This window comes from Corythoichthys intestinalis, chromosome 15 (genome assembly GCF_030265065.1).
Source record: "Corythoichthys intestinalis isolate RoL2023-P3 chromosome 15, ASM3026506v1, whole genome shotgun sequence".
In the NCBI taxonomy this organism is placed as follows: Eukaryota; Metazoa; Chordata; class Actinopteri; order Syngnathiformes; family Syngnathidae; genus Corythoichthys; species Corythoichthys intestinalis.
In genome coordinates, this window is record NC_080409.1 from 30,089,328 (window position 1) to 30,233,506 (window position 144,179).

Genomic DNA, 144,179 nt, shown 5'->3' on the forward strand with positions numbered 1-144,179 from the left:
CGCGAGCCCCAGCGGGCACGCAACAGCTACGCAGACGAGCGGAGACGCCACGCAGGCACCGACACAGGGCCATAGCCCTCACACAGTCAGCCCGGGGAGGGAGGGCTGGTCGGGCAGCACAGCCTATCCTTCCTCCCGCAGCCCAGCAAAGGAGCTCTCACCCCCCCCTGGAATCCAGGGTGGTCCCCTGGGCCACCCGCACATCCATCAACCGGTCTTCAGGGATGGTAAGACGGGACGCACCACCAACCCCACGCCCGTACCAAACGCCGTCCGCCCACCCGGGCCACGAGCCACAGCCACAGCCGGCACGGCACACCACGGGGCCCCAAGCGGCCCACCAAGACCAGGGCAGGGCAGGGCAGGGTCCCCCGCCGTAGAGAGGGGAAGAGGGGTAGTGTATTTTTACCCTTTCATGCACGAATTGTGACATTTTTTACCCATAGTCATTTAACTCATTAGCTACCATTGACAGAACAAGACGTCTCATCCATTTTGACAGGGAGGAGGCGAATGAACTTTTGATTGGGAGCAACAACTAGAGCGACTTGGACCACAAACTAAGATATCTTATTTTGTCACAGAAGGAAAAACAACGAAAAAATGAGAATCGTTTGATAGTTAGTGTCCAGTTTATTTAGTCTCCATAATCATATGATGTACGAGGGGCAAAAAACGTGCTTCAATGTGCGAGCCATGCTCTTAAGAAGAACACAATTTTGGCATCCTTTTTAGGTTTCAAGACTGAAATGGCTCAGTTATGCATAACATCTTCCGGGAGTGCTTAAACCCGTTGATTGGTTCCCCACATTGTCGTGTTTTGTGCTGATCGTACCGAGTAAAAAAAAAATTCACACAAGCAAGTGTTCCCATGTTCCTCATTGGTCCTTGTCATGGTTGAGAGCCCGATTAACAGCTGAAAACAAAAGAGGAAAAAACTTATTTTATATACTTTTTTTCTGGCTTATTTAGAAGCAGTGGTACCTCGTATCGTCCAATCCATTAGAACCAAGCGGGGCCAAATATTCAGCCCCGAAGTCATATTCAAGAGCAACCCATGTTTGTCATGTTTACTATGAGTGCCCCCACAAAAACAATCAAGAACTCATAACTGAAATTGCACAGAAGGTCAACCATTTTGCCAATTTCTCCTCCATCTTGAGTCTTATTGCTACCAAATTCTAGCGAGATGTGCAAAAAACTTCCCACCTTTCCAATTAGCACGTTATTACTTTTATTCAGTTATGAACTAAATATTAATCCTTTCATGAACGAATTATAATTTATTTATTTATTTTTTTAACTCTTACAGGGCACTCATTGAACTCATGGGCTGCCATTGACAACAGTAGACATCCAATCCATTTTGACTGGGAATGAATGTTCATTCAGGGGGTAATGAACATTCGTTCATTCGCGCCTCCCATTCAAAACTGATTGGACGTCTAGCGCCATCAATGCCGATGCTCGCCGAGGACAGCATGCAGGAGCTAAGGCATGCCGTATATATAAAAGATGTTGGTACTTGCATGTACACAGTTGGTATCTCACCCTCCTGCTTGACGCTTTCTGACATGCTCATGGCCGTGGCGCTCAGGTCGCTGACCATGCTGTCCATAGCGGCCTGGTGTTTCAGGAAGAAGGGTCGGATGATGCGCTTGTACAGGATTTCTGAGCCATTCCACGTCACGGGAGCCATGCACCAGATGAGGAAGACGCACTGCAGGGAGACCACACTTATCACAAACTCTCAATGAGGGCACTTTCAAACTAGACCAAGAGCACCGGGGTCCGGTTGGTGAGCTACCCCACAGCAACACTTGCAAAGGGATTGTTGAAAAAGTTCAGCATTCACTGTGCGCCAACCGAACTTTCAGACTGGCATCACATGGACGAAAGGCACACTCACTGATTGGACAAATTGAAGAAAATATACCTCCCTCCTGGGAGGGAAGGGAGCCTGGAGCGTCACAGCGTGGTGCTGTGATGCTGCATGTAACGTTAAACTGTATATAGTATTTTTTTTTATTTTGCAATGGTAATATAACAGTGTGTCTGTATGGAAGCCTGTCGACGGGGGGGTGGGGGGTGGGGGGCGGTTATGTTGCCCCGGGCCTCAGGACCATAGGGGACCCTGAAAGACCCTTAATTTATTTTACTTTACATTCACATATTTCTTTTTTATTTAAATCATTATCTGATTAAATATTATGTGCTACTCGATATATACTTAAAAACTTTAACAAATTAAATATTTCAAATATATATTTTTTCCTTTTCTTGCACAACGCCCCTCGTCTTAGCAGAGAATGGTTTGACCCCGCTCTGGCGCACTCAAGTGCTACGCATTTTCTTGTCTTTGCCAGTGACCGTAGCTGGAGGAGAGCGAGCCTTCAGTAAAATGAATAAAAAACTACCTACGCTCCACCATATCACAGGGCAGGCTTACCAACCTAGCCATTGTCACCAAACTGCACTTTATAAGTTGCAATGCTCTCAACTCCGCACCGTAGTGCTCGTTTGTCGTCAGTTCATCCGGGTCTTCCTTGGGAAAGGTGGCGATATGCATAAAAACGCAGAGACACGTCGGATGGCTTTTTGCTGGAACTTTTATTAACAATGAGGGATTCACAGCAACTCCACTCAGCACTACCGCGCAACAACTCTCAACAACTCCTATCTCACCCCATTATGCTCATCCACTTCTTCGTCTGTGCCAAATTGGTAAAGCCGTTCATATTGTCGGCGGCAGCGGCCCCTTGGGGATGCCGGTAACACCATGCTCTCCATTGAGCGTGCGCTTGTTCAAAAACTGGATTTCACTGATGTTATGAATGACTTTGTTGTCAAAAAATCTAGGCGCACCACTGTTTAAGGGCTTGAAAACCCCAGGGATGTGGAGGGGACAGGCACTTTAGTTATACTGTTTTGTTGCTAAGCAGGCAGGCATAGCACGCTCAGTTGTACTGTATTGTAGCCTATATGCGACAATAGATGGAAATGGTTTGTTTATATTGTGTCACATCACATTAAGTTCTGTAAAATCTACCTGTCCATCTCAAATTAAATTAATTTGAAAATTTACACTGTCATTGCTTGCAAAGTTTTAAAGTACTGCATATGTTGTTGTGACAAGCCGGTGGCAGGGTTGGGTTGGGTTGGTCTGGGGAGGCCCCATAATGGTCTCTTGTCCCCAGGCCACTGCAAGTCTGTTGACAGCCCTGTCTGTATGTGTCATTTTTTTTTCAACTGTTTTGTGCAGCAGTAATGTAATTACATTAAAAAATAATAATAATACTGTAGCATAGCATAGCAAGTCGCCACTCGGCCAGAGGCAGGGTCGCTCCCTCCCGACTCAAGCGAACTGGCGTATATGTATTTGTATATGTTATGTATATGTATAAAATGCATTTAGGAAAATTAAACCACGAAAGTGAACCGCCTGGTACCCCGAGTCACACTGGCGTGCAATCGCTCTCACTTTCGTGACTTTTTGGACTTTCAAATTGTCGCCACTTCAAGGAGAGAGAGACTCACGATACAGCTGCCCTGAGAGTCTCTACATGTCTCGGCTTCACTCACTCTCACATGGTACGTTCAACAACAGCATGCAAAACTCACGCCACATTAGAACTAAATTCTGTGTATCAAATGCAACTGCTTAGTTCAGCACAACAACATGGCCGTGGTTCGTCTGTCATCTTGCCATTGAAAAGTGTGCGAGCTGTACTTCTGCTTCCAAGGATGCCCTGTGTGTATTGTCAGAGGTTGGAGCATCACAGCTCCATGCTGTAACACTGCACATCAAGTAGCAAAGTGCACCCTGGCCCGGTTGCATTCACAAGCCAAGTAGGGTGCGCTTAGAACGGACCCAGACCCACGATTTTTGAGCGTTTGTTTGGTCCAAACTAGAGTTCTGGTACGAATTCACATCAGTGGACTATCTGAGAAAAAGAACTTTGGTCCGTTTAAAACGAACCAAATAGTGCTGGTGTGAAAGCACCCTAAGTGTTGCATTGATGCAACTATCAGAGGGCACCCTGATAAGACACTAAAATGCAGGCATTGGTATAGGTAGCACTAAGAAATAATGCACCGATGCTGCGTAATATGTGTTTTTTCAGATTTAATGTTCAACAGTCATGCTCATAATGGCCGACAGTTAAGAAAGCGGCTGTATAGTGTTGTTTTCGTCAATGATGACGACAACGAAAATATTTCATCAACAAACACTTTTTTTCATGACGATGGCGAGACAATAATGAGCTAAAAACTCCTTTTGGGAGACTAAAACATAACGAGACGATTGCCAGTTTTCGTCTGATGCGAACAAGACGAAAATGCGCAATAGTTTCTGTCACATGTTCACAAAATCTGACATTTTATGTGTAGTTAGCCTCCATCGTAGCGTAGTGTTTGGTTGTGCCACTCGTGACGTGCTGCCCCTCCCTTCCCGACTCACCAGTGTGTCGTCTCCGGTCTCCATGCAGGCTTGCACACACGGTAAAAATTTTTTTCTTGGCAAGAGAGTACGCAATGTTGCTTTAGCTTTAAAGGTTTCAAAGTTTGTTCTGAGTAATCATCACACACTAAATGTAACTCGTAGCGTTAGCGTAGCCTTTGCGTTGGCATTAGGCTTAAACTCTCGGACAACTTTTTCACTTACAGTTCATGGCGTCCAGGCTATAATTAATTGAAAATAACATACTGTTTTCCTGCTAAGAGTGTATGATCATCAAGATGGCGTTGTCTTTATAGAGAGACGCTATAAAATTTGCACGTCTGTCAATGTTCATTGGAAATAGTTGGAAACCTTTATTTATTGATTTTTTGAGTAATTTTTAGACGAAATTAGTTTCGGGTTTTCGTCAACAAAAACTAGACGAAGACAAACACATTTTGAGATTACTAAAATCGGACTTAGTATTATCGTCCAAAAGACTAAGACGAAAATTAAAAGGGCTGCTAAAACAACACTGCTGTCCTAAAGCAAGCAGAGTTTGTCACCCTTCCCAAGATGGCCATCGATTACAAACGTTGCTGAAGATAAGAAAACACACAACGCATTAAAGACAGAAAAAAATTACCGAAAGCCGTTGAATAGTTTTTTGTAAGATGGAAAATGGCAGTCCTGTAATGTTTTGAGCTGAGAAAATGACTGTTTATTCTGTTATTTTAGCAATCAAATTTTCAAAGTTAGAGCCTATACTTAAAATGGTACAAGATGCGCATGAATGGCACATGGCCATCTATAAAAAAAAAAAAAATTTGCTTTTTTTGAAGCTAGCGAAGTTGTATAGTCTGCTAGCGAGTGATTAGCACATGAGCTAAGCTAACGTACTAATATGGTATAATGGCATACACTGTGCATTCAATACTAAAATGTTTGTATTGAATGCACAGTGAATTTGTCTTTTTTTCCCCTCCCCATTTCATAAAGGTTAAAGTGCAGTATCCAACCAAGCCATGATAGCAATGTATGCAGTAATTGGTATTTAAGAAAAAAAACTATTTTGTGTAATTTCTTCAAAAACATATCTGTACAGTATTGTCATACACGGATACCACACAGGCTGGTATCGGAATCTGGAGCCAAAAAAAAAAAAAAAAGGCACTACTTTCAATTGTAAAGCCTCCAGAAGAGGTTCTGAAAGTGATAGAAAATAATGGATTGGATGTCTGACGGTAGCACTCAGAGAACAAACTATTCTTTGAAGTGGTGCTTGCTGTAAAATGTTAGAGAATCACCGGTTTACAGTATAGATATTGCAGACGTACCTTCCCGGCGTAGTAAAAGGGGAACCAAAAGAGGAAGATGTCCGAGAAAGCCTCGACTATGCTGAAAAGTCCATACACCACCCAGTAAGTGAGCCACTGCGTGTCGTCCTCCTTCACCCTGCTCTCGATGGCTTTGATACTTCCAAAAGACCACAACTTCAAGTCATCACTCATGTTTCGTTTAGTTATTTGCTTCATGACAATACTGATATAATATAATATAATAATACTAATAATATAATAATAATAATAATAATAATATAATAATACTGAGGCTTTTGTTGACTCAAGCATCTTTTTTACCGATTCAAAATTTGATGTGTGACAACTTACCAGTACAAATGCTGTGTGTAGAGTATATACAGTGGGGCAAATAAGTATTTAGTCAACCACTAATTGTTCTCCCACTTGAAAATATTAGAGTGGCCTGTAATTGTCAACATGGTTGAACCTCAACGATGAAAGACAGAATGTGGGAAAAAAAACTGAAAATCACATTGTTTGATTTTTAAATAATTTATTTGCAAATCATGGTGGAAAATAAGTATTTGGTCAATACCAAAAGTTCATCTCAATACTTTGTTATGTACCGTTTTTGGCAATAACGGAGGCCAAACGTTTTCTGTAACTCTTCACAAGCTTTTCACACACTGTTGCTGGTATTTTGGCCCATTCCTCCATGCAGATCTACTCTATACCAGTGATGTTTTGGGGCTGTCGTTGGGCAACACGGACTTTCAACTCCCTCTGCAGATTTTCTATGGGGTTGAGACCTGGAGACTGGCTAGGCCACTCCAGGACCTTGAAATGCTTCTTACGAAGCCACTCCTTTGTTGCCCTGGCTGTGTGTTTGGGATCATTGTCATGCTGAAAGAGCCAGCCACGTCTCAACTTCAATGCCCTTGCTGATGGAAGGAGATTTTCACATAAAATCTCTCGATACATGGCCCCATTCATTCTTTCCTTTACACCAGGGGTCCCCAACGACCGGGCCGCGGACCGGTACCGGTCCGTGGCGCATTTGGTACCGGGCCGCGCAGAAATAATAAATAATTTATTAACGACTGCATTCTGGCCAATTGACTTTGGCCTGTGCCGCTTAACACACCAATATCCCTGTCTGCTCTAGATATACTAGTACAGGATAGGAGGTCGTCATAGAAATGCATTGATTGGGCTGTTAGCACAAAATCTTGTTTTGTATATCTATGCGCGCTTGGACTCGATAATAACGTATGACGTAGGTCGTCGCCAATTAGATTTCTTCCCGGAAATAATTAGCCCCCACACTAGAATGACTGAATAACAGACGTCTTTGGACATACTTTTTACGGGGAAAGGGGAACCTGACGAGCCAGAAGATGTGCCTACAACCTCAAAGAAAACAAAATTTATGCTATTTCCCAATAACTAAAGACCCATGAACTGCGAAGGAGTGAATTCGTGACCCGTATGTGAATAAATCGAGTGATTCGAGCATGTTTGTGGAACAGGAATATCAGCTTGTAGAGATCACAAATCACGGCGACTTAAACGTACATTTGAGACAACAACTCTACCGAAGTTCTGGATTAAAGTCATTTCGGTATATCCTGACATCACTAGGAGCGCGCTGAAAACTGTGCTACAATTTCCAACATCGTGTATTTGTGATGCTAGCTTCTCTCACTCTCCCATCTGGGGACCATCTCATCTCAACGAAACAAACTCAGGCCTCCCACTGATTCAGCGGGTGAGTTGTATTTTTTCCCTGCACTTAACACGACGGGGCTAAAAACAAATGCTATTTTATATTTGCTGTATTTTTCTGCCGCACATTGCCGGTGTTCTGACAAAGTTGGCATGCGCGTAACGTTAAAAAGGACCGCGAATGCAGCGATTCCTAAGTACACACTACAAACTTTCTTTAAAGAAAGGAACTTACGTTTGCCATGTTAGGCGCGCACAACAACTGCACGTAGCCCTCTTACTTAACGACTTCGCCGTTTCGTTAAGCATTAATTTACGCCATTTCCGTGTTGCACATGTATGTTTGTGATTTAAATAGTTTTTAGCACCATTGGATAACATTGAGAGTCCAACTGAATATAAAAGAGGGCTTTTTTTCACTGCCACAAAAGCTTTGGGAGCAAAATTTTATAAGGGTGCAAAATTTGATAGGACACCGGTCCGTGAAAAAAAGACAAGTCACACCGGTCCGTGGTGCAAAAAAGGTTGGGGACCCCTGCTTTATACAGATCAGTCATCCTGGTCCCTCTGCAGAAAAACAGCCCCACAGCATGATGTTTCCACCCCCATGCTTCACAGTGGGTATGGTGCAATTCAGTATTCTTTTTCCTCCAAAGACGAGAACCTGTGTTTCTACCAAAAAATTCTATTTTGGTTTCATCTGACCATAACACATTCTCCTAGTCCTCTTCTGAATCATCCTAATGCTCTCTAGCAAACCGCAGACGGGCCTGGACGTGTACTTTCTTCAGCAAGGGGACACATCTGGCAGTGCAGGATTTGAGTCCCTGTCGGCGCATTGTGTTACTGATAGTAGCCTTTGTTACTGTGGTCCCAGCTCTCTGTAGGTCATTCACTAGGTCCCCCCGTGTGGTTCTGGGATTTTTGCTCCCCGTTCTTGTTATCATTTTGTCGCCATGGGGTGAGGAGGGAGTCCGTGTTGCCCAATGACAGGCCCAAAACATCACTGCTCTAGAGGAGATCTGCATGGAGGAATGGGCCAAAATACCAGCAACTGTGTGTGAAAAGCATGTGAAGAGTTACAGAAAATGTTTGGCCTCAGTTATTGCCAACAATGGGTACATAACAAAGTATTGAGATGAACTTTTGGTATAGACCAAATACTTATTTTCCACCATGATTTGCAAATAAATTCTTTAAAAATCAAACAATATGATTTTCTGTTTTTCTTCCACATTCTGTCTCTCATGGTTGAGATTTACTCATGTTGACAATTACAGGCCTCTCTAATATTTACAAGTGGGAGAACTTGCACAATTAGTGGTTGACTAAATTCTTATTTGCCCCGCTGTATACAGTACGTACATATTATTGATCCAAATAATTACTATACTCGTGAACATATATATATATATATATATACCAGGGTTGAAAGTGGCTTGATTTTCTTGCCAGAACGCCCTGACATAAACGTCGCTACGGCGCCAGAATAATAATTATTTTTTTGTCCTAAAACCACAGAAATGCAAAGAAAACTGCTTTTGGCCGTTATACCTATAACAGAAAATAGAAAAACAGATTTTAAACAGGCATTAGGGTACTGCATTCTACTTACTGTAACAAGGCATACATGAGAAACTGATTCTCATTCAAAATTGTATTTTTTCAATGATGTGCTAAACAAAGTAACTTACATTAACAAATAAGTGCAAATTACTTACATTATGCACAGTGAAATTGAATATATTTTGAAGATAATGCAAACAATGACTTTTTTTTAAATATATATATATTACAAGGAAATAAAGATGTAGCCTAACATAGGCACATGAATTTAAAAAGTCCAAAGTGCACTTTCACTATATTGCCAAATGTATCACATTTGAGACAAGCATTTCTGGACCTCATTGCAGTTAAAAATTTCAATTACCGGTAAGATATATTTGTTTTACCACGAGAACTGCATGTAATACTTAATGTATCATTCATTATACAAATTAGTGAACATACAGTACAGGCCAAATGTTTGGACACACCTTCGTGCGTTTTATTTTCATGACTATTTACATTGTAAATTCTCATTGAAGGTAATAAAACTATGACTGAACACGTGTGGAATTATGTACTTAGCAAAAAAAAGGTGAAATAACTAAAACATGTTTTAAAACATGTTTTATATTCTAGTATCTCCAAAGCAGCCACCCTTTGATCCGATTACATTTTTGCACACTCTTTCACACTCTCTCGTTGAACATTAAGAGGTAGTCACCAGAAATGGTTTTCAATTCACAGGTATGCATTATAAGGGTTAATTAGTCCAATTTGCTTTTATCAATGGGACTGGGACCTTCATTTGTGTTGCATCGAATGAGGTGTGTCTAAACTTTTGGCCTGTACAGTATAGAAATTCATTAAAATATTCAAAACGTTTTCTTATAATTAAGGACCACATAAAGCTTTCAAATTGAAAAAAACTGATTTTTCTATTAATTATTTCCCGGGTCAGGTATTATTGGGTTAACATGAAAGATGTTCTGAACTTCCCCATCACAGAAAATAAAATAAGTCTCTTCAACGCTTTCATTTCTCTTAAAAGATATCATTTTTCCGTTGCATCGGCCTTTTTTATCGCATTAATTCAACAAGCTCGTTCTTTTTTTTGTTGTTGTTGTCCCAGAACAAACGTGCTTTTGAACAAATCAGAGCTAACTATCTATGCTGATCACATGTCAGTATGTCAGCCAGTTGAACAGACAACTGGAGTACCGGCCAGGGAGGGTGGTTAGCTGAGCGCTATGCAGACATCGATGCGGCACATCAGACACACACCGCAAGAACCCCATGCTGTTCGTGGAATAAATAAATAATAAATATCGGTGGAAACGGATGACGGCACACAAGCACTTTATTACGCTTGTTGTTAACACTTGTGTATGTAAATTTGACGTTAGTAAATTGTTTTCTTCTTGGAGATACGTGTGTGATAACCTGGCAGTTTGTTTTTTTTTTTAAATGGAGGTTTGACAGTTGCCATCATATTTTCAGGATCAAAGCACATTTTATACCGGAATGGCATTCCGGCCCACTTTCACCCCGATATATAGTTTTGTTCAAAAGAATGCTTTTCATCCAAATGATAATATGTCAACATTTCTTTGTTATTTTTTTTTTTTATAATGTATGCACTTTTTTTCTCTTAAACAGGGCACTCATTTAATTCACTGGCTGCTATTGACAGTTGACATCCTACTCATTTTAACTGGTAAGGGCAAATGAACGAACTGAAAAATGAGCCTTCAAGGCCATAACTCCCAGTTTTTAATTGAATTGGACATTTACCACCGTCAATGGCATGCAATGAGTTAAATACTATGAAACATTACTTGGAGCCGTAAGCAGAATGTATTTCTTTTTTTATTCATTTTAATTTTATTTATTTAGCTGTTATTAACATTGTATTAATTTATACATTTACCCTAATGTATATGAGATTTAAAAATACAGTATGATTAATAATTTAAAAATAATATAATAATTGCTAATATCTAAAACACTTTTAAATGACCAAAACTAGTGACTTGTCCTATAAAAGGTAAAGGGTCGTAAGTGGCAACTTATGAATAGCTGTTTACTGTAGTGACATCTCTCCCTGAAAGGTTAAATGAAAATGTGTTAAATGTGTACATAATTTCATATAAAAGATAAAAACATACATGTTTATAAAAATAAAAATAATTGTGGGGGAAAAATGATGAAAAAAAAGTGGATATAAACCTAAATTATTACAAACAAACAAATAAGTCCATAATTCTATAGGAGAGGGGGAAAAAACAATATCCTAGTCGCTTGCATGAAGCTGATACGTACGAGAAATAGGCCGGATAGACAAATCCGATGAGGTTGCAGAGCAACGAGGCGCCGTACCCAAAGAGGAGATAGACACCTACGAAACCCAGGGCACCTGCACACAGCACAAGTTTCGCACAGGAAATGAGGGGGCGGAGCATGTCATTCGAAACTTGACCAACACGCCGACGTGCCGCCAGCAGGATGTTTTGCAGCAGCAGGATTAAAAGGCACAACCCCGGGGAGGCGTCCTGAAACTTTGTAACGGGCTGTAAGATGATTCATCATTAAGGCCGCAAAATGTAAATATTTGACTTGCAAATTTTAGACAAAAAGGGTTTACCAAAAGAGGATGGATTACAAAGTGGAGGAGCTGAAAGGACAGCGCGTGATGCGTTCTTGCATCTCATTTTGGTTGTGAAAAATAGACAGCTGCCTCCACCAGAACGCTGAACTGGAAGAACCAGTTCAAGACCACAAAGGTTGTTTATTAAAGAAAATATTTTCATATGAAAAAACATTCTGATGTGAAAATTGAAAATTACAGTACAAAAAAAACCACAAAGATAATAAACGAAAAATAACATTAAAAATAAAGAATCTATTTTAGAAATTTACAATAAAATGAGCAGACCAAATTATATTTTTTAAAAATATTAGCTATAAGTACAATTTGAACCATAACTTGATAAAATATTGATATTTAAAATGGAGTATTTATAAAGAGAAAATGTAATCAAAAACATTGATTGAAAGAATATACAGTTAATCCTTTCATGCACTAATTCCGATTGTTTTTCTTAAATGTTTTTGTTGTATTCATATGGGGCACGGTATCACACTTGCAGCACAGGGCCAATTGCGGCCCACGGGGCATTATTTTGCGCCCCCCCCCCCCATTTGAAATCCAATAGCGAACCGCACGAATGCTATATTTAGACCGTGACGTCGCCATTGTAACGCGGAAGTGGGTCATTATAGACACGCCCTCGCATACAATCTATGTTATTTCTGCTCGTTTTCTCCGGTAATCTTTAAAAAATAAAAAAAAATAAAATAAAATAAAAAAAGAACATGCCGATCAAACGCTGCTGCTATGCAACTTGTAGAAACGACTCTAGACATTACGACATATGAAGGCTGTTTTCTTCATATGTTTCCCGAAACCAAAAACTCGGAGGAAAAAATGTGAAGAATGGATCAACTTGCGCAGACGTCCAAAAGACCAGTTTAATGCCAGCAAGGTGAAGCCATTCCGATTTCATATGCAGTAAACATTTTGTTGGGGGCCATGGTCCTACAGAGGAGGAAGAGGTAAGTCATTTTGACTTATTTTTTAGCGAGGTGTTTTGCTGTGCTGCTTCTATCTGACAATGAATGACCTGATAAAAATTAAAATGGTATCTGACTGCCACCGTCACCTTTTCTGTTGTAAAAAAAAAAAAAAAAAAAAAAAAAGTTATTATGAAAAAATTAAAGGTGTTCATTGGCTGTCACTGAGTAGGATTTGCAATCGCTACACAAAAATAGCAATGTAAATTGACCCCAAGAACAGCCAGAGACGTAAGACAACCAGAGGATATGATATATAAGAACGACAGGGCATATCGTGGTAAACGATAGATTGTTGAAACAGGAGAATGTCATTGTCAGTGGCGTAAGGCAATGCACACAAGAAAAAGGTGAAAAACTCTGGATCATGTAGGCTCTTTTTCCCCAGTCTTTTTCAGCCCTCGACACTCAAGCCATCTCTTTAACTGAACGTTTGTATGTTCTTCCACATCTTTACCAGTGAATTTGGCACCAGGGACATCATTTTCCAACAAAATTGGTAGGTTTAGCTGAGTAAACATCTCGCTCGTACACTATTTCCATGCATTTACTATTAGAGACAAGCGAGAGGTTGACCCACCTAGCAACAATTGCTAACGTCATGAATATTAATGAGCAAAAGTGACGTGTTACTTGCGGTACGCCATTGTAGTAGTGATGCCTGCACGTATTTTGTAATTGCCAAAAAAATAAAATTTTAATAAAATGAATTAACTCATTTCAAATGACCCATTTTGGAGGGGAAACAATTATGTAAATGGTAATGACTGAAGTTAATTAAAAAAAAAAAAAAATTTAACTTTAAAAAACCTTTAAAAATGAATTAAAACAAATTGTACTAAAATGGGGGGGTATATAAGGCTACGTTCATACTACAGGTCTTAATGCACGAATCCGATTTTTTCGTGTTTTTCCGACTCGAGTTAGGCATTAACTTGACGGTCTGAACGTGACAAGTCGCATAGAACTGGACCATTTCAAATCCGATCTGGGCCACATATTTCCAGACTGTCGTGGCGGTCTGTACTGTCCAGTCTCTCAAATCGGAATTCATGCAGCAATTACGTCATCAAACAGCGAGAGACGCTACGGTAGCGGTGCAGCTGTGCGTTATTAGCGCCTAGTTTGCCTTGAACAGGGCTTTTTAGGAAGGGTCGGACTTGACAAAAGTCATAAAAAAAAATAAAAATGGGTTGAGGATAAGCCTGAGAATGATCGGCTTTCTGTCTACTCCATATAAGCAATATTTCAACATTGCTTACACGGCCGAGAGTCGGGGCAAACTGCCAGTATTTGTGTGTGACATGCACGGACAGTGCGTGCATTCTATCGATCCATATACTTTGAATATAAGCCTAGACGGGGATCATTTATGTCTGTAATTTGTGTCCTCTTTTTAAAAAGCAAAATATGATATCCCTGGAATGACGGATGACAGCCAGCATGTGTGGTCATTTGTTTAGATGCTTCTGCGCACGAGGGTCGTCTTGTTCAGCGCATGTCGGACTGCGAATTAGTGCGCATGCGTGATACTTGAACGGTCCCAACGGACAAAGGCAGTCTGAACGGGCACGCCAAAAAAACAAATGTGGCAAAAAATCGGATTTGTGTATTACGACCTGTAGTATGAACGTAGCCTAAATGAATAAATATAATTCAAGTAAGTGTGGCCCGAGTGTGCCCATATGAATTATTTCAAATAAATATAATTTGAGTCCGTCACAATCAATCAGTCAATATCATTGACGATGTGTTCCCCTGAACAATGAGCACTCATCTAAAACAAACATAAACCCAACAGGTATTGTGCTTTGTCAGCAGATAAAACATTTGGTGCAACAGGAGACTTTTGTCGCCTTGGTCCATTAACAACTTTCTTAACCTGGCAATTATAGAACAGTAAGCCTATCAATAACTAAAAGGCCTCTCAAGAACTTGTAAACATAAGACTGTAAAATTCAAACATTTGCTAATTGCCATAGTCAGGTTTAACTGTGAAGGAAAAATACGGCCTCTAGAACAGTAACAAAACTTTGCATACTTGCAAAACAGGAGTAGAAACAAACGCACACATCCTAATTAGACACAGTGTCAAAAAAATATTATTAATAGGCCTGATAATATATAATGTTATCGGATTTATTGGGATGACGTCATAATTCCCATTATGACCCAAAAAATTTTTACCAACTACCATAACATGTCTGTTCCCATTGGCCAGCACATTGGCACTGGATGTATTTTGGGGTGTGTTAAAAATACTCCTGGGACCAGCTGTGGTTCAGGAGGTTCATTCAACGGTTACATGAAGTAGTGTAAATGGATCACACCTTGTGTTTAACTGATTGCCTGCCAATGACAACAATGGACGTCCAATTTAAGTCATCAGGGAGGACTAGCTGTGAATACTCATGTTTGAGGCGTTAGACGTCCACTTCATTTTGATAAGCAGAGACTGGCAGTGAATGGTTGCTGTCATCATTTGCAATAATTGACAACCATGTTTTATTGTTATTAATTGCATACTTACTGGACTTTCCATTCTTTGAGTTCAAACTCTTATTCTAATCGTTTTACTATTTTCATTCACATGTATCTGTGCTCCCAAACAGCTGTTTAACAGATTAGCGGAAGCGAAAGCTGTCAGAAAAGTCCAGAAATTGCAAATACTGGCTGTGTGACGTCAAAACGGCTAACTAATAAAAGGTCGCTAGCTTGATCTCGAAGTCGCCTTTCTTGATCGTTAACGTTTTGCTTTTTTAAAATTTGCTTCAAAAGGGAATTGCACGGAGTGTATGGACGTACCCAAGACGATATATTCTCTCTTCGTTCCAGTTTTTTGCTCCAGCGTTGCCAACTGGTCGGTGACAAAGTTCTTCTCATGGAGCAAAGTCACAAAACGCTCCTTGAAGTGACTCATTTTCGAGCCTGGAAACCAAGAAAAAAGAAGCCGGGATGAGGGGGCATGGTGGCGAGGGAGGGGACAAATTACTAAACAAAAGATGGCGAATTGATTAAAAAAGCTGGTTGTTTAACGAACCTTTATTGGGAAAATGTGTCCCTAAGTAGAGACTTTTAAAACGGCAGCGGTGGCTGAGCAGAGGAACGCCAACTGACCAATCAAAGCCCTTGTGATACGTCAGGCGGAGCTTGAATGAACTCAGTGGCCAATCAGAGACGAGACTAACGTTCCGGGAGCCAGGTGACCGGAAAAAAGCGGTTCCTGGAGTACAAATATTTAAAATAATAATAATGATAAAATTAACACTGTAAATTGGGTAAATATTTGCTGTGTTCCAGTTATCCAAGCACCTGAAAAAAATTTTTTTGAAATACTGCCTTTGTCTAACTAGGAAATATTACATTGGGATTAAAAACCTCTTTCAATGGAGTCCTACAGAAGCAGAAGGCAGAAGCAAACACAAATAGTGACAAATTTACATGGGTCAATGACACTAAAATTTAAAAAATTATCAAAACAAGTACAAAAAAAGATAATCAATAATAATAATCCATAATCAATTACTGATTTTCGTTGAATTGTCTAATTTTACAAAAAATATAAATCTCCCATTGTTTGGTCCATGTAATCCCTCCCACCTCTACTTGATTAGGCTCATTATCACCAGTGCAAAGAGCGATGGATATTAATTTGTGGTGTAAATACATTGCTTTAACCAGGATATACAGTGAGGAGCCGAGGTATTTGCACCCCTTGTGATTTTGCAAGTTCACCCATTTAGAAAATAGGTAGAAGTCTGAAATTTCAATCATAGATGCATTTTCACTTATAGAGAAATAATCCCCAAAAAAAACTCACATGATTTTTCACTTATTTATTTGTAATTTACTGGCAGGGCTGGCGCTAGCTATTTTGGTGCCCTAGGCATAAATGCTTTGTGGTGCCCCCCATCCACCAATACAAGACAAAACATTCAAGGATTATACGGTGAAATATTGTTTTGAACCATGGTACAAACATTTTCTAAATTAATTATAGTATTATGCAGGCCCATATTTAAAACACAAATACATGAAAACTTTAATATTATACAGTGCCTTGCAAAAGTATTCGGCCCCCTTGAATCTTGCAACCTTTCGCCACATTTCAGGCTTCAAACATAAAGATATGAAATTTAATTTTTTTGTCAAGAATCAACAACAAGTGGGACACAATCGTGAAGTGGAACAACATTTATTGGATAATTTAAACTTTTTTAACAAATAAAAAACTGAAAAGTGGGGCGTGCAATATTATTCGGCCCTTTACTTTCAGTGCAGCAAACTCACTCCAGAAGTTCAGTGAGGATCTCTGAATGATCCAATGTTGTCCTAAATGACCGATGATGATAGACTCCACCTGTGTGTAATCAAGTCTCCGTATTAATGCACCTGCTCTGTGATAGTCTCAGGGTTCTGTTTAAAGTGCAGAGAGCATTATGAAAACCAAGGAACACACCAGGCAGGTCCGAGATACTGTTGTGGAGAAGTTTAAAGCCGGATTTGGATACAAAAAGATTTCCCAAGCTTTAAACATCTCAAGGAGCACTGTGCAAGCCATCATATTGAAATGGAAGGAGGAGGAAGGAGGAAGAAGGTGCTCTGGTCAGATGAAACCAAAATTGAACTTTTTGGCCACAATGCAAAACAATATGTTTGGCGTAAAAGCAACACAGCTCATCACCCTGAACACACCATCCCCACTGTCAAACATGGTGGTGGCAGCATCATGGTTTGGGCCTGCTTTTCTTCAGCAGGGACAGGGAAGATGGTTAAAATTGACGGGAAGATGGATGCAGCCAAATACAGGAACATTCTGGAAGAAAACCTGTTGGTATCTGCACAAGACCTGAGACTGGGACGGAGATTTATCTTCCAACAGGACAATGATCCAAAACATAAAGCCAAATCTACAATGGAATGGTTCAAAAATAAACGTATCCAGGTGTTAGAATGGCCAAGTCAAAGTCCAGACCTGAATCCAATCGAGAATCTGTGGAAAGAGCTGAAGACTGCTGTTCACAAACACTCTCCATCCAACCTCACTGAGCTCGAGCTGTTTTGCAAGGAAGAATGGGCAAGAATGTCAGTCTCTCGATGTGCAAAACTGATAGAAACATACCTACCCCAAGCGACTTGCAGCTGTAATTGGAGCAAAAGGTGGCGCTACAAAGTATTAACGCAAGGGGGCCGAATAATATTGCACGCCCCACTTTTCAGTTTTTTATTTGTTAAAAAAGTTTAAATTATCCAATAAATTTTGTTCCACTTCACGATTGTGTCCCACTTGTTGTTGATTCTTGACAAAAAATGAAAATTTTATATCTTTATGTTTGAAGCCTGAAATATGGCGAAAGGTTGCAAGGTTCAAGGGGGCCGAATACTTTTGCAAGGCACTGTATATATTGTTATTAGTACAATTACTATTTTTTAGGATTTTTTACAAACTTGATTTTTTGTGCCCCTTCAGGCAGAGTTGGTGCCCTACGCGCAGTGTGTGTTATGCGTATGCAGAGCGCCGTGTCTGCTTACTGGGACTCATACAGTGTATCACAAAAGTGAGTACACCCCTCACATTTCTGCAGATAATTAAGTACAGTGGTACCTCTACATACGATCGCTTCGACACACGAACTTTTCGACATCCGACGTAAAATTTGACTCGCCATTTGTTTCTACATCCGACGATATGCTCGAAATACGACGACAATGGCAGCACCGCAGACGAATGCACGGCGGATTTTCTTGTGTGACAAATCAACACTGGTTTCAGAAAAGGTTGGTACAGGTGGTGAAACAAGGAAAAAGTTGACGCTTACCTTCTAAATGAAGATGCAAATGACAGAAAAATATGAGCGTAGGGTGGGCATCCGTGAAATGGCTCAACAATACAGTACATCTCCACGGTCCTCCTCCGACCATCGTTCGCCAGTCTTTATAAGTTAAGCTGACAATTCTTATTGTGGTAACATCTCCAGAGAAATCGCCAACTTCGCCACGTTTTTATCATTTATTTCACAACTTATTCAAAACAAAAACACCTTCTGTCTGCCGCAATTGACGGTGTTAAGAAAACATTCAAAGTGAAAGTGAAACTCAAGCTCACCGGTCTGCCTCTGGCACGTCAGCACCGCGGTGCGTTCAGGGTCAGCAAAAAACGTCCGCCACATTAGAACCCGATTTGTTACATTAATACAGGAATTATTATTATTATTATTATATATATATTGATTTATAATTTATTTGTTTTGCTATGTGTAACTGCCATTTGTAATAGTACCAGCAGTATTTTTTAAGGATTTAGTGAAGGTTTTTGGGCTGTGGAACGAATTAATGGAATTATAATGTATTCCTATGGGAAAATCCTGCTCGACATACGACCATTTCGACTTACAAACAAGGTCCTGGAACGGATTAACTTCGTATGTAGAGGTACCACTGTATATCTTTTCATGGGACAACACTGACAAAATGACACTTTGACACAATGAAAAGTAGTCTGTGTGCAGCTTATATAATAGAGGTAATTTATTTTCCCTTAAAATATAACCATTAATGTCTAAACCCCTAGCAACAAAAGTGAGTACACCCCTTTGAAAAAACGTACATCCCTAAATGTCCACATTGAGTGCTCAGACCATACGCCGCACTCTACATCAAATTGGTGTGCATGGCTGTCACCCCAGGAGGAAGCCTCTTCTGAAGACGTAACACAAGAAAGCCTGCAAACAGTTTGCTGAAGACATGTCATCAAAGCACACGGATTACTGGAACCATGTCCTATGGTCTGATGAGACGGGCGGACTTTCTTGTGTACCGTCTTTGGAAGAGGCTTCCTGCTGGGGTGACAGCCATGCACACCAATTTGATGTAGAGTGCGGCGAATGGTCTGAGCACTAACAGGCTGACCCCCCCACCTCTTCAATCTCTGCAGCAATGCTGACAGCACGACTGTAACGAGTCAAATGACATTTTGGAGGGAAACTCAAATTTGGACATTTACGGATGTACGTTTTTTCTAAGGGGTGTTGTCACTTTTGTTGCCAGGGGTTTAGATATTAATGGCTAAATTTTGAGTTATTTTGAGGGGAAAATAAATTAACTCTATTGTATAAGCTTCACACAGACTACTTGTGATTGTGTCAAAGTGTCATTTTGTCAGTGTTGTCCCATGAAAAGATATACAGTGGGGCAAATAAGTATTTAGTCAACCACTAATTGTGCAAGTTCTCCCACTTGGAAATATTAGAGAGGCCTGTAATTGTCAACATGGGTAAACCTCAACCATGAGAGACAGAATGTGAAGAAAAAAACCCAGAAAATCACATTGTTTGATTTTTAAAGAATTTATTTGCAAATCATAGTGGAAAATAAGTATTTGGTCAATTCCAAAAGTTAAAACCAGTACTTTGTTATGTACCCTTTGTTGGCAATAACGGAGGCCAAACATTTTCTGTAACCCTTCACTAGCTTTTCACACACTATAGCTAGTATTTTGGCCCATTCCTCCATGCAGATCTCCTATAGTGCAGTGATGTTTTGGGGCTGTCGTTGGGCAACACGGACTTTCAACTCCCTCCACAGATTTTCTATGGGGTTGAGATCTGGAGACTGGCTAGGCCACTCCAGGACCTTGAAATGCTTCTTACGAAGCCACTCCTTTGTTGCCCTGGCTGTGTGTTTGGGATCATTGTCATACTGAAAGACCCAGGCATGTCTCATCTTCAATGCCCTTGCTGATGGAAGGAGATTCTCACTCAAAATCTCTCAATAAATGGCCCCATTCATTCTTTCCTTTACACAGATCAGTCGTCCTGGTCCCTTTGCAGAAAAACAGCCCCAAAGCATGATGTTTCCATCCCCATGCTTCATAGTGGGTATGGTGTTCTTCGGATGCAATTCAGTATTCTTTCTCCTCCAAACACGAGAACCTGTGTTTCTACCAAAAAGTTCTATTTTGGTTTCATCTGACCATAACACATTCTTCCAGTCCTCTTCTGGATCATCCAAATGCTCTCTTGCGAACCGCAGACGGGCCTGAACGTGTACTAGCTTCAGCAAGGGGACACATCTGGCAGTGCAGGATTTGAGTCTCTGGCGGCCCATTGTGTTACTGATAGTAGCCTTTGTTACTGTGGTCCCAGCTCTCTGTAGGTCATTCACTAGGTCCCCCCGTGTGGTTCTGGGATTTTTGCTCACCGTTCTTGTTATCATTTTGACGCCACGCGGTGAGATCTTGCATGGAGCCCAGATCGAGGGAGATTATCAGTGGTCTTGTATGTCTTCCATTTTCTAATAATTGCTCCCACAGTTGATTTCTTTACACCAAGTGTTTTACCTATTGCAGATTCAGTCTTCCCAGCCTGGTGCAGGTCTACAATTTTGTCTCTGGTGTCCTTCGACAGCTCTTTGGTCTTGGCCATAGTGGAGATTGGAGTGTGACTGACTGAGCTTGTGGACAGTTGTCTTTTATACCGATAATGAGTTAAAACAGGTGCCATTAATACAGGTAACGAGTGGAACCTCGTTAGACCTCATTAGAAGAAGTTAGACCTCTTTGACAGCCAGAAATCTTGCTTGTTTGTAGCTAACCAAATACCTATTTTCCACTCTAATTTGCAAATAAATTCTTTAAAAATCAAACAATGTGATTTTCTGGGGTTTTTTCTTCACATTCTGTCTCTCATGGTTGATGTTTACCCATATTGACAATTACAGGCCTCTCTAATCAAGTAGGAGAACTTGCACAATTGGTGGTTGACTAAATACTTATTTGCCCCACTGTACTTAAATATCTGCAGAAATGCAAGGGGTGTACTCACTTTTGAGATACACTGTAGATTATGAGTCATGTTTAGCCTTTTCCATTTTCTAAAAATTGCTGACACTGTTGATTTATTCTCACCAAGCTGCTTTCCAATTGCCCCAGAGCCTTTTCCAGCTTTGTGGAGCTCAACAATCATTTCTCTGGTGTCTTTCAAAAGCTCTCTGGTCTTGTCCATGGTAGCAGTTGGATGATGACTGACTGTGGGGTGCACAGGTGACAATATTGAACTCAAACAGGTGGTGAGTGGTTACTCAATGGGTAAAGGTGGACTTTTTTTTAAGGTAGACTGACAAATCTTTGAGTGTCATAATTATTGCTGATTCTCAGGGGTTCCAATACTTATGAACCCCAGTAAATTATAAATTCTTTTTAAAAAAAAAACTACAATGTGATTTCTCCATTTTTTTAAAGATCCTTTTCTGTATGAGTAGAAATGCATCTATTATTGAAATTTCAGATCTCTACCTATTTTCTAAGTGGGTTGACTTGCAAAATCACCAGGGGTGCAAATACTTCTGCTCTTCACTGTATGTATGGAGATCATATGTGCAACTTTTGCTAACTTGGGCACTATACAAACGTGCTATCATTATGACCTTTCCGAATTTTTGTTGCATTTAAGCGTAGCCAAACTTACTGTTTATAGTATTAGCCACAGTCGTTTGTCTTTGATGAACTCTATTGTTTTGTTTTGGGGGTTTTTTTAATCTGAGTTTTGAGTAATTACTGGTTCTGGGTTATGTTCTTAGCTGCCATATTTTTTGTTGGCTTGAAAATGGCACCAAGTGGGCTCATTTTCACTTAACACTGTATTTGCGCTTCCGATATTCTCACACAAATTAAAAAAAAGAAAAAAAAAAGGAAGTGATGACCACTAACTTTCACAAAGACAGGTGCACTGGCAGCTTTATTTGCATGTGTCTCTGCGCTTGGCTTCTCCGCTACATCTTCATAAGTCTGCAGAACTTTCTTCACACACACGCCACTCGCAACCTGAGTCAGGATGTGGTCTTCCGTACACGTACTTGTTCTTTGGGCTCTGCTGATTCAGGGTAAGACTCTTTGAATAAAGTAAACGTCCTACGTATGTTTGTCACTGATTTTTCATTTCAGTGGAAGTTTCTTTCATTTATGACAACCATCTTATTTCAGGATGCTCAGGTGCTTCTTTTCTAAGGCAAACGGACAGAATCAAGCCCGTCTCTCTCGGAGGGACGGTGACCATCGGCGCCAAGGGGAGTTCAGACATTGATTGGCGTCTCAGTTGGTACCAACTGAAACCTGGGCAGCCTCCAAAACTGCTCATCTACTTGGCAGATAGTCTCGCCTCTGGAACGCCATCTCGATTCAGTGGCCAACGATCCGGTTCCGACTACACCCTGACCATTAATGGTGTCCAGGCCGAAGACGTGGCCGATTACTACTGTCTTGGCTATCATGCCGGCGGAGCGTACACACAGTGATTTAGAGGCGTACAAAAACTTTTGACTTTGAGAGAAGTGAAACTGGCCTCTGACAAGGTGGATGGGGCAGAAGACACTAAATGATAAGCATGAGAGGTCCTCAAGCAGAATATTCAAGATACTAAAGATGACACAGTATTTTTATATTTTTCAGTCATTCATCTTTTGTGCTGTGTGTCCTCATTTTATTTGAAATAACTTCAGAAATTCATGTCTTTCGTGTTTTGTTTTGTTTTTTAAATCTGTGATTATGTATGTCTTCATTTGCTCAAGGAGTGAACTTTTGAATGTTAATATGAGTATAGGGTTAAAATTTTTATTATATATATTTTTTGGGGGGGGGTATTTATGTATTTATTTTTTAATAAAAACTACAGTTTATAATTGATATTTTCTTTTACATACTGTGTGCTTTATTATTAAGGCATAATTAAGCCTTTATAGGGAACTCATTTAAACCATTGGCTGCCATTGATGAAACTTTTTAATGCTGTTTCCATAAAACTGCATTTTAATGATAATTTTGGCTATTATTTCACTTGATTGTGAAAAGAGCAACATGGCAGTTATTAGGTAAAGTAAGCACCAAAAATCTCTGATTACAATGGAATTCAGATTAATTTAGTATTTTTATTTTTAAGTACCAACTCATTGGCTGCCATTGTTGGCAATAGACGTTCCATCTAATTTGACTGCGGGGCTGGCAGTGGCTCCCACACTCCTCAGTCAAATTGGATTTGACGTCTATCGCCAACAATGCCAGTGAAACATGATCACTCAATGCCAATCTTCCCAGTTGAAATGGATTTGGATGTCTTTAACTGTTAATGGCAGTGAGTTCACAAAATAATCCGAAAATATCATAATATTGTTATACTGTATATATTTACACAACGGAAACAAAATTAGCATAAAATGTCCAGCGGGAGCAAAACTTTCAAGAAAATTCCAATCAAAATAGCCTAATTCATCACATTGGATTTTTTTTCAATATAAATTTATTTATATAAAACTAAATACGGTATTGAAATTCTACAGTATGTTACATTAATTTCAACATGTTGCCAGCTTTCGACCCCTGAGATAATGGAGTTCCATCTAGTTTAATGTAGTGTAAAAGCTGAGAAATGCAACAGAATTTAGTCTAAATTTGAACTTCTTGTCCATGACATATTAAATGATATATTTTTTAATTTGCTGAAGACAAATAAAAACTGTTCCGAGAGCCGCAGTTGGCCTGCAGGCCGTAGTTTGGACACCGATGATACTATAAAAGAACATTTTGTATGCAATATCTACCTAATGCATGGTGAATATAATTCTATTTTATTTTATCCACTCTTAATTTTTAATTAAATTACACTTACTGTCATTTTCAAGATCAAACCATTTTTATGACGTTTTACGTCAATGCTTGTACTTTTTTTTGTTTTTCAAGTGATAGTTGTTTATCTGTATTTACTGTATGTACTGTATGTAAAGCATATTAAGATGTTTTCAATGAGGCTATTCTTCTTACTCAAGGGCAAACTAAATAAAGGCTACATGTCACAAACACTGTGTTATTGTTATATTGTCTTTTCTGCCTAACTAGAGCTGAGCAATAATTTTTCTTGTTACCCAATTTCCTTTTTCAAATGTTCAATAAGCACGTGCTATAGACTGTTGTTGATATTCATACATTTTATTTCACAATGCTTCAACTTAACGGTAACACTCTCTCAGCAGTGTCCTGGGTCCGGCAGGGTTTGCGTGACAGGGTTGTGTCCTTCCAGACTGGCCTCGCAGCTCACCGGCAGAGCTTTGCTCCACTGGTCAGCAGGGAGGATCAAGGTGCTGGTCCAGCGGTAAAGACCGTCCCCTCCTGCCTCTTCTGGGAGGCTGTGCGATACCCCCGAGGCACTGGAGGCGCCGCCCACCTTCCAGCCCAGGGTCCAGGTTGAGGGGAAGCCCCCGCTGGCCACGCAGGCGGCTGTGGCACTGCCCGACTGCAGCTGCTCTCTTGAGGGCGGGAAGACAGTCAGCGTGGGCCGACGCACCTCACCCGCTGTGTGGACAGGACAGGATTAGGACAAGAACACAACACGATGTTTAAAAAATGATGCCAAAAAAATGAAAGATATTTCTGTGTCCATGTCATATGGAAGCCCAAAACCCATTGCCACATATAAAAAATGTTTTACAATAAAGCTACAGTATGTTCTTAAGGTCTTTTTTTATCCAATTTTTGTTATGGACCAATACATCTGCCAACAAGGGCTACCAAGATGAATCGTCTAATCCACAAATATATTGATAGTTGATCATACAACGTTTCGAGACATTGTTGAAGATTCTTAAACTTTCTAAATCCTCATTTTTGAGCTTCAAAGACTTTCTCAGTTGAATTGGACGTCTATTCCCGTCAATGGCGGACAAAGAGTTCAGCAATGTGAGGTCACAAGATATTTATGAAACAAAGCAGAACAAAAATTTTTGAATTCTCCCAGCACAAAATACACACGAACAACACTTATGTAAATTCATGACTGCATTCTTATTAATTTTTATTAATATATTACAATTTGTTTGAATTTATTGTTTGGAAGTTTTGTATTTTCTAATTGATTTGATTTATAATTATTAATACAGAATTTTTTTTTAATTACTCGTGGCAATTTTTTAGTTTGCGGGGGGGGGGGGGGGGGGGGGTTATTATTCCTTTTTATTTACTATTTTATTTTCCCAAAATTGATCTTTCAATTAATTCATTCATTTAATTTTAAATTATTTAAGTATATTTTTTAATGGCCTTCGCAAAAGACGTGCAGCAACACTAACACTACAATTGGATGTCAAATGGGCTCTACAAAATATTGTCCCACAGACTATACTTGGTCCCAGGGTCCGAGGTTTGAGACCCGTCGTATATGAATGTACAGTAATAAAAACATTTAAGAAAAAAAAAAACATAATTTGTGCGTGAAATAGTTAATCATGACAGCCATAGTTTCTCTGCCCTCGACGGCAACAGATGTCAAATCCATTTTGACCGGGACGGCTGGCAACCATTGATCGCTCCCAGTCAAAATGGATTGGGCGTCTTTTGCCGTCAATGGCAGGCAGGCAATGAGTTAAATATTTATATGGCTTAGCAGACATAATGACACTTCGAAAGAAAACATTACGACAATGTGGCCCCTAACAAAGATGAGTTTGACGCTTCTGATCTTGAAATAAATTTGTTCAATTTGTTCCATTATGACAATGGGTTTTTTTTTCCTCTCTAAAGTAAGAGCACAGATGTAATAGGCTAATCATTTTAAATGTTATGAATTGGTTGAGAAACGTGGATCTTAATGACTGTCAAAAAAGTGGATGGAAAACATGGAATTTTTGGTACAAAACAACATAAGAACACAAAAATTAATGAAATGATGGTTACTTACAGCCGAGGATGAGCTTGGTTCCTCCGCCGAAACTGTACCACGGTGATGCAAAGCGGTGAGATGGCAGTGCAAAAACCTCGTCACCTGTTCATCGCCGACATTTCGCGGACGGTTCCTCTCCATCGGTATGTGTAAAGTCAGTTGAGGGTCTTGTGGGACTGGTCACTACTGAATATGGATGTTCCAAGTGTCTAGGTGTCCACTATACGTCTATTTTTTGCGAAATACAGAAAGACCAATAGCCTTAGATTGATGTGAAGGGGTCCAAAAAGTCCCAAAAAACAGGAAACGGTAGCCTCTCACTTTCACAAAGGCAGGTGCGCCTTCAGCTTTATTTGCATGAGGTACTGCGCTTGGCCGCTCCGCTGCTTCTTCATAAGTCTGTACGACCACCTACACACAAAGTCCACTTGCATCCGATTCAGAATGTGGTCGCCTGCATTGGTGCTCGTCCTTTGGACTCTGTTGATCCCAGGTGAGACTTTTAAATGTTACTGGAAGAACGTACGAGAAAATCAACTTACTGCCAGTTCTTTGCTGACTTCACCACAATACTTTGTGTCGTTTCTTTCAGGATTGTTCGGTGAGTCTTTCCTTAGGCAGACAGACAGATTTAAGTCCGTCTCTCTCGGCGGGACGGTGACCATCGGCGCCAAGGGGAGTTCAGACATTGGTTGGGATCTCAGTTGGTACCAAGTGAAACCTGGGCAGCCTCCAAAACTGCTCATCTACGCTGCAGATGCTCTCTTCTCTGGAACGCCTTCTAGATTCAGTGGCCAACAATCTGGCTCTGACTACACTCTGACCATCAGTGGTGTCCAGGCCGAAGACGTGGCCGATTACTACTGTCTCGGCAATCATGGCGGTGGAGTGTTCACACAGTGATTCAGAGGCGTACAAAAACCTTTGACTCTGAGAGAAGTGAAACTGGCCTCTGAGAAAGTGGCAGGGGCAGAAGACACTAAATGATAAGCATGAGCGGTCCTCAAGCAGAATATTCGAGATACTAAAGATGACACAGTATTTTTATATTTTTCATTCATTCATCTTCCGTGCCTCATTTTATTTGAAATAACTTCAGAAATTCATCTTTCATGTTTTTTTTTTTTTTGTGTTTTTTTTTTTATATCTGTGATTATATGTTTTCATTTGATCGAGGAGTAAACTTTTACATGTTAATATGAGTATGTGGTTAAAAATGTTATTATATTTTTTTTTGGGGGGGGGGGGCGATGTATTTATGAATTTATTTTTTTAATAAAAACTAAATGTAAATTAACATAAGTGTGAATCTATCATTTTATAATTGTATTTTCTTTTCCATACTGTGTGCTTTATTATTAAGGCATAATTAAGCCTTTATAGGGGACTCATTTAAACCATTGGCTGCCATTGACGAAACTTTTTAATGCTGTTTCCATAAACCTGCTTTTTAATGATAATTTTGGCTATCATTTCCCATGATTGTGAAAAGAGCAACATGACAGTTATTTGGTCAGGTAAGCACCAAAAACTTCAAAGTACAATACAATTCAGATTCATTTTTATTTTTATTTTTAAGTACTGACTCATTGGCTGCCATTGACGGCAATAGACGTCCCATCTAATTTGACTGCATGGCTGGCAGTGGCTCCCAGGCCCCTGAGTCAAATTGGATTGGATGTCTATCGCCGTCAATGCCAGTGAAACATGATTACTCAATGCCAGTCTTCCCAGTTGAAATGGATTCGATGTCTCTAACTGTTAATGGCAGTGAGTTCACAAAATAATCCCAAAATATCATAATATTGTGAAAATGCATCTGTATATATTTACTCAATGGAAACAAAATTAGCAGAAAATGTCCAGCGAGAGCAAAAATTTCAAGAAAATTCCAATCAAGATAGCCTAATTTATCACATTGGATTTTTTTTCAATTTATTTACATAAAACTAAATACAGTATTGAAATTCTACAGTTTGTTACATTAATTTCAACATGTTGTCAGCTTTCGACACCTGAGCTAATGGAGTTCCATCTGGTTTAATCTAGTGTAAAAGCTGAGAAGTACAACGGAATGTAGTAGTCTAATTTAAACTTCTTGTCCATGACATATTAAATGATATATTTTTTAATTTGCTTCGGACCAATAAACACTGAGCCAAAAGCCGCAGTTGGCCCGCAGGCCGTAGTTTGGACACCAATGATACAATAAAATAACATTTCATATGCAATATATACACCTAAGGCATGGTGAATATAATTCTATCTTATTTTATTCAATCTTAATTTTTAATTACACTTACTGTAATTTTCAAGATGAAACGATTTTTATGACGTTTTACGTCAATACTTGTACTGTACTTTTTTTTTCAAGAGATAGTTGTTTATCTGTATTTACTGTATGTGCTGTATATGTAAAGCATATTAAGATTTCATCAATGAAGCTATTCTTCTTATTCAAGGAAAAACTAAATATACAGTCCCTGGCAAAAGTCTTGTCGCTTATCCATTTTGTAGAAACAATTGCTAATAACCTGACTTTTAATTATTTAATTGGTTTTAAAAATGGCTCATATGAAAGCTAAGACCCTCTCAAATGATGTTGAATGTACAAAAATATTATTGTTTCACTGAAAAAAGATTTATCATTTAGTGAAGACATAAAGGTCAAATTTTGGCAAAGCAAAAGTTTTGTCGCCTACAGAAAGTAGTGTGAAAATTGAACAAAAAATGTACTTCAAATACAAAAATGTGTTATATAACATAAGCGAATTAAGTAGTGGTGCTGTGAGATCCAAATTTAATATTTTGTATGACTTCCATGGGCTTTGGCAAGGATTCATGCAATTTATTGATGAAGTCATTAGGAACATCAAAGAAAGTAGTCTTGCATGCCTCCCAGGGTTCATCAACATTCTTGGGTTTCGTCTTCCATGCTTCCTCTTTCAGCCTACCCCAGACATGCTCATTGATGTTCATGTCTGGTGACCGGGCTGGCCAGTCCTGGAGGATCTTGATGTTCTTTGCCTTGAGGAACTTTGAGGTGGAGTTTAAGGTATGCAATGGAGCACCATCCTGCTGCAGAATTTGTCCCTTTTTATGGTTAGGAATGTAAAAGGCAGCTAAGATTTGTTGATATTTCACCCTGCAGATCTCTCAGGGTGCAGACAATTAAAAAACCATGTGGCTTTTGCCAAGGCCCACAGCCTGTCAAAAGGATGGACGCTGGAAAAGTGGCAAAAGGTGGATTTTTCAGATGAATCTTCCATTGAATTACACCACAGTCGCCACAGATATTGCAGGAGACCTACTGGAGCCCGCATGGATCCGAGATTCACTCAGAAATCAGTGAAGTTTGGTGGTGGCAAAATCATGGTCTGAGGTTACATCCGGTATGGGGGTGTGCGAAAGATCTGCAGGGTGGAAGGCAACATAAATAGTCTGAAATATAAACAAATCTTAGCTGCCTCTTATATTCCTAACCATAAAAAGGGACAAATTCTGCAGCAGGATGGTTCTCCATCGCATACTTCAATCTCTACCTCAAAGTTCCTCAAGGCAAAGAAGATCAAGATCCTGACTGGCCAGCCCAGTCACCAGACATGAACATCATTGAGCACGTCTGGGGTAGGATGAAAGAGGAAGCATGGAAGACGAAATCCAAGAATGTCGATGAACCCTGGGAGGCATGCAAGACTGCTTTCTTTTATGTTCCTGATGACTTCATCAATAAATTGTATGAATCCATGCCGAAGCCCATGAAAGTGATACAAAATATTAAATGTGGATCCCACAGCACCACTACTTAATTCGCTAATGTTATGTAACATATTTTTGTATTTGAAGTACATTTCTTGTTCAATTTTCATACTACTTTGTGTAGGCGACAAAACTTTTGTCTTGCCAAAATTTGACCTTTATGTCTTCATTAACTGATAAAACTTTTTTCAGTGAAACAAATATATTTTTTGTACATTCAACATCATTTGGGAGGGTCTTAGCTTTCATATGAGCCATTTCTGAAACCAATTGAATAATTAAAAGTCGGGTTATTATTAGCAATTGTTTCAACAAAATGGATAAGACTTTTGTCAAGGACTGTAGGCTACATGTCACAAACACTGTGTTATTGTTATATTGTCTTTACTGCCAAACTAGAGCTGAGCAGTAATTTTTCTTGTTACCCAAGTTTCTTTTTCAAATGTTCAATAAGCACGTGCGACAGACTGTTGTTGATACGCATACATTTTATTTCACAATGCTTCAACCTAACGGTAACACTCTCTCAGCAGTGTCCCGGGTCCGGCAGGGTTTGCGTGACAGGGTTGTGTCCTTCCAGACTGGCCTCGCAGCTCACCGGCAGGGCTTTGCTCCACTGGTCAGCAGGGAGGATCAAGGTGCTGGTCCAGCGGTAAAGACCGTCCCCTCCTGCCTCTTCTGGAAGGCTGTGCGATACCCCCGAGGCACTGGAGGCGCCGCCCACCTTCCAGCCCAGGGTCCAGGTTGAGGGGAAGCCCCCGCTGGCCACGCAGGCGGCTGTGGCACTGCCCGACTGCAGCTGCTCTCTTGAGGGGGGGAAGACAGTCAGCGTGGGCCGACGCACCTCACCCGCTGTGTGGACAGGACAGGATCAGGACAAGAACGCAACACGATGTTTAAAAAATGATGCCAAAAAAATGAAAGATATTTCTGTGTCCATGTCATATGGAAGCCCAAAACCTTTTGCCACATACAAAAAATGTTTTAGAATAAAGCTACAGTATGTTCTTAAGGCCTTTTTTTATCCAATTTTTGTTATGGACCAATACATCTGCCAACAAGGGATACCAAGATTAATCGTCTAATCCACAAATATATTGATAGTTGAAACAACGTTTCGAGACATTGCTGAAGATTCTTAAACTTTCTAAATCCTCATTTTTGAGCTTCAAAGACTTTCTCAGTTAAACGTCTATTGCCGTCAATGGCGGACAAAGAGTTCAGCAATGTGAGGTCAAAAGATATTTATGAAACAAAGCAGAACAAAAATTGTTGAATTCTCCCAGCGCAAAATACACACGAACAACACTTATGTAAATTCATGACTGCATTCTTATTAATTTTTATTAATATATTACAATTTGTTTGAATTTATTGTTTGGAAGTTTTATATTTTCTAATTGATTTGATTTATAATTATTTATACAGATTTTTTTTTTTATTACTCGTGGCAATTTTTTAGTTTGCGGGTTTTTTTTTTTAATTATTCCTTTTTATTTACTATTTTATTTTCCCAAAATGGATCTTTCGATTCATTCATTCATTTAATTTTAAATTATTTAAATATATATTTTTAATGGCCTTCGCAAAAGACGTGCGGCAACACTAACACTACAATTGGATGTCAAATGGGCTCTACAAAATATTGTCCCACAGACTATACTTGGTCCCAGGGTCCGAGGTTTGAGACCCGTCTTATCTAACCGTAATAAAAACATTTAAGAAATAAAAAATACATAATTCATGCGTGAAATAGTTAATCATGACAGCCCTAGTTTCTCTGCCCTCGACGGCAACAGACGTCAAATCCATTTTGACCGGGAGGGCTGCCAACCATTGATCGCTCCCAGTCAAAATGGATTGGGCGTCTGTTGCCGTCAATGGCAGGCAGGCAATGAGTTAAATTTTTATATGGCTTAGCAGACATAATGACACTTCGAAAGAAACCATTACTATAATGTGGCCCCTAACAAAGATGAGTTTGACGCTTCTGATCTAGAAATAAATTTGTTCAATTTGTTCCATTATGACAATGTCTTTTTTTTCCTCTCTAAAGTAGGAGCAGAGATGTAATAGGCTAATCATTTTAAATGTTATGAATTGGTTGAGAAATGTGGATGTTAATGACTGTCAAAAAAGTGGATGGAAAACATGGAATTTTTGGTATAAAACAACATAAGAACACAAAAATTAATGAAATAATGGTTACTTACAGCCGAGGATGAGCTTGGTTCCTCCGCCGAAACTGTACCACGGTGATGCAAAGCGGTGAGATGGCAGTGCAAGAACCTCGTCAGCTGTTCATCGGCGGCGTTCCGCGGATGGTTCCTCTCCATTGATATGTGTAAAGTCAGTTGAGGGTCTTGTGCGACTGGTCACCACTGAATATGGATGTTCCAAGTGTCCAGGTGTCCACTATACGTCTATTTTCTGCGAAATACAGAAAGACCAATAGCCTCAGATTGATGTGAAGAGGTCCAAAAAGTCCCAAAAAACAGGAAGCGGTAGCCTCTCACTTTCACAAAGGCAGGTGCGCCTTCAGCTTTATTTGCATGAGGTACTGCGCTTGGCCGCTCCGCTGCTTCTTCATAAGTCTGTACGACCACCTACACACAAAGTCCACTTGCATCCGATTCAGAATGTGGTCGCCTGCATTCGTGCTTGTCCTTTGGACTCTGTTGATCCCGGGTGAGACTTTTAAATGTTACTGGAAGAATGTACGAGACAATCAACAAACTGCCAGTTTTTTGCTAACTTCACCACTATACTTTGTGTCGTTTCTTTCAGGATTGTTCGGTGAGTCTTTCCTGAGGCAGACAGACAGATTTAAGTCTGTCTCTCTCGGAGGGACGGTGACCATCGACGCCAAGGGGAGTTCAGACATTGGTTGGGCTCTCAGTTGGTACCAAGTGAAACCTGGGCAGCCTCCAAAACTGCTCATCTACGCTGCAGATGAGCGCTTCTCTGGAACACCATCTCGATTCAGTGGCCAAAAATCTGGCTCCGACTACACTCTGACCATCAGTGGTGTCCAGGCCGAAGACGTGGCCGATTACTACTGTCTTGGCTATTATGATAGCGGAGCGTACACACAGTGATTCAGAGGCGTACAAAAACCTTTGACTCTAAGAGAAGTGAAACTGGCCTCTGAGAAAGTGGCAGGGGCAGAAGACACTAAATGATAAGCATGAGAGGTCCTCAAGCAGAATATTCGAGATACTAAAGATGACACAGTAATTTTTTATTTTTCATTTATTCTATCTTCCGTGCCGCGTATCCTCATTATACTTGAAATATCTTCAGATATTCATGTCTTTCATGTTTTTTAAAATCTGTGATTATATATTTTTTCATTTGATCGAGGAGTGAACTTTTACATGCTAATATGAGTATGTGGTTAAAAATGTTTTTCTATTTATATATTTTTTTTTTGGGCGATGTATTTATGAATTTATTTTTTTAATAAAAAACTACATGTAAATTACAATAAGTGTAAATCTATCATTTTATAATTGTATTTTCTTCGACATACTGTGTGCTTTATTATTAAGGCATAATCAAGCCTTTATAGGGAACTCATTTAAACTACTGGCTGCCATTGATGAAACTTTTTAATGCTGTATCATAAAACTGACTTTTAATGATCATTTTGGCTATCATTTCCCATGATTGTGAAAAGAGCAACATGACAGTTATTTGGGAAGGTAATCACCAAAAACATCTGAATACAATGGAATTCAGATTGATTTATTTTTTTTGTTTTGTTTTCAGTACTGACTCATTAGCTGCCATTGACGGCAATAGACGTCCCATCTAATTTGACTGTGGGGCTGGCAGTGTCTCTCAGACCCCTCAGTCAAATTGGATTGGACTTCTATCACTGTCAACGCCAGTGAAACATGATCACTCAATGCCAGTCTTCCTAGTTTAAATGGATTTGATGTCTTTAACTGTTAATGGCAGTGAGTTAAAAAATAATCCAAAGATATCAGAATATTGTATATTTATATATATACAGTGGGGAGAAGAAGTATTTGATACACTGCCAATGGGTTTTCCCATTGGCAGTGTATCAAATACTTCTTCTCCCCACTGTATATATATATATATATATATATTAGGGCTGTCAAACGATTACAATTTTTAATTGAGTTAATTACAGCTTAAAAATTAATTAATCGTAATTAATCTATAAAATATGCCATATTTTTCTGTAAGTTATTGTGGGAATGGAAAGACAAGACACAAGATGGATATATACATTCAACATACGGCACATAAGGACTGTATTTGTTCATTATAACAATAAATCAACAAGATGGCATTAACATTATTAACATTCTGTTAAAGCGATCCATGGATAGAAAGACTTGTAGTTCTTAAAAGATAAATGTAAGTTCAAGTTATAGAAATTTTATATCAAAACCCCTGTTAATGTTTTCGTTTTAATAAAATTTGTAAAATTTTCAATCAAAAAATAAACTAGGATCTCACCATTGTTGATGTCAATAATTACTTACACAATGCTCATGGGTGCTGAAGCCTATAAAATCAGTTGCACCCAAGCGCCAGCAAAGGGCGGCAAAACTCCATAAAACACAACAAGTGAGCGTTTCACTGTACTGTCATTTAAATCTGTCTGAGCGGGTCATCTGCGTTAATTGCGTCAAATATTTTAACGTCATTAATTTAAAAAATTAATTAACGCCCGTTAATGCGATAATTTTGACAGCCCTAATATATATATATATATATATATATATGTGTGTGTGTGTGTGTGTGTGTGTATACACATATATATACATATGTATATAGTATATATATTCTTATATATATATACACGTATATATATATATGTATGTATATAGTATATATCCGTAAATTGCAGAAAGCGGAATCAAAATTTGCAGAAAATGTCTAGCGAGAGAAAAATGTCATATCACTATTTCAATCTATCAATCTATCTATCAATTTATCACAATGGATTTCATTTTTCAATATAAATTTATTTACGTAAAACTAAATACAGTCCTGAAATTCTACAGTTTGCTACTTTAATTTCAACAAGTTGTCAGCCATAGACTTCAAAATTTATATATTATCATTATAATTTATATCATGAAGTCTACGTATGTGTCAGCTTTCGACCCCTGAAATAATGTTCCATCTAGTTCAATCTAGTGTTAAAGCTGAGAAGTGTAACAGAATGTAGGCTAAATTTAAACTTTTTGTGCATGACATAATCATTGATTTTTTTAATCAATTTTTTTTTTATCTGCTGCGGGCCAATAAAAACTGAGCTATGAGAGCCGCAGTTGGCCCCTAGGCCTTAGTTTGGACACCAATGATACTATAAAAGAACATTTTTTATGCAATATATACCTAATGCATGGTGAATATAATTCTATTTTATTTTTCAATCTTAATTTTCACTTAAATTACATTTACTGTAATTTTCAAGATCAAACCATTTTTATGACATTTACGTCAATATTTGTTTTTTTTTTTTTAAGTGATAGTTGTTTATCTGTATTTACTGTATGTACTGTATGTCAAGCATATTAAGATTGTATCAATGAGGCTATTCTTCTTATTCAAGGGCAAACTAAATATAGGCTACATGTCACAAACACTGTGTTATTGTTATATTTTCCTTCTAACTAGAGACAAGCAGTAATTTTTCTTGTTACGCAATTTGCTTTTTCCAATATTCACTAAGCACATGCGACAGACTGTTGTTGATACTCATACATTTTATTTAACAATGCTTCAACTTGACAATAACACTCTCTCAGCAGTGTGCCGGGTCCGGCAGGGTTTGCGTGACAGGGTTGTGTCCGTCCAGACTGGCCTCGCAGCTCACCGGCAGGGCTTTGCTCCACTGGTCCGCAGAGAGGATCAAAGTGCTGGTCCAGCGGTAAAGACCGTCCCCTCCTGCCTCTTCTGGGAGGCTGTGCGACACCCCCGAGGCACTGGAGGCGCCGCCTACCTTCCAGCCCAGGGTCCAGGTTGAGGGGAAGCCCCCGCTTGCCACGCAGGCGGCTGTGGCACTGCCCGACTCCAGCTGCTCTCTTGAGGGGGGGAAGACCGTCAGTGTGGGCCGACGCACCTCACCCGCTGTGTGGACAGGACAGGATCAGGAGAGCAATACAACATGATTTTAATAAAATGATGCCAAAATGATAAGAAGATATTATTGTGTCCATGTCCTAACCCGAAACCCATTGCCACATATAAACACTGTTTTAGAATAAAGCTACTATATGTTCTTAAGGTCTGTTTTTATTCAATTATTGTTATGGGCCATTACATCTGCCAACTATGGCTACGACGATTAATCGTCTAATCCACAACTATATTGATAGTCGATACAACGTTTCGACATTGTTCAACATTGCAAAATTTTCGAAATCCTCATTTTTGAGTTTACAAAAAGGCAAATCATTCTCTCACTTCCAGCCTCTTTCAGTTAAATTGAACGTCGATTGCCGTCAATGGCGGCCAAAGAGTTCAGCCATGTGAGGTCACAAGATATTTATAAAATAAAGCAAAATAAAAATTATTAAGTAATTCCCCAAGAGCAAAATACACACGAACCACACTTATTTAAATTTATGACTGAATTCTTCTTCATTTCTATTAATGTATTACAATTTGTTTGAAATTTATTTTTGGGAAGTTTTATATTTTTTTTATTGATTTGATTTAGAATTATTTATATAGATTTTTTTTTTTTTTAATTGCTCGTGGCTATTTTTTAGTTTGCGGGTTTTTTTTTTTTTATTATTCTTTTTTATTTACTATTTTATTTTCCCAAAATGGATCTTTCATTTAATTCATTCATTTAATTTCAAATTATTTATATGTAATTTTTAATGGCCTTTGCAAAAGACGTGAGGCAACACTACAATTGGATGTCAAATGGGCCCTACAAAATATTGTCCCACAGACTATAATTGGTCCCAGGGTCCAAGGTTTGAGCCCTGTCGTATATGATTGTACAGTAATAAAAACATTTAAGAAAAATAAATACATCATTCGTGCATGAAATATTTAATCATGGCAGCCCTAGTTTCACTGCCTTTGACGGCAACAGATGTCCAATCATTTTTGACCATTGATCTTTCCCAGTCAAAATGGATTGGGCGTCTGTTGCTGTTAATGGCAGGCAATGAGTTAAATATTTATATGGCTTAGCAGTCATAATGACACTTTGAAGGAAACCATTACTACAATGTGGTCACTAACTAACTAACTAACTAACTAACTAACTAACTAACTAACTAACTAACTAACTAACTAACTAACTAACTAACTAACTAACTAAGATGAGTTTGACGCTCCTGATCTAGAAATAAATTTGTTCAGTTTGTTCAATTTATTCAGTTCAGTTCTCTAAAATAAGAGAAGAGAATTACGACAGTGTGGCCCCTAACAAAGATGAGTTTGACGCTTCTGATCTAGAAATAAATTTGTTCCATTTTTTTCCATTATGACAATGTTTTTTTTTCCTCTCTAAAGTAAGAGCACAGATGTAATAGGCTGATCATTTTAAATGTTATGAATTGGTTGACAAACCTGGATGTTTTTGAATGTCAAAAAAGTGGATGGAAAAAATGAATTTTTAGTACAAAACAACATGATAAGACAAAAACTAATCAAATGTTGGTTACTTACAGCCGAGGATGAGTTTGGTTCCTCCGCCGAAACTGAACCACAGTGATGCAAAGCGGTGAGATGGCAGTACAAAAACCTCGTCAACTGTTCATCGGCGACGTTCCGCGGACGGTTTTTCTCCATTGATATGTGTAAAGTCATTTGAGGGTCTTGTTGGACTAGTCACCACTGAATATGGATGTTCCAAGTGTCCAGGTGTCCACTATATGCCTATTTTTTGCGAAATCCAGAAAGACCATTAGCCTTAGATTGATGTGAAGGGGTCCAAAAAGTCCCAAAAAACAGGAAGTGGTAGCCTCTCACTTTCACAAGGGCAGGTGCGCCTACAGCTTTATTTGCATGAGGTACTGCGCTTGGCCGCTCCGCTGCCTGTTCATAAGTCTGTACGACCACCTACACACAAAGTCCACTTGCATCCGAATCAGAATGTGGTCGCCTGCATTTGTGCTCGTCCTTTGGACTCTGCTGATCCCGGGTGAGACTTTCAATGTCCCTGTAATGATGTAGGAGAAAATCAACAAACTGCCAGTTTTTTGCTGTCTTCACCACTATACTTTGTGTCGTTTCTTTCAGGATTGTTCGGTGAGTCTTTCCTGAGGCAGACAGACAGATTTAAGTCCGTCTCTCTCGGAGGGACGGTGACCATCGGCGCCAAGGGGAGTTCAGACATTGGTGGTGATCTCAGTTGGTACCAAGTAAAACCTGGGCAGCCTCCAAAACTGCTCATCTACAGGGTAGAACGCCTCTTCTCTGGAACGCCTTCTCGATTCAGAGGCCAACGATCGGGCTCCGACTACACTCTGACCATCAGTGGTGTCCAGGCCGAAGACGTGGCTGATTACTACTGTCTCGGCGATCATGGCGGAGCGTACACACAGTGATACAGAGGTGTTCAAAAACCTCCTTTGACTTTGAGAGAAGTGAAACTGGCCTATGAGGATGTGGCAGGGGCAGAAGACACTATGTGATAAGCATGAGCGGTCCTCAAGCAGAATATTCGAGATACTAAAGATGACACAGTAATTTTTTTATTTTTCATTTATTCTAGCTTCCGTGCCGCATATCCTCATTATACTTGAAATATCTTCAGATATTCATGTCTTTCATGTTTTTTCAAATCTGTGATTATATATGTTTTCATTTGATCGAGGAGTGAACTTTTACATGTTAATATGAGTGTGTGGTAAAAAATGTTATTCTATATATATTTTTGTTTGGGCGATGTATTTATGAATTAATTTTTTTAATAAAAAACTACATGTAAATTACAATAAGTGTAAATCTATCATTTTATAATTGTATTTTCTTTGACATACTGTGTGCTTTATTATTAAGGCATAATTAAGCCTTTATAGGGAACTCATTTAAACTATTGGCTGCCATTGATAAAACTTTTTAATACTGTTCTATAAAACTGCCTTTTAATGATAATTTTGGCTATCATTTCCCATGATTGTGAAACGATCCACATGACAGTTATTTGGGAAGGTAAGCACCAAAAACTTCCGAATACAATGGAATTCAGATTCATTTATTTATTTATTTTTCCCAGTGCTAACTTTTTTTTTTTTTTTTTTTTTTGTTTTCAGTACTAACTCATTAGCTGCCATTGACGGCAACAGACGTCCCATCTAATTTGACTGTGGGGCTGGCAGTGTCTCCAACACCCCTCAGTCAAATTGGATTGGACTTCTATCACTGTCAACGCCAGTGAAACATGATCACTCAATGCCAGTCTTCCTAGTTTGAATGGATTTGATGTCTTTAACTGTTAATGGCAGTGAGTTCAAAAATAATCCAAAGATATCAGAATATTGTATATACATATATATATATATATATATATATATATATATATATATATATATATATATATAAATATATATATATATATATATATATATATATACTGTATATACACGTATCAGATTACCATATATATATATATATATATATATACACATATATATATATATATACATATACAGGGGTGCACATAATTTTTTTGCCCAGGTTCTCAGAGGAGGACCTTGAGATGTGACTTGGTCCTCATTGAGCTTGAGAGCCGACCCGCCTGATGCGATAAATTTATGACAAGCTTTACTTAGAGCCAATTAACTTTAATTAATTATATTAACAATTAATGCTTGATTAACATCAACTGGCACAACAAAATTGCCATTACTTTGAAGTGAAATGTAAAGAAATAAAAAGCACCAATTCAAAATAAAGGGCATTATGCGGCTCCCACATTAACTCCAAGCCTTTTTAAAAGTGGGATGTCCTCCTCATAAGACCTTATTGAACGTGCATGTTTAGCTTTGTAAAATGCGAGCAAAAACACGTTTGTCAGTGCATGTCGCTGTTCATTACCTTTATTCCGCCACTTGTCCATAGGGCGAGCGGGGTCCTGTTTGACATCGATAGTTTGCTTAATTGCCACATGCGCTCGGTTTTTTTCGTGCTTTTCAAAGTTTGGATGGCTGAAATTCTTTGACCCTACATAAAATGCGCTGCTCTTTTCGGCGACATTGGGATTCTCACAGCACATTTTGTACCGCATTTCCGTGCGAGCATCATTTGCTTCTAGCCATGGTACCTCCTACTTTTCAGCAAAAGTCCTTTTTTTCGGTAGCTCCGGTGACGTCTCTGTCGTCTGTCTGTCTTTTGACGGGGGTGGGGGAACACGGAAGTAATTACTCAGTGTTATGAGGGGCCGTACAAGACATTTTTCATTCTGGCCCTCTCACACACATACATTCTCCTTTCACATACATATATATTCACTCTCACACACATACATTCTCCTCTCACATGCATACATTCTCCTTTCACATCCATACATATTTACTTTCACATTCATACATTTTTACTTTCACATTCATACATTTTCACTCTCACATTCATACATTTTCACTCTCACATTCATACATTTTCACTCTCACACTCATACATTTTCACTCTCACATTCATACATTTTTACTTTCACATTTATACATTTTCACTCTTATATTCATACATTTTTACTTTCACATTTATACATTTTCACTCTCACATTCATACATTTTTACTTTCACATTTATATATTTTTACTTTCACGTTTATATATTTTCTCTCTCACGTTCATACATTTTCACTCTTATATTCATACATGTTTACTCTCACATTCACACATTTTTAGTCTGTGAAATGTATGTTTGTATAAATAAAATATATGTGTATAAGAGTGAATATATATATGTATGTGAGGAAAGTATGTATGAACGTGAGAGGAGAATGTATGTATGTATGAGTGAAAGTATAGTGAAAACGGAAGGAGTCTAGTTGAAACGGAAGGCAGCTCTGATTGGCTAGCTCTGACTGGTAAGCTCTGATTGGCTGAGAACCTGACGCGGGTTACTGTTCATAAAATAACAACTAAGGGTCAGCATGGAAGAGGACGCACAATCACTTCGGCAAGCAGTTGGACTTTTGCAAAACATTTTGTCGACCCCAGAAACTGTAACTTCTTTGGCTTCCTGTTTCGAGCAGCGGCAAAGGACACAATCAACTGCACCCAACAGTGCTAATTATGACGCAGTTGAAAGTGAAATGAGAGACATTTTTAGACCGAGCAACTCTCGAACCTCTTCAACTGTCCAAGCGAGAGCTAATATGACCCGCTCGTAAACTACTGCGGTCAAGCCACCCTCCACTCGTAAAAACGAAGTCAAGCTAGCCGCCGCTCATTTGGATCATTGTTTGCATTGTGTGCATTACAGTAATGCAACGCGCTGGCTTCATAATGGAACGCGGTGGCTTCACAGCGCAAGTCCCCCGGAGGCTTCACAGCGCTAGTCCCTTTATTGAAAAAAATAAATATGAATAAATAAAAAACGGGAAGCCACCCAAGAACGGGTCCACTTGAGAGAGGCACTCGAGCACCCCGAGACCCAAACTAAAGTATTGTGATATAAAAAATAATTTAGGAATTCCGAGTAATACTACTTAGAAAATTGCTAGTTATTTCTGTCATTTACCCTTATTTCAAATATTAATTTAAAAATATCTGGCTGATATCCCGGGACGGATCCACTTCTGAGGTATACTAGACGACCCCAAGACTCGAACTAAAGTACGCTGATAAAATTCTGATGTATCATTTCAAAATAAAAGTACTTTGAAAATTGCCCATTTTTGCTGTCATTTCGCCTGATTTAAAAAATTGATTTTAAAAAATCTGGCTGATATCCCGGGACGGTTCCACTTCTGGGGTATACTGGACGACCCCAAGACTCGAACTAAAGTACTCTGATAAAATTCAGATGTATCATTTCAAAATAAAAGTACTTTGAAAATTGCCTATTTTAGCTGTCATTTCGCCTGATTTCAAAAGTTGATTAAAAAAAATCTGGCTGATATCTTTCCTTACATACATATATATTCACTCTTATACACATATATTTTATTTATACAAACATACATTTCACAGACTAAAAATGTGTGAATGTGAGAGTAAACATATGAATGTAAGAGTGAAAATGTATGAACGTGAGAGAGAAAATATATAAACGTGAAAGTAAAAATGTATGAATGTGAGAGTGAAAATGTATAAAATGTGAAAGTAAAAATGTATGAATATAAGAGTGAAAATGTATGAACGTGACAGAGAAAATGTATGAACATGAAAGTAAAAATGTATAAATGTGAAAGTAAAAATGTATGAATGTAAAAGTAAAAATGTATGAATGTGAAAGTAAAAATGTATAAATGTGAGAATGAAAATGTATAAATGTGAAAGTAAAAATGTATAAATGTGAAAGTAAAAATGTATGAATGTGAGAGTGAAAATGTATGAATGTGAAAGTAAAAATGTATGAATGTGAAAGTAAATATGTATGGATGTGAAAGGAGAATGTATGCATGTGAGAGTGAAAATGTATGAATGTGAAAGTAAATATGTATGGATGTGAAAGGAGAATGTATGCATGTGAGAGGAGAATGTATGTGTGTGAGAATGAATATATATGTATGTGAAAGGAGAATGTATGTGTGTGAGAGGGCCAGAATGAAAAATGTCTTGTACGGCCCCTCATAGCCAATAATTGTGACACACATTATTTGATGTCAAATAATTATTTCTTCATGTGGGATTTTTTCCCCACTGAATAAATGCACTTGTATGGAAGGTTGGATTTGTCTCTTTTTTCCATTAAGGTCCCATGTTATTTGAATTAAAAAAATTATTCCAAGCTAAAAAACACATCTTAACCAGGGGTGCCAATAATTATGAAGGGCACTGTATATAGAATATATCCGTAAATTGCAGAAAGCGGAATCAAAATTTACTGAAAATGTCCAGAGAGAGAAAAATGTCATATCACTATCAAGATAGCTCAATTTATCACAATGGATTTTTTTTCAATATAAATTTATTTATGTAAAACTAAATACAGTACTGAAATTCTACAATTTGCTACTTTAATTTCAACAAGTTGTCAGCCATAGACTTCAAAATTTATATGATATTATTATTATAATTTATATCATGAAGTCTATGTGTCAGCTTTCGACCCCTGAGCTAATGTTCCACCTAGTTCAATCTTGTGTCAAAGCTGAGAAGTGCAACAGAATGTAGGCTAAATTTAAACTTCTTGTGCATGACATGTTCATTGATTTTTAAAATTTTTTTAATCTGCTGCGGGCCAATAAAAACTGAGCCATGAGCCGCAGTTGGCTCGTAGGCCGTAGTTTGGACACCAATGATACTATAAAAGAACATTTTTTATGCAATATATACCTAAGGCATGGTGAATATAATTCTATTTAATTTTTTCAATCTTAATTTTCACTTCAAGATCAAACCATGTTCATGACGTTTTACGTCAATATTTGTTTTTCAAGTGATAGTTGTTTATCTGTATTTACTGTATGTACTGTATGTAAAGCATATTAAGATGTTATCATTGAGGCTATTCTTCTTATTCAAGGGAAAACTAAATATAGGCTACATGTCACAAACACTGTGTTATTGTTATATTTTCCTTCTAACTAGAGTCGAGCAGTAATTTTTCTTGTTACGCAATTTGCTTTTTCCAATGTTCAATAAGCACATGCGACAGACTGTTGTTGATACTCATACATTTTATTTCACAATGCTTCAACTTGACGATAACACTGTCTCAGCAGTGTGCCGGGTCCGGCAGGGTTTGCGTGACAGGGTTGTGTCCGTCCAGACTGGCCTCGCAGCTCACCGGCAGGGCTTTGCTCCACTGGTCCGCAGAGAGGATCAAGGTGCTGGTCCAGCGGTAAAGACCGTCCCCTCCTGCCTCTTCTGGGAGGCTGTGCGACACCCCCGAGGCACTGGAGGCGCCGCCTACCTTCCAGCCCAGGGTCCAGGTTGAGGGGAAGCCCCCGCTTGCCACGCAGGCGGCTGTGGCACTGCCCGACTGAAGCTGCTCTCTTGAGGGGGGGAAGACAGTCAGCGTGGGCCGACGCACCTCACCCGCTGTGTGGACAGGACAGGATCAGGACAAGAACGCAACACGATGATTAAAAAATGATGCCAAAAAAATGAAAGACATTTCTGTGTCCATGTCCATGACGTATGGAAGCCCTAAACACATTGCCACATATAAACACTGTTTTACAATAAAGCTACTATATGTTCTTAAGGTCTTTTTTTATTCAATTATTGTTATGGGCCATTACATCTGCCAACTATGGCTACGACGATTAATCATCTAATCCACAACTATATTGATAGTCGATATGTTTCGAGATTGTTCAACATTGCAAAATTTTCGAAATCCTCATTTTTGAGCTTACAAAAAGGCAAATCGTTCGCTCGCTTCCAGCCTCTTTCAGTTAAATTGAACATCGATTGCCGTCAATGGCGGCCAAAGAGTTCAGCTACAGTATGTGAGGTCACAAGATATTTATAAAAAAAAAGCAAAACAAAAATTATTAAGTAATTCCCCAAGAGCAAAATACACACGAACCACACTTATTTAAATTTATGACTGAATTCTTCTTCATTTTTATTAATGTATTACAATTTGTTTGAAATTTATTTTTGGGAAGTTTTATATTTTTTTATTGATTTGATTTAGAATGATTTATATTGATTTTTTTTTTTTTATTACTTGTGGCAATTCTTTAGTTTGCAGGGTTTTTAAAAAAAAAAATTTACTATTTTTGTTTCCCAAAATGGGTTCAATCATCTTTCAATTAATTCATTCATTTAATTTTAAATTATTTATATCAAATTTTTAATGGCCTTCGCAAAAGACGTGAGGCAACACTAACACTACAATTGGATGTCAAATGGGCCCTACAAAATATTGTCCCACAGACTATAATTGGTCCCAGGTTGAGGTCATTGGTTGAGACCCGTCGTATATGAATGTACAGTAATAAAACCATTTAAGAAAAAAAAAATTACATAATTCGTGCATGAAATATTTAATCATGGCAGCCCTAGTTTCACTGCCTTTGACGGCAACAGATGCCCAATCATTTTTTACTATTGATCGCTCCCAGTCAAAATGGATTGGGCGTCTGTTGCTGTTAATGGCAGGCAATGAGTTAAATATTTATATGGCTTAGCAGACATAATGACACTTCGAAGGAAACCATTACTACAATGTGGTCACTAACTAACTAACTAACTAAAGATGAGTTTGACACTCCTGATCTAGAAATAAATGTGTTCAATGTGTTCAATTAATTCAGTTCAGTTCTCTAAAATAAGAGCGCGGATGTATTAGGCTGATCATTTTGAATGGTATGAATTGGTTGACAAACCTGGATGTTTTTGAATGTCAAAAAAGTGGATGGAAAAATCTAATTTTTAGTACAAAACAACATGATAAGACAAAAACTAATCAAATGTTGGTTACTTACAGCCGAGGATGAGTTTGGTTCCTCCGCCGAAACTTAACCACGGTGATGCAAAGCGGTGAGATGGCAGTACAAAAACCTCGTCAACTGTTCATCGGCGACGTTCCGCGGACGGTTTCTCTCCATTGATATGTGTAAAGTCATTTGAGGGTCTTGTGGGACTAGTCACCACTGAATACGGATGTTCCAAGTGTCCAGGTGTCCACTATATGCCTATTTTTTGCGAAATACAGAAAGACCAATAGCCTTAGATTGATGTGAAGGGGTCCAAAAAGTCCCAAAAAACAGGAAGCGGTAGCCTCTCACTTTCATAAAGGCAGGTGCGCCTTCAGCTTTATTTGCATGAGGTACTGCGCTTGGCCGCTCCGTTGCTTCTTCATAAGTCTGTACGACCACCTACACACAAAGTCCACTTGCATCCGAATCAGAATGTGGTCGGCTGCATTTGTGCTCGTCCTTTGGACTCTGCTGATCCCAGGTGAGACTTTTAAATGTCACTGTAAGGATGTAGGAGAAAATCAACAAACTGCCAGTTTTTTGCTGACTTCACCACTATACTTTGTGTCGTTTCTTTCAGGATTGTTCGGTGAGTCTTTCCTGAGGCAGACAGACAGATTTAAGTCCGTCTCTCTCGGAGGGACGGTCACCATCAGCGCCAAGGGGAGTTCAGACATTGGTAGCACTCTCAGTTGGTACCAAGTAAAACCTGGGCAGCCTCCAAAACTGCTCATCTACGGTGCAGATGCTCTCTTCTCTGGAGTGCCTTCTCGATTCAGAGGCCAACGATCCGGCTCCGACTACACTCTGACCATCAGTGGTGTCCAGGCCGAAGACGTGGCCGATTACTACTGTTTTGGCAATCATGGCGGCGGAGTGTTCACACAGTGATTCAGAGGCGTACAAAAACCTCTGACTTTGAGAGAAGTGAAACTGGTCTATGAGAAGGTGGCAGGAGCAGAAGACACTGAATGATAAGCATGAATGATCAGCAAGCAGAACAAGTGTCAAATTAGTAAATCATTTAAGCAGACAGATTACTGGAATATTTAGTAAATACAAAGCATATTTTTTGGACTATTAGACACACCATCAATGAACAAGTTGATTTTCAAACGGAAGTTGCATCTGATTACACTGTAAGGGCCATTAGTGATTACACTGTAAGGGCCATTAGTGCATTACTACACTGCATTTGTCATTTGTTCTTTTTTTTTTTTTTTTAACCCTTTGTAGGGCAAGTGACTATTTTTACAAATTGAAAAAAAATATATAGACCATAGCATAGACTCATAAAAACCTGTCGTCCACATGCATTGACAGCCAAATCTGGGCCATGTCGGCAATTGTATTGATGTGGTATAGTACAAGTGTGGCCTAAATGACCCCCCCCCCCCCCCCATCCTCATTTTTAAGAATTTATTCATCATTATATTAACATACTGTGGTGCAAATAAGTATTTAGTCAACCACAAATTGTGCAAGTTCTCCCACTTGAAAATATTAGAGAGGCCTGTAATTGTCAACATGGGTAAACCTCAACCATGAGAGACAGACTGGAAAAAAAAAAACAGAAAATCACATTGTTTGGTTTTTAAAGAATCCTGGTGGAAAATAAGTATTTGGTCAATACCAAATGTTCATCTCAATACTTTGTTATGCACCCTTTGTTGGCAATAACGGAGGCCAAACGTTTTCTGTAACTCTTCACAAGCTTTTCACACACTGGATCTGGAGACTGGCCAGGCCACTCCAGGACCTTGAAATGCTTCATACGAAGCCTCTCCTTTGTTGCCCTGGCTGTGTGTTGGGGATCATTGTCATGCTGAAAGACCCAGCCACCTCTCATCTTCAATGCCCTTGCTGATGGAAGATTTTCACTCAAAATATCTCGATACATGGCCGCATTCATTCTTTCATTTACACAGATCAGTCGTCCTGGTCCCTTTGCAGAAAAACAACCCCAAAGCATGATATTTCCACCCCCATGCTTCACAGTGGGTATGGTGTTCTTCAGATGCAATTCAGTATTCTTTCTCCTACAAACACGAGAATCTGTGTTTCTTCCCAAAAGTTCTATTTTGGTTTTATCTGACCATAACACATTCTCCCAGTCCTCTTCTGGATCATCCAAATGCTCTCTAGTGAAGCGCAGACGAGCCTGGACGTGTACTTTCTTCAGCAGGGGGACACGTCTGGCAGTGCAGGATTTGAGTCCCTGTCGGCGCATTGTGTTACTGATAGTAGCCTTTGTTACTGTGGTCCCAGCTCTCTGTAGGTCATTCACTAGGTCCCCCCGTGTGGTTCTGGGATTTTTGCTCACCGTTCTTGTTATCATTTTGACGCCACGGGGTGAGATCTTGCATGGAGCCCCAGCTCAAGGGAGATTATCAGTTCTAATAATTGCTCCCACAGTTGATTTCTTTACACCAAGCGTTTTACCTATTGCAGATTCAGTCTTCCCAGCCTAGTGCAGGTCTACAATTTTGTCTCTGGTGTCCTTCGACAGCTCTTTGGTCTTGGGCATAGTGAAGTTTGGAGTGTGACTGACTGATATTGTGGACAGGTGTCTTTTATACCGATAATGAGTTAAAACAGGTGCCATTAATACAGGTAACGAGTGGAGCCTCGTTAGACCTCGTTGACAGCCAGAAATCTTGCTTGTTTGTAGGAGACCAAATACTTATTTTCTACTTTAATTTGGAAATAAATTCTTAAAAAATCAAACTGATTTTCAGGACTTTTTTTCCACATTCTGTCTCTCATGGTTGAGGTTTACCCATGTTGACAATTACAGGCCTCTTTAATCTTTTCAAGTAGAACTTGCACAATTGGTGGTTGAGTAAATACTTATTTGCCCCACTGTACATGTTTTATGAATAATTATAAGTCAATCAAATGTTAATTCAAAATAAAAACAGATATATACTCTGGTTTTATCCCCAAATAACACTGTTGATCAGTGTTGTTTTCGTCAGCAATGACGATCACGAAAATATTTAGTCGACGAACAAGTTTTTCATGACAATGACGTCACGATGTCAAGCTAAGAATATGGTTTTGGAGACTAGAACATAACGAGATAAATGCCAGTTTTCGTCTGATGAGACGAAAATGTGACAGTATTTTTATACTGTACGTGGAGTACGTCAGCTTGTGTCATAGCAGTGTTTAGGTCGTGTCACTCATAAGAGATGTGCTGCGTCTCTCTCACCTAAGTTTAGGATGTGTCTAAAGCTAGGCTGTGCTCCATCTTGCTTGTCTGGAAACACGGTAAGAATTGTTTTCCTATCTTGGCAAAAGAGAATATGCAATGCAGCTTTAGCCTTTAAAGGTGTGTGCTTAATGATCACTAGATGCTAAATGTAACTCCTAGCGTGAGCGTAGCATTCATGTTAGCATTAGCTTCAGAATGGTGAGCATCCTCTTAAAACACTGGTCAGTCTAAAGCAGAGCCGTTGGCTTCTCTGGTCAGAAATTGTATTTACCTAATAGCACACTTCAGCTGTTTTGTTTGGTAAATGAGCAATTACTGGGAAATACTGATTGTTTGCAACTCCTGGCAAGACTCTAAGAATAGCACTATAGTTTGTGACTTCCAGGTGGGTTTAATTGAAAATGATGTACGCTACAATATGTGCTCGTCTGTCAATGTTCATTGGAAAATGTTGGAAACTTTTATTTATTTTTGGACTACAACTTTTGAATTTTACAGATGAAAACATTTTGAGAAACTACGGACTAAAACTAGACGGAATTTGGATGAGATTTTGTCAACTAAAATTAGATTAAGAAAAAATATTTTCAAATGACTAAAATATGACTAAGACTAATATGTATTTTGTCCCAAAAACTAAGACTAAAACATAAATTACCGTAATTTTTGGACTATACACCTGACTATAAGCCGCCACCTACCAAATTTGCCATGAAAACGGCATTTGTTCATAGATAAACTGCACCGGAGTATAAGCCGCAGCTGTCCTCACTGTATTATGGGATGTTTACGCCAAAAGATATTAACCGGTAAACCTTTATTTGATAGCAACATCATAAGACCAAATGAACCACCATAAAGCTTTGAACTGATTGGCTGCAAAGCTTCATTGTTTCAAGAAGCCTCATTTGGCCTTCACTGCTCCCTTAAGGGAGACAGTCAACCTCTGCTGCCACCTGCTGTCAACACTGTTGTCACCCAACATGCCTCCTAGCATGCATTGCAGCACTACGGATGTAAATAACAGTCAAAATTCATGCTCTGTGCGAATTATTTCTTCAGTTACTGTTCCAGTTGTTTCATTAATTGCTAGTTATGGTATTTGGTAACATTTTATTTTACAGTGGCGCCATAAGACTGACATAAGACCATCCATTGACTATGGACCATCATACTTGACATGACATTACAGTGCCATGAGCATTAATCAATGCTTATGACAGATGTCATTTTGTGCCATCCGACGAATTATCTCACTTTTGAATGGATGTAAAAGATAAGAGCTGGACATAAATGAAGTTAGTGAAATAATTTGCCAGATAACACTTAATGACATCTGTCATAAGCATACATTAATGCATGTCATGTCATAATTATGACGATCTTATGGCAGTCTTATGACGCTGCTGTCAAATTGTTACCTATTAACCCAAATAAATCCCACTGGACTATATGTCATGGGATTCAAAATGAGGGGAAAAGGGTAGCGGCTTATAGTCCGAAAATTACGGTAAAAGGGCTGCCAAAAACAACACTGCTGTCGATTAATAATTTGACATTAAAATGGCATGAATGACAAACCTTTGTTTCTTCCAAAAAGTTATGTTTGTTTTTAAATAAAAAGAAACATTCTAAATAAAGAGAGTATTTGCATGTTTTTTTTTTCATTTACAAGCTATTTTGAAAAACTAAAAAAAAAAAAAACCATATATTATTATATTGTAAGAAAATACACAAATGAAATGTAATTTAAGATTAATATATTACCTGCCTTTGACAATGATGGATGATCAATTCATTTACACTGGAAGTACTGGCTATGAATGTTCATGTTTTAGTGCTATTGACAGCACTAGCACGGTCAAAACTTTCCTGGCTATCAATAGATAATAAATTCATAAAATATATATATGTATATGAATAAAAAATATATACGCCTGCTGCATGCGTAGTCATTTTTAGTGCCACAACAGTTACTGTTGTTACATTGTTCCCAATGGGTATTACAGGTAATTGGATTGGTGGCGAGTGACGTATGTGGACATTGTTAAGAGTGGCAAGTTCAGGACACTTGACGGGTTACCAGAGGCACCGTGACGTAGAGAAGCTTAAGGCAGGCACACTGCGTGTAAAACACAGGCGGGGTCAAAAGATTGTTTTCAGCCGTTGAAACACCAGCTCCTTATACCCTTACGTTCAAAGATGACAATGTGGTAGTATTCAGGTATACAGTATCTTCTTCCCTTAGTAGTAATGTCTTCTTTTGTGTTCCATACCAACCCTACAAGTAAATGAATGTATACGGTGTTGCCATTTGGAAAGGTTAGTCTCCAGTTAAATCACATTGGACAACACGCCGGGTCAATAAAAGCCAGCCCAAATTACAATGTCTCGTTTAAGTTAAGACATTTCCCTAATACAACTCTATATTTTCGCATTATCCATTCATTTTCTCTCGCTTCATTCATATTGTAAACAGAAAAATATGCCTTTTGCAGAGAAGCATCATGGAAGATAAGGTTCTTACCATAGGCGGAGTTTGACTTTTGGGGCAGGGGGGGCACAACATGTTGATGATCTCGAAAAGCAGTGTCAGCAATAAAATGAACTCATAATATTAAGTTGACAATGAGTGGTTTTTGTTTCCCATCATTCTAGAGGGGAATTCTAAATCAGGCTGCTTAGGCAATACTTTTTGCCAAGATCGTCATCTATTGAATATGGTATGCCTGCCGGTGTCGTGCCAATGTAGTTACCCCAGTCGAAAATTGTATCCCCTGGGCGGAGCCATATGGAAGTAGATTTGTGTCTTCATTATTCAATCAAAAAAAAGTTGCTTCAATTAAAAAAAAAAATTGCTTCAATCAAAATATATATTTTCAACCAAAAAAAAGTCTCTTCAATCAAAACAAAAAATGTGTTTGAATGCAAAAATAAATTTGAAACCCAAAAAAATGCATGCGAAAGCTATTTTTCTTTGATTTTTTTTTTTTTTTTTTTTTTTTTTTTTTTTTTTTTGTGGATTGAAGTCAAGGGTTTTTTTGATTGAAGCAACTTTTTTGATTGAAGTAATGTTGATTTGTGTTTGGGCCACATTTTGGCTAGGACATTTTTGTCATTATTCAATCAAAAAATAAGTTGCTTCAAAAATATATATATATTTATATATATAAATATATAATTTGTTTTTTGTTTCCCATCATTCTTGAGGGGAATTCTAAATCAGGCTGCTTAGGCAATACTTTTTGCCAAGATCATCATCTATTGAATATGGTATGCCCGCCGGTGTCGTGCCAATGTAGTTACCCCAGTCAAAAATTGTATCCCCTGGGGGGAGCCATATGGAAGTAGATTTGTGTCTTTATTATTCAATCAAAAAAAAAAGTTGCTTCAATTAAAAAAAAAAAAAAATTGCTTCAATCAAAATATATATTTTCAACCAAAAAAAGTCGCTTCAATCAAAACAAAAAATGTGTTTGAATGCAAAAATAAATTTGAAACTCAAAAAAATGCATGCGAAAGCTATTTTTCTTTGATTTTTTTGGGGGGGGGGGTTGTTTATTTGTTTGTTTTGGATTGAAGTCAAGGTTTGTTTTTTTGATTGAAGCAACTTTTTTGATTGAGGTAATGTTGATTTGTGTTTGGGCCACATTTTCGCTAGGACATTTTTGTCATTATTCAATCAAAAAATAAGTTGCTTCAAAAAATATATATATTTTCAAAAAGAAAAATCACTTCAATCAAAAAAAGACAAATTTCAATGATGGTAAAAGTTTTTGGGTGCGAAAAAATATTTGAGATTGAAAAATTTGCATTTGAACACTGAATATTTCAACGAAAAAGTTTTCTTTGATTGAAGCAATCCTTTTTGTGTTCGGGCCATATTATGGGTAGGACATTTTGGTCTAAATCATTTAATCCCCAAAAAAAGTTGCTTCAATAAAAAAATATGTATATATTTTCAAAGAAAAAATTTTTTAAAATTTTTTTTTAAATTTACATGCAAAGCAAATGACCGTCTAGGTTGCTAGTCACATGATCTGTTCGAAAAACATTTTTGACCCATTATAAAAATATATATTTTTTGTTCATTTCATTAATTTTTGTTGCAGTTTTATTGCTTTACAACTGCTATATGTATAGGAAAGTCAGTTACACGCAGTGACACTTTTCGGCCACCTGGAGGGCTTGGCCCCCCCTTAAAATCCGCTTATGGTTCCTACTTACAAAAGGTTACAATAAACACTTTAGGTTACACTTTATTTGAACTCGATGTCATGAGACTGTGACAAGGCTGTCATAATGATGACATGACACCTGTCATTATTATAAATGAGGGCTTATGTCATGAGACTGTAATAAGGCTGTCATAAGCTTATGTCATGAGACTGTAATAAGGCTGTCATAAGCCCTCATTTATAATAATGACAGGTGTCATGTCATCATTATGACAGCCTTGTCACAGTCTCATGACATCGAGTTCAAATAAAGGGTAACCAAAAGTGTTTATTGTAACGTTTTCTAAGTAAGAACCTTATCTTCCATAATGCTTATCGGCAAATTATTCTTTTGTTACTTAGTAAATTATGCCACTTTCGATGCAATATTGGAGATTTCTTTAGAATATATTTGGTTTGGGATTAGGGTTTAGGAGCTGTGTTAGTGTTAGGACACCTAATGACATCTGTCATAAGCATTCATTAATATTCATGTCAGTGTCATGTCATAATTATGACGGTAATATGGCAGTTTTATGTCACCGAGTTCAAATAAAGTGTTATCACACTTTTTCAAAGTTCATTATTAAATGTCAAAAAAAACATTTGTCAATAGGAATCACCGTCGAAGTACAGCTTTGACAATATTTTCAAGAGCCGATTTTGAAGTGCATTCTGGGAGAAGCATTTTAGCATTACGATTAGTGTGAAAAGCAGAAACAAATCCACTTCAAACAATTCAAAACAATATGAAAAAAAAAGAGTTTTCCATGTAAAACTAAAAATTCAAGTGCAATGGGTTCAAGTTCTGACATTTTTTTAGAATGTGTATTTTTCTTATTTACTATAGTATAGCCACACAGCAAACTTAACTCAAGGCATTGCTGTAAAGTGGTTGCAGCTCAATCAACTGCGATTTTTTTGTGAATGGAAGAGCTTTGAAGGTTGCTAGTGATCTTCTCCCGCGAGCTATGAATGGAATCAGCACTTCTACTGTCTTGTCTTGAGCCCTCTTAGGTATGAGTGAAGCAAAGGTGGGAGGGAGTCTGTTGGCATGGAAGGAGGATAATCCAATACAGGCGGACTTTACCAGGAATGAGTCAGGGAACACTTACACTCTTATGCACCCGAATGAGCGTCTGACGCCGGACTGCGACAGGAATTACTTAGGCTGGACAATTTTTGCTTCTTGTTCCTGCAGTCCACCTCACTCGGCATACGAATCGGCAGGCTGCTCTCACTCAGGGGGTAGGGCGGGAAGGGCGTGGGGCTTGGACGGTCAGTCAGGATGGAGCGATGGAAGAAAATTATCCCTGAAATAATCTCGCCGAAATACAGCGCGTACATCAAGGAGTATTGTAAGAGGAACGGCCTCCTGACGTTGTCCGTCTTTGCCGTGGTGACGGGCTGTGTACTGGGATTCCTCCTGAGGTCATTCAACCTGTCGACACAGGTAAGGATGGATGGATTGATGATTGGATGCAAGAGTAGTTGAAGCTGATACAAGGGTGGAGACAGCCGTATGGATTGGAAATGTTGGCGCTGGCTCTCGACTTCGTACCCTTAACGCCGCGCATTCGTTTTCTGTTCTGGAGGCTTTAATAAAAACGTAGTCGACACACAAATACTGAGAGTCTCAGGGTGCAGTCAAACAATAAACACAAGTTTTATTGAATGAGGCACATACATTTCAGAATCTAACTCCAATATATTACCTCACGTTGTACAATCGTGTGGGCGTTTACTGTAATCAATCAAACCATTTGGTAAACAAACAGATCTGGGGGATGTTTTGTGACTTCCCCTGATTAGATTAACAAAGACTTGAGTAGACTAGGGGGTCATGTTACACCATTGTGATCTTCAAAGGAATGAGATAACTGAGCTTACTCTCATAACACCAAATGGTACATGTTTAAACTAACCAAAATGTGAATACATGATTGCTTTAACTAAGAATAAAAGGCTACATAATGCATGCAAGTAAACATATAAATGTAAGTACATAACAGAAACTAGGCTAAAACCGGGTTGTTCAATTTTTTTTCTCTGAGAGACAGAGGATCGTAAACCGGTAAAAACAATCGGACTTTAAAAATCTATCAGTAGCTGCCATTGGCGGCAATAGACATCCAATCCATTTTGACTTGGAGGGTTATCCCCCCCAATCAAACTGGATTGGACGTCTGACGCCGTCAATTGTGGTGAAATGTGATCGAGACAAGACTTCCCAGTTGAAATGGATTTGACGCTGAGAACTGTCAAACGTAGTGAAAGTGTTAAGGGCTGCAAGCAACAAAATAATCCAGAGGGATAAGGTTATTGCAAAATATAGAGATTTAAATTTGATAATATGTCCAGCGACAGCAAAAAAAAAAAAAAAGTCAAAGCAAATGACATCCAAGCTCAAATGATTACACTGGATTATTTTTAGTTTACGTTAAACAAATTACTGAAATTCGACAGTTTGCTACATTGATTTCATCGTGTCAGGTTGTAACCCCTTGGCTCATAGAGAGACATTGTTTAAGTGACTAACTCCAACTAGTGTTGAAGCTGAGAAGAGCAACAGAATGTAGGCTGTAGGGCAGCAGCTATCGATTATTTTAGTAGTCGATTAATTGATAAACCATTAGTTCGAATAATCGGATAAGGAACATGAAGAATTAAATTACCTGAGCTGAGCCTCAAACTGTATAACAAATAAATAACCTTTGTACAACAAAAGAACAATTGGCTAACTTGCATCGCAAAAGTCTGCTAGTTTAAACTTCTTTACAATGCTCTTAACAAATGGTTCGGACACATATTCCCACATAAATAGGCTAAATATACCTATAAACTATATTACGAATGCATTAAAAAAAAACATTTGCTCAAACAAAATTTAGCTTATGCTGGTCTTAACAGGGAGCACCTGGATTCAGCCATGTGAATTAAAGCAGACTAGAAGGCAGTATATCCACCCAAATCAATAAAACTAAATGCAAACACTTTCAAAATAAACCATTACAACATCACTTTAATTAAACGAATACTCAAAGCAGCAAAATTTAATTCGAATATTTTTTTTCTAATCGAATACTCGAGTTAATCGATTAATCGTTGCAGTACTAGTAGGCTGAATTGAACTCAAACTTCCTGTTGGTCATATTCAGTGATATTGTCATCAACCACAAGTGGTTCGTAGATTGGAAGAACAGAAAAATTAATGCACTCGTGGTTGGATAGACAAATGGCTGCATGGACTCGGATAGATTAATGGGGAAGTTGGCAGATGGATGAGTAAAGGAGGAAATCAATGATGAATTGTTATTACAGACATTTCAGATGGATGTATCAATAACAGACAGGCACAGAAATTGAATTAAAATGAAAGTGGCTGGATCATAGGCGATATTGTGCATGTTTGAACAGAACAAACAAATGAATGTGGGTGTTTGGAATGTTCAGGGATTCAGTTCAGGGATTGGTGGTGATTCTATGATTTGCGGTAAGCAAGATGAACCAATAGAACGATAAACAGACAATGAGACATGGCTGGTGGGGTTGGATTAGTAGTTGCACTAAAACATGTTGTGAAGTTACATATCCAGTGTCTCCCATCATTCAGGCCAAGATCTACTTCTCTTTCCCTGGAGAGCTGCTGATGAGGATGCTAAAGATGCTCATTTTACCCCTTATCACATCCAGGTAAAAAACACAACCGTCTCTGGTTGTCGTTACAGATACAAAAGTCTAACCCACAGAATATTGGTGTCCTGCTGGATATTTTGATAACAAAATTAAACATTGCCAAGACAAAATTTTAAAAATTTAAATTATTGCACAATTTACTTAATTCATCTTTTTTTAAAATCCAGCGATAGAGTATACCCCTCGGCATTGGCAAAATTATTTCATTCAAAAAATTCTGGAAAATTTGTCACACATTTTAAATAGGTAAAATTCAATAAATTAATGTTTTGCCACTCCTACTTAAGTTAATTGCAATACTGACAGACAGTTGGCTGAGATTACCCTCATGAAATAATTAAACCCTTCAAACAACTACTACTCAAACAAAAATCTTGTCTTTTTGTAAACAATTTGTTGTCGATTAACCTAACGGACAAAAACATCCAGACTAACTCCACGCCTCCTAAACTTGTACTCCAGTCTTATGTCTGGACTGTCAGCCATGGACACGAAGGCCAGCGGCAGGTTGGGTGTCCTAACCATTACTTACTACTTGTGGACCACTTTCATCGCCGTCATCGTGGGTATTGTGCTCGTGCTCATCATCCATCCAGGAACTGGCACCGAAAAGGACAGCCACCATGCCAGCTCAGGGCCTGTTATGACTTCAGCTGATGCTCTGCTGGACCTCATCAGGTAAACATCTCGTGTCCCACCTGGAAATTTCAGGTGCGCATTGTTGTTTGGTTGGGGTTTCAAAACTAGAAATCAAGTGTGGAACAGAGATATTTAGATATACTGGTATGCACTGACGTAAGAGCAATCCATGCATTTTCTGTGATTTTCAAGTCACACATGGACAAACAAATTGCAAATGTGACCCATTCAATCATTCTCAAGAACACTTATCCTATTACAATCATTGGAATAGGTTGGTCACCAGGCAAATCGGACACAGGCAAACAACCATTCACATTACAGTGGTATGAAAAACTATCTGAACCTTTTGGAATTTCTCACAATCCTGCATAAAATCACCATCTAATGTGATCTGATCAAAATCACACAGATGAAAATACAGTTTCTGCCTTAACTAAAACCACCCAAACATTTATAAGTTTTCATATTTTAATGAGGATAGCATGCAAACAATGAAAGAAGGGGGGAAAATAAGTAAGTGTACCCTCTGCCTAAGGAGACTTAAGAGCAATTGAAACCAATTTTTACCAAACATTTTAAGTCAGGTGTGTGCCCAATTACTGATGAGTGGTTTATAGCTGCCCTGCCCACTATAGAACACACACCTGGTGAAAGAAATGTCTTGATGAGAATCATTGTCAGATGTGCATCATGGCTCGGTCAAAAGAGCTGTCTGAAGACCTTCGATCAAGGATTGTTGATTTGTATAAAGCTGGAAAAGGATACAGAACCATCTATAAAAGTCTGGATGTTCATTAATCGACAGTCAGAGACCGTGTCTACAAATGGAGAGAGTTTGGCACTGTTGCTTCTCTCCCAAGGAGTGGCCGTTCAACAAAGATGATGCCAAGAGTTCAGTGCAGAATACTCAGCGAGGTTTAAAAAAAAAAAAGAGTGTCAGTGTCTGCTGAACACTTACAGAGATCACTGGCACAGTCCAATATCTCTGTGCATACATCAACTATATGTAAAACTATGGTCAAGAATGATGTTCATGGGAGGAATCCTCAGAGGAAGCCACTGCTGTCTAAAAAAAAACATTGTTGCTCATTTAATGTTCGCAAAAGGCACTTGGACACTCCGCAGAAGTTTTGGCAAAATATTTTGTGGACTGATGAAACCAAAGTTGAATTGTTTGGGAGTAACACACAATGTCATGTGTGGAGGAAAAGCGGAACAGCTCACCAACATCAACACCTAATCCCCACCGTGAGGCATGGTGGAGGGATCATCATGATTTGGGGCTGTTTTGCTGCCTCAGGGTCTGGACAACTTGCAATCATTAATGCAAGAATGAATTCAAAAGTTCATCAGGATGTTTTGCAGGAAAACTGAGGCCGTCTGTCAAAAAGTTGAAGCTAAAAAGAGGATGGATGCTACAACAAGACAATGATCCAAAACACAAAAATATATCAACTTCAGAATAGGTTTCGGATGAACAAAATACACATTCTGGAGTGGCCAAGTCAAAGTTCAGACTTGAACCCCATTGAAATGCTGTGGCATGACCTAAAGACAGCGATTCATGCCAGACATCCCAGGAATCTGACTGAACTACAGCAGTTTTGTAGAAAAGAATGGGCCAAGATTAGTCCTGATCGATGTGCCAGACTGATCTGTAGCAAATGGAAGCATCTGGTTGAAGGTATTGCTGCCAAAGAGGGGGCCACCAAATATTAAATGTGATGGTTCACTTACTTATTTTCCCCCTTCTGTCATTGTTTGCACGCTATCCTAATTAAAATATGAAAACCTATAAATGTTTGGGTTGGTTTTAATTAAAGCAGACAGTTTTTTCATCTGTGTGATTTTGACAAAGATATGATCACATTTGATAGGGATTTTATGCAGAAATGTGAGAAAGGTTCAGATACTTTTTCATATCACTGTACTTTCACGTCCGTGGACAATTTAGACCAGAGGTGTCCAAACTACGGTTTGCAGGACAGTTTTTATTGGTCTCCAGCAAATTATAAAAATATCATTAAAGATAGCCCGCACAAGAAGCTTGAGTTGAGCCTACATTCTGTTGCACTTCTCAGCTTCAACACTTGATGAAGTTAGTCACTTCAACAGTGCTTCTCCATTAGCACGGGGGTCAAAACCTGACAACATGTTGAAATCAATATATGAAACTGTAGAATTTCAGTTGATGAATCAGACCAGTAATAGCAAAGTATTCCTCAATATTATATTCCTATAACAATATTATAATATTCCTCACATATTAAGAGGGTTAGTGCACCAAAAGTGTACCAATTTCTGCCCATTTTAATGTAACGACAATATGGCTTGATAGTTCAAGTGAGATGTCCTAACATTCATCAATGTCATCTTTACTTAATTCTCAAAAAAGTTGCTATCACTGTCAATATTTACCAAATGGAACAAATAAAGTACAGTTAAGAGTCATTTTTAATTTAAGAAAATTGTGCTGTGGATGGATTTCAAGTTCACCCTTGCATCTAACGATTTTTATAAAAGCGGCCCTCAGAGAAAATAAGCTTGGACACCCCTGATTAAGAGTCTCAAAACCAGAGACAACTTCTGCAAGCACCAAGAGAACACTACACAGAAAGGTCTGAACCAAAACTCAAACGCAGTGCGTAAAATAGTTGCAATGTCATCGGGAACCTAAGAATAGGAAGCCACTTACTGGTAATCTGTTAATCCCACACTTACTCTCTCTTGTCTCTATGCCCGCTATGGTTACACTTAAGCGCAGGGCCATTCATGTAAGAGCTCCACGAATAAACTCCAACTAAATCTGATTAAGAGCACGGCGTTTACCTGCCTGCCGCTAGCCAAGGGATCTCTTGACATCAGAGATCTCTTGCGTGCTCGTACAGCCAGGGCCTGACTTTTGATGACGTACGTGGTATAAACCCCTGGGACTGTTTGCACCTTTTGAAAACCTCCATACCATTTCTTAAAGCAAGGGTGTCCAGCATTGCAAGGATGCAAGGCCCAACTTTAAAGTTAAGCGCGACAAGCAACAAAATAATTCAGAACTATAAGGATATTGCAATATATATGTTTATTAGGGTTGTCCGATTATTACTTTTTAACCAATAAACGATATCCCAATATTGTCAAACTCTAAAACTCCAATACCGATATCAAACCGATACTGATATGTGCAGTTGTGAACTTAACGTGTTATTGCTAATTGTATTGTAATGCCCGAGTGGATGCTTTAATCAAGATAAATGTAACAACTTAAAGGTTTTCCAAATAAAACAAACATTCTGTGGAGAAAAAAAAGAGAAAAACTTCAACTTAAGTTATAGAAAATACCTTCATTGATTCCTTTTCCATATGAATAATATAAATTGAAATGAGCCAAAATGTCTATAATTAAGTAAACAATTAAAATCCCAATTGAATCACATTTACAGAAAACCAAAACAGCCACTAGAGGGCGACCAAAGCATTACAAATACAGACAGGGATTCATAGGAAATGCCAATGCATAGACAATTCCCAAGATGCATTTTGATGGGCTTTTGCCTAGATTTAATTTTATTACTTTTCTAGTTTTCTTAGTGACTTTTTCTTTCTGATAGTTTTTTGTAATTAGTTTATACTTTATAACTAATTGTTTTTCAATCATTTATTGTTTATTTAACTTTTGCACCATGAATACAAATGGTCTGTTGACACAACAAATCCACAGCATCATGGATTTCAGTTGTATCAATTTTGATAGGCAAAACTACTATTCTGTACATATTTATAACTCATATGGACAGACAAATTGGACCTACATGTTGGACCTATATATATACATACTGAAGTCAACTTATATGTAACCTTGAAACCAAACTATATCAAAACACCACTTTCAGTATTATGTGATATAATTATTAATGGCTTATTAAGGCTGACATTGTCAGCTAACTGATAATATCGGACAACTCTAATATTAATATTTTGAAGATGAAAACCATCATCAGAACAAAGAGAAAATTTAGAGGGACAGAAAAAAAATCACAACCAAGATAGTTCAATAGCTATATCACATTTGATTATTTTTCATACAAATTTATGTGGAAGAAATAACTGAAATTCTACTGTTTCCTACATCAATTTTAACACGTTCTCAGGTTTTGAACACTGAGCTAATGAAGAGGACTACCTCCATTCTAGTGTTAAAGCTAAGAACTGTAACAAAATGTAGGCTGAACTCGAGCTTCATGTGCTGGCCATATTCAATTATATTTTCGTAATTTGCTGTGGGACAATAAAAATTGGGTAGCGGGCAACGGTTGGCCCGTGGTTTGTAGTTAGAGTCACTGCAGAAGTGGAAAAAAATGGCTTTCCCTCTACTTTTGTTTTGCATAAAAAAGAATTACACAAATGGTCAAGTACCTCATGTACAAAGACGATATAACAAACAGGCACAGATCCTCTATCCTCTGCAAGAAAAAAGGAATGTTAATTAATCATGTTATAAACGCTGCTAATGCTTCTCTCTCTTAGGAACATGATCCCTTCTAATCTAATCGAAGCAACCTTTCAACAAGTAAGCAAATCCAATTGAAAAACATCAAAATGAGTTTGAAATACCTTTGTGTTAATATTTTTGTTGTGGTTCCACAGTACCGGACCGACTTGGTGCCGATCGTGCAGAGTTCCAACGCGAAGGAGTCTCAAGCTAACTACGTGTATGTCATGCCTGACTATCACAACCCCCGCCTGGGCCACCCGGTTTTCCTGGACATCACGCCGGCGCCCGACATCAACTACAAGATCGTGCCCAGCACCAGCAAGGGCATGAACGTCCTGGGGATTGTTATCTTCTCCGCCACCATGGGTGAGAGAGGCAGTAAAGGGATGAGTTTTGTGCTGCAACGATTAATCGATTAGCACGAGTAATTCAATGAGAAAAAAGATTTGAATTAAATTTTACTGCTTCAAGTATTTGTTCAATGAAAGTGGTGTTGTAATGGTTTGTTTTGAAAGTGTTTACATTTACTTTTATTGATTTGGGTGGATACACTACTCTCTAGTGGTGACAGTGAATATGACTTAACTCATTTCACATGGCTGAATCCAGCTGCTCCCTGCTAAGACCAACATAAGCTATGTTTTTGTTTGAGCTAATGCTTTTTTAATGCATTCGTAATTTAGTTTATAGGTATATTTAGCCGTTTGTTTGTGGGAATATGTGTTTGAACTATTTGTTAGCTGCAGCCCTAGATGAGTTAGTATTTGAGGAACTTAAATCTTAAAGTCTAACATTTCTGTGTTGTGGGGGTGGGGGTGCAGACATTAAGGATAAGATTTTTGGGGGGAGCTCTGGTTCGGTGTACTGAATGTTAAAACTGTGTGCTCTCAGGGTTGCTGCTTGGGAAGATGGGCGAACGAGGGGCACCGCTAGTCAACGTGTGTCAGTGCATCAATGAGTGCGTCATGAAGATCATTAACGCAGCCATGTGGTGAGAAACACACACACACATGCTTGCCTGAAAAATAAACACAGAGCACAGGCAGATTAGATCCAAAAATAAATGGCACAAGGCTCTTCAGTAGTACCTGGCTTGCCCTCACTGACTTGACAGTAAGAGTAGCAACCTCGATGTTTGTTCCATGGAAGTTGTATTACTCTGGGTCAATGCTGAATATCTCAGTTTTTTTTTTTTCAATTTAATGTTGTTTTTGAATGGCCATAAAGTCAGTGAATGGTTAATGTTCAGAGTAATGACAGTTAAACGTTGTTTGCTGAAGCAGCAATCATTGTTTGGTAACCCAGAAAATAATGATTCCATCCATTAGGTACTTCCCCTTTGGCATTGTCTTCCTGGTGGCTGGAAAGATCCTGGACATGCATGACCCAGCACACCTGGGAGAAAAGCTGGGCATGTACTTCATCACGGTTCTGTCCGGCCTGTTCGTGCATGGCCTCATCTTGCTGCCCCTCTTCTACTTCTTCTTCACACGCAAAAATCCTTTTAGCTTTATTAGAGGGCTTCTACAGGCTCTCGTCATTGCCTTGGCAACGTCTTCAAGGTAAGTGGGGTTCGTATGTTCGACCAGATCTAAGGCCTGCCTGTTCTGATAGTGACCCGAAGTTCTTTTGAATTTATTCCAGCTCAGCCACTTTGCCGATCACCATGAAGTGTCTGCTGGAAAACTGTGGAGTGGACCGGCAGATCGCTCGCTTTGTGCTGCCCGTGGGAGCCACCATCAACATGGACGGAACGGCTCTGTATGAGGCAGTGGCAGCCATCTTCATCGCTCAAGTCAACGAGTATGACTTAGACTTTGGTCAGCTCGTCACTATTAGGTACGGAAAGTTTTTTATACAAAGTGTCTGAAAATGATATTCATTTTCTAACAGTAAATAACTTTGGCAGAAGTCACCTTGTATAAAATTGTATCTGAAGAGTATTGTCCATCCAGATAAGGGGAATGCAAACTAGTATCGACATTGAGTTGTGAAACCCACCTCATACTTTAAGTCCGTTGGGATAGGCGCTGTTTTTTTCCTGAATTTCCTGAATCGAAGTGCCTGCATTTGAAGCATCTTGAACTTCTTTCTCCGTAGCATAACGGCAACAGCAGCAAGCATTGGCGCAGCTGGAATACCACAAGCTGGTCTGGTTACCATGGTGATCGTCCTGACCTCTGTCGGGTTACCGCCTGCTGACATCTCTCTCATTGTGGCCATTGATTGGGTTCTGTAAGTTCCACCGCAAAGCACTTTAAAGTGCCTGTGACACAATACATTTTTTTTTAAATAGCATTATTATGTAAATGAAAATAATATTTTGAGACGATTCGACTATATGCAACTATTTGGCAAAGCGCAGATGCCGAAAAATGAGTTTTTGATCTGCCATTTAGCCCCGCCTGTCATTATAGCATTCTAGCGCCTCCATTTGGGTGATGACGCGGGCAGAGTAACGATTTCAGCTGATTTAGAATTCAGCCCAATGGCGAAGATTCAAAACGAGGAAAATGCTACAGAGAGCAGCAAAATGTCATCATTTTTATCTACCTACTCCAATATTTTTATAGGCTATTCTTTTTTCCCCAGTTGCTAAATAAATTGTATGGTCATGAAAAATAAATCTTCTGCTAAATGGAATATGAAATATTAAAAATGCATTTATTCAGTACGACAGGGCTAAATTACTGCAAAATGGTCAAAACTGCCGGCTTCTTAAACCTCCCGAACAGTGTTTTATGCCACTGGAGTCCAGCTTTTGTCATTTCCCTGCCCCAGCTTTGGAGAAGAAGGAAAGAGCGTAAACAAAACAGGAGGGGTGAGAGCTATGCAACATGCTAACCCGGACAGAACGGCTCTTCCAAATCTCTTCCTCGCCTTGCAAAAACGATAAATCACACAAAACTACCCCGACTTATGTCACACACAGCGGCTGGGTTGATTGGCTTCACCGATCGGCCAGCCCCGGGTGGCGTCGGCTCGTCATTCTGCTGTGGCCCCGGCAGGCAAGCAGTGCTCATCGCCGGGGACGCAGAGGGGAATGAACGCATACCGGCCGATGTCAGTGCACGTTGCTGCCCGAGCCAAAGCCGAGTATTGCACTCTCTAGGCAGGCACGTGAAGAGGGCAGAGTGGGGTTGAAGTCTCGACACAAACGAGAACCGCAGACGAGAGCGGGGGGGGCTCCCTTGGCCCAAGCCGAGGATTGCATTCTATAGGCGGGCACGCCATTATCGGCTGGCGACCAAGGCATGCGACAAGCCGCGTTCTCGGTAGACAGGGGGCATTGTCACCCACAAAATACAAGCCACCCTACTAGTATTTGACATAACATAAAACACTTAGCTTACTCACTTGCAGTGTTGTTAATTTTACTTTTAAAAAGTAATTAATTACAGTTACAAATTACTTCTCCCAAAAAGTAATTGCGTTAGTAACTCAGTTGCCTGAATTTAAGAGTAATTAGTTACTTGGCAAAGTAACTAGTGATAATTTTCGTGTTTTTTTTTCTCAAAAAAAAAAAAAAAGGGTCACACAATTATATTAGTATTGCGATAACTAGATAGTAACCTTTGCTATGTGTGGAAGTCATTTAAAGTTGCGAATCAACCGTTAAAGTTGTTAAAATTGCTCCCGCTATTGCATTAGTTCCCTTCTGTCTACTTTCAACATGTGTAAGTTTTAAAACTGCTTCATCATTTAAAGATAGATTTAAGTCAAGATTTTGCCGGTTTAGGACCATTTTAGATTAAAAAAAAAAAAAAAAAGTAGGTTCGCTAGGAAGGATCTCTACAACAGAGCCTTCCTGAGAGGTCTACTGCTTTAAGATGGCGGCTGTTTACTAACGAATGTAGGTCTTAAAACATGTTGCCAATGCAGCCGTGTCTATCTTTAGCATCTAGTTCTATAATATGTGATATCTACCGTATCATGTGGGCGTAGTTTGTAGGCTACAGTCAGGTATTATTGGAGCCACCTAGCATCGCGTTTGCAACGGCGTCTTCCCCACTCCTGCTCTGCTCTCTCGTCTCCGTGAGTCCGTCTCTCTGACTTTTTTTATTTAACCAACTTAGTCATGCATAGTAACGCACGCCTTTCCCGCCTCAGTAACGGTAACAGCGTTGCCAAGCAGAGAAAAGTAATTAATTAGATTACTCACTACTGGAAAAAATAACGCCGTTAGTAGCGCCGTTATATTGTAACGCCGTTATTAACAACACTGCTCAATTGTCATCCGTCCAATGGCCTCTTGATTGCCAGACTTGTTTTGTCCATTCATTACGGTAAACAGGATCTTTTGGAAGTCCAAAAAGCCCAACACCACTCTCCCTGGTGGAGCAACAAAAGCCTGCAGCACATTGGGCTGGCGTGCTGCAAAAAATAAGCAAACTAATTTTGCAAAATCAGCTGAATCTGCAGTCCTTCTGCATTTGATAGTAATGGCTGTATTGTGAAGATGATTAGTCTGCTGATGTCACATTCGCCTTCTTTCTCAAAACAAGAAGTCAGTCATTTTCATGGCGCGGGATTAACAAAATTGAATAAATATATCGATCGCTTCCACACAAATAGCAGTCCATTTTATTCAGGAGCATAAAAATACCACGTGTAATACAAAATAAACATGCTTTTTCGTGTCACAGGCACTTAAATGCAAGATATTTTGAAAACCGTCAGATGTGTATATCACAGTCTCTCATTTGTTCCAGCGATCGCTTCAGGACAATGATAAACGTCCTCGGGGATGCCTTGGCGGCTGGTATTATGGCACATGTATGCAGGAAGGACTTTGAAAAGGCCACAGCTGCTGCACCAGTTACCACAGGTGCCGTCACTCCCACCATTGTCAATAATGGAGGCTCATCCAAACGGGTAAGAAGAAACGCAACTGAAATACTCTACATATCTGTCAATAGGTTTTGGCCTCTTAGTTTTCAGACCGATGGACAATTTTAGAAGATTTAGACATGGAGTTTTGTGTTTTTTAGGATTTCAGTTAAGTTTCTTGATTTGGGTTAAGAATTGAGTCATTGATTTGAAGTGGTTATATAGGCAAGTCATGGATTGCACAAGGTGGAATAAGGGTAACAAATATTTGTTTGTGCATGTATAAAATTTGTAGGGGTAATGTTGGGTTTCTGGGTTTGCGATAGAATTCACTAAGGGCTTAACCATTTCTAAAGGTAAATTTAAAATTACATTTCTGTTTTATGATTTGGTGAATGACTATGGTTGGTTTCTAGGTCAGGTAAAATGATTAAAAAATTAAGTCATTGTTTAGGTTTTAATTTTATGACTTTGGGTATCATGAATCAGCAAGACTAAAAAGTTTTGTTTTCTCCCAACAGAGAGACACTGTGATCTCCGTGGGCAATCAGAGCGTGGCACTGTCTGATGCACCATTGATTGCCCACCGCTGTGATTTCATGTTTGAGGTTGATGGTGATAATATCCTGGAGAAACCAATGGCCTGCTACAACCTATGCCAAGTATGAGTAGTTGAATTCTTAAGTCGGACCGTCAGGACTGCCTTGGACAGAAGTTAGAACACTCACCCACCTCACAGGAGAGCAAAGAGAACTATCTAAGACTAAAGACCAACTTTCAGTGCCATTATCCCCCCCCAAAAAAACTTTCATTACTTGATGCACCATTTTGCTGTATCTCTCAATGGATTTCTCAACGAGCATCTTCAGCCATTTAGAGAAGTGTTGCTTCAGACAAGTACAGTAGGCCTGTGTTCATGGTAGTTTATAATTTTATCCAGTTGCCTTAACTTGTGTCGTGCTGAAACTGCAACAGCTGGCTGACAGCAACATTTGTCATTGTCACTTACACACATACACACCATAAATAGCAACATCTTCCTAGGAGTGACATGAGACCATCAAATATTTTTTTTATACCATTGGCTATGTATTTTTTGTGCTTGTTTTCCAATTAAAAGTTGGTTCGCTCCACCTGTCTATTTTGTTAGTTTAAACGTCTTTTTAACGATTTACACTATTAATGTCTATTCTTCAGGTTAACCGCAAGTTAGGGCTTCCTTCCAGTGTGAGCAACTTTGTTCAGAAGATGACATCTGCATTAGTTTCTCATAGTATGATTTTGAGCATTATTGGTGTACGCAGACGCCCTCTAGTGGTTCAAAACTAATTCAATATATTAGAACGTCTTCTTACAAAGCAAGCATATGCAAATCTTATTACATTAATATATGAATATATGTATGGCAGAAAACAGTCAGGTGACTTGAGAAGTTCCCCTCTGAGACCCCAATATGGCCAAATTTAAAAATTGTTCTATATGCACGTGATATATCATTGGAAAGCTTAAAATCTCTACTTTTGGGGGGGAGAAGAAAAATTTTGAACAGAGCATTTAAAAAAAAAAAAAAAAAAAAACATTTAAACAGCAAAACCCTAACTGGAGGTGAGAGCATGAGAGCGTAATTAAAGACGCCATGATTTTAATGAGACATAATCGCGTACTTACCTCTTTTCAATCCAAAAACTAAGTAGCATGTATCACTGCGTGTCAAGACACAGCTGTGAATAGCCACAGCCGGGTTTTGGGGGGATTTTATGGGTGAAACATGGTAATATAACAAGGGTCGCGATGCAGAAATCGTAGACATCAAGGAGTGGTCGAGATTTTCTTTTTCATATATTTATGCTTTTAAAAGTTTTTTTCCCAATTTTTCTTTGTTTGGATCGATTATTTAACATCTAAAATATTGGAGAAAATGCGAGTCACAAAAAAAAAAAAAAAAAAAAAAAAAATACAATTAAGCGTTAGTTATGAGGTAGATACCCGTGACTTTTTTTTACAGACGCTATTTTTTTCATTGTGACGAAATTTGTTTAGAAGTTTAAAATATGCGAGTGAATAATGCGCCATGAATCCGCTCTGGCAGCATATACAGTGTATCACAAAAGATAGTACACCCCTCGCATTTCTGCAGATATTCAAGTATATCTTTTCATGGGAAAACACTGACAAAATGACACTTTGACACAATGAAAAGTAGTCTGTGTGCAGCTTATATAATAGTTATTTTGCCCCTCAAAATAACTTAAAATATAGCCAGCCATTAATATGTAAACCCCTGGCAACAAACATGAGTACACCCCTTAGAAACTACGTAAACATTTTGCTGAAGACACGTCAACAAAGCACATGGATTACTGGAACCATGTCCTATGGTCTGATGAGAGGGCAGGCTTTCTTGTGTACAGTCTTCAGAAGAGGCTTCCTCCTGGGGTCACATCAATGCACACCAATTTGATGTAGAGTGCAGCGTATGGTCTGAGCACTAACAGGCTGTCCCCCCACCTCTTCAATCTCTGCAGCAATGCTGACAGTACTCCTGTAATGAGTCACATGACATTTTGGAGGGAAAATGACAAGCAGTACTCAATTTGGACATTTAGGGATGTACGTAGTTTCTAAAGGGTGTACTCACTTTTGTTGCCAGGGGTTTAGATATTAATGGCTTTGAAGGGAAAATAAATTAACTGTATTATATAAGCTGCACACAGACTACTTCTCATTGTGTCAAAGTCATTTTCTCAGTGTTGTCCCATGAAAAATACTTAAATATCTGCAGAAAGGTAAAAGCAAGGGGTGTACTCAGTTTTGTGACGCAATGTGGACATATTGTTCCATCAAACACAAGTTCTTTTGGCTTAAAATACAGCAGTTTAAAGAGGGGTGAGAGTGCAGAAACTGCTTTTTTCTGCCTTGTCTGTGTTTTCTGCCATATATATATATATGGCATGTTGGGGTTTCTTGGAAACTGTCCGGCTGGTCACCACGGGCAGGTGTTGTAGAAATGAGTAATCTGTACACTATCAGACTGGTTGAACAAATGGACGCTTTATTCTCCATGTGTGGAGGTGCAATGTTCTCTCCATGCCTGCGTGGGTCATCTCCAGCTACCGCCTACATCTAAAAAATGCATGGAAGGCTGATTGAACACTCCAAATTGTGCGTAGGTGTGAGCGGATTGCTGTCTGTCTCGATGTGCCCTGCGACTGGTTGGCAACCAGTTTAGTGTGTACCCTGCATCCAGCCAGTTGTTCACTAGGAGACTCCAGCACCCCCGTGAGCATGAGCGGTTTGGAAAAGCAATGAATTAAAGACTTTTGGTAATCCTGACTGACCTAAAACAGAAGAGGTTTAGTTTTGACTTCAGAGGGGAAAAAAAAAAAGAACTTGACTTCAGCTGTAATTTAAAGTTTAATTTTGTTTAAAAAATAATTTGCCATCTTTTCACTTTTACTGCAATTTCAACTCGTTTTAACCATAAATTTTTAATTTCCTAAAGTCAAACTTCGTTTAGACTGTGCATGTCACAGAAGTTTGCATTTCTGCACAGCATCATACAATAAAAAACGATCCGAAACTTTAAATGCAGTTCTCTTTGCATCTCTTATAATTGCATAGTTCAACCTATTAGATTAAGACACCAAAATGGAATAATTAGGCAACGTATATTAATCCATTTCTGATGGCAACGATGAATGTGCTTGAGTAAAAACTTTTGCGAAACACTGCAGTCCGCACCAATTCATTTGGGTCATGGGCCTACAGTGGGGATATGGGTGAGCAAATACACACTTTGATACCAACCTCAGAACATCTACACCAGGGGTGTCCTAACTATTCCACATAAGGCCGCAATGGGTGCTGGATTTCATTCCAAACAGGACGACATCTTTTTACCAGTTTGGTGACATACATCATTTGATCAGAGTCAGATGCTGCTTGTTTTAGAAGAAACTTCATTGGTTAAAACTTAAAATGTTTGTGCTGGATTGGTAGGAACAAAAACCAGGCCCCACAGAGGCCCTTGAGGACTGGTTTGGACACTGCTGGTCTACACGATCATTTGGCAGTTAACAATTGACAGGCTTACCAAAACAAAAAGAAAAACGGAACACATCGTACTCACCACAGATTTCCAGATCTTACCAGCCATCCTCTTTCACTGTAGCGCTTATAACGGAGCGTACATTCTTTGCATGTCCTCTGGAAGTCATTAATATTCCTTTAATACCATTGAAATGTCAAATATTGTAACACTTTGAAGCCACGATTCTAAAACTCCAGTAAAGGTGAAGCAGTATTTTTTTGTAATGTCCAAATCGCAAAGAAGAGACCGTCAGATAAACTGCTCCTTGTCGTGATTTAAATAGTAATCAAGAGTACTTGTTATAACTCATTGGCTGTCAGTGAATCAAATTGAACTGGGTGGGGCCGACAGCAAATACTTACTACACATTATAGTCGATAACGGCAGTAGGCGTCCGATCCATTTCAATTTCCTAAATGTTACTTCATGCTCGAAAACACACAAGCTCATCGTTTCACTTAAAATCCACCACTGTTTTTATTGACATGATCCAATGTTAAGACATATGAACGGATGTCAGGGGTGAAAATCAAGAAAACACAAGTCTTCCGTTAAAAAACATTGCATACATTAACAAATAAATACTGTGTGCCTATGAACAATACGCCTCCTGTGATCATAAATTAAGGTAAGGCCGAAAGCAGTGCCTCCCCACGAACTCACCTTTTTTGGGGGGCATAATAAACACTAAAACCAGTGGCAATCAGTAGAAAAACAGAAAAAAGTCCAACAAGAGACAGGTCTTAACCTGCTTTGAGTCACCACATATTGCACATACGTCAAAGACAAAACTCCCCCAACATTTTTTTTTTTAAAAAAGACAAGTAGTGGTGAGAATGAAGGAATTATAGGGAGACGTTGCCGAGATTAGCTGGGGAATTTAAAGCCAATTTTTTCTGACCACTCGATGGATGAAGTGTATATTCTAACACAAATTGGCTTAAATCATAGATCACATTCGTGTACGCCTTGAATTAAGTTTTGGATTTAAAATGGTCCCATTGTAGAGGGGGGGGAAAAAACAAAAACAAATGAGGACTGACCTGATGGCCACTTAAGAGCAATTCGCATTGAAATTATAATGCTAAATTTTAATGATCAATGGTGCTTTTAAATCCTAGTGGGATATGATTTAACTTAATGGAAGAAAGAAAATAGAAAAAACAAACAAAGGAACGGTTTCGCAAAACAAAAGTAAATTTAATGGTTTGAGCTGAAAAGGGAAACAACAAACAAAAAAAAGTTTAATCATCAACAAAGGCCATTTGTTTCACTCCAAACTTGAGATGAGCACTTGTTAAAACTTGTTAAACCAAACAAAGAGAACCAAATAAATGAACCTTTCTTAGCTAAAATTAAAATCACAAAACAAAAAGTTTGCTTACGATTAAACAACAAATGAAAATGGGGGAGGGGACTATACTGCGTTCAAGCCGTCAAGATTAAAAAAAAAACTTTTGGTACCTCTGTCAATAGTGGGAGAAAAAAAAATGAAGCCAAAGAATTTGAACAAATGAATCATTTGCCTAGGTTTGGTCCATCACATTTCCCATAGAAGAACGACAATGATAAAAATAAAAAATAAAAAAAGAGTGGGTCAGGAGAGCAAATTTGATATTTAGAGCAACTGAGATGGCGGTCAAAGAGAACCAAACTTAAAAGTGCTTTGCTCTGATATTACATCTGGATTGTTATAATTTAAGGCCTCTAGGTCTATTCGTGACAATAATCCAGAACTGTGGGCTGTTTCTCCCTAAGGAAATACCCTCAGAGCAAAACAAAGCTCCAAATAGAAAGGGAAATCTTTAGATTTGGGGATTTTACTTCAAAACTTCATGGTTTCCATTGAATCGAAAGAATTTACAACGGCAATTAGTTGTTTTTACTGTTTGTATGTATTGCGTCTCTGTGTGTATTAATGTAGCAGGATGTGAATGACCTTAACATAGATACTAGAGTTCCGTGCTCCGGAAAAATGCGAAAACCAACCACGAGCAACATGGAGAAGTTCCGAGAAACTCTTTAGACGAAAGGTGCAGTTTTGAGTGAACGCGTTAAACTGAACGAGCCGTACTTCTCATGGTCTCCCCATCGGCTCCTTTACTTGTGGCCCTTGCTGGTCTTGAAGGACACCTGCAGGGTCTTGTCGCCTAGCCGGTACCCGTTGAGGCTGGCGATGGCCATGGCCGCCTCCTCGTAGTTGGTCATGGTGACGAAGCCGAAGCCTTTGCACTTGTTGGTGTTGAAGTCGCGGATGACCTTGACATTGGTGACTGCGCCGAAGGGGCCGAACATCTGCCAGAGGACGCTTTCGTCAGCATCCTGGCCTAGGTTGTAGATGAAGATACACCAGCCTGAGGCCGAGTTGCCAGGCACGCCTACGCCGCCCATGCCACCCATGTGGTCCACGCCCATAGGGGAGAACCTGCAGAATGGCCACAAGCACAAAGTGTGACTCAAGTGTCATTTCCGCTTGTCGGTAATAGGAATGTGCCGATAACTGATTTGAAGGTATACCAAGTTTTGAAAAAGTCATGGTATCAGATACCCCAAAAACTAGCCATACCATAACATTAACAAGCAGTGAAGTAAACGAGCGGAGCCTCAGCTGAGAGGGGGGTGGGTCTTAACTATAGACAAGTAAAGTGGATGCATCCCCCCCCCCCCCTTTTTTTTTTGTATGTATCGGTAAACATTTTTTTGGGTGAATGGTTTTACAGTGATTGCTTCTTTTATCAATTTGAGCCAGAAAAATTCATTTGATGCAGATTTTTTGTCTTCCGTAGAGCAGCGATTATGAACATGGTGTCCTCAGGCTGTCATGTAGCCCCAAAGAGCACAAAAGTAACCCAATTATGCCCTACAAAATAGCTCACCAGTTATGCAAAATTGTGATTTAAATATTTAACTTGGAATGGAAAATCTTTGGTGTACCGTGTATTCCATACATTGCTTTAAGAAAAAAATCAATGGGCATACGTTTTGTTTTTATCACAATGTTTCAAAAAAGATTTTAGAGCTTCAATTTTGATGCAATGATTTTTGAACAAGGTTATCATAACTTTTGTGTTTGAAAGAAAGAAAGAAAAAAAAAAAGACATCCCATTCTTTTGAACTGGGAGGGGCTATTTTGGCATTAATTTAGTCCAAGTCATACAGAGCCAGCATTGCCGATACAGAGACAATTTAATATCAGAGGTGGGGGTGGGGAGTTAGATTATTTCTCATTTTTTATGTACATACATATACATTTAAAAAATTAAGACTCTAGTCAACTCATTAACTGCCAGCCTTAAAGTGCATGTGACACAAAAAACATGTTTATTTCATTCATAATACACGCGGTATTTTATGCTCCTGAATGATATGGACCGCTTGGATGTGTGTGGAAGCGATCGCTATATTTATTTAGTTTTTTTAATCCCGCGCCATGAAAATGAGTGACTTCCGGCATCGGTCTTGCATTGTGGAGGAGGGCGCTGTGACGTGTACGGGAGAAGGAGTCCTCTTCACTATACAACCGTACTGTTGTGTATGAGGACTAAGGATTCAGCTGATTTTTCGGATTAATACGTTTATTTTTCGCATCACGCCAGCCAAACGGCTGCAGAAAAATCTTGCTGTATGAGGGAGAGGCGTGTGCGCCTTTTTGGAGTTTCAAAAGGTTCCCATTCACCGTGGATATTGGCCAAAACAAGCCCTACTACTGTGGGACCATTGGACTTACGAGGAAGTGAGTAAACATCTTGTTTTGTATTATGTCAAATACGAATACAGCGATTGCAAAGTAAACGCTACAAACTTTCTTAAAATAAAGGACTACTTACGTTTGATCATTGATAGGCATGTAAAAAGCTCTCTTCATGCACATTAGCTGCACAACAACTGCAGCCGCCCTCCTCCGAGGAACGAGCTGTAAATTGCTCTCCGCCAGGCGGTTTGCAGATCCGCAAAGGCAATCGACAACCCAGTCGTCATGTCAAATAATCCGGGCTAGTTATGTGTGATTTTCCGCTTCGAAGACTTTGAAACATCACTCGGTTCAGGTTAGCATGTGGGCTAGCTGTCACGCCTCTTGGTTTGTTTACATTCTCCGAAGCCGGGGAAGGGAAATGACATCATTGAATGACAAAATATCGTTCGGGAGGTGCGACAGTAAAGATGAAGTCGACAGTTTTGACCATTATGGAGTAATTTTGCCATGTCGTCCTGAATAAGTGCATTTTTATTATTTCATATTCCATTTAGCACAAGACTGTTATTTGTCATGACCATGCCATTTATTAGCAGTTGGGGAAAACACTTGGATGAAAAGAATATCCAGTAAAAATATTGACGTAAAGAGACAGAAACAATGACATATTGCAGATCTCTTCGTCACGTTTTCCTCGTGAATAGTTTCCCCTCGATGGGCTAACTGGTCCTTCTCAAGCCATTTATTTAGCTATTGGGGAAAAATACTTGGATAAAAAGAATATCCTGTAAAAATATTGGCGTAGAGAGACTGAAACAATGACATTTTGCGGCTCTCTTCGTCGCGTTTTCCTCGTTCTGAATAATTCCCTCAATGGGCTGTATAGTAAAACCGATGAGCCCAGTCTCCCACTGACGTCATCCACCTGTTGGGGACACTTGAGCCCTATAATGGTAGGCGTGGCTATCCGGCAGATTAAAAGACTAGTTTCTCGTCATCTGCACTTTGCTAAATTGTTGTATATAGTCGAATCATCCCAAAATATGATTCTAATTCACATAATAATGCTATTTAAGACTTTTTTTCTCCTGTCGTATGCTCTTTAAGAATACAGTATGTATAGTATTCACAGAGTATGTGTAGTGACAGTAAAAGAATTGCAAATACATGGAAAACACTTATTTAGGGCGTTTGCTGGCCAATCAATTTTTTACTGGGAGAGGCTGGCAGCCAATAAGTAGCATATACAGGGTTAATGGTCTACACCATTGTCTATAGTTGTGAAGTTTTCACATTTTTGTCTTTTAGCCGACATGAGAATGTATTCCTCACTGATTATTCTATTTGATGACATCACGCTTGTGCTGAATAGGTACAGATTTTAGCGGCTCACCTGAATCGTTGCGCTTGGTGGTGCATGGGCCCGGGGAAGCGTCTAGACTGGTTGTGGTAGAGCTGGGAGATTATCTGCGTATTCTTCACCTGATTGGGATCAGCCGCGAAGCGCACAGAGATGGGCTCGCTGGCCCCAGGCGGCTTTTGCCCGTTGAGGTTTTTCACCGCCTCCTCCGCCTCTGAGCGTTTGTCGAAACGAATGAAGGCTTTGCCGCGGGACATTCCTGCGTTATAAAAGGACAGACAGGCGACTGAGCAAGTGAGAACCGCTGGCACAGAGACAGAAGTCGTCCTACCTGTGGACTGATCCACGAGCACTCGGGAGTTTATGATTCGTCCGAAGCGCGAGAACATTTCCTCCACGTCCTTCTGCATCATGGACCTGGGCAGGCTGCTGATGTACAGGTTGGCATCTTTGATTGTATCAGAGCTGGGCCGTGCGTACGACACCTGCGACAGGAGGCAAGCCATCGCGCAATGAAACGTGCTGTTCTACCTTAAAGTGTGAGCACTTCAGAAAAACGTGGATATTTATCAAATTTTATTTGTGAAGGTGCTTTAAAAGGAACACATTATGGAAAATTGGCTTTTATTATTACTCGTAAATTGAAACAGTCAGGTAAATATTCAGTGATCAACCCAGATCTGAAAAAAATGTCTTGGGATAACAATGTTCTAACCATTAAAAAAAACTGAGATGTATACATGTTGTGAAATTCTTTACTATAATGCAATTGTTAAAATTTACCCAAGTGATCTGTTGCAGTCTAGAGGATCGTTTTTTTCTTGGGGGTGAAATCAGGTCATACAAATACTAACTTATTTTTAGCCAATTATAATTTTCAACAGGAATGTGTAAGGTAAGTATGGATTTGAAGCTTGAAAACAACTTTTAACACACAAGCACTGTAGATGGTAACGATACACAATTTCATATAAGTGATGAGTTTCACAAATGTTGAGTAAAACTACACCATTTTGTAAAATCTACCCATGTTCTACTGCTGATTGTCAACTAGATACACTTCCAATCATGTCCCTCTCTTCATCCTTCCGACAGTGAATTGAAATGCGTTTGGATCTCGTCGACAAAACTTGGCACCTTCACATCATTGCACTCAGTTTTCATTTACATATAGTATAACGTTTCAACCTTTACGGAATCTGTTTTGTCCAACTATAGATTGCAATATTTAGTGGGTCTGACAAAATAACTAAATTGCTAATTGCTAAAATAACTAGCAGGATGACTGAGGTAAGAAACCTGGGAACTAAGTGTTAATTTTGTTGCAAAACTACTGTACATCTTCCTTGAGTAACTATTTGTAAACCTCAGTTTTTGTTCCCCAAAAATGCAAAGAATAAAACTGTAGCCGTTCGCCAAATTATTTTCTACCAAATTTTAAAAAGGAGATTAATTTATCGAAGAAGAGAGAGCCATGGCAAACCCGCTCGTTAGCCGACAACACGGGAGTGTTACACGACATCGGTGGTATCGTTTGACAAATGGTGGAACACCTGATATGTGCACGTTACCTTGATAGTTTTGGAATGTAGCCTTAGTCCATTCAGTGATTCGATAGCTCTTTCTGCATCACTAGGGTTAACATAGTTAACAAATCCATACCCTAAACTGTGGCCTAGAGAAAAAAAAAAACAAAAGAAAACAATAAAATAAAACAAAAAAACGTGTTAAGTTAGTGGCTAGTCTAAACAAACAAACAAACGAACAAACAAATAAAATGTTCACAGATCATCCCGGGCCGTTAGAATCAATCAAACTTTGGGGTGCAGGAACCTTAAAAAAAAAAAAAATTGTTTTTAAAAAATAAATAAATAAATCAAGTCCTGTAAAAAATGAGCAGAAGTGAAGATTTCTATTTCCCCACAGTTTTGCTATTCGAAACAAAAGCCCAGGTTTTCTTCTGCGCTAGCCCATCAAGTGTTCCGAACCCGCCCCCGGGACCGCCCCTGCATACCTCCGACTTTATCTCGAATCAGCTTGGCTGACTCCACCTCGCCGACGCTGCTGAAGAGGTTGCGCAGGTCATCCTGCGACATGCCCTGTGGCAGGTAGTTGACAATCAGGTTGGTCTTGGCATCCTTAGCGTCCTCGCCCGGCATGTCGAAACCGTTGGACATATCGAATGCCTCCTGCTGCTCAAAAGTGTGCGCACAGTGGGGAGAGCAGAATTAGGTGACCGAGAGTGAAAATAGAGTATCAACTACACTGGTCTTTCCCAACCTTTGAGATTTAGCGTTGGAAAAACTCTCGGCACACAACTGAACTGTCACTATACTATAATTGTGACGTGATCCAACATTAATCGGATGATAACAACCCCACCCACACACACACAAACGTGTCGGACAGTTTACACATACAGGGCGCTAGTTAATTCATTGGCTGCCATTGACGGTGCTGGAAATCCAATCCATTTTTACTCTTCATTCACCCCTCACAGTAGAGATGGATTCGACATGACCAGATGACTATTCTCTACCAGTCTTCATCTACACTAAGACTGAAAATGGCCTTACTCAAAATATTATACTATACAGCATGTCGGCTACACTAATGTACCTCTTTGTCTGGATATTTTATTAGACAGGCTAGGGAGCCAGCTAAATTTGTTAAATGCCGTATATCCGGAGTAGTGTAGACGCCGGCTACCCATGTAAAAATCGGAGCCAACAGAAGGTCATGGGGGTGCCATCGCCATTTTTTGTGTGGCATTACAGCATCGTAAACAATGGAGGCGAATGGTACAGATGCAGCCTTCTCTTTTTACAACTGAACGAGCTGGTAAATTTTTACGCAATAATATGTCCGGAGAAGACATCGAACAATGCCAAAAGATTATAAGCTTCCAGTTGAAAGGACCTACGCGGACGATGACGTCACAAACGAGGATGATCCTTTGTGCGCAGGCGTAGTCTTCACAAATGCAGGCGTCCCTTGCAGGAGCGTAGCGTTTATAAACGCACTTTAAATATCCCTTGCAGGAGCGTGGCGTTTATAAATCCACCTTAAATGTAGTGCGGACAGGTATAAACAGGGGTGCACATATTTTTTTTGCCCAGGTTCTCAGAGCAGGGCCTGGAGATGTGACTTGGTCCTCCTCATTGAGCTTGAGAGCCGACCCGCCTGATGCGATAAAATTATGACAAGCTTTACTTACAGCCAATTACTTTTAATTAATTATATTAACAATTAATGCTTGATTATCAACTAGCACAACAAAACTGCCATTACTTTGAAGTGAAATGTAAAGAAATAAACATAAAAGCACTAGTTCAAAATAAAGGGCATTATGCGGCTCTCACATTAACTCCAAGCCTTTGTAAAAGTGGGATGTCCTCCTCATAAGAGCACATTGAACGTGCATGTTTAGCTTTGTGAAATGCGAGCAAAAACACGTTTGTCAGTGCATGGCGCTGTTCTTCGTCAACTTTATTCCGCCACTTGTCCATAGGGCGAGTGGGATCCTGTCTGACATCGATAGTTTGCTTAATTGCCACATGCTCCGTTTTTTTCATGCTTTTCAAAGTTTGGATGGCTGAAATTCTTTGACCCAACATAAAATGCGCTGCTCTTATCAGCGACATTGGGATTCTCACGGCAACTTTTGTACCATATTTCCGTGCAAGCATCATTTGCTTCTAGCCATTGTACCTCCTGCAGCCACTTTTCAGCAACTTTTTTCGGTAGTTTCGAAAAATACGGCAATATTGGATTAATGTTTACAAGTATTTAAAATAAAATAATAGTAATAAGTTTTCTTATGACCAAAAATAGTTACTTTTCCTATAAAGGGTTGAAGTTCTTCAAAAAATTAAGTATTATTTTCGCATTCTTAGAATTAACACAATAAATGTGACCCAGGGTGCACTAAGGCTACCTCAATCAGCAAATCAACAACTAATCAATTATCTAACTAATCTACAACCATTTTGATTGTCAATTGTTTACACATTGGTGAAAAAAAAACTGGAGGAAATGAAGTGGAAAAAAACCATTTTTATTTTTTTATTTACTTATTCTTTTTACATTTTTTAAAGAATACAAAAAAATCCATCTTTAAAAAATGTGTACATTTTTCCCCATTTTAAATGTTTGTATTTTTAAGTTAGCAAAAAATATTCACTTATTACAAACATACTTTTTGGTTGCAATGTACATTGCCAGTTAAAATGTGAATCACAGAGTAATACAACAGCAAATAACACATGATTTATATATGAGTTGATTAGTTGACTAATCAGAGAAACAATCGGTGGTTAGTAGGCTATCAAAAAATATTTGCGTCAGATATAGTAGCTTTGTTTGGGTAAGTTGCTATGGTAATTTTTATTTGATGGTGAAATCTTTTTGGTATCGAAATGCTTTTTTATACAGATATCTGCCCACTATTTTGGGTTACATTACCACAATGGGAACAGGACTCCACATATAATTGGTGTTAGACCACATCACTCATTGAATGAACACTTTTTGAAGGAATGACAATTAGACTCTCACTGTGGCTGCACAGCGCAAAGATTTGGGTGAATAAATTTGCTGTTGGCTGGCACACAATCAGGCCTGATGAAGCAAACATACAAGAGGGAAAAGGCTTGCAATTATGCATTCGGGTGGGAAGGAAGGAGGGCAGCAATTTTAGGGTTACATACCTGAGCAGTTACTTGGAACTACTTTTTTTTTAAAGAATATTTTAGATCCATGCACAAGCCTATTTAACATAACTGCGGCAGGGAAGATATGATGAGTATTCTTTTCAAAGAGGCATGTTGTTAATGCCATTCTGAGCTGAACGTTAGTCTAACAACCTCATGGTTGTTAAAAGTAACATATTATAGAAGGGGAAACTATAAGCATACAGGTTAGCACACAGCTGGGAGTTACCCTACGAAGCAAATGCCATCTGAAAACACAGAGCAACACTAACACATAATATTCACAGGTATGTATGCTTGATCCTCTACGAAAATCAACTACTAAAACTACAGTAGTGTATTTAGAAGCCAAGAGAGGAGCAGAATGTCTTATACGAGACCGCAAAGGTAGATTTATCTATGTGATAATATTAAAGTATAATTTTGTGACGAGAAATTAAAATGGTTAAGTGATGTGAGCATCAACTGACCTTTCACAATAACAAAAATGTCCTAACAGCTAGAGGTGGGATCGTTGGGCACCTTCGATTATGATTCAGAGACTACGATTCCAACATAAATGGATCATTGATGCAACCCCCCCCCCCCAGCTACTAGCTGCTTTTAATGTTTCGTACATTAGTTACACAAGTTGTACAAAAATGCTCTCAGGCTTAAATAAACGACTATTTCAGTATCAAGTTAACAGTTCAAAACAGTAAATATAATACTCCCCATTCTGTATCAGCTGCTTTAAACTACATTCAATTAACTGAATGTTGTGAATCAACCGTTAAAAGTTGTTAAAATAGCTCGCGTTATTCCATAATTTCCCTTCTGTCTACTTTCGACATGTGAAAGTTTTAAAAGTTTCATCATTTAAAGATAGATTCAAGTCAAGGTTTTGCCGATTTAGGAGTATTTAAAAAAAAAAAAAAAAAAAAAAAAAAAGTTAATTAGGTTTGCTTGGAAGGTTCGCCACAACAGCCTTCCAGGGAAGTCTACTGCTTTAAGGTGACGGGTGTTTACTAACGCCAGCAAGTCTGTCATTTCACATCTAGTTTTCTGTACATGTGCTGCTAACGCCGCTGTGTCATCTCGCATCTAGTTCTTTATACATATTATATCTACCATACAATTATTTGGGCGTAGTTTTTGGCGGCTGTCGGCAGCAGTCAGGTATTATTGTTTTTTTATCCAGCAGCATGAGTTGAGCCAGAGCCGTGAGTTGAGCATTGTCATTACCCTGGTAATACCCTGGTTCCTCATTGCGTCCCGAACACCGCGTTGTGTTTTAGTTCCGCTTTACTTGGCATATTTCAATAATCGGAATTTGGATGTTTGTGAACCGTTCCTCTCGAATCTTTCATAGCAGAATTGCGAATAATCTAACAATCGTAAATTTCGCACACCTCTACTAACAACCATTGTTAAATGAGAATTACACAAGACTCTCTTGTCTAAGTGATATATTTGGTGGTTAAGGTAAGCCTATCAGAGGCTGCCAACTGCCATAGAACTTTACAGAGGAAGGCAAAATGGATTAATAAGCTGCAGACGTCCAAAATAGTGAAGCAATGTACCTATGGGTAAATTTAAACCAGACACGAAGTACCCCAGGAGTTTATCTGGGGGATTGCGGTTCTTTCGCTTTCAAAAAAACCAAAAACAACTGGAGCGTTGCCTTCAATGGATTACAGAGTGTGAACAGCTTCCCTCTCTAAAATAAACAAGCACATATATGTGCGCTACAGTCGGATTAAACTAAAGCCAGAAGTCTAACTAGCAAGCTGTGTTGCCTAACTTGCTTTAGTAGAGGAAACAACATATAAGAGGATGGTAAAAATGGAAAATGCACTAAGTGTCTACATCGGACTGTCGGGAAAAGAAGGAGAGTCTCGATACCAACATAATTAGGGCAAAAGCCAAAGCACTTTATGATAGCCTCATTCCTAAAGGAGAGCGTGGCGAAGGTGGCGGTGACAACGACGACAAAGATTAACTTCAGCCTAGTACCAGTGGCTTGAGTGATCCCACCACACAAGAAAATTGTGGTTGCCAGCAAAGGCTTGTTCGAAAAAAATCAAAAAGATGTTTGGCCTTCGTAGCGTTACGTTGTATGGGGAGGCCTCCTCGGCAGACCCTGACGCAGCTGTTAGTTACGTCGAAGACCATTTTCCCAAGTCAATTTGCTTGTTACGTCGAGGACCAATTTCCCAAATTCATTGAGGAGTGTGACTATCTCCAAGAGCAGGAGTTTAACATGGATGCGACTGGCCATTTTTGGAAGAGGATACCGTCCAGGACGTTCATTTTCAAGGACAAAGTGAGGAGGCAAGCCTTCAAAGCCCACAATGATGGTGTGACACTCCTTATGTGTGGGAATGCTGTGGGCTTCATACTCCAGCTCACCTTAATTTACAAGTCCCTGAATCCTCGGGCTTTGAAGAACAAAAACAAAGCTTTGCTGTCAGCCTGGATGAGTATAAAAAGCCATGGATAACAAGCGCCCTCACACTTGATAGGTGTTGTGAACTGCTTTATCTCGCAGGTGAAGCTGTACCTCGTTGAATAGGGGCTGCCCTTTAAGGTCCTCTGCTTGATGGATTGTGCAGGGGGGCATGCAACTGACCTCCATTACAACTGAGTCCAAGTGGAGTTCTTGATTAAGGGGTCATTCAGGCCTTTAAAGCCCTCTACACGAGGTCCACTATTGAGGTCGTCATCTCCTCCATCGAGGAAGACAACAAGGACTTAAGCCTCAAGTTATTGGCGGGGATACATCATTGCAAAGTGCCTGACCAACATTCAGAATGCTCTGAAATTAAAAGAGCAAACAATGAATGAAAGTTTGAAAAAATTGTGGCCGGACGTCGCCCATGACCACTAGGGCTGCAACGGTTTGGTTAGCCCACGGTTCGGTTTGAACCTCGGTTTTGGGACCACGGTTTCCATTCAGTTTGCGTTTTTGCATATATTAAAAAAAAAAAAAAAAAAAAAAAAAACATAAGTGACTTTTCAAAAGACTCCCTTTATTTTGCTTTTAAGAAAATGAAACACTTAAAATGTAAACATTTTCAACTGTTAAAATGCTTTTTAGCTCTTTGGCTAGTGTAGTGACTGACCTGGTCTCAAAATTTGCGGCCCTGGGACCAACTGCAGCCCCCATTTGACCTCCAAATGTCGTATTTGTGATGCCCACACATATTTTGCTGTGGGCAAAAAAATAAAAGTAGCTTATTTTCCGCACTGTAAGGCGCACCAAAGTCTTCAATTTTCTCAAACTGCCCCTTATAAGCCAATGCGCCTTATATATGGATCAATATTTTTATTCCCTTTATCGCAGCTTCAACTAGTGGATGCATAATGCAACCCCAAAAACTTCTACTGCGTCTTATAATGGGGGTGTGTCCTATATATGAAAACAGTTTTAAACTAGGCCATTCATTGAAGGTGTACCTTGTACTCCGATGCGCCTTATAGTGCGGAAAATACGGTCTATCAGTAATTTTAAATAAAATGCATGAGTTGATTGAATGAAACATTTTGGGATGGCTGACAATGGCACTCTCCTCACTTTCCCCAGGAGGCGGGACACAGCAGGGTTGTTTGACAGTGATCTCTTGACTAACAGATTAACAGCATGGGCCAGTCTGGAGCCAATCTGTGGCCTTCGTCCCTCAGTTTCATTCACTGCGTTGACAATGTTGACTGCGTTATCCGTGGAGACTGGTATGCTTATATTAGGCCGCTTCAACTTCCACTCATCCACTGCGGTGCACAATTCTTAAACTAATTTGGCGCTGGTATGGCTTTCATAGATAGGACGAGTTAGCAGGACTGCACTTTTCATGTCCCAACACGGGACGTCAGGTTGAAACTATGTGCTTTAGCGAAATCATCTTTGATGATTTTGCGTGCCATTTCACAAATTTCGGGGATTACATTGTTGGAGAAATATGTCCGCAAGGGAACAATGTAACGCGGGTCAAGCGTTGCAATTAAGTTAACGAAGCCCGCATCTTCAACCGCGGAATATGGCTGCATGTCTTTTGGAATGTACATCCCCACTGCACGGGTTATTTTCTTGTCTTCTCTCCCTCCCCATTGTAGTCCACGGGGAAACCGGAATGTTGCCACACCGCAGATTTGAAAGAAGCCGTTTGGCAGAACACCGGGGCTTCCTCAAAATTTGGTGTCGCCACTCCGCTCGCCATAGCTTTTTCTCTTTTCTTTCTTGTTTCACTTTCACGTCGCTCGTAAGCAAGAGAGGGCGTTACTCGGCGATTACACAGGTGCTTGACAGCAATTGGACATTTACGTGCAAGGCGGGAATTTCTCCACAGCTGTGTTTCACGTCACAGTCACACACAGGCATACAGAGCTCGACCAATTTATTCCACAAGCGTTCAGAATAAATTAATTGCAAAACCGAAAAGGCACAGTTCATAAAGGCATATTGAACAGTACGGTTCGGCTTTGAACCGCAAACCATTGCACTGCTAATGACCATGAGGAAAACCCTTGAAGAAGTTCCCCACTCCGCTGTAGAGAAGGCTGCCAGTCTGGCTCGGTTGGTAGCCACCGAAGGGTTTACTGACATGACAGGGGACGTCAAGACACTGATCGAGTGTCACTCAGAGCCCCTAACTGATGGGGACTTCGTCGAAATGAGAAAATCAGCGAGTGAGGAAGAAGAGGTGACGACGGCGATGACAAAGAAGCTGAAGAACGTGGCCTTACTTTGGACACCCTGAAAGAGCTCTGCAACAAAGGGGCCAAGAAATCGATGACAACATGGTCCGAGCCATCTAATTCAGCTACCGTATTGAGGGTCTAAAGGCGTTGAGAACGTTGAAAGAGCATCTTAGCTCAGAAGAAAAAACAACGGTCCCAACATCCCATCACGATGTTTCTTGTGCGCCAAACACCTCCTGCAGAAGCTTCTCAGTAAATCATCTTTATCTTCTTCATCTCCATCGTTCTGCAGTTTTTTCATCGTCATTTATCAAGATCATCAATGTGGTAGGTTTTATTCATCTTATGGATGTTACTGTATCTATATTGCTATTGTATTTACATATTTCAAACTACTGTATACACAAAAATATGTACTGTACACACAAAAAATATTCTAGAGCTGTCCCGACTAGTCGACATGGTCGACGTCATCGATGACGTAAATCCGTCGACGAGCACAACATCCCGTCGACGGCTAATGAAGGGTTAAAGAATATATGCGTGGATAGTTCAGAATGTCGCACGCTTGGTATGCAAGCGGGGAAAGCGGCACAAAGCCAAAAAAACGCACCAGAGTCCAAGACATTGACTTATTTTTAAAGAAACAAAGGAGGGTAGGTACACTGTTGTGTCCTGTCTCTTCAATGCCAAGCTTGGCTGCACGTCGGCCGTGAATGATAATGACAGGACATTGTAAGTCCTTCTAACTAACTAATGACATGTTTTATTGAAGTTGCTAAGCCTGTCGCGATATGCAATAAGTCCATTTATCGCATGGTAAATAAAAATGAGGGCGGTCATTTTCACGGTTGCGTTTTATCGCTGCGCGCGTGCGTTCTGATGGTTTTCTCTCATCAACACGCTGTAGTATTAAAGTTCAGACATACAAAATAAGAAAACACATCTATATTAAACACTATATACATATACTATATATACACTGCCAATGGGAAAACCCATTGGCAGTGTATCAAATACTTGTTCTCCCCACTGTACGTTAGCATTGCTACTTTGAGGTGAATGGGGAAAAAAGACGACCTACTTTAGCCGGCTATAAAACAGGCAGCCTTCTCCAAAACTTGCAGTTAAAAGGTGACACTTCAAACATGAAAAATCGCTGGTTAACAGCATTTGCAAAAGGAAAAAAAAATCTATTACTGACAACAAATGCAATGACAAAAAGTGCTTTTTTGCGGAGTGTAAAGCTTAAATTAGCGGTTTAGCGAACGTACTTCCGGTGAACATTTCAAAATAAAAGCATGTAATGTTCGTCATATACGTAAATAACGATTTCTGGCGTTAATCCCACGTACTTGAGATTCTACACTAAGACTACCTTTAAAATGACACCCTTTATGAAAATTCTGATTGGCAATGAATAATTATTATAATACTATTATATATAGTACTACAGTATACTATAATATTAATGCTAGGTATTTTTTAAAGAATTGTTTTGAATCATTTTGGAAAGGTGAAGTCAGTGTTCTGAATCTGTTTACATTCCATTCTTTTGCACAAGTTAATTCTATCAGCATTCGAACTCATTGTTTATTTGTGATTTATAATTGTAATTTATCTGTTTATTTGTACTTTAATCAAGGATTTAAGTGTTCCAAAATGTTTTTGTGAATTGACAAGCGTAAAAAAATTTTTTCATTGCTAAATTAGTAAAAAAAATAAATAAAATTTTTTAAAAAATTTAAATTATAAGATTAGTCGACTAATCGTAAAAATAGTCGGCTGACTAATCGGGAGAAAATTAGTCGTTTGGGACAGCCCTAAAATATTCTCAGTGTCTAAGTAGCTGAACAGGAAGGTTTGGGGGAAACAAATTGGGGGGTTGTCCCTACTTTGCGGGTTTCACCTTTCACGCGCGGGGGGTGGGGTGGTTTGGTCCGAATTAACCGCGAAAAGCAATGCATCACTGTAATCCTATTAAGTAAGCACATTGAACTTATTTAATTTTTCACCCACACCAGAGTATCCTACCCCTGTGCTTACTCTGTAAGTGTTGAACCTGTATGCCTTTACTTCTATAGTCAGGGGTGCACATATTTTTTTGCCCAGGTTCTCAGAGGAGCACCTGGAGATGTGACTTGGTCCTCATTCAGCTTGAGAGCCGACCCGCCTGATTCGATAAAATTATGACAAGCTTTACTTAGAGCCAATTACCTTTAATTAATCATATTAACAATTAATGCTTGATTAACATCAACTGGCACAACAAAATTGCCATTACTTTGAAGTGAAATGTAAAGAAATAAACATAAAAGCACTAATTCAAAATAGAGGGCATTATGCGGCTCCCACATTAACTCCAAGCCTTTGTAAAAGTGGGATGTCCTCCTCATAAGAGCTCATTGAACGTGCATGTTTAGCGCAGTGCTTTTCTTCATTTACTTTATTCCGCCACTTATCCATAGGGCAAGTGGGGTGCTGTCTGACATCGATAGTTTGCTTAATTGCCACATGCTGGCTTTTTTTCGTGATTTTCAAAGTTTGAATGGCTCAAATTCTTTGACCCTACATAAAATGCGCTGCTCCTATCAGCGACATTGGGATTCTCACGGCAAATTTTGTACCACATTTCCGTGCGAGCATCATTTGCTTCTAGCCATGGTACCCTCTGCAGCCACTTTTCAGCAAAAGTCCTTTTTTTCGGTAGCTCCAGTGATGTCTTTGTCGTCTGTGTCTTTTGACGGGGGTGGGGGAAGACGGAAATAATTACTCAGTGGGGCCTGCCTCTGACATTTTGAGAAGTTTTTTTTTTTCGTGTCCGCCGCAAATACAGTGGTCAGCCATCGGTAAGCAAAAGCGTATGGAAGCCGTTGAGAGCCAGCGCGATTTGTCTACGTCCAGTACGCATGCGCAAATGCGGACCACTTATGTGCTCCCCTGTCTATAGTTGTAGTTTCTCCTTTGCTACAAATGTATATTTTGAATATAACCCCCCACTGCGTGTTTAAACCCCTTTGTCTCAATCTAGAGAATATTGCACTGGTATTAATAGTCCAAAATAAATCACCAATACACTCGAGTATACGTCTCCCTGCCATGGCTTGTACCGTTACGAGTCAAAAAGTTTGACTAGCAACAGTAAGGGGGATGCAGCTTTTGTGAAAGGTTCAATACTTGTTGGTTTTAGCTACTTGTGAAAATCTGGGGAGGGCAGAGGGAGGAGCACTTTACACAACACAATTTATCGCAATCTCTATTCATGATATTGATGCGTTGAGGGATGGTTATTTCAAATTATTAGACAAGACAGCTGTGCTTTGTAGTGAGCAAAACAACTTACATCAAAGTACTGAATGTGTCCTCTACGAACTGCCATGAAGACACTTCACTGCTCCAGAAGCTGAATAAGGGGGTGGAATGTAATCACTGTTATTCTAATGATTTATTTCTTAATTTAAAATACATAAATTCACGAATAACATGTTAAATTGTTGTCTAAATCGAGTTTAGTAGTTGCTCGCTGAATTTCAACCATTCCAAATTGGCACTCACAGTTTTGTGTGAATGTCAAGCTTAAGTTGGAACGTTGAAGTAATTAGTCGAATTGTTTTGGGGGGAAATGCAACTACAGCGATTACTTGGTTGTGTTATTTAATAGTAAATGAAGACGGCGCCAAAGAGCACTACCTACTAGCATTAGCAGAATTGCCAGTTGCCGTTGCAACCTTGAGCAGGCTGGACTGAACACAGGAAAACACAACTACACAAACTTTCTCCACGCTTTTGGTGATTCATAAAGTCGTTCGACGTATCAAACGACGTCGTCATTACGCTAGTTGCGCGCTAGCTTAAAAGCAACGGGTCTCCATTTTGATGTGCGCCGATTCGGTCCCCTCCCGCCCGTACTGAAAATCTCAGCAGCCTGCCACAAGGCCTCAAAGCCTGGCGCTAGCCTTAGCCAAGTTAGCCGTAGCCCTTGTAGGCCGCAACGGCCACGCTGATTGACACAAAACAAAAAAATACACAGAACACAAACACTCCACGGCACATGACTGAATATTTTAGAACCTTACCAGCTTTTTAACAGGGGCTGTGGATGTTCTGTTTACTATTTTGCTACTCCAAGCAAGTTTTCTTAGCCCCGTACAACGAACTATGTCTCCTTCCCTCCGGCCAGGCTGTTCTTCTTTCAAGGAGCATCATGCGCAGGGTTGCCAGATCAAAAACCTTTTCCAGCCCAATCATGTTGTAAAATCAGCTCAGTTCAATGAAAGAAAAAACCCAAACTACAACCTCCCATTCAGATAAAATGTTTCCCTTTTACAATCCTATTTTCGCATAATATCAAGAAAAAATATATAGCGGAAAACACTTAAGTTCAAATTCAATTCAAATTCAAGACTTGATGTTCCGCTCTGAGACCCCTAATTTGGCCAACTTTCAAAATTATCCAATATGTATGTGTGATGCGTCATTGGAAAGCTTAAAATCTCAATTTTCTGGGGGAAGAAACATTTTGAACAGGAGGGCATTAAAAAAATAAAATAACAGCGCAACCCTATCTGGAGGTGAGAGCATGAAAGAGCAGAATTAAAGACGCCATGACTTTAATGAGATATTATCGCGTACTTACCTTATTTCAATCAAAATACTCCATGTAGCATGTACCACTGAGTATCAAGACACCGCTGTGAATGGCCAAAACTGGATTGATTGGGGATTTTATGCGTGAAACATGGTAATATAACAAGGGTCGCGATGCAGAAATCGCAAACATCAAGGAGTGGTCGAGATTTTCTTTTTCATATATTTACCCTTTTAAACGTTTTGTTTTCTAAATTTTTCTTTGTTTGGATCGATTATTTATCATCTAAGACATCGGAGAAAATGCGACAGTAACAAAAAATACAATTAAGCGATAGTTATGAGTTAGATATCCGTGACTTTTTTACAGACACCATTTTTTCATTGTGACGTTTGTTTGTTTAAAATATGCGAGAAATGTTTTAAAGTTTTTTTTTAAACGAAATATTAGACATCAATTAATGATTCTAAGCTAACAATGACAGACATTTTGAATAATAAATATAATTAATTACCTTCGTTTATTGGCTGGGTTGAAATAAAATCAGTTGCTCAACATCTGTAAACAGTGGTTTCCAGGGTAAAACCGACAAATTAAAAATAGTTCGGGGGCTTAATGTGCTGTGAATCTGCTTTGGCAGCATATAGACATATTGTTCTATCAAACATAACTGTTATTTTGGCTTAAAATACAGCAGTTTCTTTTAAAGAGGAGTGCAAGAGCAGAAACTGCTTTTTCAGTTTTGTCTGTGTTTTCCGCCATATATAAACAGTGGTGGACACGTTGCAGTGGAATGTTTAGCCCATAAGCATCATGGGAGATGTAGTCCTTCTTAGAAAGGTTAAAAAGTATTGTTGATCCAATAAACAAATTAATAAATAATGATTTTTTTAAATTAAACATAAAAAAATACATGTTTGTCAATGGAAATTACTGTTGAAGAACAACGTTGACAATATTTCCCAGAGCCGATTCCAAAATGCATTCTGGGAAAAGTGTTTCTGTTGAAATTTTCTTGGCAGTAGACATGTGCCGATTACCAGTTTCAATGTATACCGTGGTATGAAAACATCAAGGTTTCAAAACCGCAAAAAGTTTCCATCATACCGTCCCGAAGGTATGAGCTATTATTTATGTCCAAAAAAATGCATGGAGAAATCCTTCGCCCAATCCATCCCCCATCAGTTGCTGCTCAGTGTCAGTGAGTCAGCTGTGCTACACGATGGCTGGAGGAGGTGAAACTCCTGTACTTTTCCGCCACATCGAAGAAAACTAAATGGCTGGTATGGGGATACTTCGGCTACAGAAAAGTGACAGACGACCGCGGCAGAGAGGAGGAGGGCCAACCGACATGTAAAACATGTTTGCAGAAGGATGCTGCCGAGGAGGCAATACCTCCAATATGATTTCGCATTTATACAAAATTAAATGTTAGTAAACACTGTCATGAATGTTTCCCACCAGCTATGAGAGTTAACTCTAGCGTGTTTAGTGTGTCTAGCGGTGGTAAAACATGCAGTCTTTTTTTCTCTCTGGCAACTGTCTGTGTTGAGAAAGAGAGTTTGTGTATAATGTAAACATGATCTGAGTCATGCACACATGCTTTTTATGGAAAATAATTCAATTATTTTTCTTCTGATGGTAATAATGTTGAGCTGTGGCTTTAGGCTCACCTAAAGGACTGCATTTATTTTAATTTTATTAAGAATATTTTGTTTTTGTTTTTTTACATTTATTTTAACTTAACATGATACTTATGTTCCAATTTGCTAATGTTTTGAAAAATAAAAATCTTGTTCAAAGCAAAAAAGTTTTGTTTTGTTTTTTTAAACCCAGATATCTCAAAGTAACACATTTTAGAGCTGTAATTGCAATACCGTGATACCGTTAAACCGTGGTATTTTGGTTTCAGATTATCATAGTCAGAATATCATACTGGAACATGCCTACTTGGCAAAGTTGGCAGTGTTTTTTTTACATGTGCCAGGAATAAAGATGAGAAGGAACAAATTGAGATGTCAGCATCATCTTTCAAATCCAACAGGACTGCATCAATTAATTTTTAACATTCATTAATTACACTGAGTAACAAGCACTTCCAGTAAAGTGCTTCCCAATAAAAGCATATTTTGTCATCGCATCTCAGCGAAGATTGGTGTCAAAAGCCGAAGCAAATCCACCTGTGATGAGAAAATAATTTCAGGCAAACCAAAATACACAACAACAACAAAAACAATTTACAGTGCATCTAACGCCTTTTAATGTTATGCCATTTTTCCAATAAAATTGATGAATTTCACTGTAAAATCAGAAATGACATGCAGTTTACAGCAGACACGCTTTGAGGTACTAAAATGCCAGTTCAGTAGCATTGTAGCTGAACTTCAATATATAGAGAAACATGTTAAACTGTTAAAACAAATAAAAAGCTAAATTAGTTCTGTAAAAAGAAGACCGAATTTTATCAACCCGCCTAATGCTTTTCCTTCCAGCTCCGAGTCTTTGAAAATAGCCCAAATAAGCGGGAACACGCCCAATCTGGCAACGTTGTACGCATATAATATACAGTATACTGCCCCATAGTGACGAAGGTAAGCAAACCAAATGGAGCACCATGAAATCATCCATGAATTGCTAATGTCATGCAAACCATGCACTGAAAAAAAAAGAATTAGGGCTGTCAAACGATTAAAATTTTTAATCCAGTTAATCACAGCTTAAAAATTAATTAATCGTAATTAATCACAATTCAAACCATCTCTAAAATATGCCATTTTTTTCTGTAAATTATTGTTGGAATGGAAAGATAAGACCCAAGACGGACATAAACATTCAACATACTGTACATAAGTACTGTATTTGTTTATTATAACAATAAATCCACAACATGGCATTAACATGATTAACATTTATGTGTATTTTGCATAGTTATTTGATTGGGAATGCCAGTTCTCTTTGCATTGAGTGCTTTTCTTTTTGTGAACATTATTTTTTTGAGGGATAGGAATATTATTTTTGTTGTGCTTTCACTAAATGATACTGTAGCGACTTAACTGTTCCGCCCAAATGCATGATGGGAAGGTGGGCAACCATGACATTCAGTGGTGGCTGCAAATGGTATACAGTATGTTCTGCATTGTGTTCAATTAGGCGTTTTAAGAAAAAGAACGTCTTCTGCTCTGCCCAAATGCATGATGGGAAGTTGGGCAACCATGGCTGTCAGTGGTGGCTGCAAATGGTTTACAGTATGTTCTGCGCTGTGTCCAATTAGGCGTGTTGAGAAAAAAGAATGTCTCCTGCTCCGCCCAAATGCATAATGGGAAGTTGGGGAACAATGACTGTCAGTGGTGGCTGCAAATGGTATATAGTATGTTCTGCGTTGTGTTCAAATAGGCGTGTTAAGAAAAAGATTGTCTTTTGCTCCGCCCAAATGCATGATGGGAAGTTGGGGCACCATGACTGTTAGTAGTAGCTGCCAAAGCTTAAGCCAATAAAAGGCGCGGTCCAATGAACGCCTGTGTCCACTCGAATGTCTCTCCCTTATCGCTCTCAATGTGCTAAAACAGCGTCATTGTAAACTCTTTGAGGCAATGCATGAATGGGTCATTCCGTTCATGCATTAATTGCGTCAAATATTTTAACGTGATTAATTTTAAAAATTTATTACCGCCCATTAACACGATAAATTTGACTGCCCTAAAAAGAATAAATAAAACTTCCTATTAGACATGCTAATTTGGGATTTTTAAGTAGACATAACTCAACTGCTTAAATTCTCTTAAGGAATTTAAGAACCTGCTCAATCTGGCTATACTGTTACAATTAAGTTAGTATTTATTAACATTGTATCAATTCATAAGGGGATTTATAATTATCTGAAATAACATTAAAAAAATACCAAAAAAATCATTAATAATTTAAGAAATATATGTCATATATAATTTTTAATATATTTTATGACCAAAAATAGTCACTTGCCTATGGGTTATGTGTCAGCTTTTGAATAGCTGTCCACTCTCCTGACCCCTGTCTCTGAAAGGGTTCATTTAGATCATAAATTTTTCAAATGTAATTCTAAATTTGAAGATGATGGTGCTGTTGTAATTCTAAAAAAGTCCCAGAAAATCTGCAAAACCTAAACTATTTGGGCCCCAATGGGAAAACCATAGATAAATAACTTTGTGTTCTCTGTCGCAGTTCATTAAATATAAGATGTCAAACATTTTTGTGGCTCATGGTATCATATTTTTTAGTGGGAAAATGTCAAAACGGCTCTTTGAGTATCTAAGATTGATCTAAAATGAGGTATCTTTAGGGATCAGTTTAAATCAAAACAATGGAAAATACCATCTGTTAGTTATCAATGTTCAATGACATTTTCTTTTGTATGTTCTACGGACAAAACTGAACACTGTGTAGAAAATGAGTGAAAAAAAAACAACATTTTTGCTTGATGGTAGTTTGCATCAATATGTTTGCATGCGGTGTATGACAACCAAACAAATAGCCAGATGAAAGGAAACAAAGCAGTACGAAGGTTTTTGAATACCGTAAAAAAATAAAAGTTAAATATTCTGATTCAGATGGTTTAATGTAGCACCAGAGCAGCACTCTTTGGTTTCAACTAGAGATTTTGGACATATTTACAATCATTAAAAGACACAACCATCCTAAACGGTGCGTTATCATATCTCATGAGTTATTTGCAGGTTCTACTAGTACAAAAATGGATTGGATTGTATACAAATAGTTGATGTTTGACACGTGGCGTATCGAGGAACACTGTTAAAAGAAGGCACCAAGGTGAAAAAAAAACAAGGTCTTTAGGTTTTTAGGGATGATTTTGATGGGTACTACACTCTTCCTCAGCGATTGCTCCTCATGGCCTCCTTGGCAGCCAGGATGAGAGGAGTCAGGCTGGACAGAGGCTTGGCCAGCTTCAGGAAAGGATGCTGCACACAAGAAAACATTACATATAAAGTCATAATTTTGAGGTTTTAAAAACTTCCAAGCAAAAAAAATGTTTTAAGCATGCTACCTGCGGCAATAGGACTGTATTTCAGGGGAGTACTGATCACAACTTTTTTTGTTGTTGTTGCTAATTTCGTTCATAAACAACAGCGTGCATCATTAATAATCCAATGATTTTTTAAAATTGTAAAATATGTGAACGTGTTCTCAAAAAAAAATAATTCAAAAGTTCAATTATTAAAACGCCGAAGTATTTTGCTTTACAAAAAGAAAATCGCCAGGTTTAAGGAAATAGCAATTTACTTTTACTTAGAAATTTACTTTTTTCAAAATCTAAATACCTTTTAACGCTGGAACAATTTGAATGTAAGACAAATGTGAGCTTTCACTAAACAGGTATTAGCAGACTGGATTCCCGCACAAAGGAAAGACAGTAATGAGGCCATCTAGTTGCCACATAATAATTACCATACAGTGTTTTTCTGGAACGCCATTACGGATTTCAGTGCTTCACAAAGCAGAGAGTGGCAAACATTACAATCCTAAACATTATGTTGGTATCTCAATATTATGAAAATACCCAACATGTGCACATAATATGCGGATATTAATGACCGTGAATGTCTGTGACCATATGCTAATGAGTTAATGTGGCTAACTGATTATAGACACGATCAGGAGAAAAAAATCTATTCTTAGTGATTGACCGATTACCGATTCCCCCAAATTTATCAAATCGGCCCTGATCGATTGGTTTGACTTCACTGTTTGCGACAGTCAAATGTGATCACTCAGAAATATGACCATGTGGCCTAATGGCTAAGGCGTCTGACTTCGGATCATCCCTTCGTGGTTGTCGTGAAGAACAGTGCTAATACCAATTTTGAAACCTACAAAACGTCAATGAATATGGCCTGCACAAGCTTTGAGTTCATCCTACATTGTGTTGCACTTCTCAGCTTCAGCACTAGATGGAGCTTGTCATTTAAACAGTGTCTCTCTATTAACTCAGGGGTCAAAATCTGACATGTTGAAATCAGTGTAGGGTTTCAGTATTTTGTTTTGGTAAACAAACTTATATATATAAAAAAAAATCCAATGTGATAAATCAAGCAATCTTGGTGATTTTCTTGACTTTTTTTCTGTCACTGGACATTTTCTGCAAATTTTGTTTCAGTAGTGTAAATATACTAGTATATGGCGGAAAACACAGACCAGGCTGTAAAAGCAGTTTCTGCTCTTGCACCCCTCTTTAAAATAAACTGCTGTATTTTAAACCAAAAGAACTGTTGTGTTTGATAGAACAAAATGTCTATACGCTCCCATAGCAGATTCATGGCGCAATGAGCCCTCGAACTATTTTTAATTTGTCCGTTTTACCCTGGAAACCCCTGTCAACGGACGTCGCGCAAAGGCTTTTGTTTCAACCCAGCCGTAAAACGTAATTAATTAAATTTATTATTCAAAATGTCTGTCATTTTTAGCTTAGAATCATTAATTGATGTCTAATATTCCGTTAATAACAAAAAACAAAAAAACAACTTTAAAAAATTATTTACTCGTATATTCTAAACTTTTAAACAAATTACGTCACAATGAAAAAAATAGCGTCTGTAAAAAAGTCACGGCTATCTACCTCATAACTATCGCTGAATTGTATTTTTTTTGTTACTGTCGCATTTTCTCCAATATGTTAGATGATAACTAATCGATCCAAAGAAAGAAAAATTGAAAAAAAAAAAAAAACGTTAAAAATGGTTAATATATGAAAAAAAATATCTTGACCACTCCTTGATGTCTGCAATTTCTGCATCGCGACCCTTGTTAAATTACCGTGTTTCACCCATAAAATCCCCCAAAAATCCAGCTGTGGCAATTCACAGCTATATCTTGACAATCGGTGATATACGTATACTACATGGAGTTTTTGGATCGAAATAAGGTAGGTACGTGATAATATCTCCTTAAAGTTATCGCGTCTGTAATTCTGCTCTCGCGTGCTCTCACCTCCAGATAGGGTTTTGCTGTTTGAAAATTATTTTATTTTAAATGCCCACCTATTCAAAATTTTTCTTCCCCCAGAAAATTGAGATTTTAAGCTTTTCAATGATGTATCACAAATGCATATTGGCCAATTTTTAAATTTGGCCAAATTGGGGGTTCTCAGAGCGGAACTTCAAGTCACCAGAGTGTTTTCCGCCATATATACTGTATACATATATTGCAATATCCTTATACCTCTGGATTATTTTACTTGTAGCCGTTCTGACATTGTCTAGACATGAAATCCAGTTCCTCTGGGAAGGCTGGCAGTGAGGGATCATGTTTCACTGCCCTTCCTGTCCGTAGCTTTCGCCTAATAAATAAAACAATATGAACAACAACAATGGTAGCATATCAAACTCCCATGTGGCACATTAAAACACTTCAGTCTATCAGGAAACTCAGATTCCCAATCTCCTTTTCTAAACAGCTGAACAGGACAGGTAAAAACAAAATAAAATTTTAAAAAATCCTTTACTGCCATAGCAGGCAATCGACGTCCCAGCCAATAAGACAACCATGAAGGGACTCGAACCCTTAATCTTCTGATCCGAAGTCAGACGCCTTGTCCATTAGGCCACATGGTCACATATAGTGGTGATGTTCCCAAGAAATCAGTTTGTATGACCATAGTACCTGTAAGAGTTCTCTGCCAGACCCTCGCTTTTCTACATCCATCTCCAAGCATCGCGACAGGAAAGATCTGAAAACTGGGGAGAGCTTCTCTGGACTTTGCAGCTCAGGAGTGCCATTGGTGGCGATTAGATACAGTGCCTAAAAGATAAACAGTGAGAAGTGAGGAAAACCACTAATTCTGTCATACAACCAATGACTGATGTAACTAATGATGCCCTTATGTGGTGTTGTAAATATGATAAGTACAGTGATCCCTCGCTACTTCGTGCTTCAAACTTCGCGCCCTCAGTCTATCGCGGATCCGTGTCACTGTCGCTCCCTCCCTCTCTCTTTGTTCTCTGATTCCCCAGGCAAGCATTGCGTGCATTGGAGTTGCTTATTGAAGTTAACGATGATTGTGACGCACATGTCAATCATCGTTTAACTGCCAATAAATGTTAACAAGTTTGATCTCTGTGTGCATACGCGGGTGGGGAGAGATAGGGAAGCGCGCGCTGTAATGTGTGTGCGTGGCGAGGTTAGAGGTAACCGGCCCGCCGTGATTGTCCACAAGGTACAAAGTGATCGAGAACAGTTTGTGATCGCAAGTCACACCAAAGCAGAAATGTGAAGTAATTTCATAACATGCCAAATAGGGTCACAATTAAAGTAATTAAACATTGTCCAACAAATAAAGCATGAAAAAATAATTTATATGTTGTATATTTGACAAAATAATCGCGTTTCCGAAGTTCGAGCCTGAAAGGGGACGAACCCGGAAGTGATACGTCACACCGAGAACAACGATGGCAGCGCTCCATACATACAGCCGCCATACAAAGCCATTCAAACAATGATCCAAACAGCCATATAAGCGATAGATCGAGCCCAAGGGAGGAGATCCAAGTTTTTGAAGAGTTGGAGGAAGAAGAGGAGGTTGGAATTTTATGTTGGACCTAACATGTATTAGCCAGACGCTAATCAGGATGCAAACAATGTGCCTAGATTACCTGACATGGAATGGAGACAAGACCCATCGAGATTACAAGATTTGTAAGATATAGGCTGTTATTATTTTTATGATTTGAAGATGCAGGCATTTGCACATAATTTTATGTTTTTGTCTATCTGATGACATTGTTTAAAAAAATAATATTCAGACTTCATGTTCATTTTGGCAGATCCAGGAGCTCTCATGCATATAAAATAATAATATAAAAACGTTGGGGGGAAAGAAGGAGATGAGTCGTTGATGGCTTTCTCCACTTTATTGTGGCAACAATAAGAAAATAATAGCGGACTGCCTTCACATTCGACCGCGAAGTTTTGCTTAACGCTCATCTCCCCCTCGCCTCGCACTACTCACAGCTTTCCATTCCCAGCGTCTCTTAAACGGATCGTGCATAGTGTCTTGTTATGAGCTTTTTGTTGACAAAGGTATCGAACACACGACGTGCTGACAACTTTGTTTCTTTATTAACACATGGAGCTAACAGTAAGAACACAGCTTGGGGCTCTCGGCAGGAAGTGGCGTCTAATGGCGTGAGGAAATATAGTTTTTTCACATAACCGAACAGATTACAAAGCACCACTTCAGTGTTGTCCCGAGACTACATTTCCCATGATTCACTGTGTGACTTGAGCCGCTCGCTGATTCGCTGCGAGATTGACTCAATACCAACACGCTAATTGTCACCTGTCAGCGGCTCTCGTAAAACACAAACTAGAAGGCTATCAAGCGATCACCGTGAAAGAAACGCAGAACCGTACAAATGCAATGCAATGCTTGAAGCATGAAGGTGGAAATACATAATACAACTACAAATAAATGTGCACAAACTCACCGGCGGTGTGTCTCTTACGGCAACGTGACCGTGAATTATCGCGACGCCGACCCGGTTATATGCACATCCACACCCCATTCCCGATTGACAGTGGAGTAACCCTTTCGGACAAGATCGTAGATGACGCACAATTTCAACACGCTTAACCTAGCGAACGCAACAACAACTATGATCGGGGATTGCCACGAGTTGGCTTTTGGCTAGTCGCTAGCTTCTGCTGTACATTCCACAACAGTTGGCAGCTCTGCTTTGACAAAGTCATTAGTCATCTATCCAAAAATCACACTTACTTTTTGGCAAATCCTTGATCATAAGCAGACCGGTTAAGGAAGCAGGCATCTTCGAAGTGTTTGTAGCAGAGAACACTACTCAATGATGGCGTGAAATTCATTCGCTTCGTGCGAACGAAAGATGTCCATTTACGTGCCCTGCTATCCTTTGGCCACTCAAACAACTTTTCGTTAGAGTGAAAAACAAAACATCGCCACACACCGCTGTGGCATCTTACCGAGAAACAATGCAACGAACAATACTGTTCTGTGGCGGACTTCCCTCGCACTTCTAGGTGTGACGTCATTTCCGAAGATTGCCGAAGAAAAGCATTTTCATTGTCAAGGGCGTTGCTATGGGTTAAACAAAGAATCTGGAAGGGTTGTGTTAAAAAAAATAACGAAAATATGCTTATAATTGTTTAGCCATTGATATTATTCAAAAACATGGTTGGCCAACCTTAGTTCACATTTCCGCTTTAAGGGAGGCAACAGTGTGTGAGAGGATTTGGTGCGAAGGTCTGTGTGCGCATTGCGGGGGGGGGGGGGGGGGGGGGGGGCGTTGGTAGGGCGTGTGCATACAGAAAAACAATTTGTTACAGGACAGTATATATAAATTTTATTTTTTTTTTAAATACTACTTTTGTAAAAATGTGAGAAAACGTCTTATATGTATCTCTTTCCAATGCTAAATCTGAATAAATACTTTGTACACACACAAAAAAATAAATACAGTTTTTTGCGCTACTTCACGGTTTTTCACTTATCGCGGCGTGTTCTGGTCCCCATTAATCGCTAAAAACGAGGGATCACTGTACCACTTTTTCGTACCACTGTACTCAGGTGCAACTTAAAATATGGTAACAGTATTTAAGAATGCCAAACTATGGGTAGATTTACTGAGCTCACCCTGAGAGGGTTCTCATTGAGATATGGGGGCTCTCCTTCAACCATCTCAATGGCCATAATCCCCAGAGACCAAATGTCCACTTTGGGTCCGTAGGCCTTTCTGGTGACCACCTCTGGAGCCATCCAGTAGGGCGTGCCCACCATGGTGCTGCGCTTGCTCTGCTCCGGTGTGATCTGAGCGCAGAAGCCAAAGTCGGCTGGAAAGACGAACACAAAAAGAGGCTTTGACCACATGAGAATAAATATTACAGTATATGACTCAATGGCTGGCTTGGACAGCAATAGATGTCCAATCCATTTGGACTGGGAGGGGCTTGCAGCAATTGAACAATCGCTGCCATCAATGGCATTGAAATATGATCACTGAAACATGACCAATAAATGCCAACCATCCCAGTTTAAATTGATTTGATGTCTATCGATGTAATGGCAGTGAATAAGGTAATGTAAGACATTTTTCACTTAAAAACAAAAAGTAGGGGTGGGATGCGATTTAAAAAATTAATCGAATTAATTTGAAAATGTGTAATTAAATAATCTTGATCTTTTTGTCCCAAAAGCATATTTTAAAAATGTAAATAGATCTTAGTGAACGTCTTAATCAAATATTCACAGGGAAAATATTGTTAACGCTTAACAAATGCATCTAATGAGATTAAAAAATAAACCGAAAATACCCCTGACCAAATTCAAAAAGACAGTCACAGAACATAAAGGGCTGTTTAAGGACTTTTTTTCCCAACAAAATTATTACTAGGTATTTTTTAGATTTTTTTTTCATTATAACAGTATTATTATTTTTATCATTGTTATTATTATTACAATTAATATGACTTGTATTTGGCCGTGTACAAAGAAGATATGCTTGAGAGTGTTCTGTTAAAAAACTTTGTACTTCTCAAAAAAATAAAATAAAAATAAAATACAAACCCTGTAAATTGTATTAATGCACTCTTGGAATATTTGGACAAGCTTATTCTTACAAAAGAAAATACAACTTACGTTGTTGAAAAATACTTATATATTGTATTTCTTCAATTTGTTCAAAGTTTATTCTTGCTATTTTACAAATTCTAAGAAGATTAATTTTTCTGAACTTCAGAACATTTCAAAGTATTTTTGTTCTTGTTGTTGTATTCTATTCTTATTCAACATTTATTTTGGATAAAGTATGTCTTGATTCATGTGGTATTTAGGGTTTTTTGAGCCATCCATAAGATATCCGTGTTTTAGGTTTACTTACTAAGTTTGACCGATCCATCCATGCCCAGCAGTACGTTGTCACTTTTGATGTCTCGATGGATGACCTGATTGGCATGAAGAAACTCCAGAGCCTGCAGGACCTGAAGACAAGAGAAACTGTTGCTATTATCTGCATCTGTGTTTTATTTTTTTGCCTTCTTTTGCATTGTATGTAGCTGTGGGACTCGATTTGAAACAAAAAATCTCATTAATAATGCATTGTTTGGGATGGAATAACTATGAAATGATAAAAGCGAAATTTGAGTGCAAAATTCGTTTTCTACATGTGAAATAACATTCGGACAGTCATTTTCACATTTTGAGCTGGTCAGCATTTCTTGGGACCTTTAACCTATCTTGTATGACACAAGTAGAAGTGACTCTTAGGCAAGTTTCCTTAACAAATACCATGTGACCGCCGTGTATGTTTGAATGAAGCCAGCCAGAGCGTTTCCACGACCACAGGTTGCGGTTCCAAAGGGGGGAATCTCCGGCATATTTTCCAGTTGTCGTCGTGGCTTGAGCGTGGAAGCAGACACCAAATAAAAGCAGCGTCACTGGCGCTCACCTCTCTGCACACAGCTGCGATCTGGGCCTCGTCCATGCACGTCTCTGTCACTACGTCGGTAAGGGAACCACCTGCCAGGTACTCCATCACCACAAAGAGCTCATCGCCCACCAGGAAGCTACAACACAAAACAGATGTTATTTGAAATTTGAACTGAAATCCACATTCAAGTTATCTTTCTCTTGTACCTGTCTACAAAGTTGACAATATTGGGATTCTTCATTTCCTTCATGACCAGAATTTCATTGATAATGAGTTCTTTCTTGGGCTGCTTCTGCAAGTTGATTTGCTTGATAGCCACCTGCACAACAAGTCGAACATCACTCATTAGCCAAAATTGCACAGAAACAACCACATTTTTGTTCGTAGCTTTTCACTGCTGTTCACAGTGATAGACATTAAATACATTTGGACTGGGATGGTTGTCATGTCAGTGGATGTTCACGTTTCAGTGCCATTAATCAATTTAAAATGTCTGACATTAACTTGTTCACTACCGTTGACAGTGATAAACTAAACATCAAATCAATTTAAACAGGGATGGCTAGCGTTGAATGATCATATTTCAGTGACACTGACAGCAAAAGATGTCCAATCCATTTTGACTCGGAGGGTTGGCAGCGATTGAACCTTAGACCTTCCCAGTCCAAATGGATTGGACGTCTATGGCCCTAAATGGAAGCTAATTTAGGAAATAACGCCATTATAACAGGAGAAGATTGTTCATTTGTTTTTTGAAGTTTTAGTGTTGTAATTGTTAATATGGTGTGTGGTCAATATAAACAGTTTATTTTTAAAACAACTCTGGTTAATTTATGAGTTAAAATACCAAGATACATGAAACAGCAAGAAACCCCAACACTTTAATTTTTTTCCCGGCCCATCCTTTTTTGTTAATTTGACACATTACCATCTCCTTGGCCGCTATTGATGGTGATCAAATGATCACTGCCAGCCAGCCCTGGATAGGACTTTTATTGCCGTCATTGGCACTGAAACGTGGTGATTCACTGCCAGCCCTCACAGTTAAAATTGTTTCCAAAAAATTGAATGAATTTAAAGAACATACCTCCTGCCCGGTGGCAACATCTATTGCTGTGTAGACTGTCCCAGATGCCCTAAAAATGTGAAAAAAAGGCAAAAAGTGACATGATATTTAAAGGAGCCGTATGGATGATTGATGGCCAGATATAGTATTGCAACTGGGGCGGAACTTAGGTGGGTGCTGGGCCCGGGCCTCTTAGGCTACGTTCATACTACAGGTCTTAATGCACAAATCCGATTTTTTGTCATATCCGTTTTTTTGGCGTGCCCGTTCAGACTGCCTTTATCCATTGAGACCGTTCAAGTATTACGCATGCGCACTAATTCGCCGACACGCGCTGAGCAAGACGACCCGCATGCGCAGAAGCATCAAAACAAATGACACACGTCATCCGTCATTCCAGGGATATCATATTTTGCTTTTCAAAAGGAGGACACAAATAACAGACATAAATAATCCCCATTTAGGCTTATATTCAAAGTTTATATGGATCGATAGCATGCACGCACGGTCCGTGCACGTCACACACACATACGGGCAGTTTGTCCCGACCTCGGCCGTGTAGGCGATGTTGAAATATTGCTCACTTGGAGCAGAGAGAAAACTGAGCATTCTCAGGCTTATCCTCAACCCATTTTTATTTTTTATGACTGTTGTCAAGCTCAGCCCTTCCCCAAAAGCTATGTTCACTGCAAGCTAGGCGCTAATAACGCACAGCGGCACCGCTACGGTAAGCGTCTCTCTCGCTATTTGATGACGTAATTGCTGCATGAAATCCGATTTGGGAGAGTGGACAGTACAAACCGCCGCGACAGTCTGGAAAAATGTGGCCCAGATCGGATTTGAACCACATACGAAAGTGACCCAGATCGGATTTGAAATGGTCCAGTTCTATGCGACTTGTCACGTTCAGACCGTCAAGTTAATGCCTGACTCGAGTCGGAAAAACGCGAAAAAATCGGATTCGTGCATTAAGACCTGTAGTATGAACGTAGCCTTAGGGGCCCGGTTTGCAGGTGTAAAGTGGGCGTGGTTGGGCGAGGGGAACGTCAAACAGAAAGATAAGATGATGCGCGCAGCTGTAATATAGTGTATTAAGTGTTAAAACATCTCAGCCAGTCCGCCCCTCTCCCTTAGCCGGTTGTCTGGAGGGGCCCGGAAAAAAAATTCATTTGCACACACCCCTACACACTCATAAACTGGATGATCGTCATGAGTAATTGTCCTCTAGCATCCCCCACCCCCACGGTCGGGATGATCCACTTGGGGGATCCCGTTTATGCTCACCGCATCCGGGTCCTGTTAACATTTGTTCCGTCACTATACTGCGACCAGGAATCAAAATAATGAAGAACACAACCTTTGGTTTGTCAAATATGCGCTTTGCAATGGAGAATCAAGCGGTGTTATCATACCAATGTTGCATTTCAATCAGCAGAGACAGAGGCTAACAAACCACACCTAGCGTTAGCAATGATCATGTAAACATACAGCATGTGTAGTCTAGAGTTTTCAAACGTAAGTGTTTCAAATTAAAAGAGCTTACAATTTATGAAAGACCTGACGGTAGAAAAACAGGAAACATTACGCAAAATAACACTAATGTAATGTTAAAAGTAGAAATGGATTGAACGAGGTTTCGTTGACACAGAAGTCAATACAGTTCCTTCGTCTACCACTACAATTTCCGGTGTACGTAATGGTCAATCTGCGCATGTCAAAATGATTTTTCTGACTGAAAACATGTAACATGTAAACAGTGTATTTGATCAAAATTTTAATCTGAATGTTTATTGAATTGAAGAATTTTTGTTTATGTAAACATCACCACTATCAGTTAAGTTAAAATATACACTGTATGTACTGTACTGGACTGTCTAAGGAAATTAGAATACACAATATTCTAATTTTTTGAGACAGTCCTGTGTATATATACAGGACTGTCTCAGGAAATTAGAATACACAATATTCTAATTTCCTGACTGTCTCAGGAAATTAGAATATTGTGTATTCTAATTTCCTGAGACAGTCCTGTGTCAGGAAATTAGAATATTGTGTATTCTAATTTCCTGAGACAGTCCTGTATATATACACAGGACTGTCTCAAAAAATTAGAATATTGTGTATTCTAATTTTCTGAGACAGTCCAGTAAGTGGAACCATGATTTAGTCGACCCTAATAAATTATACCATTTACAGACTTGTATTAACACTTTTAAAATTGGTTTAGCATCACAAACAAGAAAAAATGTACCCACTGCCTTTGACCCCCAGGACCCCTTGAGCCTCAGGCCCTGGTGCAACTGTACCACCAGCACCCCTCCAAACTCCGCCCCTGACTGAAGGCCTGATCGAAGTTCTAAACTTGGCTTCAAACTGTAATGTGACACATTAACATTGGTTTGAAATCCTCTTTTTGGAATTCTACCTGACGCTGGATACAACAATCCACAATTAAAACCCTAATCTTTAACCCTGACCACAATCTCGGCCGGTTTCAGAGTTATTGACGGTGATAGATGTCCCGTCATTTGGACTGGATTGGACGTCTCTCATCGTCAATGACAGCCAATGAATTAAAGGTCGTTTCCTCACCCTTGCCCGATCTTCTCATATCGAGTATATTTCTTCTTGGGATCTCCGATGCTTACAATTGTTCCTAAAAAGAGAACACAGACAAATGGAGTCAGTAGCCACGTTTACATGCTGACTTTTATTCATACCGATTCAAATAATTCCGAATGGAAATTTCAGATCAGCTGTTGACATGTCACTTCATCTATTCCGATCCAGCGTTTACATGTGTCTGCCTTTATTCCGAAAGGACGTTTGACAACTGCCGTCTGACATGCGCAGATTAATCAAAACAAAGCGTCACTTTGCAAAACATGGAGATCGATCGTCAGATCAGCTGCTGTTTTAACATTTCGAGTGGAAACAAAACTTCAGAATGACACGCCGTTCATTTAAAAAGTTGTGTGGGCTGGCGGAGGGATTCATGGATATAAACTTTCCGCCGGACTCCAATTAGGTGCGCTGTGCGTGTGCTTGGAAGCCATGTTGCAAGTGACATTACTTACGTCACCAAGTGACGTCACCACGTCAGTACGGAGCATGTGCAGAAAGAACGCAACCAGACACCATTCCGCTTCCCTGTTTACATCATGTAATTTTACTTCTAATCGGTTTGGGAAAAGGAATATTCCACCCCTGTGAAACGGAATGAAATTCCATTCGGTTTGGGCCTGTTCATTTTGAATGAGGTGTTTATATGGAACACATTTATTCGGTTTGAACATCTAAACCGATTGCAACTGGAATATTTGGCTCCATGTAAACGTGGCTACTGTGTCTGTTTTCTGCGTTGTGCGATTTCAAGCCCATGTGCGTGATCTTACTGAGCTTCTCCATGATCTCTTCGTCGGTCATCTTTCCTCCTTTCTTCTTCTGCCTGTCGGCAGTCTTAGAGGCGGCATCGCCTTCGGGAGGCGGGAGAGGGTCGATCACTGATCGTGTGTAAACCTGTGAGATGAGTGACGATGATTAAAAGAGCTCTTAAATAAGCAAAAGGGAGAGGGGTTCACCCATAAAATTATATTTAAAACAAATTTAAATAAAAAAAGGGGATAACAGTAAATAAATCTATTTATGTTTCATTTAAATCAAATCCAAAAAAAAGGAATTTTCCTTTTTGTCATTTTTTCATTTAAACAACTGAATAAAAATATACTGTTTTTTTAATTTTCATTTTAAAAAGGTAAATCAATAATAATTTAAAAACAATAAATGAATAAAAGTTAAAGACTTGTTTTCTGCCCATTTAAAAGAAGTTAAAATATTATACAATATTTTCAATCGTGTAGGTATGGGTTTTCCCATTGGCAGTGTATCAAATACTTGTTCTCCCCACTGTATAGTCTTATTAAAATGAACAAAAAACAGTATTCTACAAAAAGGCAAATAAATGTCAATCTTCTCTGAGGTATGCAGTATGTTTTTTTAAATTCTTTAATTCATTTTTTTTACAGAGGGAAAAAATGTATATATTTATTTATCTTTTATTTGGGCAAAAAACAAAGTCAGCGCACTTCCATGGGCAACACAAAATATGGTGGGCGGGATCTGGCTCTTGAGCCTTAAGATCGTTCTCCTCCTGTGTTTTAGAACAACTCACGGACTTAGTGTGCTCCGGCCTGGGAGCCACGATAGGTGGCGGCGTGTCGTCATCATCGTCGTCGTCGCCATCTTTGCCGCCCGACGTGGTGGTCGTGCCCTTCTTACCCTACAGAGGGCGAACAGTGAGGAAAAGAAGCGTGTATTTTCACCCGAATGGGGGGTAGCCACTCACCGATGACGAATCTTTATCTGCGTGAACGTAGGGAGGAGGCAAATGAATGAGATTTTTCAAACGTGGTGAGGAGAGGGCGAAGAGACTGACCTGTTGCTGAGAAGCTGAGATACTTCTGCTTTCCGCTGGTGGAGTCGTAGAACTTGAGGATGTCCAGGACCGCCTGGGGATTCTGCTTCTGTTCCGATTTGCTAATGTTAGAGGTTTGGAGGAGACGGGCCCATTGCTCCGGCATGCCCTGTGGAACATAGATTGGGCATGCCAGTCAACTTGAGTCACAAACCAAGTGTGAGTTGTGATCTGGTCACTAGTGGTGTAACGATACATCGGCTGGTCAAGAAATGGAACAAAAACATCGATCAACTTCGTCAACTTTCAATTATTCCAATTTGTTTATAAGAATGCTTTTCATTAAATGTTTACACGAAAAAATATGCAAAAAGCTACATAAAGGCTACTAAACTCGATTTGAACCAGGTTCACCTCAATGAAAGCACAATGCATAGTCAAGCTGTTGCCAGCATAAAACTTGACATTTTAAGTTCTGATTACTCAGAAATGTACCTTTTGCCCCTAAACTTGATGACTCAAGTTAGCAAAACTCATCAAATTAACCTGCTTAACTGTTTAGTCTGCTAGAATGCTATCCTTAGGCTTTCTATTCTCTTGTTGACCATTCAGTCGTCTTGTCAACGTGTACTAGCTAGTACAGCATTAGAAAGCTAGACATGATCAATTCTGGTTGTGATGTCACAACCAGAATTACTGAAAAATAATGGGTGTTCCCTAATGCATTGTTTTGGGTGGAATAAGTATGATTCATTCATTCATTCATTTTCCAAGCTGCTTATCCTGAACAGGGTCGCGGGGGTGCTGAAGTCTATTCCAGCTAACTACGGGCAGTAGGCAGGGTACACCCTGAATCGGTTGCCAGCCAATTGGAGGGCACAAGGATACGATCAACCGGAATAGGTATAAAATGTTAAGAAAATAGCTGGATTTGAGCGCCATATTTGTTTTCTACATGTAAAATTACATTAGTTCAGTCATATTTATTTTTTGACATGGTCATCACCATTTCATAGCACCTTTAAGTTAGCACAACTTTTTGGAAGTTTTTTTTAAACAGTGCAAAATTGCATTAAATCCATCAGAAACCCTTGAATCAAATTGAAATCCAATCGTGGCAGACTTTGTAATACCGGTAAATATCCCAAATACATCGAAATCAGATTGAATTGTCATGAAATTAGTGATTTAACTCCCTGCTTGTCATGCTGTTCCTTACAGTGAACTCTCCAGTGACGGCATCAAAGCCCACGTGGATGGTGTGTTCAAAATCCGACGGGGAGGAAATCTCCGGCCTGTCCTTGTCCCGGTCCTTCTTCCTACCTCCTGCAAGGCAATTCGGACACATCAACTATGTTCATGTGTTACTGAACACCCGGGATCATCGGTTTTGAGACATTTCACCATTCACTTAAATGAAAAAGTGTCTCAAAACTTTTGAGCAAGGGTGTCTCCACACCTTTCTCTGATGCAAACATGGAGATGATCTTGTTTCTGGACTTGCGCTCCTCCGGCACGGACGGAAGAGGCCGAGAGCTGTGATTGGTCGCCTGGGGGTCCTTGGCTCCGCCTCCTTGGCTACTCATCCTGACAGGGGGAGCGGGGGGCTTGTCCTCGCACAATCCGCTGTCGCACATCTACACACACTTGGACCTAAAGACAGAAACAAACATAATGGCTGCCATTGACAGTGATAGATGTCTAATCCAGGGGTCCCCAAACTACGGCCCGCGGCCGGATACGGCCTGCCTCCACATTTGTTCCGGCCCCCTGAACAAATTTTTTATTTTATTTTTTTTCAATAGGGTTTTTTTCCTGGCTTTTTTATGTGAAGAACCCAGAGAGGGTTATTTGGTTATTATCGATTTAATTAATAGTGTTATTATTATATTATAATATATTTTATTATACTATTATTTTTCTTTTCTTTTGTTCCGTGAAGAATCCAGAAAGGGTTATTTGATAGTGGCTTTCTGAAAAACAATATGTTTTTACATTTAGGCACTCCTGCAATCGTCACACCTTTTCTGTTACAAACTGACCCCCGCCCCTCATCAGAGAAGGGAAAAGTTATGTGGCCCTCACAGGAAAAAGTTTGGGGACCCCTGGTCTAATCCATTTAAACAGGGAAGGTTCATTCGCTGTTAGCCCTCTCAGTTAATGACAAACTCATTTAAATTCACAGCAGAAGGATGAAAATAGCCACATGATTAGATGTCTTTCACCTTCAAGGGCACTCAAAGAGTGAATAGACTAATTAGCTATTAATATGGCACTTTGAATTACCTTGTGTTGAATTGTGCTATACAAATAATTCTACCTTGCCTGATCATTTATCATATGAGACAATAACTATGCTGATAGTCGATTCATCGTTTAGAGACCTTGTTGACCTCAAAATTGTCCATATACTCTTTTTGTAAGCAACACAATTAGGGTTGTTCCGATCATGTTTTTTTGCTCCCGATCCGATCCTGATCGTTTTAGTTTGAGTATCTGCCGATCCCGATATTTCCCGATCCGATTGCTTTTTTTTTGTGCTCCCGATTCAATTCCAATCCTTCCCGATAATTTTTCCCGATCATATACATTTTGGCAAAGCATTAAGAAAAAAATAATAAAACTCGGACGAATATACAGTGCCTTGCAAAAGTATTCGGCCCCCTTGAACCTTGCAACCTTTCGCCACATTTCAGGCTTCAAACATAAAGATATAAAATTTTAATTTTTTGTCAAGAATCAACAACAAGTGGGACACAATCGTGAAGTGGAACAAAATTTATTGGATAATTTAAACTTTATTTTATTCTAAATAAAAAACTGAAAAGTGGGGCGTGCAATATTATTCGGCCTCTTTGCGTTAATACTTTGTAGCGCCACCTTTTGCTCCAATTACAGCTGCAAGTCGCTTGGGGTATGTTTCTATCAGTTTTGCACATCGAGAGACTGACATTCTTGCCCATTCTTCCTTGCAAAACAGCTCGAGCTCAGTGAGGTTGGATGGAGAGTGTTTGTGAACAGCAGTCTTCAGCTCTTTCAACACAGCGGTCTTCAGCTCTTTCCACAGATTCTCGATTGGATTCAGGTCTGGACTTTGACTTGGCCATTCTAACACCTGGATACGTTTATTTTTGAACCATTCCATTGTAGATTTGGCTTTATGTTTTGGATCATTGTCCTGTTGGAAGATAAATCTCCGTCCCAGTCTCAGGTCTTGTGCAGATACCAACAGGTTTTCTTCCAGAATGTTCCTGTATTTGGCTGCATCCATCTTCCCGTCAATTTTAACCGTGTTCCCTGTCCCTGCTGAAGAAAAGCAGGCCCAAACCATGATGCTGCCACCACCATGTTTGACAGTGGGGATGGTGTGTTCAGGGTAATGAGCTGTGTTGCTTTTACGCTAAACATATCGTTTTGCATTGTGGCCAAAAAGTTCAATTTTGGTTTCATCTGACCAGAGCACCTTCTTCCACATGTTTGGTGTGTCTCCCAGGTGGCTTGTGGCAAACTTTAAACGAGACTTTTTATGGATATCTTTGAGAAATGGCTTTCTTCTTGCCACTCTTCCATAAAGGCCAGATTTGTGCAGTGTACGACTGATTGTTGTCCTATGGACAGACTCTCCCACCTCAGCTGTAGATCTCTGCAGTTCATCCAGAGTGATCATGGGCCTCTTGGCTGCATCTCTGATCAGTTTTCTCCTTGTTTGAGAAGAAAGTTTGGAAGGACGGCCGGGTCTTGGTAGATTTGCATTGGTCTGATGCTCCTTCCATTTTAATATGATGGCTTGCACAGTGCTCCTTGAGATGTTTAAAGCTTGGGAAATCTTTTTGTATCCAAATCCGGCTTTAAACTTCTCCACAACAGTATCTCGGACCTGCCTGGTGTGTTCCTTGGTTTTCATAATGCTCTCTGCACTTTAAACAGAACCCTGAGACTATCACAGAGCAGGTGCATTTATACGGAGACTTGATTACCCACAGGTGGATTCTATTTATCATCATCGGTCATTTAGGACAACATTGGATCATTCAGAGATCCTCACTGAACTTCTGGAGTGAGTTTGCTGCACTGAAAGTAAAGGGGCCGAATAATATTGCACGCCCCACTTTTCAGTTTTTTATTTGTTAAAAAAGTTTAAATTATCCAATAAATGTTGTTCCACTTCACAATTGTGTCCCACTTGTTGTTGATTCTTGACAAAAAAATTAAATTTCATATCTTTATGTTTGAAGCCTGAAATGTGGCGAAAGGTTGCAAGATTCAAGGGGGCCGAATACTTTTGCAAGTCACTGTATACAGTCAACATACAGTACATAAGTACTGTATTTGTTTATTATGACATTAAATCCTCAAGATGGCATTTACATTATTAACATTCTTTCTGCGAGAGGGCTCCACCGATAGAAAGACTTGTGACTTTGTATATTGTGACTAAACATTGCCATCTAGTGTATTTGTTGAGCTTGCATTAAATGATACTGTGGCCATGCCCAAATGCATGATGGGAAGTGGAACCATGACTGTGCGTAGTGCTACCAATTGATATACCTTCTCTGCGTTGGGAAATAACATAAGGTGTTTAGAAAAAGATCAATTGTTACCTTGCTTCCCCACATTGCTTCCCATTATATTTCTAATCGTAGGGAGAGAGATTGTAAGGCTTTAGCCGATTAAAAAAAGGCTCCAAAGGCTGCCAAAATTCACTCTACTCATTTTACGCTGCTTTTTATCTCTCTATATAGGTAAAGCGGCGCCATTACAGATTGAGCGCGACAATGCATGAATGGGTCGTGCAGCGCATGCATTAATTGTGTTAAACATTTTAACGTGATACATTTTTTAAAAAATTAATTACCACCATTATTGGGATAAATCTGATAACCCTACCTTAAGCCTAAACTAAAGACTCTGGATGAGTGTAACATATTATGTCTGTAACGTTAAATACAATTAGAAAACGATTTAATTAAAAAAAAAATATATATATATATATATATATTTAAAAAAAGGCATGGCCGATATTTTTTTGCCGATTCCGATACTTTGAAAATGACGTGATCGGACCCGATCGATCGGCACATCTCTAAACACAATATAAGTATTTTCTCATTTTTGAAATTATTTTTATTGAAAAATCTAAATTCATGAAAAAAAAAAACGAAAAAGGAGGAGGCAGGAAATATTTGTTTTATCTTTTATAAATAAAATATTCTTTTCATTTTTAATTGTTTATTGATTTACAATTTTATCAAATAAAAAACTAAGGAAAGTTTTTTTATTCCAATTTTTTTTTGTTTGGATCGATTATTTATCATCTAAAACATTATGGAAAATGAGACCGTAACGAAAAAAATACAATTAAGCGATAGTTATGAGGTAGCTATCCGTGACTTTTTTTACAGATGCCAATTTTTTCATTGTGATGTAATTTGTTTAAAAGTTTAAAATATGCAAGTGCATAGTATTTTTTAAAGTCGTTTTTTTTTAACTAAATATTAGACATCAATTAATGATTCTAAGCTAAAAATGACAGACATTTTGAATAATAAACACGATTATTAACCTTTTTTATTGCTAGGTTGAAACAAAAGCAGTTGCGCGACGTCTGTAAACGGGGGTTTCCAGGGTAAAACGGACAAATTAAAAATAGTTTGGGGACTTAATGCGCCATGAATCTGCTATGGCAGCATATAGACATATTGTTCTATCAAACGCAACAGTTCTTTTGGCTTAAAATACAGCAGTTTATTTTGAGGAGGGGTGCAAGAGCAGAAACTGCTTTTTCAGCCTTGTCTGTGTTTTCCGCCATATTCACTTTTTTGTATTTTTTTATTTTTATCTAAAAATTTAATAAAGTGGGAAATGCAATTATTCTCAGATTTCTGTAGCATGTAACAATGCACATCAATTACTTTTGCGGGCCACAAAAATGATGTGCTGGCCTTGAGTTTGATATATTTAATAGTGCAATTACTTGGAGCTGGTCACAAAAAGCAATCATGCCATATCAACTTAAAAAACAAAAAAAAAAGAAATAACTAACTCTGCACTTCTTTGCGTCCGTGTCGTTCCGGCTGTCAATTAATCGCTGCACTGTCCAAAGTTTTGAATCATTGCAATCACAGTTAAACGTCGCTGCAACAGAACAAATTTAACAGCCAATCAAAATGTTATATTGCACCACATCATCTCTCACTACAAATCACAGTTGTAGGTACCAGGCTGTATTTAACAGTGTATAAACGCTACTCATAAAATAATTAGGATACTAGGTTTATGGGTGACATTTCAGGATGAAGTTGGAAATTACCACCTGCGATTATTATGAATCATAACTCTACAGAAAAATGATCAATGAGGCCATTAACAACTTTTTAATGTTGACGTAAATTTCATTGCATTAGTGCCGACTTAAAAAAAAAAAATCATACGTTATGCAACCCAGAATGACTAGAGAAGCTCTTCGTGTAGCTGCATGTCTTCAACCACAAAGAAAACCAACAAGAGAAGCACTTTCCTAAGGTGAAAATGCTTGTGACACCACAAACATGAACCCGGAAGTGATTTGTGATACAGTTTAAATAAGACACTAAAATGTGCAAAAGCCCGATTTCCCAAGTAGGTACTTCTTAACATCCCAACAATCCAATGCACACATACCACTACCCACCCTCCAGATATATTATTACCTAATCCTCAACACAAGCGATCAATCACTCACCTTCTGATGTCTCTCTTCTGTGTTTGAACAGAAGATCCCAAAGAACAGTGTTGGTCCCACAATCCTCTCTATTCACTGCGTCTATGTACCTTCTACTAACAGTCTTGTCTTGCGTCTCAAGCACCCTACCTGAACACCCTCTGCAGGGCAGGTCTGAGCTGGCTGTCTCATTCCATAGCAGCGTTGCACTCAACATGTGTATTCTTGCCTGGGCCTGGAAGGAATTACATAGCTCCAAGGCACATGCACCCACAATTAGTTTTTTTTCCCCAGCAGCTTTTGTAGTTCTAAGCCACAAGTGTCAAACTGCCGGCCCGGGGAGCCAAGTCCAACCGAACATATAATTTTGTATGACCTGCGAAAGTACCGTATTATCTGGACTATAAGTCACACTGTTTTACAGTTTGGTTGGACCTGAGATTTAATACTCACGTGCGATATATATACCGTATGTTTTTTTTTTCAGTCTGACAGCTGACAGCCTATGGTTTCGGGGGCTGCTGGCAGTTCAGCTTCACCTAGAACCTCGTTCTATGGTGTAAAGGGGGTCAGGTGGGCTGGGTGTAGAATGCAATTCTCAGGATGTGCCGTGCTTAATCAATGAGCTTAAGATGGCGGACACAGAACACGTGGCACTGGATTCCCCTCCTGTCCTTCACTAATAGAGTTAAAAGGAACCTCGGAGTTAGTAGGCTCTAATAAGTACAGGTACACGATAATTATTGGTCCGATAATAGGAATTATAACATTCATTCATTCATTCATTTTCCATGCCGCTTATTCCTCACGAGGGTCGCGGAGGTGCTGGAGCCTATCCCAGCTAACTTCGGGCAGTAGGCAGGGGACACCCTGAATTGGTTGCCAGCCAATTGCAGGGCAGGAATTATAACATCATACCAATAAATCAAATAACATTATTAATAGGACCGATAATACACGTATAACATTTTTGGCACGGTGTTGGCGGATTGGGATGTGGGCGTTTGGTTCCTCTACTGTTTTGCCAGTACAACGTATTAATGACTGTTTGTGGTTTGGGAAGAGGGAACAACAAGCATGGCGTCGGTTGTGTGGGATTTTTTGAATTGTCGGTGGGGAACGCTTCACTTGCAATTTGTAACAAATGCAAAGCCTACTGTATCTGAGTCTGACGATGATGAGTCACGTCAATGTGCGAATGCACGCAGCAAAGCAAAACGCCTGGACTCATTTATCCGTTCAATTGGCTGACATACTGGTTCATTGGTTCAAATGTGCATGTTTTCTGGAACAGCAAAAAAAAAAAAAAAAAAAAAAAAGCTTGTTGAATTGATGCAACATAAAAAGGGCAATGTAACATAAAATGGATCAAATTTTTAAGATCAACGAAAGAGTTGAGGAGGAGGCTTATTTATCAAATTTAGTTTCATTTGCTCTAATGGGGCGGTTCAGAACATCTTCGCTGTCAATGTGCACTTTGGACCTATATTTGTTCATTTATGTTAGGCTACTAATACCTATTCATTTCCTTATGATTTAAAAAAGTCAATGTTTGCGCGATCTACAAAATCGATTCCATTTCACTCTGCATAATATCAGTCATTTGTACTTATTTTTCTGAATGTATGTAACGTATATCTTTATTATTAAAAAAAAAATGTTTACATTAACTTCAATTTTGATATATATCCTATGTTCTTAACTAGTTAAAATTGAGATTTGGTATTTAGCATGTGAGGAAATGAGGGAAAATAAACATTTTAGGAGATGGAGGTTGGGGTTATTGCTGTTTTTGTTAACTTTTATTTTGCAAATCATTGAAAAAATACAATTTTGAATGAAACAGAAATAAATAAAATTCCTGGCTCCGTGGCAACCTTCACGTCGGGGAGTTCCGGCAAGAAATTCTAGCCACTTTCACCCATGGTCTTAACACACTTTTTGTTTCAGTTAAATTTATCAACATTTACCTGTAAGTATTTCTTTACTTGAATCCTAGCCTTGGCTTATGCAGAGTAATGTTACTTTTCTAGAGGCCTTATTTTTCTATCATTGAGTTATGAACCTTTACTATGGCAATTAGCTAATGTTTGCATTTTAAAGTGTTATCTTTACAAGTTATTGAGTGGCCTTTTGATTATTGATAGGCTTGCTGTCCCATAATTGCCAGGTTAAGTTGTTTAATGGACCAAGGCCACAAGTCTCCTCTCCTCTAGCACCAAATGTTTTTATCTGATGAAAAAGCACAATACAATACCTGTTGGGTTTATTTTTAGTTCAGTGCTCATTGTTTAGGGAACACCTCTTCAATGACATTGACTAATTGATTGTGATTGACTCAAATTATATTTATTTGAAAAAATAAATATTGGCACTTAAATATTTAAAGTTGCGACTGTTCTTGTCTTTGCTTTGTTCATTATAATAATGTTCATGTCATCATGAAAAATCTGGTTAGGTTCAAATCTATGTTGAATCCACCAATAGTTTTTTTTAACCCCCAGGGGTTCAAAAACTGAATTTACATTTAAAAATTATATGGTTTCTAATCGGTTATTGATATCGGTATCGGCTTTGAGGAGCAGTATCGGTTTCAAAAAATGGATATTGTGCACCCCTACTAATAAGCCACAGTTGTTCTATTTTACTGATATGTTATTAGAAACACATAAAACATTGCCATTGATTTAAAAATCTATAATATTTAGTACATGTTTTGACAGAGGGCGCCATGTTTTATGGACGCTTGGGGTGATGACGTAGATTGTCACTGTCACTCGACGAATACTACCAGGTTCCAACAATTCCTTTTACGCGGCGAGACGTCCAACACATGCGCTCATCGGTTAAATGCGGCGAGTACTTACTATTTGTGTTTTTATCGAGTCTTTTATTACCTTTTCATTGCCTTAAAATACTTTTTGCATGTTTCCCTCTCATACTTTTAAGCATTGTGTTTTCTTGTGGCTTTAAAGCAGATTGTTGATCCGTTGACCAAATTAATCACGTAGCATATTATAAACCACCCTTATTTATATCTACTACGTTTAAGTATTTTCTTAAGGCATCTTTAGTATGTAATGTCTGTAGTTATCTAAACGAAACAAGCTGAAAGCGCACGGTAGTACTTTGGGTGTCAAATTTGCCTCTTGTAAGACGTTTCGCCGGTGTAGCACAGTTTGGCAGAACACCGTTTTGTTTCTTCCTACTCTCGTCACGGCTCATCCAGTCTTTCCTGTACATTTTGCTTTTGCTGCTTGTTTTGTGAAATATCAAGAGTGCTGTCATGGAAATGAATGTTCCTCTCAGGTTTAAATTGAAAGGGTCGCACAGATTACATTTTTATGTCGCTGGTGTCATACTCTAAAAGCCCGGGAGTGTAACCATGTGACGTCACCGCCCCGCGACGTCAACAATGGCGACCTACAAGTTAAACATATTTTACAACTTTTATAAAAAGGAAAATATCAAGAGGGATTTCAATATCAAATTATTTTAACTCATAATAACATTTATCTTTTAAGAACTAAAAGTATGTCTATCCCTTTAAGATGGAAGGCATGCGGGGCAGAAAGGTGGCGATTAAATTAGCGTCGCAGACATCTTTGTGCGATTAATGCTAACAAACGTACATTCGCCCCCTACCAGTCAAAATGGATTGGACGTCTAGGGTCGTCAGTGGCACTGAAACATTAACAGCCACTCTTCCCACGTTTAATGAATTGAACATCTATCACATCAATGGTGTGCAATGACTTAAATACTATGGCGGAAAAAAATCTACTTTAGAATGTTACTTGGAGCTGTACCCAGTGTATATTTATTTTTATTAACATGGTATTCTTTAACTTTGATAAAAATTTTTTTTAAAAAAATAAAAATCCTGAGGCTAGGCGGTACGGTGGAAGAGTGGTTAGGACATCTGACTCACAGAGTGTACATGTTCTCCCAGTGCCTATGTTGATATTCCTGGTTTCCAGTTCAGGGTGTACCCTGCCTCCTCTCCCTTGTTAGCTGGGATAGGCTCCAGCAACCCTTTTGAGGATAAGTGGTTCAGAAGAGATGTATCATGAGACAAGAAACATATTAGCCTTTTTTTTTTAATTAAGTTTTTTAAATGACATTTTATCTACCTGTCTTGGGTTAAAATCCAAGTCCACAGTTGACACATTTTGCCTTTACCAAGTTTTCCATCCCAAGCCCCTACAATTACTTTACATACACAGGCAAGTCCTTTGACTATTTTTTTGACACAAAAACCCCAAGCTGTTTACAGGAAGTGGCCGGCAGAGTCTCTTTTGTTGAGCTTCTAAAAAGGGAAATGGTGTGGAGGACTTCCTGTAAGGAACGATGACGCCTGTGCGTTTGCATCCAATTCTGACTGGAAGACAAATACACCCACACGCGTCTTCACTCTGGTTGTGAGTCCGGTGTAAACAACACACTGCCAGGTCGGACACCTCAACATCCTGTAAGCAGAGTCAACACAACTATACTCCAGCTTCAGAGACATAAACTGACTGAATGAGAGATTTCAATAACTCAGACACTCCCGTTCCCCGACGAGTTGGCGCTGAAGCCTGAATGTCCCTTTATTACTCCAGTTCTTTCATCTTCAAAAACAAATAAAATACAAGTTGCAAACCACTTGTTTCTTTATTAAAGCCCACTGGGTGTGCATTAGTGACATTCACAGACCACAAGGTATGAATTTTACACTTCAGTCACCATAAATGAACCAAGCAGTCAGGCCTGTTGCAATAACAAATTTTAGTTAAATCAAGTACACCCATTCAAATGCAATGTATTAGGGCTGCAGCTATTGAATATTTTAGTAGTCGATTAATCAATGGACTAGTTAGTTCGAATAATCGAGTAATCGGATAAGGAACATGAAAAATTAAAATACCTGAGCTGAGCCTCAAAGGGTATGAAAAAAAAATAAAATAAAAAATGAAGATCAATATACAACAAAAGAACAATTGGCTAACTTACATAGAAAAAGTCCGCTAGCTTAAATGCTATAAAATGTCAGTTTTTTTTACAATGCTCTTAAAAATGGTTGAGACACATATTCCCACAAAAAATGGCTATAAATACCAATAAACTAAAATATGAATGCATTAAAAAACATTAGCTCAAACAAAAATTTAGCTTACATTGGTCTTAACAAAGAGTAGTTGGATTCAGCCATGTGAAAAGAGGCAGACTAGAAAGCTGTGTATCCACCCTAATCAATAAAACGAAATGCAAACACTTTTAAAATAAACCATTACAACGCCACTTTAATTAAACGAATACTCAAAGCAACAAAATTTAATTAGAATATTCTTTTCTAATCGAATACTCGAGTTAATCGATTAATCGTTGCAGCACTACAATGTATGTTTATGCTTGAATAAAACACAAGAGGCACATTTAAAAAAAAAAATACATACAGTATAGAAAAAACATACCATGTGTCATTTGAAAGCTAGTTTAATGCAGAATCTGAAATAGGTGAAAAAACATTTTTTCCATTGTCAATGAGAGCCCTTCGTAGTGTGTAGGCAGGCAGTAAACATAATGAAAACAAGTTTTAATAATTATTACAGCATTTTGATGACTAGGTATGTGGGGGTTTAGCCACATGTGGCTCTTTAGCGCTGCCCTAGTGGCTCCATGGAGCTTTTTCAAAAATGTTTGTAAATGGAAAAAGATGGGGGAGGGAAATATATTTTTAGCTTTAATATGGTTTCTGTAGGAGGAAAAACATGACACAAGCATTCTTCTACTTGATTAATATTGTAATATTGTGTACTCATTTAACATGGCTGAATCCAGTTGCTCCCTGTTAAGACCGACATAAGGTTAAGTTTTTGTTTGAGCTAATATTTTTTATGTGTTCGTAATTAGTTTATAGGTATGTTTAGCCGTTTTTGTTGAAAAATGTGTTTGAACAATTTATTAAGAGTGTTGTAAAACACACACACATATATATAGCATTTTATAGCATTTAAGCTAATGGACTTTTGCAGTGCAAGTTCGCTAATTGTTCTCTTGTTGTACTTAGATCCTCATTTATTTATTTATTTTTTATACCGTTTGAGGCTGAGCTCAGGTATTTTATTTTCAAGTGAAACTGCAATTCTGCATAGTTTGGAGAAACATTTGGGAATTTTATTTTGTATTTGCATTAAATGCTCTTTTGAAAGTACAATCTAAGCAAAACTATGTTTTACATCTCCTAAAACTGATTCTGCAATGCATCAAATGTTCCTAATTCAATTATTCAAACTAAGTAGTTGATAGATTAATCAACTACTAAAATAATCGTTAGCTGCAGCCCTATAAAAATCACTTCAGTTTTTGTGATACTAACCGTCCAACACCAATGACTGCAACCTTAAACGCGCTAACATAAACATTTAGTGACTGATTAAGATGGTATGGGTCTTTTCACTGTTTTGGCCTGTCTCAAGTTTGGTCTTGCATCAGTCTTTTACAGTCGATGGTCTAGACACCCAAAAGTTTGGGTCTAGTCTGGGTCTTGGGTTCTAACAAGTTTTGATCAGGGATAGAGTGCAACTATGCGATATGCAAACGAAATTATAGCCACGCGGAACTCACCGGTTAGCTGTCAACCACAAAAATTAACGGGATGCACTTGAGTCAAACTCCTCAGACTCCGCCCCTGGTTTCTTGGCCTCGAGTTACGGAAAAAACCCCGAAGAAAATTAAGTCAAATATCCGCTTTGCTTTGCTGAAAGTTTTAAAACCTTTAATTGAATTTCTCTGTCTCTGCGCTCTGCTTGGACCCGGAGGAGGAATCAGTTGCGTGGAAAGGAAGTGGAATTTCATGAACATTTTTACGTCGCGGCTTCCGTCGAAAAGTCGGAAGGGCGCGTAAACACACGGAACTCTGCCGCGTTCAAACGGCGTCGGAAAAGAGCAAATTTGTTCACGACAAAAAGGTGAAAATATTCGATTAAAATGCAATGAATCATTGAATGTCTTTCATAATGGCGTTTAAGGTTCTGCAATCTGTTGGTACTTAGCGCTAAATTTATTAAAAACGTGCGGTTGGAAGAAGTGTTTTTCTGTCCCGTGTAAACACACGGAACTCTGTTGCATTCAAACGACGTCGGAAAAGGGTAACACTTCGTGGCAAAAAGGTGAAAATATTCGATTAAAATGCAATAAGTCGTTCAATGTATGTCAGAACGCCGTTAAATGTTTTCAAAATAATATGGTATTTAGCGCTATACTGCTAAATTTATGAAACCCGTGCGTCTGGAAGGTTTAAAGTGACGTCGTGCACGCAAACGCAACCATAAAAGAGCCTCCGTCATTTTCTACGTCGTTGAGCCTTGAGGGGGGGAATAAAAGTCTGTTAGCTAGGGACGACACTAAAGTTGGAAAGGCGTTCATGACAAATACGCCGAATACTTAATCAGAGTGGCTGTGAAACAAGGCCGCGTATCAAACCGGCGTGCTAAGCTATTGCGCTAAACCGCCAAACGCGAAATAACGCAACGGTAATAATAGTTAGGTTAGTTCGGACTTCGACAGTTTGTCTCTCCTCTCTGAGCTGGCAGTCCCCTCGCCTTTCTTTCTTCCTGCCATATTGTCTGATTTATATTTGTAAACATGTGTGCAGGTAGAATGGATTTCCGTAGGAGCTGGTTCAAGTGGGACAGGCATAACGAGGCGGACCTCTTCACCGACCGAATGGACCAGAACAACAGCCTCTCCCAGGCCATCCTTTCCGCCGCCCCCGAGGAGCTGGACGCCACCAACGTGCTGTTGGGCCAGATTCAGGGCACCGTTGTTGGCCTCAGATATTACAGCGGGGTGGTGAGCATCACAGGCAACACATTGACCAACTGTTCAATAGATATTTCCATTCAAGAACGATGTTGCAAAATATAAACTGAAACAATTACAATGCTTGAAATTAGAGTTGTCCGATAATGACTGTTTAACCAATATTCTGATATTGTTCAACTGAAAAAAATCCAGTACCGAAATCAAACCTATACCAATATATAGCCCCTTTCACACACGTCGAAACACCTTTTAAAGACTCATTTGCACCTTTCACAAACAACAAAAAACTATCATGATTTGTTTGTACACTCGGCACTCATTTTGTATATCTACTAACGTACCGATAGTTTAGTAATATAAAAAGCCACTAAGGATATATAAGGATTAAGGGTGTAACGGTACATGTATTTGTATTGAACCGTTTCGGTACGTGGTGCTCGGTTCGGAACAGAGGCTTACCGAACGAGTTTCTGACATAATGTAACCCTTACTTTTCGAGGCTGTGAGTTGATCAGGTTACAGTCTCTTTGTGTAGATTATATTTACTCCTATCTTCTCTACTATAATGTGGACCAACACGGTAGGACAGTATAACCCAGAACCGTCAAAGGCGCGACACGCAGAACGCAGTGAAACGCAGGCGTTAAAGTCAATCAGCCAACCAGTCGCAGTGCAGCAGTTTATTAAATGACTTGAGACGCGACCCTCCTGCGTCAATACTACTACCGGTAGCTAGGATTGGGCAGACCGGAAGTCACTCGTGTAAAAAATACGGTGGATCCGGTTGATTTTCAAACTAATATGCAATCGTAACCCACTTTTTGAGTCCCATCAGATCTCTTGAGTGGTACATCGGGGCACAGTTGACTTGTCTTTGTGGATTTACTGCTGTCTTCTAAGCTATAATAATAACCAACACGGCTCCGTGTTCAATACAAAACCTTCCTACCACAACAAAACAAGTAGGAACTAATATTCACCTAGGAACTAAAGTTATACAACATAAAATATACAATATAAATGAATAATATACATTTGTAAAAAAAATAAAATAAACACATAATATAATAAATAATAGCCCATTTAAATAAAATAAATTGAAATGAGCTAAAACACCTGTAATTGAATAATAAGAATAATACACAAATCCTGCTTACACAATTAAATTTAAGAATTTTTGTGTGGCGCTTTAACTTGAGAATATCCACCAATAAAGCTTTTGAAAACCGTTCATAAGAAAAAAAATGATTCATTGAGGCATTTCATTTGTAAAATACATGTTAAAAATGTTGTCATTGGGATTGCGTTTCTCTTTAGCACAGCACTTCTTTTTTCTTCTTTCAGAAAGAAAGCTGACCAATACGCGGGGTCTGAAAGACAAATTGTTTTTGGATTATCTTTAAATACCCACTACTTTTTTAGCAGAATTCTAGCTTTGTATAGTCTAATGTTCCTATTGTTGAAAGCACAAAGGTGTGTAATAAACAACTAGCACATTTATATTTTGCATTTTGTTTTCTTACTGTACCGAAAATGAACCGAACCATGACCTCAAAACCGAGGTACGTACCGAACCGAGATTTTTGTGTACCGTTACACCCCTAATAAGGATAGAAAATAAAGATATAGTGTCATGAACATCCATGTTTTCCTTCCACTTATGAGCAAACTAAGCTTGAATTCCAAAGTATTACATGTTTTTTAACCACTTTTATTGCATGACTGTACGCAGGTCAACCAAGGCGAATTGGTGGGCCTGGTGCGTGAGCCCCACAACCCATTTGACTGCAACGCTATAATGGTCGCCAACGTCTATGGCACCCAAGTCGGCCATATCAAGAGGGAGCTTGCTGCAGCTGTGTCATATGTCATGGACAACAAGCTGGCTAAAGTAGAAGGGTGAGATCATAATGTCCAATATGAGAATTGTTCAAATACTGACAAAAGTTGAGACAAATGTTTATACATCTTCGTGAATTGGCCTGAGCATTTGTCTCATTTCTCCACTAGAATGGTGCATTCTGGGACTAAAAACAAATTCTCCATGCCGGTGATTTTGTCTTTCTGGGGGCCAAACGAGAACAAAAACGAGATCGCTCAGTGTTTGATACGCCATGGCTTTAAACTTAACACAGGTGGAGTTCAATACACTCACTTCTGGGGCTGGTGTACTCTACTTGCTTAACGTACAGCAGCTATAATTACTTGTGTATTTTCACTCAGGGGCAAGTCAGAGGTTATACAGCACTGGCATGGCATCCAATAAAAGAGGCGTGACCATTCCACTCACAGAAGAGGAGGTAAAGCATTCCTTACACTAATATGTTGGCATGAAGTACCTGGAGTGCCAAAATATAAGTAAATAAACGTGTTCTTTAATGTTATATTTCAATAATTATTTTAAGATTTATGTATAGTTTTCAATTCTTATTATTTTGAATGTTAATATTTTTTTAATTATATCAATTTGAATAGTTTTTCAACATTGTTTTATTTCAGTTTTTTAATTTGATATCATTTTTGTTAATAAAAATTGAAAAAATTACAATTGGGAATGTATAAATGAAGGAAAATAGAAATAAAGTAGACATTGATTTAAATAAAAATACAAATATTGAAATAATATTTCAGGTACATAAATACAAATTGAAACAAATGTGTAAATACTGAAATGATACATTTTTAATGACTTATGTAATTTTGGCCCTCCCTGTCCTGAACACATTGCTCCGGGGACATTTTTTTTAATTTGCACATTGCTACGGGAGACTATTTTTTTCAACTGCTTATGATGGTCTCTTTCAGCTGAAGAATGCCTTTGATAACCTATTTGAAGGCCTGCTGGAGACGAGAGACGGTGAAAAGGAAGCAGCTGATGTATGGTCTTATGAGAGTGGGCCTATTGTCTTGATCACTGTTGTTTTTGTAGAACACAAGCAAAACGTTAATAAATGTGCCCTTCTCCTTTGTTCCCGTAGGCTGTGGTCACCCCTTTAATGCCACATCAGCGGCAGGCGTTGTCGTGGATGTGCGCCCGTGAGAACAAGTCCACGCTGCCGCCCTTCTGGGAGAAGCGTGGTGATCTCTACTACAACAGCCTCACGTGCTTCGCGGCCAAGGAGATACCCCAGAGGGTCCTCGGGGGGATACTGGCAGACGACATGGGACTGGTAAGCACATGCGCTCGACTTTATATTGTATATTAAACAACAAGTAGATCTATAAGATCACCAACGGTAGTTTTTACTATCATCGTGGATTTCTTCTGAAATGATTAGCTAAAGCATGTGGTTCGGAAATCGCTTTGTATGTAGCGTGTATATATATATATATATATATATATATATATATATATATATATACATACACACACAGTGGGGAGAACAAGTATTTGATATACTCACAATGGGAAAACCCATTGGCAGTGTATCAAATACTTGTTCTCCCCACTGTATATATATATTTGTGTTTATTTAAATATGGGGATTGCGTTGTACATTGTAAAGATGAACCTTGTCTTACAAGTTGGGGAGCCCTTATCAAAAACTAGCAAGTTTGTAAAACAGACATTTTTAAAACAGACAAGTTTATTTATTTATTTTTTGTTACGAGCTGTTTATTGGTCAATTTAATTATTAATTTTTCTGGGACTTTACAAGTACCCCAACGTGAATGTTTTTTTATTTTTTAGTAACGAGCCGGTGATTTGTCAATATAATGATTTCTTTGCTTTTTTTTTGCCAGCCAAAATAACTTAGAATTGAGTAAAAATGGAAATTTATTGGAAATTATAGAAACTAGAAGTGAACATCACAGCCAATGTTAGAATTCTTCTACTCTAAAGTAGGAATGTGCCGGTATGATATTCTGACTGTATGATAACCTTAAGCCAAAATATCATTGTTTCAAGGCATCACAGTATTGCAAATACAGCTCTAAAATATGTTACTTTGAGATATCTGGGTTTTGGAAAAAAACAAAAAACTTTTTCCTATTGAACAGGATTTTTATTTTTCAAAACATTAGCAAATTGGAACATAATGTTAAAATAAATTTTGAAAAATAACAAAATGGTCTAGATAAAATGAAAATAAATGCTGTCCTTTAGGTGAGCCACAGCTTAACATTATGAGTTTATGACCATCAGAACAAAAATAATTGAATTATTTTCCAATAAAAACACGTATGACTCGTATCATGTTTACATTTTACACACACACCCTCTCTTTCTTAACACAGACAGTTGCCAGAAAGAAAAAAGCAGTGCATGTTTTACCACCGCTAGACACACTAATCACGCTGGAGTAACTCTCGTAGCTGGTGGAAAAAACATTCATGACAGTGTTTACTAATATTTAATTTTGTATAAATACGAAATCATATTGGAGGTATTGCCTCCTCGGCAGCGACCCTCCGCAAACATGTTTTACATATCGTTTGGCCCTCCTCCTCTAAGCCGCGGCCGTCTTAAGTTTTCTGTAGCCGAAATATTCCCATACCGGCGATTTCGTTTTCTTCGATGGGGGAAAAAGTTAAGGAGTTTCACCTCCTCCAACTATCGTGTAGCACAGCTGACTCACTGACACTGCAAAAACCGGTGGGGAGGGTTGAGCCTTGCAGCTGCAAGGAGGGATTTCTCCATGCATTTTTGGGACATAAAAAATAGTTAATACCTTAGGGACAGTATGACAGAAAATTTTGGAGGTTTTTAAACCTTAACGTTTTCATACTACAGTATACCTTAAAACTGGTGATCGGCACATGTCTACTCAAAAGTAAAATAAATTTAGCAAAATACAAAATAACAGTAAAGTAGGTAGTTTACACTTTACGGCCATAAGAGTTTTAGCTAATATTTCTCCCACAGGGCAAAACACTGACTACCATCGCGCTGATCCTCACCAACTACCGTGACGGAGAGCCGCTTCCCGTATTCGACCGCGTAAGCGATGCGTTAAACATTGAAACGGCTTAGCACAGTGTTGTGTTCTAACGTTTTGTTGGTTTGCAGCAGGAGCACTGCTCTCCTCTGAAAGGTATGAATCACACGCTTTGATCAAATCCCAAAGTTTGTGTGGAAGAGCATCTAATCTAATCAAATGTGTTGTCACTCTGTAGTTGACAGAGCTGGACCAAGTGGCGCAGCGACTCGCCGTCTGCTGTCAAACCAGTATGTGTGACTGACATTTTTCCTACATGATTGAGTAGTAGCATAAATACTATAAATATCGTGCTGTACAGTGGAGCGTGCATGACTATAAGCCGCAGGTATCTAAATTTTAATATAGGATATTTTGGAATGATCAAAAATGTTTTTACTAACCAGACAGAATTACAAGTCCCACTGACAGGTGTGTTCACAGAGGCAATGAAAACATTAAGGCATTTCACTTAAAACAAACAGGTTTCCAGTATAACCAAGAAGAAAAAATATAATCCAATTTACATTGACTTCTTAGCTTGCAATGAATGGTGTCCTCTTAAAATCTCCATTGTAAACTCGGGGCAAAGAACTGTTAGCGCTAGCCATAACATAGCAGCTTGATCATAGTGCACTGTGAATGTCCATTCTTTATATATCTGCAAACTGCTCACGGCTAGCCCTGACTTGTTCTTTTCTAAAGGATCAAACATCGGACCGAACCTGCTTCAGCAATCAAAAACCTACCCTCCCTTACAAACTAGTGAGCCATGTGTTAGAAGAGTTGCTTCATCGTAGCAAACTGTACATGACTATAATCTATCAAAATCGCTCGTGGTTAGCTTTTTTCAGTACTGGCACCAAAGTGCTACTCTTGACAAAAGTCAGCAGGCACCTGTAAATATCTCATCTTCTGTCGAACATAGTAATGCTATATGAGCAGCAAAGCTAAAGGTGCACTTCACAATTTATTCGGTGTGTATACGGTAATTAGTAGAGACTGAACGCACCCTAACTGGCAACATCACAATGACGCTCCAGGCTGCTAAGCAAAATGAATGAATGTAACTTGTAATCACAACCCTTGTTAGCATGTGAAATTCCATAAATTGGCTGCTTTGCTAATAAAGATCGGGGTTTCCCCAAGGATTTTTTGAAGCAGTGGTGGTGGGCTGCATCAGAGTCGGACAGCCTCACTATGTCGTGCTCCGCCGAAATATTATCATGCATGACAAATGAGAATTTTTTTTTTTTCACATTTTTTCCCCTGAAGAAGAACCATAACAAAGATCTATTTGAAATATTTCATTAGCCAGGCTAATGTCGTAGCTCTCGGCTATGGTACATGTACTTGAAATGCGTAGCTGATTACAGCTTCATTACCCTGCGTAATAATACTTTTTTTCTCGTAGCAGTAGTACAACTTACAGCTCGTAGTCCTTCTTTTTCCTTTTATTTGGCCCTAATAAGTACTACATTATCACAACAATAATGGTCCTTCTGTTAACGGACCAATTTCAAGGAGTAGGGGGAAATTCTAAGAGCCGTGTAAAGAGTTTTGCTAGTTTTGGTGAAAAGGTGTTTTTTGTTGTTGTTCGTGAACTACATTTGCACACTAAAGAGTGACAATCATTGTTCGAGTGTCCCAGAGCTCGCGAAACTTGGCGGAAAAAAAGCGCATTTATCAAGGTTTCGTCAGCCGTGATTGCGTATATTCGTCTTCCGAAACAGCCTGATAGCACAGATATAAGTACACCTGCCCCTCTGCTATTGGATGCGTTGTTGACATTAGCGTGGCGGCGCTCTGGGCACTATTTTGGGACCCACCTCTCGGCGAAAATTCATTCAAACTTGCCGTTCTGTCTAAGACGCAGAGGTTGCGCTAGACTTTTTCGTTGTCTGTCATTTTGACTGACAGTGTCCTAAAAATCCGGTCATAATCTATTTTTACCCGTCACTTACATTTTTAAAATGATAATAATGACATATTCAAGAGTATTTAGTTTTCATTCATTTTTAATTAATATTCTGTCCGAACAAGCTTAACAAGAGGCAAACAGACAGCGGAGTGCACCAATCAGCGACGGGCAGACGTGCCGTTAGCAAAGCGACGAGGGCAGGACGAGGGACTTGCGCACGGAAGTAAACATACGAGGAGAACGGAGTTTATTCAACATGGCGAGCGCGAGACAGACTGTTGTCAATGTCTCGTGTCGATGTGTTTTAGCTCATTTAAAACTGAATTTACCGCGGATTGGAACATATTCTCGGCTCTCCCGCCATCCGTGTTGTTGTAGAGACGACTTTCGGCGCGCAAGAGTGACGTTGCTCGTGAAGAACACGTCACGCAAATAAACAAATCTGATTTGTCGATTGATTTTGTACCCACTCTGTGTCCCAGACTTTTCTCTCAGTGTTTGAAAAATATAGGGAGAACAGTCTGGCCGTGCCAGGCAAACACTCAGTTGCCTTGACATTTTTCCGAGTAAGGCCAACGACGTCATGCATCAAGAGAGACAATAGCTAATTAATATGCTCACTTGCCACCCTGTGGTCTGGGGTGTGAATTGCAACCTGTCAAAATGACGGATGGACTTCAGTTTTTTCCGTCACCGTTTTAAAAAACCGGTCAATGACGGAAAATATTCGGTTAACGCGACCCCTGCTAAGACGTCCGTCCACCGCTCAATTATGCCGAAAAGTCAGATCCAAAATACTCTAATGGATAGGGGGGAAGAAGGAGGAGTCTGTATTGGCTAACCCTCTTTATTGTGGCAACAATAATGAAGAAAAACAATTACAGCAGGCTGCCGCGATATGTGACCGCCATCTCTTGCTATCTTGCCCAATCTCCCATACTTCCTACTCTCTTCCCCCTACGTCGCTCCCCTGTCCGATCGTTTCTTAAGGGGGCCCCGCTTAGATACGGACATTACAATACACTAGGAATAGGTTGCTGCTGAACCCTTCACACTAGGCTGCCGCTAGTTTGAAATGGCCTTTAAAAAAAATCTCGTTTGCAAGGCGTGGCGTCTTATTTTGGTGTGGCGATGCGCCACAATCTTTTATATGTAAGAGAAACCCTGAAGATGCATGTCAAGTTTTACTGTCTGCTTAAAGAAATCAAACATCCTTTGGGCACAAAAGTATGCCCACTGTTGTAATTACTGCCTTCGAGTTGTGCACACTAACTAAATTGTTTTCTATATTCTATTGGGTTTATGCAGGTCATTAAAAAGCATTACAAGTCATTAAATGGACTTTGTCCAAATTCAGGCCTTAAAAAGCATTAAACTAAATTATGTAAACTTGATGGTTAAAATTTTTTTTTACATAACTTATCAGAGTTGTCTATTATCGGGTAGCTAATATCGTAACTTCAGTGGAAGTTCTTATTTTTCACAGAATGTTTACTGTGAAACCTAGAAGTTGTTACATTTATCAACAATAAAGTATCTATTGGAGCATCACAATACAATTAGCAATAATATGTTTAGTCCAAGACCACGTATATAACTATCGGTTCTGTATCAGATTATGTGGAGTTGGACTATATTGGTTAAAAAGTCATTATCGGACAACTGTACTTACAATTTGTGTGTGTGTGAAACTATCTGCAGTCGGGCATTAAATTAGTTTAAAGTGGCATTGAAAAGCATTACATGAGATTTGCTGTTACCTGTACAAACACTGTTCTAACTTAATTGTACATGTGCCAGGACCCATTTTCAGGAATCCTGTGTTCCCGCCTCATACAAAATGGAAACAGCAAAGCTATCAGAGAAAAGTAAGATCGTGAACATGTCCCTTTGTTTTTATTTTTATTTTTTTCGTGGCTGCTGCGTAGCTTTTAATGCTTTGCGTCACAGTTTCAGGCAAAAAAAATACAAAAAATAACAAGAGAAAATATGGTAAGTTCATCTAATGCACGTTTGCGCTGAAGTAGCCACATTTGATGTTTTACGTTTCAATATTGATGTGTGATTGTGCAGAGGCACCCATGGTCATGGAGGATGCAGATTTTGCCTCGGCGTTGTGCGGACTTCTGCAGTCGCCACCGCATACGCTCAAGAAGAAGAAGAAGAAAAAGGCTATCTCAACCCTGGGTGAGCTACTGCAGCTAGATAGGCTGCTGTTAATCAATAAAAATATTTATACATGCTGTCAAGCTCTACCGTGCGAGGATTTGAATGCTTGTCATTTGAACTTACAGCTGCCGATTACTACGCCGATGAAGACCCTGTTGACTCTGTATCGGCCGGGGCGACTCTCATCGTGTGCCCGCTATCTGTGCTCAGCAATTGGCTGGTAGGCACAGTTGTCGCTGCGGTGACAGTCTACTCTAGCGATCGTGACCAACAGGATTAATGGGAAGGCTTGTATGTGTTCTCAGGACCAGTTTGAGGAGCATGTCCGAGCAGACATCAAGCTGAAAGTGTACATGTACCACGGCCCTGACCGTAACAGGAGCACAAAGTTCCTCTCATCTCAGGACGTGGTGCTAACCACCTATAATGTGCTTTCCTCAGACTACTCAGTGAGTGATAATATGATAATTTTCACTGTAAAATTCCCAATGAAACCATTATTTAACATTGTGAACATTTCAAAATAATTTGTGGTTTCCCGGATGCCCTTGCTGCTCATTTATAGTCTAATGGTAATACATTTGTCTTCAGAATAAGAATAGGAGTCCTCTACATGAAATCAACTGGTTGAGGGTGGTGCTAGACGAAGGTCACGTGGTCCGGAACCCCAACACGCAGATGAGCAAGTCCGTGCTCGACCTTAGAGCACAACGGCGCTGGATTCTGTCTGGTATGTAGACACACACTCACTTGCATACACCCAGAATTATTTTTATGTATGTTTATTCATATTTTATGTTTTTATCTTTATTGTTTTTAAAATGACCGCTTTTGAACCTTTTTACGATTAGTACCATCTAAGAAAAATACTTAGCTCCACACCTACTAAAACACTAGCCTTTGATTATTGTCTATCATTGAAGGCCATAAACATCCAATCCATTTTAACCAGGAGAGGCTTGCCGCAAATTATTGCTGCCAGCCCTGATTATGGGCAATATGACCTTAAAATGAAATCTGATTTTTTTTTTTTTTCTTCAAATTTTTGCCCCCCCACCACCAACAACGCCCTATTTTTTTAAGGAGACAATAAGAACAAAAGACAGAATGTTCAAAACAAGTTTTCAAAAGTTAAATGTTAAGCTAAATTTCCGTAATTTTCGGATTATAAGCCGCTACTTTTTTCCTTCATTTTGAATCCTGTGGCTTATCGTCCAGTGCGTCTTATTTGTTGATTTATTTGGGTTAATAGGTAACACTTTATTTGACAGCGGTGTTATAACACTGTCATAAAACTGTCACAATTATCACATGACACGATCATGGGTCTTACTGAATGCTTATGTCAGAGTAGAATAGAATAGTAGGTGTTATCCGGCAAATTACGTCACTAACTCCATTTATGTCCAGCTTGGATCTTCGACATCCATTCAAAAGTGAGATAATTTGCCAGATAACACTAAATCACATATGTTATAAGCATTCATTAGTGCTCAGGACAGTGTTATGTCATAATTATGAATGTCTTATGACAGTCTTATGGCACCACTGTCAAGTAAAGTGTTACCAAATACCATAACTAGCAAGTAATGAAACAACTGGAAAAGTAACTGAAGAAATAACATTAATTTTGATTCTTTAGCGCTGCACTGCATGCTAGGAGGCCTGTTGGACAACAACAGTGTTGACAGCAGGTGGCACCTTAGGTTGACTGTCTCTCACAAGGGAGCAAAGATGGCCAAATGAAGCTTCTTGAAGCAATGAAGCTTGAATTGGTTCAAAGCTTCACGGTGGTTTATTGGGTGTTAATGGCAGTCGTATGATGCTGCTGTCAAAATTAAGTGTTACCGGTTAATATCTTTAGCTGTAAATTTCCCATAATACAGTGAGGACAGCTAAGGCTTATAGTCCGGTGCGGCTTATCTATGCACAAATGCCATTTTCGTGCCAAATTTGGAGGGTAGCGGCCTATAGTCAGGTGTGCCTTATAGTGCGAAAATTACAGTAATGCAAAACATCTGTCTTACATTATATTTTTCTCTCCTCATATTTGCACTGTCAGCCCCAAATACAAAGTAATAACTCCACTCAGAAAAATCTTTCTTTGGGAATTATGTACCGTATTCATACAAATGCTTGCTAGATTTCCTTTTTTTTTTTTTTTTTTTTTTTTTATTTAATTTTATTTTATTTTTATTTTTACAAATTACAACCCAAAACAGTCATTTGATTGTTTTTGTTTTTTAATTATCAATTAATTGCCCAGCTTAGCAGGACATCTATGGCCGTCAATGGCAATCAATGTTGAAATGGGCACAAATGATAATCAAAAATTGTTTTATTGCTAAAAAGTATATACCACTAGAGCAGTCCTTCTCAAGCTGTTGGGCCCACTGGGGTGCGCGTTGTCTATTCTAGGATGGATGCGAGTGAACATGCCTTTTTATGCTGTACTAGAATAATGTGTAATTACACATTCACTGCAGTAGATTGCAATGGTGCTCTTTTTGGCAAAGTGCGCTGGGAGTATTGGCGCTCTGTGTCAGGTATTTATGTACGTAGGTTACATACACATGCAGCACAGAGTGGGAGATCCAATTGACAAACCTTCAACCGACTACATGAATAAATAAAGGATCAAAAGGTGGAGAAAGACAGAACTTGAATGCTCTGTAAGCCTGTCGCGATATGTCATAATAAGTCAAATTATAGCACGGTAAATAAAAATGAGGGCGGTAATTTTCCCTGCTGCGATTTGTCACTGCGTGCATGCATTTGTACGTGCGTGTACACATGCACATGCATGCATGTTGATTGAATGAGAAAGTAGCTTTCACAGATGTTTATTGGCCATCGAAACGCCGTAGAATTAAAGTTCAGACACTTCTACATCAAACATTGTAAAATATTATCATTGCTACATTGACGCTAATAGAAAAAAGACTATGTATTAACCACTTTAGCCTGCCATAAAACACTGGAAGTCTTCTCCACAATGCAAAATTGCAGTTATAAGATAACACTTCAAAACATGAAAACTCGCTGGATTAAATAATTTGCAAGCGATGCTAACTAAAGAAGAAATCTATTACTGACGCTACACGCTTGACGAAAGGAAAGGGCCCTTTGTTTGTTTTTTTTGTTTGTTTTTTCTGTGTGTAAAGCTTACCATTTTTGGCTTAGCAAATGTACTTCCGGTGAACATTTCAAAATAAAAGCACATGTTCAGATTTCTAGATGCAATCGCATATACTTCAGATGAAAAATTGTTGGTAATGGTAATATGATGTAATAAATGATATTTTAATTTGTTAAATGTGCACATTGCAGGACAAGATAAGTCATTTTGGATCAAATTAACACTTTTAATGGGCTCTAATTGGCAGACAACAAAATGACATTGGGTTTCTCACCTATTTCATATTTTGCATTTAACTAGCTTTAAAATGACTCATTATGCATTGTGTTTTTAAAAGATATTTATAAATTTTAATATAGTTTGTTTTATTCAAGAATAACAATTTATAGCATTTGAATAGATGATTTATTAGGATGTATTGTCACTATATTAGTGGTTTATTGATTAGAAAAAAACAAACGTGCAATAATCTCGCATATCAGCTATAATTTATGAGACAAATATCGCCTACTAAGTTTTTATCGCGACAGGCCTAATGCTATGTAGCCCTCAGCTTCACTGTGACTGTTGGGAGATGGAGTAAAATGTGTTTTTACTGTTTACAAATGCACACTATCGCTCATAAACTGCTTGAGTTCATAACGAAAATGTGTTGGATCCGAGGGGTGGGACTTAACCGAAAAAAATTGAGAAGCACTGTACTAGAGGAATCTTTGACTGTACTCAAGTCCTGTTCCAATGCATGCAAATCTGTGTTTTTTCAGCTGTTCTTTGCCGAGTATTCTTTGACTTGCTAGACAGACCAACCCAATCTGGATTATTCCAACGTGGCGGAGGTCTGCCCGCAACTGAGTGTCACTGTCAGCCGACACGGCAGCGCCACCGACACGCACTCGAACTCACGGCCGCTGTCCATTGTTCCAATCCAGGCACACCCATTCAGAACAGTGTCAAGGACCTGTGGATGCTGCTAGCCTTCCTGCGCCTCAAGCCGTTTGATGTGAGGGAGTGGTGGAATCGGGTTATTCAGAGGCCCGTGATGCAAGGCGACAGAAACGGTCTGAAGTAAGGCATCTTTAATCATTTATCAATGAAGCAACTAGGCTTGAATGCAAATCTCACTTTTTATTTAAAACACTACCCATGGATGGACACACAAATAAGTGTGACGTCATTGGGGCTATTCACGAGCTGAAGAGTCTGGGAGCACACAAAATATTTTATTTCAATATGATTTAAGGAAAGAGTCAACATCTTAACATTAGCAACCTTACAAACTCATTGCTACTCAAACGCCAACCCTTAGCTTGTAAGACTAAACACGACCTATTGCGAATTTTAAGCATAAATAAAAAACATTAATCCTCTGTCTGACGAACACATTTTATAAATTCCCTCTCAGGTTTTAGGAAATGGATATATAAACTGATCTGATTTGATTACAGACATAACGCAACATCTATACACGTGTACAGGCAGTGGACATGGAGCGGAAACCATGCTTGTGGTTTCGTTTAGAAGATGCTAAACAGGAAGTGCATAACGTGATGACATCCGTTTTGTCTTTCACAACTCAATGCAACTTTATTCTTACGTAAGATAGGTGTCTAGACTTGGAGACACAAAATTATTCTTAAAAGAGCCATATGTAAGAATTGCACTCCAATTACTCATTAAATTGCCTTAATATTTCACAATACATAAAAAACGTTTTTGCAAACACTCCTAACATGGTTCTTAATCGTAAAGCTAAGATTTTCCCATTTTAAAAGTCAAAAAGCTAGTTTTGATTACGTGTTAACAATGGATGACCCGCCCTCCGATAATCAGCCAATTACGACATCCATAATCTGTAGGCTACTTAAGCGTTCTATTGTTAACCATCTGAGTTGTATGATCACGCCGGCGTGATCAATCACGCGGTGTCTTTAAAGCCACGTAAAATATCAACTTTATCAGCACTGCTTGAATGTTTGGATTAGGGCTGCAGCTATCGAATATTTTAGTAATCGAGTAATCGACTGAAAATTCTATCGATTAATCGAGTAATCGGATAAAACTTTTTTTTTTTTTTTAGGTAAAGAGAAATTATAAATATACATGAGAAAAGACATTTAATCCAATATTGAACCATTTTCAGTCAATCAGTGTCTTTATTTTCGATGTACATTGTTGAAAACAGCCAACAATTGCATCTCAGATGTGACTAGAAAAAAAATTCACTGCTTAGATCTTATTAAAAAAAAACATATTTCTTACCTAAAAATGTAATTACGCTTGATAACACACATAACTTAATAGGTAACAGTTTATTTGACAGCGGTGTCATAACACTGTCATAAAACCGTCATAATTATGACATGACACAATCATGGGCCTTACTGAATGCTCATGTCATAGAGTAGAATAGAATAGTAAGTGTCATCTGGCAAATTACGTCACTAACTCCATTTATGTCCAGCTTGGATCTTTTACATCCATTCAAAAGTGAGATAATTTGCCGGATAACACTAAATACATATGTTATAAGCATTCATTAATGCTCAGGACAGTAGAGCTGGGAATCTTTGGGCACCTAACGATTCGATTACGATTACGATTCAGAGGCTCCGATTCGATTATAAAACGATTATTGATACACCCCACTCCTTTTTTTTTTTTTTTTTTTTTTTTTTTTTTTTTTTTTTCATTTGTTTTGTACATTAGTTCCAAAATTGTTCAAAAATCCTCTCAGGCTAAACCAAACTACTATTTCAGTATCAAGTTAACATATAGCAGTAAACAAATATACAAAAATAACAGTAAATAAAAAACTCCAGTCCCCATTCTATATCAGCAGCTTTAAACTACTTTCAATTAATTTAATGTTGTGAATCAACCGTTAAAGTTGTTAAAATTGCTCCTGTAATTCCATAATTTCTCTTTTGTCTACTTTCAACATGTAAAAGTTTTAAAACTATTTTAAAGATAGATTCAAGCGATTTAGGAGTATTTTAGATAAAAAGTTAATTAGGTTCACTTGGAAGGTTCGCAACAACAGCCTTGCAGGGAAGTGTACTGCTTTAAGATGGCGGCCGTTACCAACGCCCGCATCTAGTTTTTTGTAGATGTGCTGGTAACGATACCGAAGCTATAATGCATCTAGTCCTATATAAATGATATCTACCGTAACATAATGTGGCTTGTAGCAGTTTTTCGGCAGCAGTCAGGTACGTTGTTGTTTTTTTTTTTATCTCTCGTGGCATGAGTTGTGCTAGAGCCGTGAGTTGAGCATTGGCGTTACCCGAGGGGCCGGGTAATGAGAAGCATGATGTTTAGCTACTCTCGCTCCGTCTCTAATTGCGTACCGAAGACCGCGCGGCGCACTGAGTGTGTCGTACTTCTGCTTTACTTGGCATATTTCAATAATCGGAATTTGGATGTTTGTGAATCGTTCTCGAATCTTCCACGGCCGAATCGCGAATAATCTAAGAATCGGAAATTTTGCACACCTCTACAGGACAGTATCAATGATTGTCCTATGACAGTCTTATGGCACCACTGTCAAATAAATTGTTACCAAATACCATAACTAATAAGTAATGAAACAACTGGAACAGTAACTGAAGAAATAATTACCACAGAACTTGAGTTGTGATTCTGTAGCACTGCAATGCATGCTAGGAGGCATGTTGGACAACAACAGTGGTGGCAGTAGAGGTTGACTGTCTCCCACAAGGGAGCACTGATGGCCAAATGAAGCTTCTTGAAGCAATGGCGCTTTGCAGCCAATTAGTTCAAAGCTTCATGGTGGTTTATTGGGTCTTATGGCAATCTTATGATGCCGCTGTCAAATAAAGTGTTACCGGTTAATATATTTTGCTGTAAATTTCCCATAATACAGTGAGGACAGCTGAGGTTAGTAGTCCAGTGCGGCTTATCTATGAACAAATGCCGTTTTCGTGCCAAATTTGGTGGGTATCGGCTTATAGTCAGGTGCGCCTTATAGTGTGAAAAGTACGGTAGTTAGCATTTTTTGTGATTGCATAATGCAATTTTATTTCATGTTTGTAAATATGACTTAGTGCATTTTGCACCCAAAACTGAAGAAAATCTAAAATGCAGTATCAGCAAGAAAAAAAACACAATTAGATATTTTTCTTAAATCTAGTTTGAACGTTACACAAGTAGAAAAATGAGAAAATCCATGTGAAATTGCCAACAATTGTTTGTTAGGAACCTCCAGACATTGATTAAGTGCATCACGCTGCGGCGCACAAAGAACAGTGAGTTGGATGGACGTCCGCTGGTCACGCTGCCTGAGAAGAGTGTGTGCGTGGAGCAGGTGGAGTTAAGCGCAGCGGAGCGCGAGGAGTACGAACAGGCACGCAATGAAGGAAGACATACTATTAGCAGGTTTGGCCAGTAATATACTTTTACCACCAGTTTTTTAAAAAATGATTTTCTGCTGTAGTCAACAGGGCCAATGAATTAATAGCAACAATGTTCTCCTACAAAATATGAAGATATGATGACAACACAATTCCTAAGAAATTAAAATAACAATCATGAATAAAACATGGAGTAATGTATCAAATTAAAAGAGAACACATTGTAAGACAGCCCCCGCCTCCTGGGTGATTGATAGAATAAGAAAAAAAGGCTTGTGCTCTGGGGGACGAGTTGGGGAGTTTTATATAGTTCATCCAGCTTCTGAGGCTGAACCATGGCAACCAATGTCCACCTCAACGTATTTTTGAGAACTTTCCGAACAAGCCTGAAGACTAAAAGAACAATGAATGAATATGTATAATTATACATAAAATGAAAATATATTCCTTCAATACTACCGTATTGGACCGAATATAAGACGGTGTTTTTTGCATTGAAATAAGACTGAAAAAGAGGGGGTCGTCTTATATTCGCGGTCTAGACATTATACCCATTCACGATGCTAGATGATGCCAAATATCATTGAAGCGATGTTCTGTCATGACAGATCTCAGCTACTCTCCCCATTCAGGACGCTAGATGGCGCCAGATATCAATGAAGCGATGTACTGTCATGACAACTCTCAGCTACTAGTTTACCTGGTTTGCATTATTTTATTGCAATGTTTTTCCTTATTCAGATTTGTGTCAAGACTACAGTTACAGTTAGACTTCACTTTGATGGTTAATGCTGTTATTGCAATTTTGTTGTTTTATCACAATAGATTGGTTTATTTACATTTCAAAAACCAGAAGCCATTCATTTACGAATGGGATTGCACTTTAGTTTACGTATTTAAATGTTCATATATTAAGATTTGAATGAGGCAAAATAACATGCTTTTTCTCTCAAATATATTGTTATAATAATTTGTTTCAGATGTACTGTAATTATTTTCTGTATCAAAATTTGTTTGGTGTTCAAAAAGTCTTTTTTCAAACTTCAGTCTTGTAAAAGAGGGGGTCGTCTTATAATCAGGGCCGTCTTATATTCGGGCCAATACGGTAATATTTTTCTTCTCGTCATGAATGTTTGAATTTGTGTTGATGGCTATAATTTTTGGGTGTAGATATGTTGCTGAAGGCACAGTTTTGAGAAATTATGCAGACGTCTTGGCTATCTTGATGAGGCTGCGACAGCACTGCTGTCATCCTGACTTGCTGGCGAACACCGCTGTAGATGCAGGTACGCAAGAAAATACTATGTTGGCATTTCATGAGAAAAAAGGCAGGAGTGTATTTTTTGAAGTTATGGTAGAGTTTACTATATTTTTCTAGATTTGCATGCAACTCATGCGAATAAAATCTTTTTTCTTAAAGGAGTTTTTGTCGGTTATATTATGACAGGTTTATAAGGATATTTTTTTATGTTTAAAGAATTATTAGGTTATATTTTAGCATAATTTGAATTCAACATCCAAGGTTATTTAAGGTGAAGGTTTTGAGAAGTATACTGTAGTTCTTTAGAAAATCATATGGTAATTTATCCAACATATTGTTTTTGGCAGCCATTTTAATTTTTGTCATTTCAAAATGTGTTTGTCTAGTTTTAGCCAAGGAAAACTTATGTTTCGTCTAGTTTTAGTCGACAATTCTCAAAATATTTTGCGTCTGTAGGCTTCAAAAGTTTTAGTCCATGAATACATGAATAAATAAAAGATTTCCAACAATTTCGAATGAACATAACAGACAAGCACATAACTAGTCTACAGGAACACCATTTTCATGATGATAATACACCCTCAGCAGCAAAACAGCACATTATTTGCAAATAATTACTGTATTTCTCGGACTATACGTCGCATAGGAGTATAAGTCGCTTTTTTGGGGGAATTACTTGATGAAATCCAACACATAGAACAGAAATGTCATCTTGAAAGGCAATTTAAAATAAAAATACAATAGAGAACAACATGCTGAATAAGTGTACAGTATGATAATGCTATATGATGCATGAGCAACGAAATGCAAACGTGGCCGGTTTGTTAGCGTAACATAGCTATTAAGAGTTATTCAGATAACTAATAACTAACTAATAATAGCATAAAGAACATGCTATCAAGTGCTAACCCTAACCAAACTAACTAACTAATAATAGCATAAAGAACATGCTAACAAGTGCTAACCCGAATCAAACCATCAGTGTCACTCCAAAACACCCAAATAACATGTGAAATGATATAATAATGTGTTAATAATTTCATACATAAGTCACTCCAGAATATAAGTCGCACCCCCAGCCAAACTATGAAAAAAAAACTGCAATGTATAGTCCGAAAAATACGGTAACTTCACCTAGAACTGTATGTAAAATGTTTTCCAAAAGTTTAAGAAGACAGTCACCGCGCTAAATGCTAATGCTAACGCAAACACTATGCTAACGCTACAAGTTAGTTGCGTGTGTTGTAGACCTTTAAAGGCTAAAGCAACATGGCATATCTAGCCACGATAAGAAAGCAAACTTACCAAGCAGAACCACAAAATGAGCCTGGAATGGGCACAGGGGGCCGGTGAGTAAGGGTGTGTGGGGCAGGGGAGTCGGGGGTGGAGGAGCAGCACGTCACATGAGTGACACGACCAAACACTGCTAAATGCTTTGTAACTACACATACAATAAGAAAATATCACACATTCAGATTTTTGACGGAAACTATGGCAAATTTTCATCTTGTTCTCGTGTCGTCAGACGACAACAATTATGACTGTGCTGATTTAGTTTAAAAACAAAAAACAAAAAAAAAATTACGGGAACATAATTTTTTTTTTTTTAGAGAGATTTTTTGAAAAAATCAGACGGCACTATTATATATTATAGGATTAACTATATATTATATATATATCTATATATATATATATATATTTTTTTTTTTTTTTTTTTTGAAGAAGTCTTTATTTTAAAATTCATAATTTACACGTGTAGACATTTTGTTATCATGAGTCGCTAACTTTAATTTTAATTGTGTGTCAGAAGCCCTGTAAGATCTTTTAATTATTCAGGAAAATGGAAATAAACTTGAACTGAGAAAAGTGTAATTTTTGGAGACAATTTTAAACTATTTAGGACAACTGCTTGCTCTACATCAACAAAGTAAAAAGCACGGTCTTTTCCTTTATGCAGGGCACGCAGGCGTGGCGACCACGCCGACTGAGCTTCGCGAGCGCCTGATCGAGAAGCTGCGCCTGGTCTTGGCCAGCGGCTCGGACGAGGAGTGCTCAGTGTGCCTAGACTCTGTGCGCCTGCCCGTCATCACGCACTGCGCTCACGTCTACTGTCGGCCCTGCATCGCTCAGGTCATCGGTACCGAGCAGGTACGCGCCCTTTCCCGATGCTCAGAATTGATGCGAATCCACCGAGACTTACTGGTGATTGTGTGTACGCAGGAAAGTGCACGCTGCCCTCTTTGTCGAAGTGACATCAAAATCTGCGAGCTGGTGGAGTTCCCACAAGAAGAAGCGGGTGAAGAGATTGGAGGAAGAAGTCCTGGAAAGTGGAGGACCAGCTCAAAGGTAAAGCACGATACAACACGATTTGTAATATAAAGCCAACGATTAGGGCTGTGACAAAATATCGAAATGGTGATATATCGTGATACTTTGTATCCCAAAAGGTTATCGATATGCTCCTGCCAAGAATCGAGATCATTTTTAAAAAGGTGTCAATTTAAAAAAAAAGAAAAAAGAAAGGAACCGATAAGTTGCTACCAAAATCTTCCACCATAATAGTGTCTCAGTTAACTCTACACCTGCCTTGGTGGTGCTCGACACCCAATCCATTTAGACTGTGAACATTTGTTCATTGGAAACCAGAGCATTTACAGTTATTCTGCTCAATTTTCAGGGCGTTTACTGGTCACTTGCTGTTCATTTTAGGGCATTTACAGGTCATGTCCTGTTGAGTTTGAGTCACTGCCTATTCATTTGGGTGATTCCCAGGTCACTTCCTGTTCTGTAACTCAAAATAAACAGGAAGCGACCCATAAAATACCCCAAAATCAACAGGAAGTAACTGAAAATCAACAGGTAAATGACCTTAACTCATTCACTCCCAGCCATTTTCACCAGAGCAAGGCCCTTCGCTCCCGGCCGTTTTACTGGATTTTGACTGATCTTGCAAGGCCCACAGAAAATTCTGTTCTATTACTATATAAACATGAAACCTACCAAAAGAAGGATTCGATTCTCTTCTTTCAGCAGAAAAAAAGTCAAAGGAAGTTCATATCTTTTTCCATTCTTTAGAAATCAGCATTAGAAAATAGCTTAGTTTGAGCAATTTTCCAATTTCTGATGAAAAAACGGAGAAATCGAGCTTTTTGTGAAAGCATACATTTCAAACATAACTTCGACTTCAACACAGCTATTTTTTGCTTTAGGTACATCCCAAACGTCTGAATAATGTTTTCCTTTTACAAAATAACAGAAACAACAAGACAAATGGAGCTTTTGATAGCAAAGTAACAATTTATTTACACATAACTAAACTATTGAACTGAGAGATGGTTAAACCTTTACCTCATTGTTGCCTGTCTCAAAGATGAATTTTTTGAGTCTCTGCGGGCTCTGCTCGCGAGCAGCACGAGCTCAACGGCATCTAGAGGTCCCGGTCGTTCTGCTCGGTCGTCCGCCGCCTGGCATCCAATCGATCGTCTTCCGCTGGCGCCCAGGCTTTGCAGCTTGGCCTCTCGTTGCCGTTGAATAGGGTTGCGGGTTTTACCAAATGGGCTACTGCCCTCCAGTGGCCAGTTTTATTGCTTTAAAATGGATTTTCAGCTTTGTGCTTCGGAGCTCAATTGAATCAGAACCCAGAGATGTCTTTTTGGAGAAAAAAAAAAAAAAACGTAAAAGACATTTTCTTTGGGACTCTGAAACAATTAAAAATAGAACGTAATCATACGTTTTTGGGAGCAAATGAGCTAAATGGCCCAAAATTACCTCATTACCTGGCATTGGCTGTCACTGACGGCCATAGTGGGAGGTCGTTCATTCGCTGCCATCCCTCCCACTTCAAATGGATTGAACGTCTACTAGTGGTAAACTCATTCCAATTCATAGCAGAAGCTTGTTTTTCTGTTCATTAGTTGTTCGTAGAATATCCTAGAATGATTTACTGACCAATATAATTGATAAACATATCGTCAGATCATCGTTATCGTGAGCTTTGTATCGCAAATCGTATCGTGAGGTACCAAGCGGTTCCCACTCCTACTAACGATTATATCACGATACAACAATAATTGATGCACAGGTGAGGAAATCAT

The 144,179-nt window shown here is 38.9% G+C and overlaps 5 protein-coding genes, 1 non-coding gene and 9 gene segments (V, D, J or C); 7 read left to right on the top strand and 8 right to left on the bottom strand.

The window, feature by feature from the left end:
* Nucleotides 1-592: 592 nt before the first annotated feature.
* LOC130931232 (receptor expression-enhancing protein 6-like) lies at nt 593-15,828 on the bottom strand. Of its 2 annotated transcripts, none has more exons than XM_057859846.1 (6): nt 15,686-15,828; nt 15,451-15,573; nt 11,335-11,428; nt 5,779-5,917; nt 1,530-1,720; nt 593-916 (listed from the first exon to the last, which is right to left on the bottom strand). In XM_057859846.1, the coding sequence occupies exons 2-6, from the start codon at nt 15,563-15,565 to the stop codon at nt 910-912; spliced, it is 546 nt and encodes a 181-aa protein (XP_057715829.1). In that variant the 5' UTR covers nt 15,566-15,573; nt 15,686-15,828; the 3' UTR covers nt 593-909. The 2 variants fall into 2 exon arrangements, with proteins under 2 accessions (XP_057715829.1, XP_057715828.1); XM_057859845.1 differs by having other exon boundaries at nt 595-916; nt 1,552-1,720; nt 15,686-15,827.
* Nucleotides 15,829-22,400: 6,572 nt separating this feature from the next.
* LOC130931233 (Ig kappa chain V region 3381-like) lies at nt 22,401-23,235 on the top strand. The segment is given in 2 exon segments: nt 22,401-22,524; nt 22,625-23,235. Coding segments are annotated over 2 exon segments (360 nt in total).
* A 1,387-nt stretch (nt 23,236-24,622) lies between these two features.
* On the bottom strand, nt 24,623-26,779 carry LOC130930699 (Ig kappa-b4 chain C region-like). The segment is given in 3 exon segments: nt 24,623-24,982; nt 26,364-26,447; nt 26,761-26,779. Coding segments are annotated over 3 exon segments (429 nt in total).
* Nucleotides 26,780-26,781: 2 nt separating this feature from the next.
* LOC130931000 (Ig kappa chain V region 3547-like) lies at nt 26,782-27,516 on the top strand. The segment is given in 2 exon segments: nt 26,782-26,838; nt 26,938-27,516. Coding segments are annotated over 2 exon segments (360 nt in total).
* Nucleotides 27,517-30,626: 3,110 nt separating this feature from the next.
* Nucleotides 30,627-32,440, bottom strand: LOC130930701 (Ig kappa-b4 chain C region-like). The segment is given in 3 exon segments: nt 30,627-30,956; nt 32,318-32,349; nt 32,394-32,440. Coding segments are annotated over 3 exon segments (405 nt in total).
* A 292-nt stretch (nt 32,441-32,732) lies between these two features.
* LOC130931018 (Ig kappa chain V region 3547-like) lies at nt 32,733-33,416 on the top strand. The segment is given in 2 exon segments: nt 32,733-32,792; nt 32,892-33,416. Coding segments are annotated over 2 exon segments (360 nt in total).
* Nucleotides 33,417-35,854: 2,438 nt separating this feature from the next.
* LOC130930702 (Ig kappa-b4 chain C region-like) lies at nt 35,855-37,904 on the bottom strand. The segment is given in 3 exon segments: nt 35,855-36,221; nt 37,782-37,813; nt 37,858-37,904. Coding segments are annotated over 3 exon segments (405 nt in total).
* Nucleotides 37,905-38,196: 292 nt separating this feature from the next.
* On the top strand, nt 38,197-38,930 carry LOC130930994 (Ig kappa chain V region 3547-like). The segment is given in 2 exon segments: nt 38,197-38,256; nt 38,355-38,930. Coding segments are annotated over 2 exon segments (357 nt in total).
* A 4,978-nt stretch (nt 38,931-43,908) lies between these two features.
* LOC130930703 (Ig kappa-b4 chain C region-like) lies at nt 43,909-46,081 on the bottom strand. The segment is given in 3 exon segments: nt 43,909-44,268; nt 45,666-45,749; nt 46,063-46,081. Coding segments are annotated over 3 exon segments (429 nt in total).
* Nucleotides 46,069-46,599, top strand: LOC130931370 (Ig kappa chain V region 3547-like). The segment is given in 2 exon segments: nt 46,069-46,140; nt 46,240-46,599. Coding segments are annotated over 2 exon segments (360 nt in total).
* A 7,782-nt stretch (nt 46,600-54,381) lies between these two features.
* LOC130931369 (excitatory amino acid transporter 5-like) lies at nt 54,382-67,922 on the top strand. Of its 2 annotated transcripts, none has more exons than XM_057860113.1 (11): nt 54,382-54,546; nt 56,707-56,786; nt 57,252-57,467; nt 61,953-61,995; nt 62,073-62,286; nt 62,812-62,911; nt 63,249-63,482; nt 63,565-63,759; nt 64,021-64,155; nt 66,633-66,748; nt 67,240-67,922. In XM_057860113.1, the coding sequence occupies exons 1-11, from the start codon at nt 54,382-54,384 to the stop codon at nt 67,416-67,418; spliced, it is 1,677 nt and encodes a 558-aa protein (XP_057716096.1). In that variant the 3' UTR covers nt 67,419-67,922. The 2 variants fall into 2 exon arrangements, with proteins under 2 accessions (XP_057716096.1, XP_057716097.1); XM_057860114.1 differs by having other exon boundaries at nt 66,633-66,738; nt 67,272-67,921.
* A 3,370-nt stretch (nt 67,923-71,292) lies between these two features.
* elavl1a (ELAV like RNA binding protein 1a) lies at nt 71,293-89,520 on the bottom strand. Of its 5 annotated transcripts, XM_057859775.1 has the most exons (7): nt 89,360-89,499; nt 88,627-88,686; nt 77,909-78,086; nt 77,466-77,569; nt 76,226-76,379; nt 75,928-76,153; nt 71,293-73,265 (listed from the first exon to the last, which is right to left on the bottom strand). In XM_057859775.1, exons 2-7 carry the CDS (start codon nt 88,660-88,662, stop codon nt 72,941-72,943), a joined length of 1,023 nt encoding a protein of 340 aa, XP_057715758.1. In that variant the 5' UTR covers nt 88,663-88,686; nt 89,360-89,499; the 3' UTR covers nt 71,293-72,940. The 5 variants fall into 5 exon arrangements, with proteins under 5 accessions (XP_057715758.1, XP_057715755.1, XP_057715756.1 ...); XM_057859772.1 differs by having other exon boundaries at nt 75,928-76,379; nt 89,360-89,500; XM_057859773.1 differs by lacking the exon at nt 89,360-89,499 and adding an exon at nt 88,978-89,343 and having other exon boundaries at nt 75,928-76,379.
* A 2,601-nt stretch (nt 89,521-92,121) lies between these two features.
* LOC130930982 (serine/threonine-protein kinase PAK 2-like) lies at nt 92,122-121,377 on the bottom strand. 2 transcript variants are annotated; one of them, XM_057859385.1, is made up of 17 exons: nt 121,107-121,377; nt 118,631-118,966; nt 118,429-118,532; nt 109,254-109,447; nt 109,014-109,120; nt 107,816-107,963; nt 107,726-107,742; nt 107,552-107,650; nt 106,776-106,899; nt 105,973-106,036; nt 103,402-103,450; nt 102,521-102,633; nt 102,333-102,450; nt 101,766-101,865; nt 100,523-100,719; nt 97,522-97,659; nt 92,122-94,823 (listed from the first exon to the last, which is right to left on the bottom strand). In XM_057859385.1, the coding sequence occupies exons 4-17, from the start codon at nt 109,429-109,431 to the stop codon at nt 94,737-94,739; spliced, it is 1,539 nt and encodes a 512-aa protein (XP_057715368.1). In that variant the 5' UTR covers nt 109,432-109,447; nt 118,429-118,532; nt 118,631-118,966; nt 121,107-121,377; the 3' UTR covers nt 92,122-94,736. The 2 variants fall into 2 exon arrangements, with proteins under 2 accessions (XP_057715368.1, XP_057715366.1); XM_057859383.1 differs by having other exon boundaries at nt 107,552-107,659; nt 121,107-121,374.
* Nucleotides 97,400-97,472, bottom strand: trnar-ucg (transfer RNA arginine (anticodon UCG)). Its single transcript has one exon. It is a non-coding gene; the product is annotated as a tRNA-Arg (tRNA).
* hltf (helicase-like transcription factor) overlaps nt 121,236-144,179 on the top strand; it is a 32,770-nt gene continuing 9,826 nt past the window's right edge. Inside the window, exons 1-22 of one of the 6 annotated variants that reach the window (XM_057859380.1) lie at nt 121,236-121,450; nt 122,137-122,333; nt 124,039-124,205; nt 124,317-124,441; nt 124,530-124,606; nt 125,112-125,183; nt 125,285-125,476; nt 127,174-127,248; nt 127,318-127,342; nt 127,425-127,476; nt 130,947-131,014; nt 131,097-131,138; nt 131,220-131,333; nt 131,441-131,535; nt 131,621-131,764; nt 131,907-132,045; nt 135,219-135,290; nt 135,384-135,519; nt 138,670-138,849; nt 139,995-140,110; nt 142,043-142,233; nt 142,306-142,431. In XM_057859380.1, the coding sequence (XP_057715363.1) occupies nt 122,142-122,333; nt 124,039-124,205; nt 124,317-124,441; nt 124,530-124,606; nt 125,112-125,183; nt 125,285-125,476; nt 127,174-127,248; nt 127,318-127,342; nt 127,425-127,476; nt 130,947-131,014; nt 131,097-131,138; nt 131,220-131,333; nt 131,441-131,535; nt 131,621-131,764; nt 131,907-132,045; nt 135,219-135,290; nt 135,384-135,519; nt 138,670-138,849; nt 139,995-140,110; nt 142,043-142,233; nt 142,306-142,431 (2,400 nt within the window). In that variant the 5' untranslated portion in view covers nt 121,236-121,450; nt 122,137-122,141. The other 5 variants (XM_057859381.1, XM_057859378.1, XM_057859379.1 and 2 more) reach the window with 5 other exon arrangements.

Coding starts and splice junctions, on each gene's coding strand:
- LOC130931232 (XM_057859845.1), bottom strand. CDS start 15,565: ATGAGTCACTTCAAGGAGCGTTTTGTGACTTTGCTCCATGAGAAGAAC. Junction 11,429..15,450: donor GAGAGAATATATCGTCTTGG/GTACGTCCATAC, acceptor TGCTGTGTGCAG/GTGCCCTGGGTTTCGTAGGT. Junction 917..1,551: donor AGAAAGCGTCAAGCAGGAGG/GTGAGATACCAA, acceptor TTTTGTTTTCAG/CTGTTAATCGGGCTCTCAAC.
- LOC130931369 (XM_057860113.1), top strand. CDS start 54,382: ATGGAGCGATGGAAGAAAATTATCCCTGAAATAATCTCGCCGAAATAC. Junction 62,912..63,248: donor ATCATTAACGCAGCCATGTG/GTGAGAAACACA, acceptor TCCATCCATTAG/GTACTTCCCCTTTGGCATTG. Junction 63,483..63,564: donor GCCTTGGCAACGTCTTCAAG/GTAAGTGGGGTT, acceptor AATTTATTCCAG/CTCAGCCACTTTGCCGATCA.
- elavl1a (XM_057859772.1), bottom strand. CDS start 88,662: ATGGCAGTTCGTAGAGGACACATTCAGTACTTTGAT. Junction 77,570..77,908: donor GATTCGAGATAAAGTCGGAG/GTATGCAGGGGC, acceptor TTTTTTCTCTAG/GCCACAGTTTAGGGTATGGA. Junction 76,380..77,465: donor TACATTCCAAAACTATCAAG/GTAACGTGCACA, acceptor CTCCTGTCGCAG/GTGTCGTACGCACGGCCCAG.
- LOC130930982 (XM_057859383.1), bottom strand. CDS start 109,431: ATGTGCGACAGCGGATTGTGCGAGGACAAGCCCCCCGCTCCCCCTGTC. Junction 106,900..107,551: donor GGCCGGAGCACACTAAGTCC/GTGAGTTGTTCT, acceptor CTCATCTCACAG/GTTTACACACGATCAGTGAT. Junction 101,866..102,332: donor TCGCAGCTGTGTGCAGAGAG/GTGAGCGCCAGT, acceptor TCTTGTCTTCAG/GTCCTGCAGGCTCTGGAGTT.